Source organism: Conger conger, chromosome 14 (genome assembly GCF_963514075.1).
Source record: "Conger conger chromosome 14, fConCon1.1, whole genome shotgun sequence".
NCBI classification, from domain to species: Eukaryota; Metazoa; Chordata; class Actinopteri; order Anguilliformes; family Congridae; genus Conger; species Conger conger.
Genome location: NC_083773.1, coordinates 35,164,397 through 35,277,114, shown reverse-complemented (window position 1 = coordinate 35,277,114; position 112,718 = coordinate 35,164,397). Strand labels below are relative to the sequence as shown.

The 112,718-nt window shown below is 43.2% G+C and overlaps 2 protein-coding genes and 1 pseudogene across 10 annotated transcripts; 2 read left to right on the top strand and 1 right to left on the bottom strand.

Moving 5' to 3' along the window:
* The first annotated feature begins 20,022 nt into the window (after window positions 1–20,022).
* Window positions 20,023–20,741, top strand: LOC133110694 (prostamide/prostaglandin F synthase-like; annotated as a pseudogene).
* Window positions 20,742–26,439: 5,698 nt separating this feature from the next.
* LOC133109909 (neural cell adhesion molecule L1-like) lies at window positions 26,440–82,923 on the top strand. Its single transcript, XM_061219652.1, has 27 exons — window positions 26,440–26,575; window positions 45,253–45,631; window positions 48,122–48,224; window positions 48,879–49,069; window positions 50,249–50,371; window positions 50,898–51,068; window positions 51,713–51,827; window positions 54,229–54,413; window positions 56,387–56,518; window positions 58,509–58,652; window positions 59,171–59,282; window positions 59,827–59,975; window positions 60,475–60,631; window positions 61,033–61,157; window positions 62,174–62,278; window positions 62,853–63,050; window positions 63,802–63,872; window positions 64,296–64,524; window positions 67,835–67,965; window positions 68,894–69,131; window positions 70,740–70,862; window positions 71,327–71,500; window positions 72,909–73,022; window positions 73,480–73,626; window positions 74,349–74,480; window positions 74,821–74,893; window positions 77,838–82,923. Exons 2-27 carry the CDS (start codon window positions 45,502–45,504, stop codon window positions 78,106–78,108), a joined length of 3,843 nt encoding a protein of 1,280 aa, XP_061075636.1. The 5' UTR covers window positions 26,440–26,575; window positions 45,253–45,501; the 3' UTR covers window positions 78,109–82,923.
* A 7,235-nt stretch (window positions 82,924–90,158) lies between these two features.
* LOC133110444 (neurensin-1-like) lies at window positions 90,159–96,730 on the bottom strand. 9 transcript variants are annotated; one of them, XM_061220549.1, is made up of 4 exons: window positions 96,455–96,730; window positions 95,078–95,101; window positions 92,353–92,607; window positions 90,159–90,987 (listed from the first exon to the last, which is right to left on the bottom strand). In XM_061220549.1, the coding sequence occupies exons 1-4, from the start codon at window positions 96,584–96,586 to the stop codon at window positions 90,625–90,627; spliced, it is 774 nt and encodes a 257-aa protein (XP_061076533.1). In that variant the 5' UTR covers window positions 96,587–96,730; the 3' UTR covers window positions 90,159–90,624. The 9 variants fall into 9 exon arrangements, with proteins under 9 accessions (XP_061076533.1, XP_061076535.1, XP_061076537.1 ...); XM_061220551.1 differs by having other exon boundaries at window positions 95,078–95,097; window positions 96,455–96,520; XM_061220553.1 differs by lacking the exon at window positions 96,455–96,730 and adding an exon at window positions 96,159–96,397.
* Between the last annotated feature and the right edge of the window lie 15,988 nt (window positions 96,731–112,718).

Below are 112,718 nucleotides of genomic sequence, written 5' to 3'. Positions count from 1 at the left end.
CTGTCCCTTCTCCAGGATGAAGCCCAGGAACTCAACCGTGTCTGTGTGGAAGACACACTTCTCCGCCTTAATGAACAGTTTGTTCTCCAACAGTCTCTGGAGAACTTGCCTGACGTGTGTTTCATGTTCCTTGGCATTGGTGGAGTAGATAAGGATGTCGTCCAGGTAAACAAATACGTAGCGGCCCAGTAAGTCCCGAAGAACATCATTCACTAGTGCCTGGAAAACGGCCAGGTACTCAAAGTGTCCAAGGGAGGTATTGAAGGCGGTCTTCCACTCATCACCCTCTCGGATACGAACCAGGTGGTAGGCATTGCGTAGGTCCAACTTGGTGAAAATGGTGGCATCATGTAGGGGATGAAAGGCGGAGTCCATCAAGGGCAGAGGGTATTTGTTCTTTACCGTAATGTTGTTTAGCTCTCTGTAGTCAATGCAGGGACGCAAGGAGCCATCCTTCTTTTGTACGAAGAAGAATCCGGCGCCCACAGGTGAGGAGGATGGGCGAATCAGTCCAATGGCTAGGCAGTCCCGGATGTATTTCTCCATGGACTCCCTTTCAGGTCTGGAGACATTGTATAGCCGGCTTGAGGGGAGTGTGGAACCGGGTAGCAGCTTGATGGCGCAGTCGTAGGGTCGATGAGGGGGAAGCGTCTGTGCCTGTGTCTTGGATAAGACCGTGCCAAGGTCATGGTAAGGGGTGGGCACCTTCTCCAGGGTGGGCTTGGGGATTTGTGGTGGGTTGGGTGCACCCTCTGCTGGTGCAGGAGCGGATCGAAGACAGGATTGGTGACACTCATGACTCCAGGCTTGAATCAGGCATGAACTCCAGTCAATGGTGGGGTTGTGTCTCTGGAGCCAGGGTAATCCCAAAATGAGCTGATCATTAGGCGACCTGATGACGCGGAACTGAATCATCTCATGATGGTTCCCAGAAATGATCAGTTGGATGGGTTTGGTGATGTGCGTCATGCGGCAAAAGGTCTTTCCATCCAAAGACCGAGCATTCTCGGGATGGGGTAGTGGGAGGGTGGGGATGTCCAGTTCCATGGCCATTCTTTCATCGATGAGGTTAGCGTCAGCTCCGGAATCCACCAACGCATTAACCTGGATGGTTCTGTCGGGGAGAATCAACATAGCAGAAAGTGAGGGACGATGGTCGTTCCTGGCAGACCCTTCATGTCTGTCGAGCGCTCTTACTTCGACAGATCTCTTGGATCGGAAGGTGCACTGAACCTGGGTGTGTCCCAGCCTCCCACAATAGAAACAGGAACCGGTAGCTCTCCTACGTGCCCGTTCCTCGGTTGAGATCTTCATACCGGCACGGGACAGGTCCATGGGTTCGAGTCCTTCGGTTTGATTCTCCTCAGGTCGGGAACTTGGAACTCGCCTTGGGTATGGCTGGCCGGGTGGGGCCAGTCTCTCAGTCCGGCGTTGTCTGGAACGGTTGTCCAAACGGATGGTGGCACGGACGAGTGGGTCGAACTCAGTAATAGGTTCCAGTCGCGCCAACTCGTCCTGGAGAGTTTCACTCAGGCTGGCCAGGAACAGGTTAGCCAACGCTGCATCATTCCAGCTGGTGGCTCCCGCGAGAGTACGGAACTCGATAGAATGGTCCGCTGCAGTTCTCCTGCCTTGGCGAAGGGCGATCAGACGTTGGGATGGCTCTTGGTCACTGGATGCATGCTGGAAAACCTTGCGGATCTCCTCGGCAAACTCTGGGTACCGGGGAGGGAATGAACCCCCGGACCACACAGCTGTCGCCCAGTCCAAGGCTCTCCCCTTGAGTAATCCCATCACGTAGCCGATCCGGCGGTCATCGCTGTTGTAGGTCTGAGGTTGCTGCCTGAACACAAAGTCGCACTGGAGCAGGAACGCCTTACATCTCTCCGGTTCTCCGCCGAACCTCTCCGGGGGGGGTTGTTGTGGCTCCCGGAATTGCCAGGTTCCCATGGGGTGGGAGGGTAGAGGTGCAGGCAGGTTGGCAGGTTCCTCCAGTGGGTGTGGCTGGACCGCGATGGCGTGTCTCCTCATCTCCGCACACAGCTCACGAATCTCCAGACGAAGTTCGGAGATTCCTTGCGAGTGTTGCTGGACAATGGCGCCTTGTTCCTGGAGTGCGTAGAACATGGCGGTTGAGTCAGCCGGGTCCATGTTGGCGAAATTGTTCTGAGACGGGTGCGTGGGGGTTGGACCCAAAATGCACGACTCAGAAACAATAGTAATATAAAGACCCCTCAGGGCTTAATTCGGGACGAATCCCAGGAGAGTAGTCAACACAAGCAAAATCCTCGTAGTCGGTAGACGTGCAGGGAGGTCCGGTAGCAGGAGAGCTGTCAGCGGGGCTGAAGTACAGGCGGACGGCAGGCAGAGTCGTAGTCGAGGGCGATGCGGAAGTCGAAACCATAAAACAATCAGCGAGGCAAAAGTGTGCATGTGTATGAGTGTATATGTGTGTGCGTGTCCAAGTGCTTGGGTGGAAACCACGCCTTTCCCCAAGAACGGCATAATTTACCTTATTTTAACCTTTACATTGCCATATCCATATTGGGAGGGGTGGTTATGCCTTTATGTATTTTGTATAGGTGTGTATACTCTGCTATGTGATTATTGCGGCTGACGGTGCTGCAACCAGGTGAAGTTTAAGCTGGAAATAACTTTTTTTCACTGGGGCATTTTGGTTGTTTGATAACTTTCATTAAATAAATGAAATGGCAATTTAAGAATTGTGTTTTGTGTTTACTCGGGTGCCCTTTGTTTAATATCAGCAGTGGGGGGAAATATATTTTAATTCCGTTTTAGAGCAGCGTTACGTGTGCCATTGACAACTCTGCCCCAGCTCGTGTCAACCCTCAATGGCAACGTAAACATATGAAAATAGGGACATCAAGACAATTGTTTGAAACCAAAAGGAAAAAGTGTTTAATAAATAATTACCATCCCCTCGGGAGAGTGAGGTCCAACAGAGATACAAAAACAAGGCATCTCACCCTCCCAAAGGGGGGAAGGCAACTAAAACAAAGAATAACACAAAACTAACAAAAGACTGTGCAGACAAACTACAACAGCACCTGAAAAGGAGAAGCAGCTGTTGTCAATTACACAATTAAACATGCCCTCGACCCCACACCACACAAACAGTGACTAGCTCATGTTGTGTGTGTGAAATGAATGCATGTGTATGAGTGTATATGTGTGTGCGTGTCCAAGTGCTTGAGAGTGTGTGTGTGTCTAACTAGGTGACTACATACCATGCGCCCACATATATACATATGACACCCAACAGACAACCACCACACTCGTCACAAGCAGACAAACATAAAAAACACAATTTTAATTCATACTACCTGCAAAAAAAGCAGCCCTTAGTTTTGTCATCAATCCTATGGTGCTCTTATGCATCGGACGTCTTTAATGTACATTTCAAAACTGAAAATATTTTGCATAGCTACTGAGGTATATGGACAAGCAACAAGGCCTCAAACACATCTAGAACACATATGGGACATTTACAGCCAGCATAAGGGCAGAAACTGACCTTCAAAACCAGAACAGCTCTAACAGGAGTGCTTACTCTGGCTGTTCAGCCCAGGAATTCTACTCCATAACCATTATCTGATATCTGTTTCTGAAGCTCTTTTCATACACGATGCTCAAAGCCCTTTCCAGATGAAAGGGGGAAAAAAAGCAGTAATTGGATTAAATAGAAATAAAATCTAAGCAGAAGATTAAGGAAGATGTGGAGACCATAAAGTGAGATAAACACGACTAAAATCAGTATAACCCCACTAAATGAAATAAGACTAATAAAAAGCTAGAGGCAGGACTTAAAAGCTTTATTTTGTATTTTTTTTTAATGGAACTGAATTTTATTGCCAGTCCAGGAGAGGGGGCTTATCCGGGTGAATACTGAAATCACAATGTGTGAGTATCCTTTCACACGTCATTCACAGGTCTGAGAAGGGCTGAAATAATGTATTTATACTTGAGTAGCCTGTATAATGCAGTAAGCTACATACAGATGGATAGTGAAACATCTAACATCTCTATATAACCTCATCTCCGCCATGACATGTCATGACTGCTGTGGCTTGAATTCTCATAGGAGAGCATGTCCTGTCATCTGTACAATACTAAAATAAATGAGACGGGTGCGTGGGGGTTGGACCCAAAATGCACGACTCAGAAACAATAGTAATATAAAGACCCCTCAGGGCTTAATTCGGGACGAATCCCAGGAGAGTAGTCAACACAAGCAAAGTCCATACACGTAGATCCAGCCAAACAAAAAGTAAACAAACAAAAAGCACGGTGCCGAGGGAAGAGGCAAACTCGTAGTCGGTAGACGTGCAGGGAGGTCCGGTAGCAGGAGAGCTGTCAGCGGGGCTGAAGTACAGGCGCACGGCAGGCAGAGTCGTAGTCGAGGGCGATGCGGAAGTCGAAACCATAAAACAATCAGCGAGGCAAAAGTACAAAGACGGTAGGCGAGGACATGGTCAAAAACAAGCGGTGGTCAACAAAACAGAAATCAATAAACTATGGTCGGTAAACAGGCTTGGCTCGTAACGTGTAATCAAATAGTAATGCTCAAGAGTTGCTTTGGAGTTCAAGAGGCAGACAATTTCGCGAAGAACAGTAGCGCGACTGGGCTATAAATGCGGGTGTAGACAGGTAGACAATTAGTTAGAGCGTAGCAAGGAAATGGAAAACAGGTGCGATGGATGACAAGTTTAACAAGGAGATTAGTAATCGTTAGTAATAAACCTATCCTGCCCTAGCATTAGTAAATTAGTAAATGACATGCACGAGAAACGTAAGGTAACATGAACACATGATTAGTCTTGTTAGTTTCTACCCAATCCTGATCTAGCGTTAGTCGTTTTAGTAAATAGACAAATGGAAATAATTAGGGAGTGAATGACAGAAGGAGCGAGAGAAAAGGCGGAAAGACATGTAAAAGTGTATGCATAAACAACGACCAGTTAACGTAACAATAAACATAAATCAAAACATAATACAAAACGAAACTAAGACGATAACCATTCAACATAACAAGGTAATATAATCGTAACGAAACATAACTAGACATGACGAGAAAATAAATCGTAACAAGAAATAAACTAAACAACATGACGAACCTAGACTAACATAATACATGATAAGACACTACGTGACTAAGACAACATGAATAAACATAAAACATGGCGAGACAGACCTGAAACGTGACAATAAATATATAAAATTCAGCTTGAGACTGAGAATGTGGTTTAGACCTGCATGCACACATTCGCATGAAATTTAAGCCACAACGAACACACCCCTGAGACATATAAAACCAGGTGTGACCCTGAAATCAATGTTTGATTAATTCTATCATTGATCCTGCGTTGAATATGAATTTCTGACGGATTTAATAATTATTCCCTTATGTCGGAAAATAAATTCATAAAGTGTGTTATTAATTGGTACAGTTTCTTGTTTAGAGTGCTGTTTTAGCACTGAGCTCCACATGTGTACATAATGAACTAAATACTTGTAGTGAATCTTCGCCTCACCAGAACAGATTGTGCATATTTGTGGTTTATTGGTCAGCTAATTGTGGAACATTATCTTGTGTTCCGTAGGTGTTGAGCAGTAAAGGAAGCACCAGATCGAGGGCAGCCTGCTGTGAAATCCAGCTATGCCAGCCTGCCCAGCTTGAAAATTGAGATGGCCAAGCTGGTCATGAAGCTGGTCTAGCTGGGTATGAGCTGGTCAACCAGCCACTGCTCATCTGAGCTGGTATGAACTGGTCCACCAGCTACCAGCAGTTTCAAAACCTAGCTTGAGCTGTATTCTTTCAGCAGGGAGTAGACACCCATCTTTTCCTCAGATTGAAAAAGGAAAGAACCCCTGAGTCTGAGCCAATTTTTGGCTGAGTCTGAGCTTTTTCAATTTACCATGGACCTGATCGATCACAAAAGTACTTTCAGCATGTAAATAAATATATCAATCAAAACACAAACAAAAAGTGCAACCAACACACCATGACTGACTATAGATTCACCCTACAGTCATGTTGATAATACCCCTGTGTTCTGTGATGGAGAAGGCTAATTCCAACAAGGTTATTGTTAGTGTTTGACAAAAAACATACAGTATATTGAAGTGGGGACTCATTAGCTGTTGATAGAATTGTTAATGGAGACAAATTGTAGACTGAAATCTTTGCCTTGCAGTCTTTGTAAGCTTCATGAGTCTAAAGCCGGGTAAGACTCTAAAGTGGCTGCTAAATGCAAATGTAGATTTAGCATACGCTCTTATCCGGAGTGACTTGCAATATAAGAGAACATAAGTGCATTTACTTAAGAGCTACTGGCGACCTAGGCCAGCGAGTGTGTGCACGACATCACTAAAGCACTAATGCAAGTTATGTGTGCTTTAAAAGATGTGAAAGTAAGGTTAATAATGCTGAAAGTACTGCCTTTTTTTGCTTTGAGTGAACCTCTCTATACACATGTAACCTTCACTTTCCGAAATAAACGAATAGCAGATCTTGTTTTTGTTCTTATTCTTTAGAGATTTATGCAAATGTATGTGTCCGTACCAATAACAAAGGGGTGCGGCTCTTTTCCGTTTCTGTGTGAATCTCGTGCAGGCTTTGTAATTATAATGGGAAGCGTTGCTGTAATTAAGCTGACTGGGTAATGGTGGTCTCTGTTTATTAACACACACACCCTGTTTGGGGGGCGGGGTATATATATCAAGGTTGTTTACAGGGCTCTGTTCGTGTGGCAACACTCTTACACACATACGCACATACACACACACATACACACTCTCTCTCTCTCACACACACACACACACACACACACACACACTCACTCAGGCAGAATAGACTGCAGTCCAAGCGGCAATGGAGAAGACTAGGGCAAGCAACATGAAACAGTGATGAGACCTCTGCAAACAGGATGTTGTGATGTCATGTGTACACATGTAAGCATTTGTAACGGCTGTCTACAAGGCTCTACTGAGTGGAGCTAAGGAGCTGGGAATGGATGTGAGAAAAAAACGCTAGGAGGTGAAAATAACCGATTAGAAAGAACCAAAACTCTCATCCACGCCTGGACAGATGTCTAAGATGTCTCAGTGTGTAATCTCTACTCTGAGGTTTCCCACCCTCTTTCCTCTCATGTCTTATTGCGACTCAGTCAAAAAATAGTTCTGTGTTCCTTTTTTGGTAGTGAAGTGTGCTTTCTGTTGGGATTTCCCTCTCGCCCGGGCCGCTCGGTTCTATCGGAGACTGCACCTTTTTTAGAAGGGGAGGGGGCGGGGGCGGGGGAGGGAAAGGGAGGAGTCACGAGCTTGTGAAACAGAAATAGAGTGCGGGCAGTTGAGCACCCCTCAGCGATCACGACACAGAGAGGCTTGGAGAGAGAGCACTGGCTTCCATCATACACAAGAATCCCCTTGGCTGCCGTCCTGCCAAATAGATATTTTCAACGCTGGTGGAATTTATTCGTAGATTTGTAATGAATATCATTCTGAGGTAAAAGTTGTTATAGGGGTAGCCTTTGTAGCTGAGTGGCTAAGGTACACTAGGGACAGCTGTTGGGCATATGCTCCAGGGGGCATTGTCCCCTGCTTAGTCTAATCAACTGTAAGTCTCTTTGGATAAAAGCATTAGCTAAATAACAAAATTATTATAATGATTAAATATGGACACGTGAATGTATTGACTGAAAATAAAATGCAGATATTATACAAAAGAAGAAACAAGAAGAATTTCATTTGATTATGAATAGAAAAATGTGGTAAAAGACCACTGGTGGGTTGTAGTACAGTGTTGTAATTCAAACATGGTGTTAGCAGTAAAGTATAAACACATTCCATAATAGAGACAGAGACAGTACTAAACCCACTCACGGGAGAGTACAGGACCAGGGGCAGCACTGAACACACTCACAGGAGACTACAGGACCAGGGACAGCACTGGACACACTCACAGGAGAGTACAGGACCAGGGACAGCACTGAACACACTCTCAGGAGACTACAGGACCAGGGACAGCACTGACCACACTCACAGGAGAGTACAGGACCAGGGACAGCACTGAACACACTCACTGGCAGGTTAGCAGCTGTGGTTCATTGTCAATAATGAAAGCTGGAGCCTATTGCCTTATTGATTGTGTATGTCAGTGGTCCTCACTCCTGGTACTGGAGAGCCACAGGGTGTGATGGCTGTTGTTGTTACTCAGAACATAATTTATCAATTAAAGCAGTTAATTATACAGTTCAGTCATCTCACCTGATTTCTTGGGTCTGAATTGGTTGCTGATATTAAGGCGAAAACAAAAACTAGCACACCTTGTGGCTCTCCAGGAGTGAGGATCACTGAGCTATGTAGATACCTAGTCCTCATGCCTATGGAGAGATTGTATCAGAGCTGCTGTGTATTTTTGTGGGTCCAAGGTCTGTTTTTTTTCTTTCTGGTAGTGGTGCCTTTTTGTTAGTGTTCCGAAACATTAGTTTTTTGGGATTTATGCACCCCAAAGGAGGAATTAAAAGGGGGTAAGCCATGCCCATGTGTGTGTATGTGTGTGTGTGTGCCATGTAATGTTTCATCCAAGTTGTGGTTCTCATGGTTTAATGCAAGTTTGAAGATTTTCACAAGATATTGTATGAATAACAGTTTGCTCACAGACTGAATCAAAGAAGCCTGAGGTCCCATTTCTCTGCTTGTTTAGGACAGAGGCCAGCAGTCCTGCTCTACTGGCAGGTGAGGGACATGGGCCTTATCCCATCCTAGAACTTAAATGAGCCTGAACCTAGAGTACGTGTGAACAAGAAACAACATTCAACAAAAGGCTTTCAGTGTGCAACAAAAAAAGTAAAAATCTAAATGGATATTTTTACATTTGAAGACTGATGATGGTGTCTGTTAAAAATTGGGGCGGGGCATAACCAGCCACCATGTTTAGACCGTTTAGACTTACATTTGTCAAATTTCCAAGATACTGAACATTTGGATTGGAGGGCCGGATTAGATGATGTCCGATCATGGACAGGTGTGTAACAGCGAGAAGCACAGCATGCTGAGATAAAAACATTGTGCAACATTTGTGTGGCAGATGAGAAAGCAGACAAACCACTTAGTGAGCAGAATCATCCTGCATTTATGGAAACAGCTTACAGCTCACAGATAATGCACCAGAAGCATCAAAGCAGCATTTTCATAATACTATGACAATGAAGATGTAGCTCCAGCAATTGGCAACTAACCAGTAAAATTGCTTAATAACAACATAGGTATAAATCTGGCTCTTGAGGTACAATTTCGGTTTCATCTGGCCCAAGCACTCTCTTCCAGTCATAATTCCAATGAGGTTTGGCAAACTCATAAATGCTTGGTATTTTTACAGTGCTGAGTAAGGGCTGTCTTCATGCCGCCCTTCCAGAGAGTTTGTTGGTTTGGAGGGGGTGTTTTTTGGTTCTTTTTAAGACACTGTGACCCCATGATACAGCCAATCTCTAACTGTGATCCTTGGGTTGCATATGGCCTCCCTCCAGATGGTGTAGGGTCCTTGCACGGGCCGCCAAATAACGCAGGGATTTTACTCTCTACGAAACCGGGGCGCCAGTTAAACGTTGTGTTGCAGTATAACTGCGAAAAGTAATCAGTCTCATAAAATTACTGTTATCAGAAATATCCAACCACAAATATAGTATTTCAATTAATTAAAATAACCAATATTAATGATTGAACATACCGATAACCTGAAGGTTGGAAGTTCTTCGAAAGACTGCTTTAACTCGGCTCTCATGTCTATGCGATTCCAAAACGGACACCGGGGTTTAATAAAATATATTTATTAAACAAACATACAAACACATAACAGATAAACTAACGGGAAGTTAGTAAGGAAATTTAGTTTGGTATGTGTGTGTGCGTGTGTGTGGCGCGCGCAAGCGCGCGTGTCGCTAGAGTTCTGGGTGTGGTAATGAGTTAGAGTTAGCTGTGAGAAGGGACTACTTGCGTAGTTTTACTCTATATATGCGCAAAAGACGGCGAATCAATTCACGTACATATATATGTAGCTAACCAAACACATTACAATGGTTGGATGGTAAATATTGAAACACAGATTCACAAAAACAGTTAAGACTAAACTAAACACTGGCTATGCCTGAATGTTTGTTTTCTTACTGAGTCCATACGCATTGCTGGATCCAAAAGACATGCTGTCCTTGTAGAAGCGGCGATGGTGCTGTGAATGGTGTCCGGGAGAGATGCGCAGGCTGGGGTGTTCCCGTCTTAGCAGCGCGTTGTCGTCTGATCCGCTGGTCCTTTTCCAGGTGTAAAAGTTCGTTGCTGTTTCGTTGTTGGGCTTTATTGGGGTAAACTGATGTAGCGTTCCGCGTACAACAATTTCCACTCACTATAGGCCACGTAGTTACCGCGAGGTAACTGGGTGTGTCCGTAGGCCTGGTAGTGCGCTGTGCAGCATTCAGCCTCTGTCCGAGTCTCGGAGCAGATGAGCTGAAGCGACTGGCCAAAAAGGGTGCGTCGAAGAGAACAAGCAGAAGAGGCAGAAAAAGCAGAAGAGCCAGAAGTGCCAGAAGAGAGATCCCAAGAACGTGTCTTGCTCTTATACGGGACCGTTTATTGCTCCCGCCATTACGGGATTGGCTGAACCAAGTTAGACGTCATTCGTGGTGGACGTCGCAGAATTTTCCTGTGGGAATGTGGAAGTTGTAGTCCCTACATCCCCCCTGTGGTCTCAGGATGCGGCTGAAGCCAGTGTTCCTCGAGAGCACAAAAGTCAGTTCACAGTCCACAGGTCAAGTACATTGGGTCGGTAACACAGTTCACAATTGACTGACAAACATCCAGGCATTTATCAACAATTAACTAAACTGGTCTAAAACACATGATACAAACAATGTGAAACACTAAGGTCGAACAGTGAATACATTGTCACAAAACATGAGAAACCTTGGTGAAAGGGTTAGTCGTTTTGTTAGTTCAGGTGTTTTGTTAGTTATTGGATGGTGTCCAGAAGGTGGAGCACCAACAGGAATGACCCAGCCATGAAAATGTTCAGATGATGTAGGGGTCTAGGATGGAGAGGCTGTAGCCTTTTTGGAAGTCTTGTTCAGACTGACCAATTGTTCTAGTCCCTACAGTCAGGTTGCTGACGAGGGTTGTCATCTGAAATATGTGGGGGCATTTTCAAATTAGGGCAGCTTTCTGTATCCAAGCTTAACCTTATGGCTGTGTCATCAGGAAGGAAATGGAGAGGTGGTCTCATTTCTAAATGATGTGGTAAGCTCACAAGTGGTCTTGTCTTGCTTGGGGAAGAGGTGGAGTAAGGCACACTGGGGTGTGGCAATATACTTGTAAAGATTACCCTGTAGTTTCTACATGCAATACTTTACGATGGTTCAGTAAGTGTAGAAAGAAGCAATGAACGTTTACGAGTTATAACAGGTGTCGGATTTAACTCTACAGTACCTACTTACGATCTGCGTTTGCTGCTGCTACATGCAAATCTAAGTGGCTGCTATAAACTACCAGTTTATTTTGCCACCCCCCTTTGGTAGGAAAGGTGTGCAAAAGAAAGTGGTCAAAGCTTCAGCTGGGAGTCTGCCTGTGAGGAGACCACGGCTATAGATCAGTCTTATTCAACGTCTTTTGATGGAGGTTGAACAAGACCAGATAGCTCTTTGGAGTGGTTACTCAAGGCATACACACTACTGAACAAAGGTTAGAGGCTTTAGTTGTCCTCAGAGGAACTGAAGAAGCTCTCTTCAGACAAGGTATCTTCCCTATCAGAGTCATGCTGGTGACTCTGAGGCTTGGGCCTACCGGGTCGGTCTTCTCTCCAATTCCGGCTGGAATCAGAGTGTGAGAAGCGACCACGGTGGCTCTTAACCGGGAACTTACTCACATGCCGTTGTTTTGAGCCATTAGATTTTAATGGGGCAACTTGGGAAGTGCCGGCGGGCTTGGTTGGAACAACGTGCTTAGCTGTTTCCAATACCTCGTTCCTGGGCACAATCCTGAAAGTGTCCCAGACCATTTGGGCTTCATTTCTTAATTCAAGGGCTGAGTGTTGGCCCCTTGAAAACAGTGAAACATGAGTTCGGACGCAGGGGTGCAGGTTGTGCACAAAAAGGGATTTGAAGGCTTGATCTTCATCTAAGCCTGGTCCGTTTCTGCCCTGGAAAAATGCATGTTTAAGTCGTTGGTAAAAGTCTTTTGGTCGTTCTGTACGGCTATGTTTAACCTCCACAGATTTGATCATGGCTGTGGCCTGATCAAACCGTGGCAGGTACTCAGCTACCAACGCTTCACAAACCTTGGGATAGCTGGAACAAACCTGTGGTGGAAGTTGTTCCATAAATGTATGGATCTCTCTGGTAGAGGTTTTCCATACAAGTCGTACCTTTTCTCGATCGGTTGCCCTGGGCAGATCCGAGAGACAGTAGTCAACTTCTCTCAAGTAACTCTGAATGTTAAATTCAGAGTCCTTGGGGTCAAATGTGTGGACATACTTCGCCATGGCCTCTAGCTCCTCAAAGCGAAGACCATGTGAAGTTGCACTAGTCTGCCTGTTTGGAGAAGGAGAGCCTGAAATCACATTTGAATGTGAATGCGTTTCATGCGGAGCTCGACGTCCTCGGTTTGGTTTAGGGGGCGGAGCTACAAAACAGTCATTCTCACAATGGTTGGCAGAAGATGAATTGTCACTGTCAGTGTACTGTACAGAGCTGTCACCTATCCTCTCAGTTATAAAGGGAAAGCTAGCGGGATTAGCGTTGCTTTTTGTGTGCCCAATTAATAACGTTAGATCTCCTCTACCGTGTCCACGGGAGGGTTCCCTGACCTCCTCATGAGAGGGGTGGGCATGGAAGGTGCAGTCCTGTACTTGCCTGACTGTTTCTCCCTTGCGGAGATGGACCACCGTTGGGATGGAGTCCCCCCTTTCCCTCTCCAGGGAAGAGGTGGGCAAACCATTGCATGGGTGGTCAACAGCACTGCAATCTGAGGAGACTGACGAGTCTCCATCAGAGCAAGCTGTGGAACCGGGATCTGACAAACCCGAATCAATTTGTGACCCCCCTTCCCCCGCCTTGTGGTGTAAGGAGGAAGCAGGAGAAGCTGGAGTTGGGCAAGCCTGAGAAAGCAGGCTTACAGAAGAGAGTAAATGTGGTAGCTTGTGGCATCCACTCTTCAACTGAAATAATTCCTCTCTGTAGGAACAAAGATCTGATTCGGCTGAATGCAGATCACGCAAGTATTGTACTGCTTTCTTGCCAACAGTTTGAAGCTCAAGTAAAACACTGGTGTGTTGTCCTTTGAGGTATGCCATCTCTGAGTCTAAGTTTTTGTTGCTCTGAAGAGCAAGACTAATCTGTCTGGCAAAATTCAAGACCAGACAACTTAGAATTGGGTCTTTTGACTGGGTGGGGGAGTGACCTTTCTCGTTGATTAAGGAGAACATTTCTTTCCTACAATCAGTGAGGTTCATCTGATTCAGGAAAGCTACGTAGCCAGGTGCTAAACCTTGGGCTAAAAAGGAAAGGTACTCATCAATAGATATGGGTTCCATATCTCACGCCAAATAAAGCTAAAAGCTGAATCAGTAACTTAAGAGGGTACTCTTGAAGTTAACTATTTCACAAGGGCCTTGAGCTCCTAAAAGTTGGCAATGAATTGTTCACCAAAATCACAATCCAACATACAAGTTGTGATGAAGGATAAAGAATTTAAAACGCTCTTTGAATATTCTCTAACTATAGTACAAGGTAGCTATAGCATCACACAGGGACTCGAGTTGCACTAGCGGTACTGCAATGCAACAACAGCAAAATGACCGAACATATGGCGGATATTCAGACCGTAAAATAGGAACTGTGATGCTGATCACATTAATCCTAAATACCAGAATGTGATTGGTTGAAATTACAATTAAATTTGGATTTAAATGTAAAATTCAATTAATTATTAAAATTACTTTGACAAAGTAATTATAATTAATAATACAGTGCGGCTAATAATACTATTATTGATAATACGTATTATACCGGAAGGCAAATGCCAATCAACAAACTACCGTGTAAGATTACGAATGTAATGCCACAATGTTACACGAGGGGGCAGTATATTGAGAAAGCGGCTCATGCAGGCTTTCAAAAATGGTACAAGGGTGACATCTAGCGGTATTTTCAAAAAATTGCACTGGTGGCAATTTAGCTGAGAAAGAATGCCGAGAATTCGTTCTGGAGTCACGTGACATGAGCCAAAGCTCGTCTTTCTCACGCAGAGCTCCAAATTAGGAAGGGGAATTCGTTATGAAGTCACAAGACATGAAATTTGAGCCAAAGCTAGTCTTCCTCACACGGGGCGCCAAATATGTATGGGTCCTCGCACGGGACTCCAAATTACGCAGGGATTTTACTCTCTACGAAACCGGGGCGCCAGTTAAACGTTGTGTTGCAGTATAACTGCGAAAAGTAATCAGTCTCATAAAATTACTGTTATCAGAAATATCCAACCACAAATATAGTATTTCAATTAATTAAAATAACCAATATTAATGATTGAACATACCGATAACCTGAAGGTTGGAAGTTCTTCGAAAGACTGCTTTAACTCGGCTCTCATGTCTATGCGATTCCAAAACGGACACCGGGGTTTAATAAAATATATTTATTAAACAAACATACAAACACATAACAGATAAACTAACGGGAAGTTAGTAAGGAAATTTAGTTTGGTATGTGTGTGTGCGTGTGTGTGGCGCGCGCAAGCGCGCGTGTCGCTAGAGTTCTGGGTGTGGTAATGAGTTAGAGTTAGCTGTGAGAAGGGACTACTTGCGTAGTTTTACTCTATATATGCGCAAAAGACGGCGAATCAATTCACGTACATATATATGTAGCTAACCAAACACATTACAATGGTTGGATGGTAAATATTGAAACACAGATTCACAAAAACAGTTAAGACTAAACTAAACACTGGCTATGCCTGAATGTTTGTTTTCTTACTGAGTCCATACGCATTGCTGGATCCAAAAGACATGCTGTCCTTGTAGAAGCGGCGATGGTGCTGTGAATGGTGTCCGGGAGAGATGCGCAGGCTGGGGTGTTCCCGTCTTAGCAGCGCGTTGTCGTCTGATCCGCTGGTCCTTTTCCAGGTGTAAAAGTTCGTTGCTGTTTCGTTGTTGGGCTTTATTGGGGTAAACTGATGTAGCGTTCCGCGTACAACAATTTCCACTCACTATAGGCCACGTAGTTACCGCGAGGTAACTGGGTGTGTCCGTAGGCCTGGTAGTGCGCTGTGCAGCATTCAGCCTCTGTCCGAGTCTCGGAGCAGATGAGCTGAAGCGACTGGCCAAAAAGGGTGCGTCGAAGAGAACAAGCAGAAGAGGCAGAAAAAGCAGAAGAGCCAGAAGTGCCAGAAGAGAGATCCCAAGAACGTGTCTTGCTCTTATACGGGACCGTTTATTGCTCCCGCCATTACGGGATTGGCTGAACCAAGTTAGACGTCATTCGTGGTGGACGTCGCAGAATTTTCCTGTGGGAATGTGGAAGTTGTAGTCCCTACAATGGTAAGGATCTTCTTTGCACCCATTCCATGTTTTAATTTGTTTTGTATTAATGCCCTTACAGTGCAAAAATAAAGTAAAAGTGGTATGTGTAACCATTTTTATATTTCTTTGTACCCATTACCAGACTTGCGATTGTCCAGTGCCATCAGTCTCCACTGAATTGATAATTCTAACAGGGAGCAGCGTGTAGCGTAGTGGTTAAGGTAAATGACTGGGACACACAAGGGTGGTGGTTCTAATCCCGGTGTACCCACAATAACATCCGTGCAGCTGTTGGGCCCTTGACCCTGCACTGCTCCAGGGAAGGATTGTCTCCTGCTTAATCTAATCAACTGTATGTCGCTCTGGATGTACGTCTGCCAAATGCGAATAATGTAATGTAACACTTATTTGGCTTGTTAGCTCATTTTTATGTTCTTGTGAAACAGGAAGTGATGGAATGACCCAACACTGTTCCTTTAGACTGAGAATAACAAAATTAAGTAAAATGTTATTGTCAAACTTTGTTTAATTTACCAGAATTGTTAGGGATCATTTTCAGAAATAATGAGATTACTGAATAATGGTCAGGAGTTCAGACCAGCTGTTGTTCAGATCAGACATTAGAATGGGGAAGAAATATGATCTCGGTAACGTGGAATGACAGGGTGGGTTGAGTATCTCTGCTGATCTCCTGGGATTTTCATGCACACTAGTCTCTGGAGTTTACAGAGAATGGTGCGAAACAAAAAACATCCAGTGAGCAGCAGTTCTGTCGGTGAAAACGCCTTTTTAATGGCCAGACTGGTTCAAGACTGGTTCAAGACAGGAAGGCGACAGTAGCTCAAATAACAAGCCTGTAAATCCCCACGCTAACCCAATGACGGAATTTAGCGGGCCGAAGGGGGTTTTGCGTGCTTGTCCTTCTGGCGTTGCTGGGAGAACATTAGTAGGGTTAATTATTATCCTCCGTACAAGAACAGAGCACAATTATGTTTAAGAATATACTGGGTTCGTTGCCATGGGTCGGATATGGATTGACCTGCCCCATATCCTGCTTACAGCTGGCCAGAAACATATCAGTACAATTCTTAATATTCTCCATTCTCAAATGGGGCCGTATTGTACGCTTAGTGGTTACTATAGTTTTACTCGTTTATCTGACTCCATTTAAAATATAATTTAGAAATTTGGGTTTGTGACTTACGCGGACCTCGGGAGTGATTACACTCGACTCGTACCTGCGCCACCATTACTCAATAGATGCTCCCGGGATTAGCATTTCTGCTGAAATCTCAGTTTGGTGGAGAACTCAGAGGCTGAGGGTCCAGTCAACACAATACATGCAAACCTGCCATGATAGTTGTGAGCCCAGGTCGGCGTAGCATTATCTGGGCTAATTTGGCAGGAACCAGCGCCGTAATGCCCATGGGTTCCCTTTGCACCAAATCACAAGAGCCGTGCGTCACCCGACCCTTTAATGGACAGAAATTGCTGGCCTCACAGCTTAGAACTACCACAGATGCACCGCGCCGCCGATCGGTCGGTCTTTAGCCACCATTTCCCCCTGAGTATTCAGTTGTAATTTAGGCTGAAAAGGTACAAGATGAATTAGAGTCATGGAGATCACGCAAGTTACAAACAAAATTGTTTATTCGCGGACAGGTAGGTTATTAGCTTTAGAATATCACAATCAATTACAAAATACACAAATTAAGAATAGAGATAGAGTAAATAATCATACCTAGCCTGCTTGGACTACACACAAACACAGAGTATAGAATATGCCGTGTGGAAAGTCGAATACGATCTTCCGCTGCTACACATACATACATATATACTTACACAAGACATGTTGTGTGGGAAGTCGAATACGATCTTCCCGATATTTACATATACATACAATGTGCTGTGTGGGAAGTCAAATACGATCTTCCCAGATTGGCCTGTCTCCCTTGCTTTTATGCCAAACCATACGTTTAGAACCAGGCGGCAGTGCCATAAATCAACCTGGAGGGGTGGTCAAATCTGGAATTTAATCTAGGAGAACAGTCACCGGTGTAATGGCAGCAGTGCCCAAATGAGGGCACTGTGGCATTGTCCGGAGTCTTCCCCCTTGGAAGTGCCCTGGTAGTCGGTCACGATTCCCATGACTTATTGATCCCTCAACTAAAACATCTTCCCCTTATCTTCGGCCTGACAAAGCTAGTTTAAACAACATTGACCAGAAACCCCAGTTCTCAGGCCCCTCACAAATGGCAGCCCTTCCTGACCTTAAACACTATGCTACAGGCCGCCCCATCATATCTATGAATGCTGTAGTTGGAAGTTTTCATGATAACTGCATTATGCTGTAAATATGTACAGTGGTGTGAAAAAGTGTTTGCCCCCTTCCTGATTTCTTATTTTTTTGCATGTTTGTCACACTTAAATGTTTCAGATCATCAAACAAATTTAAATATTAGTCAAAGACAACACAAGTAAAAAAATCCAAGCCTACATGGCCCTGTGTGAAAAAGTGAGTTCCCCCCCTGTTAAAACATAACTTAACTGTGGATTATCAAACCTGAGTTCAATTTCTCTAGCCACACCCAGGCCTGATTACTGCCACACCTGTTCTCAATCAAGAAATCACTTAAATAGGACCTGCCTGACAAAGTGAAGTAGACCAAATGATCCTCAAAAGCTAGACATCATGCCGAGATCTAAAGAAATTCAGGAACAAATGAGAAAGAAAGTAATTGAGATCTATCAGTCTGGAAAAGGTTATGAAGCCATTTCTAAAGCTTTGGGACTCCAGTGAACCACAGTGAGAGCCATTATCCACAAATGGCGAAAACATGGAACAGTGGTGAACCTTCCCAGGAGTGGCCGGCCGACCAAAATTACCCCAAGAGTGCAGTGAGAGAGTGATCCAAGAGGTCACAAAAGACCCCACAACAACATCCAAAGAACTGCAGGCCTCACTTGCCTCAGTTAAGGTCAGTGTTCATGACTCCACCATAAGAAAGAGACTGGGCAAAAATGGCCTGCATGACAGAGTTCCAAGACAAAAACCACTGCTGAGCAAAAAGAACATTAAGGCTTGTCTCAATTTTGCCAGAAAACATCTTGATGTTCCCCATGACTTTTGGGAAAATACTCTGTGGTCTGACGAGACAAAAGTAGAACTTTTTGGAGGACAGCAGGACAATGATCCAAAACACACCAGCAAGTCCACCTCTGAATGGCTGAAGAAAAACAAAATGAAGACTTTGGAGTGGCCTAGTCAAAGTCCTGACCTGAATCCTATTGAGATGCTGTGGCATGACCTTAAAAAGGCGGTTCATGCTCGAAAACCCTCCAATGTGGCTGAATTACAACCATTCTGCAAAGATGAGTGGGCCAAAATTCCTCCACAGCGCTTTAAGAGTCTCATTGCAAGTTATCGCAAACGCTTGATTGCAGTTGTTGCTGCTGAGGGTGGCCCAACCAGTTATTAGGTTTAGGGGGCAATCACTTTTTCACACAGGGCCATGTAGGTTTGGATTTTTTTTCTCCCTCAATAATAAAAACCTTCATTTAAAAACTGCATTTTGTGTTTACTTGTGTTGTCTTTGACTAATATTTAAATTTGTTTGATGATCTGAAACATTTAAGTGTGACAAACATGCAAAAAAAAAAGAAATCAGGAAGGGGGCAAACACTTATTCACACCACTGTATTTGTGCCCCTCATGTCAATATACCTTTTGGATAAACCTGATTTGGGTGAATGAAAGGAAAAGAGACAAAACCCCCAGATTGCTTGGTTTCTTCTCCTTATCTCCGAAATCCAGGCCTTAGTTCTTGACCCTAAAAGTGAGTCACCCATCTGTAATTTACAGCCAGCCCCACCAGGCAGTGTTCAGGGGACTAAAACACATGGCTTCTACAGAGACAGCTTTTGCCCAGTTTCCCCTCGGCTCCTGAATGGTTATGCTATCAACGGTTGACTGTTACAAAAACTAAACAATTACACCAGTCGCACTGAATCAATCAGAATAACACCAAACATTACTATATTCTGACCTGGGATTATCATGAAACATATTTATGCCATCTCCAGTATTCCTGTGCTCTAACCTGTAAGGAATGTGAGAAAAGGGGGGCCCCCAGGGCACAAGAAGGCGCCTCTAAGAATCCTTCTCTAGCTCTCCCCCACAGGCATGTGTGCCAAAAGGTGGGGGCTAACAATGTATGCTCCGGGAGCGGGAAGTCAGAAAGCTGACCAGCTCATGAGACCAAATGTTACTTATGACTGGCTTACAAGCCATTACCAGGAATGATCATATCTGTCCCTTGAATCTTAATCCTGTACTGTACACACCCACCTTCCACTGCACATTATGAGAACAGCTTTGAATGACTTCATGACATTCGTACACGCTTTAAGTATTTTACATTTGCGTTCCTCAAACTTTTTATATAATGGCCGGTGTGGACCTGGCTAAATTGGGGCTTAACTTGTTGAAGAATGCTACGTCTGAGGAGAGGGTGGAGCTGCGGTCTCTCTGACGAGACCAAGCGGTGGTCATCTTATTCCTCCGCAGATTTGGTTGTCAGGTATGCCGTTGGACCGTGGTAGAGGTAAACAAGTTGAAGGAAGACCTGAGTGCGAATAACGTGGCACTGGTCGGGGTTGGTCCGGAAGAGTTAGGGCTGAAGGAATTCCAGGATGGGGGTTTTTCCAAGGGAGAGCTTTATATTGACGAGAAGAAACAGACATATAAGGAGATGGGCTTCAAAAGGTACAACGCCCTCAATGTGGTTCCTGCAGCCCTGGGGAAGAAAGTACGAAACATTGTCACCAAGGCAAATGCTGAAAGTATCCCGGGAAACTTCAGTGGGGATCTCCTCCAGAGTGGTGGCATGGCCATCATAGCCCAAGGTGGAGAGCACTGCTGCACTTTGCACAGGACACCCCAGGGGATTATGTACCCTTAGAGAATATTGTTAAGGCCCTGGGCATCACCACCAGTGCACAGCAGGGGGAACGGCCACAGTGCAATACTGATGTATGTACACGATAATGAGCCATGGTTGTCTTGCATCAGAGAGCGTTGGGGACATAGGAGAATGTGTCGCTCATTCTCCCCAGCCAGGACATCAGCTCTCGAGCCTGTGGAAGCTGCCAGATGGTTGCTCTTAGAAACAGTGATTAAAAACCAAGTGTTCTGTTTGTCCAACAGTTTTGAATTTGGTTGTATTTGGGATATTAACATGAACTCATACTGATGTTAATAGGACGTTTAGGGCTGTATTTATTGCCAGAGTTTATACCACAGCACTACAGTATATGTGCCAGTCTTTCATAAAATTGCTCCATGAAAACATAAGGAACTGATATGTTGATTCATTTGTTTCTGTTGAAAACCAGCAGTTGCATTAGCTTCAGGACACAGAAAATGTTTTGTGTCGAAGTTATCTTCTAAGTCGCCAGGAAACAATGCAATGGGAGAGATCACCTGCCATCAACATGGCAACAGCAATATCAGTCATATCTCTTCAATTTGTCAGATCTGACACAAAAGATGATTTCTCACAAACTGGCTGCAATAAGTTTATTTGAAAAAATAGGAAAAACACTAAACATAACATATTTGCACTGAATCAAGGATTTTATGTGAAGTGTACAAGCAGTAATTGGAGAAATATTTATTTCATACATGGGCGACATGGCTCAGGAAGTCGGAGGGTTGCCGGTTCGATCCCCCGTCCCTGAGCAAGACACCTAACCCCCAAATGCTCCTGACAAGCTGGTCGGCGCCTTGCATGGCAGCCAATCGCCGTCAGTGTGAGAGTGTGTGTATGAATGGGTGAATGGAGAAGCATCGATTGTACAGCGCTTTGGATAAAGGCGCTATATAAATGCCTGCCATTTACTATTTTAATCCAGCACTGCTTTTATTTTCTTAGCTGCGCTACAGATTGACTGTTTTCACACCTGACTCCAAGCAAAATGTAGGGTGGAAAACCAGCAGTCCTCGGCCCTTGAGGACTGTGATTTGATGGTGTAGCCTGTTGATGAGGTTTGCTTAATTAATTGGTGCATATTTTGGTCGTGTAGGATGAGTGAGGTAGTCGGACTCATGTCCTGATTTACTGTTCATAAATATTAAATATGACAATGTAAATACAAGTAACCAAGATGAATGTAAAATTTTGGGCCTTTATACAACATGCGTAATGTCCGCAGGTTCAAACATGCCTGCCCATCACTATAGCAACGCTGCCCACGCTACCAGCATCTGCCGGAGGACCCAGGGGAGAGCAAGACTACCCACTGAATGCAGACCTCCAACCTGAATTTAAAATATATATTTTAAATCTATCAGTTCTTTTTTTTACTTTGGCGATCAGCACTACCAAAGTATGGTCGTTTTTCTGTATCTTTGAGTGATTTTGCAGTTGAGGCTTTAGTTGTATTTATTTAACACTTTACATAATACGAATGTAAATATCTGTCAAAAGAAAATCTGGCAGATGGCAAACCTAATTCTTATGCACACACGATTAACACCATGCACTTGCGCCTTATAAAAATGGCTTCTCACAATAGCAATTTATTGTCCACATTTGCATTTTGATAGGAATATTTTTATTGGCCTCCTAAGCTGTAATAATAACTTATTTTATTTAAAGTGTAATTGTATGTGATGTGTAGTATGTGAGAATGCTAGAAAAGCCTGATTGACTCCCTTCCTAATAAGAAGGCTACTTCCAGCATAATTTTGCAACCACCAAGCTGGGACTCCGCCTCTTCCTCTCTGGCACCAATAGCAGCCAATGAGGAGGAACGTCTGTTGCTGTTGATTTGCTGTTCAATTGTAATGATCCAATTGAAGCCATTTAATAGTTTTGGAGTCTGTACCATCACTGTTTGAGCTTTAAAGCCATTTTTATTCATATATTTTATTCTGCTCACATGTTTTTCATATTCATAATTTGTCATAATTATTCTCTATGTTGCAGTGATATAGAAAGGTGTTCCACAGCATACCTGCTGGACCTGAGTGACATCACTGCACCATCATATCCCTCAATCTGGTGCCCTAGTTTGCCAAGGAACAAACAAGAGTCATATTCCTTCACTGGCAAACTCATGTACCCCCTGTTTATCCTCCATCTGTCTGTTTGTGACGGAGAGAAAACACACGCTCACAGAACAAAATGGTTTCCTGTGATTGCATAGAAGAACTCTGTCTTCTTACCTGTTACAAATAACGTACCACATCAAACATTCTGAAATAAGGGAAGAGACAACCCTTGGTTTTCCTTTGAGCTTCCTACTCTAATTCACGGACGTCATAATGCCTGGGCTAAAGCCGGAAGATTAAATTCCAATTTCTCTGGGCTAGATTTTGGCATCTCCGCAATACATGCTATTTGCATTAAGAAATCTACATCTGAATTTAATTTCAATTCAATCTCTGAACTTAAATAACCCCTCCAAATTCTGGAAAACCATTAAGTCTCTGGACCCTGCTGCCTCTGCTTCATTCCACTATGATCACCCTCAGCCAATAATGGATAAACAATGCATTATTGATCTCTTTCATGAACATTTTGTTTCTGCCCGGTATTTGTTTGACCGTACCTATCCTGTTCTACATCTGGTGTCTCAGTGAGGCCTCCTACTGGTGATCCTGATGATGGTACCTCAGATTCTTGTTTTACTTTTGAAAGCATTTCTATAGCCAAAGTCCTCAAGACTCTTAAAGCTATAGAGCCCAAAAAGCCATCTGGTCCTGATGGCCCTGATCCTTATTTATTCAAACATTCAGTTGATCCAATAGCTGATCCATTGGCCCACATGTTTAAGATTTCCCTCTCGATAAATACTATCCCCAGAGGCCTATGTTCTGCCCCTTTTACAATGGAGGGATCCTACTGTCCTTATAGTACCATCCTATCTCAAAGCTCTCAGCAGTTGCTAATATCATGGAGAGGTTAATGCCCAGCTAAAGGATCTCTTGCAGAAAAATGCTTCACTGAGTTCACTGAGTCTGGTTTTAGATCAGGCCATAGCACTATAACTGCTGCCTCACAGGTATTAAATGACATTGTACAGGCTCTCAACAACAAAAACTACTGTGCAGCATTATTTATTGATTCATCTAAAGTCTTCGACACTGTCGACCACAATATTTGAGTCAACAAGCTCCACAACATTGGTCTGAGCTCCAAAGTGGTTAGCTGGTTGGCAAATGATCTATCAGACAGATCTCAGGGTGTTCATGCTGACAGTCAGAAATAATCCTCCAAGTTAATTTCCCGGGGTGTACCCCAAGGGTCTATTCTGGGTCCAGTCCTGTTCACTATTTATATAAATGACATTAGCTCAGTGGCAAAAAAATTAATCTCTATGCAGATGACACAATTGTCTTCTTCTGAGCCGCCTTCGTGTCTAGAGCTGTCCAAAAAACCAAAGATTAAATTGGGTTTTTATTTTAGAAATAAGACATGTTTTAACTTTGCTCCTTGCAAAGAACTGGTTGTAGCTTCATTCTTCCCAGTGATTGATTACGATGATGTTCTTTATATGCATGCTTCTGCTACCACTCTTCAGGCTGTAGACACAGTCTACCATGCAGCCTTATGCTTTATCTTAAATCCTAAACCCCTTACTCATCGCAGTTATTTGTATGAAAAGGCAGGTCTGACTTCATTATCCCACCGTAGATGGCTTCATTGGCATATTTTCATCCATCATGGGGCAGCTCCCTGGGTATTTAAATGGCATTTTCAATAGGAAAACATGTTCCTAAACCCTCCGCTCCCAGAACCTGCCACTTTTTACTGGTCCCTGGTCCGTCCACAGAATTTGGGAATAACAGTTAAGCTCCACGGTCCTGGAACCAGCTCTAGAAAGATATTAAACTGGATCACTTTATCCCTGCGGGTGATTTTAAAGTTTTGTGTTGTGCTTTTGTATTGAATTAAATTTTATACTGTAGTCTCTGCTCGCTCCTCCCTTGGCCAGGGCTCCTTTGTAAAAGAGATAACCAGCTCAATGGGACTCACAAAGGGTCTTTGGTCAGGAGAAATTGGTTCTTGGTCTGGGAGCTTTGACACTTCACACCTTTGATAGAGGGTTCTGTAAAGAACTAAAGGGTTCATCTATAAAGACAAGCCTAAGAACCTATATATATACCTGTATACTTTAATATTGCTACTGTATATTGTAATATAAATTATCCATAGTAGAATGTTTATACCACAGCATTGTATACTGTGATATAAAGTATCTGTAGCAGAATGTGGATACTATATTGTTATATATTGTTGATATAATATGTATATTATTGTGATATTCAGGAGCTGCAGCAGAATATATCGCATTGTGACATATTGCAATATCAAGTATCTGTTACAGAATACTGTATTTATATTACATTGTGATATTATATGCAGTATCTGTAACAGAACGTGTATACTCCATTTTGATGTATTGCGTTCTACAGTTTATGTATCACAATATACATATACGCTATGGTGAACAGTGTGAGAGACACAGAGATATGAATGTTGTCTTGTGTCTTACACAATGTGTATTCCAGACGAGTAAGATAGTCAGTGTTAAATAGCTTTAGGAGAGGTGTAAACGTACACAGTCTGATGGAAGCCTATTTCAAATCCTCCATAACTGTTCTTTTTGTCCATGCCTGAGGCTGCTATGGAGTCACAGACCACACTGGACCAATGCTATAAAACAAATCCCCTCTGGAGGCTGAATATTAAATATGAGCGTGGCAGCCATCTTGACGAGCAGTAATCTGCATCCCAGTCAGAAACAGAATCTTTTTCACATCGCTGTGTATATGTTTTGTTTTCTTGATTGTTTATATGATTGTATTTTATTTATAATGTACAAGCGACAATATGAAGGCCATAAAGTGGGAGAATATCTCTCTTCTTTTTGACTTCTTTTTGAATTAGTAGCTTTTTTTTTGGTTGGTAATATTTAATTGCTCAATTCAAATTTTGTTTTTATATTCTACATCCACAGCTGAAGGCAATGTCCCGTTATATGTTTAACGGACAATAATGATTTCTGTTCTGTTAATTCTGTGGCACAGAATTATATATTGTGATACGCAGGGTAGTACTGTGTATGCCATATTCTGATATATTGCAATATGCATTTTCTTCTGTGATATAACTGCATCTGTATTATCGTTGCGAGTCAAGTTGAAGCATGACTTTCCTTTTCCAGTTAACACGGTGTTCACTCGGTACATTCATAATTCATCATTTGTACATAATTCCCAGATATGAATGACATGGGCTCAGCTACAGGGGGCAGACATGTTAGGGGAGGTGGGGGGGGGGCGGGTTGTGTGCTTTTGTCTGCAGTACCGCATTGATTGGTTTGTGGATTTCACATGATGAATGATGTCGCACCAGTGATACCAGGAGCACCTTTGGGTTGCTTCTGACATCGTGCTTCCAAAGAACTGAGCATCAGGAAGGAATTTATTTTCCGGCCCGTGTGTGTTAAAAAATGAAACTGCTGGAGCCTGCCCAATACTTCCAGGAAGTGTCGCAGAGAGAGAGAGAGGGGGAGAGAGAGAGAGAGAGAGAGAGAGAGCGAAGGGATTGGGCTGGAGGGGGGGTGGTGTGGGGGTGGAGGGAGGGGCACAGAGGCATCAAGGGAATACAGAGACAGAGAGAGAGAGACTGAGAGAAAGACAGAGAGAGAGGGAAGAGAGGGAGGGGCCGTAGTCAATAATCGACAGAAACAGGGAAAGAGGTGATGTCACCTCTTCCCACCAGCCAATCAGAGCGGGGGAAGAAGGGAGGAGGCAGAATGTAAGTGTTTTTGTACCACACTGCAGCATCAGTGAAGAAGAAACAATCTATTTTTTGGAAAGGAAGAAATAAGATCAGAGAGAGAACGAGACAGAGAGAGGGAGAAAGAAAAGGAGCGGGACAGGGAACCTGAAGGAACTAATCAAAGGCCATCTTTTCCCTCGGAAAGGTAAGGAACGACGCCGAATGCTGAGCTTGGAGAATGAGAGGGCGGGTAAGACAATGGCTCAGCTCCAGTCAGGGGGTATTCCCATAATCCCACCCTGGGAAGCAGGTGAGGGAGATGGAGGGAACACACCTAGTCTCGGCCCCAAATACAGCCGCTTCTCCCTGCCCGTGGCTCGGGTTCAAATGTTGCGCAATTCAACGAATAACCGTATTATTTACTTCTTATACAGACAGTTGTATTGGTTTTGTCTACAAATAACGGTCTAGATGCTCTACGGTATTAAATCACCATTTTTACAGGGAAAATGCAGTTTTTAGATCGTAAATATAATTATATTTATAAAGAGAATGAGCAATGATATGTATTACTATTATTATTTATGTTATTAAGAATAGCATTATTAACATACTGTAAATAATGTTATTTATGTTATTGCTGTAGATAATAGTTTCTATAATTAATAATAATAATAATAATAATGTTCTATATTAATGATATTTTTCCTATAATAACAATGAGTAACAATTATTACAGTATTGCTGCGGTTATCAACAAGAAAATGAACAATAATAATAATAATAATAATTTTCTTTTTTATTGAATTTCTCTTTGTTTATTATTGCTACTGTATTGTACTTGCTACCAACAATAATAATTTACATACATATGTATTATGTGAATTATGTATGCATGCATACAATAAATATATGTATATGTATATGCATATATGTACACATAGTAGCATATAATTATGTATAATGTGTAGTAGATGAGTAAAATGTAAGTAGATAGGTATGTAAGTATGAAATATATTGGGTATTGTGTGCATCATTAGAGTGTATGAAATAGGCAATATGCAGCATGCCTGAACTTCTTTCATAGGGTGTTTTTGTGTGCCGGTTACAAAAATGTACATACCATATGCATATTCCTTCTACGAAATGTCTCGATCTTAATCACCTGAATTGAAGTGTGTCTTGTGTACAGTGTTGACGGTGGGTTTGTATTTGAATACTGAAAATCACTGTGTTTTATGGTTTGTCTATAGTGTATCTCAGCACTGCTGGATTGTTTTGAGGTTGTTTCTGTATTGTACAGGACTGTTAAGCTCTGATGCAGAGTTTGAGGCAGTGCTCCTGTCTTTTAGTCCCCTTCTGTGGTTTTTATGGTCCGTAGACCCACATTACTCTCCACACCTTCCCAGCCTGCCTTGTTCCTTCCCTCCCTTCGGCCCAGTACTTCCCTTTCCAACAGTTTCTCCAGTCCATCAGGGGTAATTTTGCCAGGATCCATTTCCTGTCATAATGTAATCCAGAGAGCAGAGAGAGAGTGAGAGAGAGAGAGAGATCCTGTCATACCTCACTGCAGATATACTCTCTCATCGTAAAACCATATCCATTAAGACCAGACTCAACTGAGGTTGAATAAAGATCTATGGGACTGAACTGAATGAAACTATAGAGGGGCTGAAATAGAAAGAGACAGAGAGGGCAGGAGGAGAGAGGTGACAGAGAGGGAGGGAGGGGCAGGAAGACAGAGAGGGGCAGGAGGAGGAGAGTGGGGCAGGAGGCGAGTGGAGGGAGATGTTTAGAGGGGCACAGTCTGAGAAAGAAAGGGGTTGAGGTGTTGGGTGATGTTGATGATGCATGTTGGTCATGGATGCAGCTGCAGAGATTTCCCTTTAACACTAGAAAGGCCAGAGCCAATGCCATCAGGCGTTTGGGATTATACATACTCCAACATTGTAAATGCAATACTCTTCTCCTTCCATGACTTTTCTAAAATATTTGGGCTTAAAATGAGTACATGAAATTTTAAGAAATCAACTCAACTTCATTTTCACCACAAAAACTCCCCCTGCCAGCAGAGGTTTAAAGTGTCCCTCTCCTCCAATCACAGTGTTCAGCAACTGACGTTTTGATGCATATTGCACAATCAAGAGCTATCAAAACTATTTTTGCATAAATAATCAAACAATACTAATTCATTGCAATCGTTTGATGAAGATGGTGAATACTTTATGTGGGGATGAATAACTGGGCATTGTAGTAATAAATAGGTTTAGCCTATACGTCTGATGAGATAACAGTTCCGGCATATTTTTTAGTTTTTCATTGAGAGATATTCTAAATAGATTCCATGATGGTGTTTTCTGTGGAATTGATGAGTAAGCGGAGAGAGGTGTGTGCAATAATGGGCTCACGGGAAGGGAGAAATCTGCTGAATTCATTATGTCTTGAAGAAATTGCTTTTTAAAAATAGTTAAACAGCCAAAACCTGTAGCCACACCCACATCTGTACCAACACACACACCTCTGACCTCACGTATATATACCAACACACACACATGTAGCCACACCCTCACCTGTACCCACACACACACACACACACTACTTCAGTTACACATTCATTTAATTATTCTAATAAATGCAGCATCTATAAACAGAACTACCCATGAGCCGTAATGGCTGCACACTGATGCTGGTGACACATAATGATTTTAGTAAACTCCCATACCTATGAGCCGAAATGGAATGTGCTCTGATGCTGTCGCGACATTGTCTCTTTAGTACACTAATAACTATGCGTCACAATGGCAACACTAGTACACTGGGCTTCTGCCCTTTCATTGCCAGTTAGCCGAGGAGAGGACGGGATTATAATGTCAGCGCTGTCTGGACCCACATCAACAGAATATATTGTTTGCATCTCACGTCGTGTGTTGTGTTTGTTCTGGGAATAGCACACAGTTTAGTTAAGCCAACAAAGCTTTAAGCTTAATTGACTGTGCTGAGGAGGGGGGTTTGGTTGAAGATTTAGGAGCGGTGGCCACAGTTCAAACTTAAATGCAAATGCAAATGTCTCCCAGTAGCCCGGAGAACATATTAGTGGTCTGATAAATGATGTAAAGGGAAGGTATATTCATAGGCCTAGAGAAACACTTGTATATAGAACAGAAAATCAAGTCATTGGACTGAGAAATATGAAGTCATTGTTAATGTCAAAGGCAGGTATTCAATTCAGTTTCAATTCTATTTTATTTGTACAACGCTTTTCACAGACTGTGACAAAGACACTTTACAGAGTAAAAAATGACCAGGCCTGAACCCCCCAGATAGAAAACATATGTAGAAATATCATGGAATTTGGCTACCAAAGAAGGATGTAGCAATAATTGCCTAATCTCAATCCTATATTTAGCAAAGAACATTCCGTATTTGTGATCTTCAGAGATGGAAAATCCAGGGTTCAGAAAGTAAAAGTCCTGCCATGTGTTACTTCCTGCCAGCTGATTTCACTAATGAGCTCTATCTCCTGGCTGAAGAATTGTGCTAATTAGCAAACCCAGGCGGTTGGAACAAAACACTGGGGAGAGCTTTTACTTTCTGAATCCCGATCACGTCTGGTTATATTAGAATAGCTCAACGCTATACAAATAAAAATTAATTCATTGATTGAATGATTGCTATTTGCTCTCGTTCAAAGGTGTGACTTTTTGCATTTCAGAGCAGAACACAAATCTGATATGAGGGAGCGATAAACAGACTTGGAGAGAGAGAGAGAGAGAGAGAGAGAAAGAGAGAGGAAGTGAAGAAGAAGGAAAAATCCAGGCCAATAGCGATGTAGATCCGTGCCATAAACCTGCCCACTTCCAGGATGTAGCCAATGATCATGTCAACTCAGGGAAGGCAGGTAGACGGTGAACACGGTGAATCAAACATGAAGTATGACACAGCTATTGAACAGGAAGTGTGTGTCAAAACATCACACTTCCACCAACTGTCCCTCTGAGAATCTGACCAATGGCTGAGCTGGTGTGGCCTCTCGCTGTTCCCAGATGGCATGGCGAAAGAGCCTTGAGATCTGACTGGGCAAAGGACCGAAGCCAAGTTCACATGCCGTGTTGTGAGGATTTAGATAAAAAAACAGAGAGAGCAGCAATTAAAATGAAATAGGCCAGAAACGGGAAACAAAATATAAAAAACGGGTGTGAAATAAATCAAGATGAAAAGAAGGAGATATTAGAAGGAGATGCGGTCAATGCGTCAGTCCTCTCTTTCCGCTATTTGACCCTCAACTCCGTCGCTTTTCTCTTCCACTGTTCCTCTCCCACTCTCTCGGACAGAAAGAGGCCTTTGTCGTCGGACATGGAAAGAATTCCCCCTCTTCACCCTTCCCTTAAAGTATCTGCGCTTGTCAGGCCAACTACAGAATATACTGTTAAATTGAACTGGACAGAATTTTGGCCTTTGTGCAGCACACTGAGCTTCATTGTCTCAGAGCGGGAAGTACCGCGACGCAGTGACATGTCTGTGTGACTGCGTTTCACACGGACGCATTCTCATCATGCAATGGGCCGGAAGCGCTTGTTTAACAGTGGCGGGGCAGCCTGTAGCGTAGTGGTTAAGACACATGACTGGGGACCCGCCAGGTCATGGGGCGATCCCTGGCATAGCCACAATAAGATTCGCACAGCCGTTGGACCCTTGAGCAGGGCCCTGAACCCTGCGTTGCTCCATGGGAGGACTCCTGCTTAGTCTAATCAACAGTACGTCGCTCTGGATAAGAGCATCTGCCAAATGTCATTAATAACAGTGAGGTACATGCTTTACTGTGTGTGTGTGTGTGTGTGTAGGCTAGTATTATATTGATAGTACTGTACAGCAGGTGAGATAGTGTGTGTTGATATTATAGCGTGTGTGTGTGTGAGTGTATGTTAGCATTATATTGATATTACTGTATAGCAGGTGAGATAGTGTGTGTTGATATAATTGTGGGTGTGTGTGCATGTATCTGTGTGTGTGTGTCTGTGTGTGCCTGTGCCCGTGTGTGTGTGTGTGTGTGTGTGTGTATGTCAGTATTATATTGATATTATAGCAGGTATGATGGTGTGGGTTGATGTTATAGTGGGTGTGTGTGCAGCTCTCTGTGTGTGTGCACTGTGTTGTGTTGATTTGTGATGTATTAGCATGCGTAGAGAGGAATGTCAGATGATCTAGCCCTCATCCCATTTCACACTGCTACAGAAGGTGAATGGGGACGAAGGAGGACGTTGTGAAAAATAAGATTCTCATATTTGCGCTGAAGCCACACCCCACCATTCACTGTGGCAGGCTCACATGCCACTGCGCTGCCTATCTGACCGCCATCTCAGATCCTAGACGCACAGGAGGAAACATATGAGATCACACGCCAGTTCCTGACTGTCTTTGCTCCTCTATATTTAATGTGTACTAAAGGGCTTTTGTGCTTTCAAAAAAATTTAAAGGCGGGTTTTCTTGTTTGACATGAGCTGGAGAGAACATCAGGCCACATGCTAGTTGTGTCTGTGGTTGCACGCACATCAGCCTCAAAGCTCTGGTAATGTGTGTGAGCTCCATAGAAAATTCATGAGTTGGGGGGGTATTGTAGTGCAACGCTGTTGCCTCGCAGCAAGAAGATAGCGAGTTTGAATCACAGCCACGGCCTTACTGTGTGGCGTTCTCCCCGTGTCCGCAATGGTTTTGTCTGCGTACTCCGGTTTCCTCCCACAGTCCAAAGACATGCGGAAGACTTATTGCCGACTCTAAATTGCCTGTAGGTATGAGTGTGTAAGTGAATGATGTATACGCCCAGTGTGGAGTGGTGTCCTGTCCGGGGTGTATTCCTGCCTCTTGCCCAGTGCATGCTGGGATATGCTTCTGGCCTCCGGCGATCCTGACCAGAAATAAGCGGTTTAGAAAATGGATGGCCGGATGAATAATCCACATTTTAATGGATACAAAGTCTCCGTGTGGCCAGCCGATGAGATGGTCCCTCAGGCGGGACTATCGCTAGATCAGCTATCGACTATCGCTGCAGTAAGTGCGGTTCCCAGACAGTCTGAGCTCAGAGACTACACAGGCGTAAGCGTGTTCCTGACACGGGTGCTAAATTGAGCCGCTCAGATTTCTCTCTTGGGAGTTTGCTCAGGGAGGAAAAGAAGAACAACCTTCTTACACTGTCAGAAAAAAGGGTTTTTTGGCTTGTCTCCATAGGGGAACCCTTTTCAGTTCTTTATGGAACCCTCTATCATAGGTGTGAAGTGTGAAAGATCATAGACAAAGAACCATTTTAACTAAAAACTAACAACTGATATTTTTCTGATATTGTAGCATGTGTTTGTTAGCACTGCAACGCGCTGATGTTTTCGAATCGACGCTGTGCTCCCTGAATCACTCCAGGACTGTGGGTTCACTGGAACACAGATGCAGTGTAAGGGAAAAGATCCTGTTTCAGTGCAGTTTATTAGTGGTTTGGCACTTTACTCGCTCTGAGGTCCATTCTGACTTGACTCTTGAATGTGTGGCTCTTTTTCCTTACTTGATGCAGGATGACTCAGGCATTTATTTCTGGGACGCGGGCATTCTGCTTTTAACCTCTCTAGCTGCCTCTCCGCACTTGGGCTACGGCCTGACTGAAAGAGGTGTGTGACGCTTATTCCAAATTCACATTTTAAGCGTGGAGGAGACGCTCCTACCCAGAGCGCCTTACATTACATTACATTATTGGCATTTGGCAGACGCTCTTATCCAGAGCGACGTACAACAAAGTACAAAAAGGCTTACATTATTTTACATAGTCTACTTTATACTGCTGGATATTTAACTGAAGGAGTTTCTTGAGCAACAACAATGCCATACCTGGGAATGAAATCTGTTGGAGCTGTAGGCCCACTTTATAACTGGCCATTATACTGCCATGCAGCTAAACCTGACTTCAAGTTGCCCAGACCACACACCCTAAAAGATGGTGTAAGGAGAATGTGAATATGCCCCCTTACTGGTCATCAGGTGTAATAAATATGTTATAAATACAAATTACATTGACATTTATCTAAGAACATTCATTCATTCATTCATTATCTGAACCCGCTTATCCTGAACAGGGTCGCAGGGGGGCTGGAGCCTATCCCAGCATACATTGGGCGAAAGGCAGGAATACACCCTGGACAGGTCGCCAGTCCATCGCAGGGCACATACACCATTCATTCACACACTCATACCTATGGGCAATTTAGACTCTCCAATCAGCCTAACCTGCATGTCTTTGGACTGTGGGAGGAAACCGGAGTACCCGAAGGAAACCCACACAAACACGGGGAGAACATGCAAACTCCACACAGAGAGGTCCCGGCCGACGGGGATTCGAACCCAGGACCTCCTTGCTGTGAGGCGGAGGTGCTACCCACTATCTGTGCCACCTATCGAAGAACAAACATTATCAATTACAATATAATTATACTACAGTTTCTCATTTAACATTTCATGTAACTTTAATTACTTACTTTATTTTAGTTTATTTGACAGGGGCAATGCAAATTCATAACATTTCTGTAAATGTGTCAGAGTGAGCCAGGAAGGGAGCTCACAGTAGTCCCTGGACAACCTTTGGCTGAAATTTGGATAAGGTTTGCTTGGAGAAGATCTGTTTCCATTGAGGTTCTCGTTAAACATTGATGGAGGATTTGCTGGTTAATTTTGTAAAATGGAAGCTTTGTTCCTGTCCGTTCACCGCAGTGACTCCTAGGTATCTCCATTCATGTTTCAAATCACTGGACTCATTGCTTGGTCTGAAACCCGCTTGCAGTGCTCTCAAATTGAGTCTCCTTTATTTGCAAGTCCCCAGTGAATCCTCTGTCTTATCTTAAAAGAAAAACAGAGATTGTGGATCTTTTACAAACGCAGTTACTCACAGTGTTTGTAGCCATTAACGTTCCCATAGGCTTTAGCTTCCTCACAATTGTGCCTGGAAATGTACAAAGCCCAGATAAAACACTATCACTCACAGTGCAGCATACAGGGTCTTCTCAGCCATATTTATCTAAAAACCAGAGGAGGGTACAGAGTACCGGCTTCTGCTCTTAATTATTTAATTAGTTCACACATTTATTCATTCAGTTTCGCTAAAGTTCTTGATAAATAACAGCTAAGACTTGTGTTTTACTATCTCGCCTATGGTTAGGTCAGTGTTGGAGCATAAAGCTAATTAGCTATCTGGGCTGGCATAAATAGGATAGATAAAAATTTGCATACACACACCAGGCCCCCAAGAAAGAGCCGCCCCCCCTCGTTTACAATCACAAACATGGTGGACAAAGCTCTTTGCTACAAGAGAACAAAACACTTAATCATATGCGGTTGAGAAACATGGTGTCTTGACTGTTTTGTTTTTTCTTCCTGTTTGTTAAGGTTGTGCCCCCAATTCAATAGCTACTGTAGATATTTAGATTAATTCACTTTGCACAGAATAATTAATATGTATTTATTTATTTAGCAGATTTTATTCAGAGGAAGTTGGTCTGCACATGTGTTTAATTGCAGTAATCCTAATGAGTTTTTCCTCTTCTTAAACCTAATTTGCATATTATGCGCATTAATTGGAAATTTGGTTGGTTGAGTGCAGCCATGTATTTTGTATAGTGGATTTTGCATTTAAATACAAATGAGGTTGTTATCAGATTCGTACCACAATTAGTAGTGTTTAGGTCAAGTTACACATCCATATGTCACATGATTTTGGATAAGTGCGGAAAATAACACTGTTAAAATGTATAAAATTGATTTTGTCATGGCAGTCTGATTCCTAAGAGTAAAGCATGAAAATAAAAACCGTGCTAAATTTCTGTTTCCATTACACACGTGCCACGAATCACTGAACAAGATAATAATAATAGATAATACCCTGTAGAATACTTTGTAATATGCAGCATTAGGATCCAAACAATGACCGTATTTTGCAAAAGAACAGTGTGGTCTCCTTCAGTAGATTTGTTGCATATTTACAAACCGGCCAGAGTCTGTTGTCTTGTTTCCAAGAATGTAATCCATTGCAGGCAGACAGTATTGGCCAAGAAATCCCTCAGACTAGTTAAATCGGCGCACAGTTGCTGCAAATATCCACATTCTGGCAGGGTATTCGTCATTGTCTGCGACAGACATCCTCCATTCATTGGTTTGGCAGGAGAGATCAGTGATATTCTTACCCCCAGTTCTGGACCTTATAGAGTTATTTTCATCCGGGCAGAAGGAGGGGTGATATAGCCACCCTGACCAGTCAGCCGTGCTCACACAGACCACGGTTGGGCTGTGCAAACACTTTTCACTGCAGGGCCAGGGACAGATGGGGCACTCCCTTGAGATTTTACCCACAATGCCTTGCGAACGGGGACACAAGGTGTGATGTAAATCTGTGGCTTAATGCAGTTTAACTGAACCGATGGCTGATGAAACCCTGGATAACGTTGTACTGCATACTGTATGAAACATCATATTGAGTATTTAAGCAACATCGTATTAATAATAAAGGAGTTATTTTATTGAATGATACAACAGTGATTAAAAAGTCATATCAAACTGCTTAACGACGTAGATCATAGATTGCTGAAGATAGATCACAACCACATTTAACCTAGCGGTATCCATTTTGCACTGTAAGTAGGATTTATTTATTTATTTTGAATTGAGTTTTTAATTCATAAATCATTAAAGCTAACACGCCAAACAGAGTTTGTGCAGGGAACATAAAAATGGCGATACTTTCGATAAGAATACTCTTACACTGATAATTTCCTCTCTGAAGCGTATAACGTGCTCTTTAGACACTGAGGCTTTCACTGAGTCTCCCAGACTTGCGCACCGTTTACTGTGGAAAGGAGGAAATGGCCCCCCTAACAAGCAATAAACCAGGACGATAGCAAGGTCGTGATAATGAATCCTTACTGACACATGCAGACAATGTGGTTTATCTCATTACCAATATGCAGTGCTCAGTGTTCAGTCTGTCTTATCTCACTTCCACGGATATGTCTCCATTACACACACATCAACAGCACAGGCATACAGTAGCTACTCACATATACCCTGCAGATGTACTGTATAGTACAGACATGCATAGATTACACATTATACATATATATTATATACAGTGTTACATATAAATATATACATACATACAGTAGCTGCAGACATACACATTATAGATATATAAGTACAGAGAGAACCCTTAATAGAAACATCATACAGACATGAATAGATTATAGATATCCAGGACAGACATAAATTAGATATACAGGAGATGTACTATATTCGGTACTGATATAAAATACACATAATTGAAAAAGAGGAAGGATTTTCTTTTTTTATATGCGGGGTGAGTTCAACAGCAAGCGAATGTGTCCATAGCATTTTGAAGAGAGGATGAAAGAAAAAAAGCAGGAGAACGAGGGAGGAAAAGAGAGAAGGAGGGAGGAAGCGCAGGGGAACGGTGAGAGATCTGAATCCGGGAAAAAGGTGCAGACAGAGAGGGGGAGGGGAGGATCGGGGGGTAGGGGGATGGGTTAGGGAGATATATCGCTACATGCTGCTGGAGTCAAGGGGTTGCCATGGTGATGGGGAGACAGGGATGAGGGCGGGAGGGAGAAGGGAGGGAGGGGTGTTTTCACCTCACGTACACACAACAGGATGACATCACTGATATCCACACTGGCAGAGGCTCACACACATACACACCGGTACACACACACACGCACACACACTCACACTCAGACACACACACACAGACACAAAAACACACACCAGAGCACTCACTCACAGGTAAGATAAATTAATTAATAAATACATAAATAAATTAAAAAAACAAAAATAAATAAATCAAAATGCGCTTCTCCATCATTCATCGTTCACAGAAGTCTGGCTCGCATCCGAAATGATTCTGCAAAACAGTTCATTAGTCAGACTAGTGAGTCATTTCCAGTAAGACCCTGTGTGTTTGTGTGTGTGTGTGAAGAGGCTGATTAAAGTGGCCTTAAAGTGTATAACGTTGGATTTATACCCTGGATATATAATACATGTACATGTTAGATAATGGATGAATGGATTAATACATTGATTGGTAACAATAATAAACAGTATACGAAGAATCTCTAAAATGCATAATATAACAACTCAACTTAACTAATAATATTTTTGGTTCTCCGTGAAGCATCAACAGAGACATTGAAATTAATCAGTATGCTGACTTATTTTTTTCAATCGATGATTCTTTATTTTGTAGCTCTGTTTGCGACACTGCCCAGTTGCTGAGCCACGGGTTCAGTGCGGTTTGCCTGTCGATGTAAATGTTAGCTAATGGCTTGGGCTGCTGTGACATAGCAGAACAAAATGACCAATGTAAGTGGCTAGCTTGGTAACTAGATCAAACCCTTCATTTTCATTGTAAATACATTGCTAACTTGATAATTTATCTAACCTGTAACTGAGGATAATCGACACAGTTAAAAGATGGCATGTATTTATGGTGATAGGTAGCTAACTGTAATTGTAAAATAACGATACATGTTATGCACTGAATTAGGTTATGTTTTCTGACTAGATTGGGCATGGCTAGTCGGCTACATTACGCATATGGAACCTGGGATTATCTAATGTGCTTTTTCCACTGGTATAGGTTTGCTGCATAAAATAAGTAACTTGCTATTAATTGTATTAGCTTTCATTATGAATGAAACGTAAAGGGCAAGACGGTATCAGGAGCTAAGTGCAATGCGTTCCCAATAAGACTTGGCTAGCTGCTGTCTTAAAGAGTTGCACACACAGACATGTAATGGAAGATAATGGATTTGAATGCTAAATAATTAAGTAGCTTTAACAGAATTAGAACATGGAATCAGTCTGCAGCCCTCATTCTGTTAGGGTATTTATTATTGTTTTTCCCTACGGCACTAGTTTTTGTTAAGACTAAGAGAAGGGAGCGAATCTGATTCTGTTGAGGGAAGACCTATCCGACACCACATGGATGGTGTATTATTGCGTTTTATTTTATTATGGTTCGAGGTTGATGCGAGTCCGCTTCATTTAGGGCTTGTTACTGATGTTTCCTTTGCATTCACTTGGTTGGGAATGTTGTTAGCCAGATGTAGCACTATGTCGGGCTTATGTTCTTACTGTAAGGTGTTCTGGACAACAGCATCTGTTTAATGAACGTTAATTTAATGTAATGCTATGATTTCATACGAATGGTTATACACTGTACCTTTAATTGTTATTGTACATTTATATCCTTCTGATTGTAATTCTGTGCTGATCTATTACACATGTATAGCGTAATACACATTAATTGTGTACACTTTCACCTTTTCAGTATGAACACATTAAACTAAACATAAAAAAGTAAAACTAGAGAGAGAGAGAGAGAGAGAGAGAGAGAGAGAGAGAGAGAGAGAGAGAGAGAGAGAGATTACCCAGCCATGGCCTTCTCAGACACTAGACCAAAACCCAATCTGGGATATTCAGGAATGGCGACTGACTGTGTTTTCCAAGCTGATTGAATTTCTCACTGAGCAGCGCTGTGGTATTCTTCCTGCAGAATTCCAGATGCTGCTAGACTGTGCCCTGGGGCGCGCAGACAGTGGCCACACATACTGACCCAGCACCCTTTTAATACCCTTCATACGGGTGTTTCAGAATGCATTCAGCTGCATATTCACTATGTGTTGTGCTGTGATGATCATGTATCAATGAATAGCATTCAAGTGAGTAGCCTGCAGTTAAATATCTTAGCTGCCTGAGGCATATTGGTGCAGTTCAGTGCAGCAACCAGTGTTTGACAACATGGTTCAGTACAGCAATGAGTGTTTGACTACACAGCACAGTACAGCAATGAGTGTTTGAGTACACAGCACAGTACAGTAATGAGTATTTGACTACACAGTGCAGTACAGTACCCAGTGTTTGACTACACAGCACAGTACAGCAATGAGTGTTTGACTACACAGCACAGTACAGTAATGAGTATTTGACTACACAGTGCAGTACAGTACCCAGTGTTTGACTACACAGCACAGTACAGCAATGAGTGTTTGACTACACAGCACAGTACAGTAATGAGTATTTGACTACACAGCACAGTACAGCAATGAGTGTTTGACTACACAGCACAGTACAGTAATGAGTATTTGACTACACAGTGCAGTACAGTACCCAGTGTTTGACTACACAGCACAGTACAGCAATGAGTGTTTGACTACACAGCACAGTACAGTAATGAGTATTTGACTACACAGTGCAGTACAGTAACCAGTGTTTGACTACACAGTGCCGTACAGCAATGAGTGTTTGGCTACACAGCACAGTACAGCAATGAGTGTTTGACACTTTCACTTTCCAATTTCAGTTCCTGCAAGTGCATGTAGAGTAGGTGGCTGTCAGTGTTGATCCCTTTCGTATACTGCTGAGATGTTCTTTAGTAGCATCATCCAGGTGGCATTTCTTAGGCACAGATACTGCTATCAGTCAGTTTGCATCCTGCTTTGCATCACACCGTTCTAAAACATTTTTATGAGTGAATACATCTCATTATGGTCAGATAATATTAGCTCCTTGCCAAATTAAAGTTTTTTTTTTCACTTGTGCATCTTCATCCATCCATCCTGGGTTTTAGCACTGTTGATCATTGCTGCAGGTCATGGTCCTGGCTTGGTGCCTTCTCATGGAGGTTGGTGGTAGCTGCTAGCATGTCAGGTTTCTTACATAGTTGTAATTAGATTAGTTCATTTTTCAATAAATGTGCTATTTATTTTTAATTGATTTTAAGTGGAACATTTTTTTAAATTTGCTCTTAGATATTTCACCTGTATCTTTAGTATCTTTCTGTTTTGTTTTCATTGGATATTGCCACTCAATTTTATTCAGATTTGCAGCTTAGTGTTCGCCATATTGATTGGAATGTTACTGTTAGAGTTGTATATTTTGAAAGCAGTCCAGATTAAGTGTAAAAATGTATAATACTGTACCAATTTAAATTCAAATATTCAATATGTTGAGTGTTTTCACAGTGAAAGCAGTCAAATTTGCATTTTGTGTTGTGACTAGCCTGTGTTAGCGTATTATGTTCTGCTATGTGCTTTCACATGAACTACAAGGCCTGAAGCTGCTGTTGCTATCGTGCTATCGTGCTATGAGCTCACATCAAATCCCCTCGGGTACAAAGCCCAGAGTCAGCTGAGACAGGTGAGCTGGGTTCTCTAAAGCCAGGCTAAACTCATTTGAACTTACTCATATCCTCCTGAGATCCGGCAGAAATCTCTTTTTTTTTACATGATACAAGTGTCTTGGATGAAAAAAACAGTCATAGTGCTGTGAAAATATTTTCCAAAAACATTTTTTCCCATTTGAATTTAAATGTATTGTGCCGTAGGTTTCAGCATAGTAGGAGGTTATGCTCTGCCAGCTGAAGAAGACCTGTAGTCACAATGCAGGGGATAACATTGCACTTTAGGTCGTGTGTAGCAGTTTGTGGTTGTGTGTGTTGCAGCCCTTTGATATTTACAGACCTCAGGCAGTGTGACAGTATGGGTGGAATGACTATGCAGACAGAGAGAGAGAGAGAGGGAGAGAGAGAGAGTGGAAGAAAGAGAGCGAGGGAAAGAGAGACAGACGGGAGTAGGCGGGACTAAGGCCCCTCACTCCCCAAGAGGAGAGTAAATAGTGGGTATGAATTATGAATGTTGGCGAATTTGGGGCAAATTGTTCTGACAGAGATGGGACCTGATATAAATAATTAACTCTGCGCTGAGGGTCTGAATTAACTCACACACTAACCCTGCCCCCCACACTCCGCCATTATTTTTGGACTAAATTAATCTCTCGCTTCCCGTTTCTCTCTCTGCCCCCCTTTCTTTCAGTATCTTCCTCCGTATCTCAGAGAGAATAGCCCACAGGGAGAGGGAGAGGGAGGGGGAGGAAGGGGGAGGGGGCATGTATTGGTTTTTTCACCCCCCCCGTGTTGCCCTTACACATTCACACAGCTGGAGCTGTTCAATATTTAAAGAGCACGGATGACGAGACACGTCTCATGCACACAGATACGCACACTCATCAGTTCACACACACACACACACACAAACTCATATACACACGCACACACACACACACTCACACTCACACTCATATACACACGCACACACACACACACACACACGCACACACACTCAAACTCATATACACACACACACACACACACACTCAAACTCATATACATACACACACACACACACACACACACAAACTTGTATACACACATGCACACGCACATGCACACAGATACGCACACTCATCAGTTCACACACACGCACACACACACACACACTCAAACTCATATACACACGCACACACACACACACACACACAAACTCGTATACACACATGCACACATACATGCACATGCACACATACGCACACTCATCAGTTCACACACACACACACACACACACACAAACTCATATACACACGCACACACACACACACACACACACTCACACTCACACAAACTCATATACATTCACGCACACCCACAAACACACACGTACACACACACTTCAGCACCTTTCAAACACACACATACTCACACAAACTCATATACATTCACACACACCCACAAACACACACACACACACACACACTCACACAAACTCATATACATTCACAAAAACACCCACAAACACACACACACACACAGTGTAAAGTGAAGCATGGTCCGGAATGAGAGATGAGAGTAATTAACAAATAAAAATAGTGTGTTGAGCATGACTACCGCTGGGATTTGCTCTTTGTGTTGGGCCGGTGTCCGCAGCTGACAGATGATGTTTTTATTGAGTGTGTTTTTGGGCGGGGCTTCCAGATGGAGTGGGGCTATAATGCACAAGTGCAACCCTCTGTCGCCTTTACTGTGTGTGTGTGTGTTTGTGTGTATATGAGTGTGTGTGTGTGTGCGTGGGTGTGCGTGTGTGTGTGCAAATCTGTGCGTATGTGAGTGTGTGTATGTGTCTGTGTGTATATGTGAGTGTGTGTGTGCGTGTGTGTGTGTGCGTGTGTTTGTATGTGTGTGTGTGTGTGCGTGTCTGTGTGTATATGAGTGTGTGTGTGTCTGTGTGTGTATATGAGTGTGTGTGTCGCATGTGTGTGTGTGTGCATGTCTGTGTGTGTATATGAGTGTGTATGTGTATATCTGTGTGTCTGCATGTGTGTGTATGTGTCTGTGTGTATACATGAGTATGTGTGCGTGTCTGTGTGTATACATGAGTGTGTGTGCGTGTCTGTGTGTGTTTATGAGTGTGTGTATGTGGCTCCCTATCCTGACTCACCCTCCTCTCCTCGTCCATAGCCGCTCTGCTCCTCTTTGTGGGGTCGGCTCTCACAGCCCCCCCCCCCCCCCCAGTGGCGCACTGCCAGGTAAGGTGGCGGCGGATTGGTAGGGCGGGGGGGGCGGGGGGGGCGGGGGGGCGGGGCCTCGGTCACATTAGCGGCACGCTTCCTCCGCAGCGTCCCGTAAAACAGAAACCCGATCCGGCGGTTTGGAAGAGCTCCTTCCTCCGCCACCCGAGTCCCCCAGGACCAGCTACGACCCCCGGGGTGAATCTGTCAGCTGCCAGGGAGGAAGTCACTGAGCCGCACACCGTCCAGCGGACAGGAACAAAAGCTGAGAGGGAGGGAGGGAGGGGGAGAGTGTGGGGGAAGAATGAGAGGAGCGAGAGAGGGAGAGAGGGAGAGAGAGATAATGAATTGCTTGGGAGATCTGATGTGTAATTAAGGTTGGGTGCTTGCTTCCACAGCTGTCACTCTGAATCACAACCCCCCACCCTGCCCCTTATTTCAGGGGTGCGTCAGCAGTATCAAATGCAGTCTCATTTTACACATTATTTAATGTATCGATATTATTCTCCGACTAGTGGTTCTCGTTTCCATGGATGCTTCTTTGTTTGGTGTCTTTCAGGAAATGAATCTTATAGGTTTGTAAATATTGAGAAATTCAGGACAAACCATTTCCTGTTTCTGTTGCCATTGTTATCTGACCCAATTAATTACGGTTAATCTTAAGATTCCGGGCCGAAAATAAATAGATGAACACCTCCAATAGGAAGTGATGTATTTTGTCAAATCATTGTACTATTTTTAACTGCATATGGGTTTTTCTTATATGGGTTTTTACTTCTGTTTTTGCAATTATTTTTCAGTCTGTTGCGAATTAAACATCTTTAGTAGCACATTTGTGAAACGTGTGGTCTGATTTTGTGTCCTTTATTCAGTGGCAGTTAAAGTGCCTTTGATTTAATTAGGCGGTGATGATTTAGGGTGTATCCTTTTCTTCCTATTGTCCAGCTGCTCCCTGGCTAAACTGGGTGTGGCCTGTCCTCTGCCTCAACTGGACTGTGCTCAGAAAACTTACCTGGCTTGAATTATATGCGGCCACAAACTTCACCTTGCCTGAACTGGATCGGCTTATTCCAGTTGTTTATTTTTCTCCTCATTTTTCCTTTCCTTGCTCCTAACCCAAGAATCGATTGAAGTCCGCCATCTTTAAGGACATTCCAGCCCCTTAAATGTTCCATTTAGGACCTAGAATTAGAGGTTAGGAACTCCCAAACTTTCCTTTGAGCAAGGAAACACCAGCGCATCCTTTGCAGAATTATTTCTTTGGAAAGCCTGACGTATAAATGATCGACCTGTGGATCCACCTCTCCCCGTCTGCCATGTCCGTCACTGACGTGGCTTGGAATTCACGTTTTCTTGACTTCCCCCATCTTTATATTTTTTTCTTTACTCTTTTCCCAGCTTTTCTCGATGGGTGGAGCTAGGAGTAGAAAAAATAGAGAAAAATAAAAAAAGAGGAGAAACATAAGTGATTGTGTTGCCTTGCCTGAATTGGACATGGCCAGAAATTTCACCTTGCCTGACCAAGGTGTGGTCACCAATCCAACCTGGCCTAAATAGGGGATGGTCATGAACCACTCCCTGTCTGAACTGGACGATGGTCAGGAAGTTCACCTGACTTGAACTGGATGTATTTTTAAAATTTGCCTTGCCTGAACCGGCTGTGGTCATCAACCACTCCCACTTATTGAACCTATATGTTCCAGGTAGACAAACAAAACAACAACATCAGAAATACCCTGCTACCGTAAAGCACTCTGATTATCGACTCATTAATCATTAATGTCATGTCGATCCCAGCTGCCTTCTTGCAAAATCTAAGACGGAAATCTTTGAGTCAAAGAGACACAAACGGCACACACGAGCACGTCTACGGAGTCGTCCGGTCCAAATGAACCGCACAGAAAGGTTATTTCTGATTACCTATTAGTAAAATGCGAAATCTACAGTGAGTACAAAGCGTTTTTGCGGTTTGATTGTACCTGGACTTGACTGTCACCATCGATAAAAGCCAGACAGATGCAGGATAAGCGCTCTCCTGGAGATGCTGAACCCCGCCTCATCCGCACATTTAGCTAATTAGCTCCATCCTGCCATCAATCTCCCTTTGACCCTGACGACTCAATGTCTCTATATCTCCAGTCTGGTGGCACGGAGTGTCCCTTTCTTGTGTGTCATCTTTTTGGTCATATCTCCGTGTCTGTCCTTATTCATCCTGATAATCGGTGTCTACTCACTGTTTTCCGGAAGGGTCCAATTGAAATAGTTCAAATATTTCCCTGTTCGTCGTGTCCTTCTACGTTCTTATCCTCCGCAAGGCCCTTTATTTTCCTAACGCGACCTCTCCTGTCCTCTCCTCCACCCCTCCCCTCCCTCTCTGCCCTCCCTCAATCTGTCCATGTCTGCTCCTCCCCTCCTGTTCCCTCTCTCCCCCACCCTTTCATCTTCCAGCGGGAGAGACGGAGGAGAGAAAGCAGAGGCGGCAGACACACGTGCCGAACAGAGACCCTCGGCTCACCGTCCGGGAGGAGAGCGTGCGTGTGTGTGTGTGTGAGAGACAGCGGCAGTCCGCGCGGCGCGTGTGTGAGCGAGCGTTTGCGTCTCTGCGGCGCGGGAGAGCGCGTGCGTGCGGCAGGCGAGCATCAGACGAAGCCGGGCGTGTACATGAAGGCGTGCGCGAGTTTGATGGGACAGTGAGACATGCCTTCAGCGACGCATCAGCGGCCCTGGGGCGGGAGACGGAACGCTCCTCTCTCCCTCCACCTGCTCTTTCTCCTCTCATCCCTCCTTCCAGGGCCTGTCCAGGGGGCTATCCATATCCCCCTCAAATGTGAGTACCGTCTTTTCATTTTTTTCTTACAGTCTACTGTCGGTCTATATCACACAGACTGCAAAATGCAAGATTTAAATCTCTTTAAAAGACACATTATTTCATATATTTGATATTTTATATGCAGATTCTTATTTTGATGTTTATAGTTTTATAGCCTTTTTATTATTTTATGTTGTTTTCATTCTACTACTGCATATTTTCTCAATTATATTATTGTATTATTACCTGTCATCCTTAAATCCATAAGACGGCCACTGAAAACACTAGAAATATAAATATGGAGGTCCTGAGAATACGTTTCCAAACTAAATTGCCCCGCCCCCTTTTGTGTGTGGGGGGTGGTCTCTATTCCAAATGGACGGTACCTTTAGATAGAGGGTCATCGTGGAGAGGCTGAATATTGAGCCTTTCTGTGGATGTTTCTGAGATGCAGTATGACGCAATGATGTAAAACAAAAGCAGACCCCCCCCTCTCCCCACACACAAACACTCTTTTTCTCTCTCTCTCTCTCTCTCTCTCTCTCGCTCTCTCACACACACACACACACACACACACACACGCACACATCAACTAAATCGCCGACCCTCAGGGTTTGGGGGTTCAAAGTTCAAAAGTCCCAGACAGATGAGGAGAGGGGAGGTCAAAATGTCGTCGTTCAATTTGTGAGAGAGGGGAAGGAGAGAGCGCACTGGTGGGAGAGGCAGAGGGGGAAGAAAGGGAGGGCAGCTTTGATTTAATCTGTTTTTCTCTAAAGTCTTATGTGTTTATAGCTGACAGATGAAAATGAGCCTTTTTTTCATGACCCTAAGGAGGCAATTGAAAATAATACAAACAGCATATGCGCACGCATAAACACACTCACACAAAGCTGTACAGCACACATGCAGTCATGCACACTCTCTCTCTCACATACTGATTGTGTACAAATCTGACTCTACTGATTGCATGTGTATGTGCATGTGTCTGTGCGTTACTAATCTTTTTCTCTGAATTCCTCTCTATTGCTGTTCATACTGGACAAACAGACCAAATAAGTAACTGTAAGTATATTTTCCCAACCAGATTCTGTGTCTCTCTCATAGTCCTACTGAATGCATCCTGATAGGCCACGCTGCTTTCCACCTTTCCTGTGTTTATGTTTCTACATGTCTGAGTTATGTCATATTACCCTCACACTGTTCATGAGAGATGGAGAGAGATGAAGATGGAGAAGTCATTCAGCAAAGAGGCAGGAGAACTAGGGGGCAGCCTGTAGTGTAGCGTTAAGGCTACATGACTGGGCCCCACATGGTTGGTGGTTCAATCCCCAGTGTAGCCAAGATAAGATCTGTGCAGCTGTTGGGCCCTTGAGTATGGCCCCATATTTCTCCAGGGGGGATTGTCCCCTATTTAGTCTAATCAAATTGGAAGTTGGTTTCAGGAGGTTCACTGTTTAACCCCAGTGAGCATATGTGTGGCTGCTGAGTTTCTAAGACCAGTCTGGTATCTATTAAGGCTCTGTTCCAGTGTGTGGATGGACCTTATGATCTGGTATCTATTAAGGCTCTGTTCCAGTGTGTGGATGGATCTTATGATCTGGTATCTGTTAAGGCACTGCTCTAGTGTGTGGATGGGCCCCATGGTATGGTATCTTAACCACAGGTACAGGGCGGCCTGTAGTGTAGTGGTTAAGGTACATGACTGGGACCCGCAAGGTCGCTGATTCGATCCCCGGAGTAGCCACAATAAAATTCGCACAGCCATTGGACCCTTGAGCAAGACCCTTAACCTTGCATTGCTCCAGGGGAGGATTGTCTCCTGCTTAGTCTAATCAACTGTATGTCGCTCTGGATAAGAGCATCTGCCAAATGCCATTAATGTAATGTACTGTATCTGTTAAGGCACTGCTCCAGCATGTGGATGGGCCCCATGGTCTGGTATCTGTTAAGGCACTGTTCCAGTGTGTGGATGGGCCCCATGGTCTGGTATCGGTTAAGGTACTGTTCCAGTGTGTGGATGGGCCCCATGGTCTGGTATTGAATCGAGATGTTGCCAGTGCTGACTGGCTGGCAGCCTCACAGGGAATCACATAATTGGCCATAGCATCACCAAAAGAGAGAGGGATTTAGTCGGCCAGGAAAACATCATCTCACCACCCTGACTGGTCAGACAGGAGCCCACAGTCTGCTCTAGCTGCATATGAAGAGTATTCCTCTGTCTAGAGCCTGCGTGAGCTCAGCTTGTGGACCACTGTGTGACAAGAAGCAGCAGTTTGCCGGTGTGTTTGTCCATGTTTGAAATATGTATTTTTATGTTGGTATTTCATATGCAATATTGGTTGGTTGAAGTACATGTCGACCATTTTACTTGCGGTCTATTGATCATTTACTTGAGGGGTATTTTTATGCAGTTGTGCTGTTATATTGACAAGCCCTTGTGTTGAGTGAGTATGAACATCAGTCACTATGGTATAAGTCCGGACTAATTTCCTTTGTCTCTCCTTGCAGTGAAGAAACCGCCAGAGATCACCACCCAGCCAAATTCATCCACAGCCTTTCCTGTTGATGACATCACTCTCATCTGCAATGCCTCTGGGAATCCTCCGCCCACGTCAGTGCCTACTCATCTTGTACTCACTGTTTGCTCAGACATAATGTGGCTGATTCCAACTGTAACTCTCCTGTCTTACAATTTGGGCCAGTGGAGTTAGGAGTTGCAGTCCTCTTGCCCCCAACTTCTCTCCAATAGCTTCAAATCCCCACTACTGAGTCATGCTGTCACACATATTTCTATTTTTTTTATTACCTTTATGAAATAGATATCATAAAATATCCTTTTCCTGGATTCTTCAAACATAACTATGTAGGTGTTAGTTGCCTGCAACAACCGTACAAACAGTTGAGGAAGGAGATCTGTTTAGCATACCAGAACAATCTCACAGTCTATACCAGGCCATTGCCACAGTCTATACCACACCATTACAACATAATCTATACCAGACCATTCCCACACAGTCTATACCAGGTACAGTACCATACACAGTCAGTGGCAGCCATTGCAGCGATGACAAGCCTTTTTTAGTGAAAGTCATTGCTGGATTGCTGCCTCTTATTCCAGCAAATTACTCTGGTTGTTTGCATGGCAGTTCATCGATTATAATACACAAGATGGGCTTGCGCATGACAAGATATGACATCATTAAAACACAGTGATACAGCAATAACCAGCAATAACCTCGCTGCCTCTCTCTCCTGGTTGTGCCAGGTTTCGCTGGACTAAGAACGGGACGTGGTTTGACCCCACCAGTGACCCTGCGATTTCGATCGGGGATAATCCGGGAACATTCACGGTGGTGACACCCGACCCGGCCGAAGAGTACGAGGGGATGTACCGCTGCTACGCCTCCAACGAGCTGGGAACCGCCGTCTCAAACGCAGCCCGGGTCATCATCGAGAGTCAGTTCACTTCTCCGATCGCTGTCAATCCTTCCGCTTCACTCGAATGGTGGAAGTCACGTTTATATAGAGCTGCTCTATTCACGGGGATAAAAGCAAGCCTTCCAATCACGCCCAGCACCATGAGAAATATGGGTTTATCGCTGCCATGCTTTATAAAAATGATTAGCATAAGAATTGCAAAGGGAAAACTGTAAATACGAATAAATACTGTATACTTTTTTATCACTATTACTGTTATAGTCAATGTGAATTGTCTTTACTCTTTCTTATTTCATCATTTAATCTATATTTTATTGCTTGATTTGCCGTGTAAAAGTATTATTATTAATATTATTATTATTATTATTACTACAATAAAACATATCTGTCAACTCCCCTCCTCCCCATTGGTGTCCTACTATTGAGGATTCATTCTGCCTTTTTCTTATTGAGCAGGAGGAGTTACTCTAAATGTAGTCCGGAAAAAGCTCTGCATTTCACATCTATTCATTACATTACATTACATTAATGGCATTTGGCAGACGCTCTTATCCAGAGCGACGTACAACAAAGTGCAAAGTGCATACATAACTCTTTTATAACATAACTCTATTCCATAACTCTTTTATCTATAATCCCAGTTTCCTGTAGGCCATTTTTAAAATTTCACAAAATGACTGCGTACTGGTAGACTTGGGTTAACTATGATGCCAAAGCCTTTTTCAAACATCTTATATTTAGCGATTTCAGAATAAATGATCCTGTCTGCATTGTTGTTGTCATCATAACATTACATTTGGTGATGTTATTTTTAATTTACACATGGTTGCCCAGTTTAAGATTCTGTTATTTATTTTAGCTACACCCCTTGGTATTGTGTCGATTTAATTGATCTGCTACTGACATCTTTATCAAGGGCATTTATGTAAATAAAGAAGAGCAGATGTCCTAACAATAATCCATGTGGGACTCCAATTCCCAGACCACCCCACTCAAATGTAGTCCATCTTATTTTTACAATTTGTATTCTATCCTGAGGGCAGTTTAACTCCTGTCTAGGTCTATAAGGAATTGTCCTCATAACGAACTTATTGTGATTAGGTAATGAATTGTACGAACGTGTTCATGTGCTTGTCTGAATTTTCTGGCCCTAGAACCTGACCAACCCCCTTCTACCCCAATCCTAACCCTTTTCAGATAACCCCACCTTGCCGAAAGACAAGAAGGTGCAAATGGAGGTGGAGGAGGGGCGCAGTGCGGTCCTCAACTGCAACCCCCCCTTTAGCACTGTCCCTCCACACATTCACTGGATGGACAAAGGTGAGTCTGTGTCTGACTTCTGCTTCCAACTGTGTCTGTATCTGTCTTGACGCTGCAAAAAATAACTGTCTTAACAAGCACTTTTCTCTTGTAATAAGACTTAAGATTTTTTTCTCTTAAGTAGAACAGTAAAACAGCTTGTTTTAAGTTAGTTTGCTTGACAAGTTGACAATGTTCTTATTCCATTGGCAAATCTTGAAATGAGTGAAACTGTGGCCGATATTTTCATCGTTTTTTAAAAATAACAGATTATAAGTCTCAATATAAGACTAAAATATTGTTATTTTTAGTTTTTTGTAGAGCAGCTTCTACCTGGGTCTGTGCTGTTTTTGTACTTACTGTTTTGCTAGCATTAAGACAGTGACTCAGCATAATTGGCTGGTCAGCGTACTCGAGATTCTCAGCTGAGTAAAATAGGCTCACACAGGAAGCAGCGGTGATTGCATTGCGCAGGGTTTAAACGCCGCATACGTACGCCGCTATCCGGAGCATTAAGAGATTAAGGCCGTCCTCTTCCCGTCTCCAGGACTGAAGCATTTCGAGCTGAGCGAGAGAGTGACCACCAGCCTGGATGGCAGCCTGTACTTCGCCAACGTGATCGCCAATGACAGCCGGACCGACTACACCTGCAATGCCCATTACATTAGTGCCAGGACTATCCTAGCCATGGAGCCTATATCTCTCACGGTTCACCCTTGTGAGTGTCATACCCGCACCCGTCTAATTTGTCCCACTATGTCTTCCCATTGCGCTTCATTCAGTTTGGTATTAAAATACAATAAACCCTCGTTTAACGCTTAATCCCTTCGCGCAAGCCCTCTAGTGGCCATGGTGCTGGCATCCTGAGACTGCTCAGCTCAGACATTCAGTGCTCCTGCCTATGAGTTGACGAAACTGTGTTCTGGCTTCATTAGTAGAAAAAACCTGACAACTAACTCAAATACGGTGTGTCTAAGTGCCACAATTGTCATGCAGTTCAGCCTGTTAACTAGTCTCATCTGCGACTGGCCTCACTGCATGACAGTAAATCAATCAAGAGGAATTCTGGTGTAATTTTACCACGTCATTCTAGTATCAATATAAATACAATCTTACACGTAGAGCTGTCCCGTTCAATATTCAGTGACCCTCTATTGTTTTGAACAATCCGTTTGAGAAATAAACACGCAAACGGAAAGCAGGGGTAGGCATTTACATCAGTGACACGCAGAATGCAGTGATCCATAACATTACACAGTAATATACGGGCACTTGAGTCGTAATTGTTGTTTTCCTCTGGTTTTTGGAAGCTTTTACCAACTTTGCTGAGTCATTTCCTCGCTCTCTCTCCTCGCTCTCCAGCTAACGCTGTTGTAAGCAGCAGGATGCCCAGGCTGCTGAGTCCCTCTACAGGCCGCAGCTCTCATCTGGCCTTGAGAGGCAAAGGTCTGGTGCTGGAGTGCATCCCAGAAGGACTGTGAGTATGACTGTGCCCGCTGTCTGAGTGACTGTGCCCTCTGTCTGTGTGACTGTGCCCTCTGTCTGTGTGACTGTGCTCTCTGTCTGTGTGACTGTGCCCTCTGTCTGAGTGACTGTGCTCTCTGTCTGTGTGACTATGCCTGGTCTGTGTGACAGGAACCTGTCTGTCTGTGTGACTGTGCCTGGTCTGTGTGACTATGCTCTCTGTCTGTGTGACAGGAACCTGTCTGTCTGTATGACTGTGCTCTCTGTATGACTGTGTTCTCTGTCTGTGTGACTGTGCTCTCTGTCTGTGTGACAGGAACCTGTCTGTCTGAGTGACTGTGCTCTCTGTCTGTGTGACTGTGCTCTCTGTCTGAGTGACTGTACCCTCTGTCTGAGTGACTGTGCCCTATGTCTATGTGACTGTGCTCTCTATCTGTGTGACTGTGCCCTCTGTCTGAGTGACTGTGCTCTCTGTCTGAGTGACTGTGCCCTCTGTCTGTGTGACTGTGCTCTCTGAGTGACTGTGCCCTCTGTCTGAGTGACTGTGCTCTCTGTCTGTGTGACAGGAACCTGTCTGTCTGTATGACTGTGCTCTCTGTATGTCTGAGTGACTGTGCCCTCTGTATGACTGTGTTCTCTGTCTGTGTGACTGTGCTCTCTGTCTGTGTGACTGTGCTGTCTGTCTGAGTGACTGTGGCCTCTGTCTGTGTGACTGTGCTCTCTGAGTGACTGTGCTCTCTGTATGACTGTGTTCTCTGTCTGTGTGACTGTGCTCTCTGTCTGTGTGACAGGAACCTGTCTGTCTGAGTGACTGTGCTCTCTGTCTGTGTGACTGTGCCCTCTGTCTGAGTGACTGTGCCCTATGTCTATGTGACTGTGCTCTCTGTCTGTGTGACTGTGCCCTCTGTCTGAGTGACTGTGCCCTATGTCTATGTGACTGTGCTCTCTGTCTGTGTGACTGTGCCCTATGTCTATGTGACTGTGCTCTCTGTCTGTGTGACTGTGTTCTCTGTCTGTGTGACTGTGCTCTCTGTCTGTGTGACAGGAACCTGTCTGTCTGTATGACTGTGCTCTCTGTATGTCTGAGTGACTGTGCCCCCTGTATGACTGTGTTCTCTGTCTGTGTGACTGTGCTCTCTGTCTGTGTGACAGGACCCTGTCTGTCTGAGTGACTGTGCTCTCTGTCTGAGTGACTGTGCCCTCTGTCTGAGTGACTGTGCTCTCTGTCTGAGTGACTGTGCCCTCTGTCTGAGTGACTGTGCTCTCTGTCTGAGGGACTGTGCTGTCTGTCTGAGGGACTGTGCTGTCTGTCTGAGTGACTGTGCCTGGTCTGTGTGAGTGACTGTGCCCTCTGTCTGAGTGACAGGAACCTGTCTGTCTGAGTGACTGTGCCCTCTGTCTGAGTGACTGTGCCTGGTCTGTGTGAGTGACTGTGCCCTCTGTCTGAGTGACAGGAACCTGTCTGTCTGAGTGACTGTGCCCTCTGTCTGAGTGACTGTGCCCTCTGTCTGAGTGACAGGAACCTGTCTGTCTGAGTGACTGTGCCCTCTGTCTGAGTGACTGTCCCCTCTGTCTGAGTGACTGTGCCCTCTGTCTGAGTGACTGCACCCGTCTGTTTGTGTGACCTTTCACTCAATATGACACTGGGTGCGACCCGTCTGTCTGTGTCAACAGCCTGTAGCCTTGTGGCTAAGGTACATGACTGGGACCTGGATGGTTGGTGATTCAAGCCCTGGTGTAGTCACAATAAGATCTCTAGGGTGGTTCAAATATTACTACAGAGTGTCACTATAATATCTAGGGAACTGGGCTTGTAATCCAAAGGTTGCAGTTTCGATTTGCAGGTAGGATAGTGATGATATGCCCTAGATGAGTAAGGTACTTAACCGTAATTGACTGAGATTATATCCAGCTGTACAAATTGCAATGTAAAAGTATAAAATGTTGTGTAAGATACCCCTGGATAAGGGTGTCTGCTAAGTGCCATTAGTGTGATGTACTACATGCTGCAGGTAATAGGCTATTGCTGATCTAGGCACAGTATAGTGCTTGTAATGCTATAGTTAATCATCTACATTACATTAATAGCATTTGGCAGAAGCTCTTATCCAGAGAGACTTACAGTTGATTAGACTAAGCAGGAGACAATCCTCCCCTGGATCAATGTAGGCTGTGCGGATCTTATTCTGGCTACACAGGGGATCGAACCACCGACCTTGCGGGTCCCAGTCATGTACCTTAACCACTACGCTACAGGTCACCCTGGATCAAAATCCAGTAGCAACAGTCTAAAAGCAGCGCTGATGTTGTGCCTCTCTCTAAAAGCAGCGCTGATGTTGTGGCTCTCTCTAAAAGCATCGCTGACGTTGTGGCTCTCTCTAAAAACAGCGCTGATGTTGTGGCTCTCTCCGCAGCCCTACTCCCACTGTACATTGGGTGAGAATGGATGGCACTCTCTCCACATCTCGCACCTCCAAGGAGAAACACGGCAGGTGGCTGGTCTTCAAGAACATCTTAGAAAGTGACGACGGGGAGTACGAGTGCATAGCCACAAACTCGAATGGCAAAGCCAAGCACTCCTTCACCGTCACTGTGGAAGGTAGGAAAGTCTCCGGTGCCACAGAGTATTAACATCAGCGAAATGACAGTTTGGATGTTTGTATAGTCTCTCTTTCAAAAAACCTTGGTCTTATTAAGTGTTTTTGTTATTACAAAATATTTGCTTGTTTTAAGTTACTCTTTTAAGTTGTTCAAGGATGTCAGAATGAAGATGGTTCACCAAGAAGGAGAAGGCTACAAAAAACTCTCTCAATGTTTCTATTTTCACTATCAAAAACATTATTAGAAAATTGAAGATAAATGGAACAGTTGAAGTCAAGACAAGGTCTGGAAGATTAAGATAGAAGACCAAAGTTCAGATAGAAGTTCCGAGACCTGGTGAGAAATGCTCAGAAGAATCCAAACATCACTGCAAGAGAGCTGCAAAAAAGAGTAGCAGACACAGGTCTCGCTGTTCGCGGGACAGCAATACAACATAAAGGCCTACATGGCAGAGTTACCAGAAAGAAGCCTTTCCTACAACCTCAACGCAAAATTAAGTGCCTGAGGTATTTTTATGCTTTGGGGTTGTGTGGCAGCTGGGAGCACAGGAAGTATTGTAAGATTAGAAGGGAGAATGGATTCCACCAAATATCAAGAAATATCTCAAGGCTAATGTTTGAAGATCAGTCCAGACAAGTTGAAGAAAGGTTGCTTATTCCAGCAAGACAATGATCCAAAGCCTACCTCAAAATCAACCACAAAGTACCTCCAGGAAAGACAGATTAAGGTTTTGGAATGGCCACCACAGTCCCCAGACTTGAATATTATTGAAAATCTGTGGAGATATCTTAAACATGCTGTAGATGCAAGCAGGCCAAAGAATATTTCTGAGCTAGAGGTGTTCTGTCTGGAAGAATGGGGGGAAATTCCAAAGTAATTGATAGAAATGAAAGACTCTTAGCTGGCTGCCGGAAGCATTTGCAAGTTGTTGCCAGAGAAGTTTTGAAGGAGTTACAAAGTACTAACTGACAGGGTTCCCAAACATTTGCACAGGGCCTTGAAACTGTAGAAAATTAAAAGAAAAAGTAATCTTGCTTTAAAATATTATTGTATAAATAAATGTGTCATGTTTAACCGTTTAGAGGTCAGGATGTTAATTGTAAAAGGCTTTTTGATTAGGGGTACCCAAATACTTGCTCACCACTGTAGCTACTTCAGTCCAAGATCACTGCTAATCAAGATGGCTTCATTGCCTCGAGTTATGTAGTGTCAGGCTTGTTGTCCTATTGGAATAAAAATAATGGTGATGAAGATTATGATGATCAAGCTGAATAGCATGATAATTGATGGTGAAGATGATTGTGAAACTTAATAGTGTGATGATGATGATGATGCTGAATAATGTGCTGATGTTAGGCTGCTAAGGGAACTGCCCCACTATACATCCAAACATGAATTGCTCCCTACACCCCATCAAGACCATTACACCCCTGCAAGACCACTCCGGTCTACCAGCTCTGGTTGCCTTGTGGTCCTCTTATTACGAGCACCAGATGGTCGAGCTGCACATTCACACCTGTTTTCTGGTCTGGTTCCTCAGTGGTGAAATGACCTGCCTACCACTATCAGAACAGCAGAACACACCTTTTCAGACTATACCTCAGTCCGCACTTGCACTTACGATGACTATTGTTTTTTGGTTAGAACAGCTCTTCATGTGTGTTTTGCTATTCATGGATTTGATGCTTTCAACTTGTAGAAAAACTTGTAGAAGGCTTGGAAGTCGAATTGGAATAAATATAAAATGTAAAAGTTGATGATGAAGCTGAATACTATGGTGGTGATGATGATGATGAAAGTGAACAGTATGGTGATGATGAATAATGTGACGATCATGTTGAGGATGTTGACAATTATGTTGAACAGTATGATGACGGTAGTGATAATATTGTGCTGAATAGAGTGATGACGAGGATGACGATGATGATGGTGATGATGGTGATGATAATATTGTGCTGTATTTATTTTCAGCGGCTCCTCACTGGACCAAGAGGCCTGAGAGCCACCTGTATTCCCCCGGAGAGACGGTGCGAGTGCACTGTGAGGCCAACGGCATCCCCACGCCCAAAATCACCTGGAGCATGAACGGGAACCCCATTTCAGGTCTCTGCACAGCGCTGAGCAAGCTACACAACCACACAGTGATATACACCTCTGAGCAAGCTGCACAACCACACAGTGATATACACCTCTGAGCAAGCTGCACAACCACACAGTGATATACACCTCTGAGCAAGCTGCACAACCACACAGTGATATACAGCACTGAGCCAGCTACACAACCACACAGTGATATACACCTCTGAGCCAGCTACACAACCACACAGTCCTATACAGCACTGAGCAAGCTACACAACCACACAGTGATATACACCACTGAGCCAGCTACACAACCACACAGTGATATACACCACTGAGCAAGCTACACAACCACACAGTGATATACACCACTGAGCAAGCTACACAACCACACAGTGATATACACCACTGAGCAAGCTACACAATCACACAATGATATACAGCACTGAGCCAGCTACACAACCACACAGTGATATACACCCCTGAGCCAGCTACACAACCACACAGTCCTATACAGCACTGAGCCAGCTACACAACCACACAGTGATATATACCACTGAGCCAGCTACACAACCACACAGTCCTATACACCCCTGAGCCAGCTACACAATCACACAGTCCTATACACCACTGAGCAAGCTACACAACCACACAGTCCTATACACCACTGAGCAAGCTACACAACCACACAGTCCTATACAGCACTGAGCAAGCTACACAACCACACAGTCCTATACACCACTGAGCCAGCTACACAACCACACAGTGATATACACCTCTGAGCCAGCTACACAATCACACAGTCCTATACACCACTGAGCCAGCTACACAACCACACAGTGATATACACCTCTGAGCCAGCTACACAATCACACAGTCCTATACACCCCTGAGCAAGCTACACAATCACACAGTCCTATACACCACTGAGCAAGCTACACAACCACACAGTCCTATACACCACTGAGCCAGCTACACAATCACACAATGATATACAGCACTGAGCCAGCTACACAACCACACAGTGATATACACCCCTGAGCCAGCTACACAACCACACAGTCCTATACAGCACTGAGCCAGCTACACAACCACACAGTGATATACACCACTGAGCCAGCTACACAATCACACAGTCCTATACACCACTGAGGCTGCTACACAATCACACAGTCCTATAAACCCCTGAGCCAGCTACACAATCACACAGTTCTATACAGCACTGAACCAGCTATACAACCACACAATTACACAACACTGGACAAACTACACAACCACACAGTCCTATACAGCGCTGAGCCAGCTACACAACAACAATATTACACAACTCTGAACCAGCTACACAACCACAGTCATATACAGCACACTGCACGCTACTTTGCACAAGTATGCCACGTCATAATTACACAACACTACACAAAACTGTGTAAAACTACGCAATTATTCAACAGTTGACAAAATAAAAAAAATAAAAAACTATGCAAAACTGCATAACCACACAACAATACACAAATCTTTCAGATTATTTAAATGTACTTTGAGCAGAGTATGTAAATCACAGTATATGTACATGGAGTAGAGCACAAGGTGTGGCACAACCTATGTACTGTCCCAGACATACAGTAGGCTCCAGAATTATGTACACCCTGTATAAATATGCACAAAAAATATTATTTACAGTAATCATTAGGGGTGCTAATTATTTGACACCTATGGGTTTCCAAAAACAAAAAAATTTATTACTTCATAAAATAAAACATTGAAACATGAGAGTAAATGTATTGGAATAAAAGTATATAGTTTCCCTTTATGTTTGGACGTATAGATTATTATCTGTGTTGTTTATTATATGCAGCCCCTTTTTCTTCATTTCTAGCAAGGGTGCCAATAATTCTGGAGCCCACTGTATAGATTCTTGGATACTGTGGAAACAATAACTTTTTTAAAAACTTTCGCACTGTGAAAACTTTGCCTTATGAACTAAACTCATGGACTGAGTTGTGTTTTGCTGCAGCCATTGACCCGGAAAACAGGCGTAGAGTCCATGGAGGGGCTTTAATACTCAGAGAAGTTGAGTACGGTGACACAGCAGTTTACCAGTGTGAGGCAAACAACAAGCACGGCACCATCCTAGTCAACACCTTCATCTATGTGATAAGTGAGTGAACTACCCCTCCTCAATCTACTACTCCTCTCCACTGTCCCCTCACTGAGTCTAAGTCAAAGGTACAATAGGTCATTTCTGACTAGAGAGGAATTGCAGCAACAAACACCCTCAAACAACAACACTCTTCATCCCCCTTCTCTGTGAACGCGCTGACATTGAACCGCCAATGAGCTTGAACTATTGCACAGCTGTATGATGTTTTGGTCCTTCAACTGTATATTTTGAAACCCGAATTAACCCGAATTATAAACACAGGCAGAGGGTGAGTCAACATGTCAGTGAGCCTTTTTCAATGATAGGAAGGGATTTACAATGTTTTAACACACAAATCATACCTATTGTACCTTTAAATGCCAAATTTCTCTTTTCTCTAATAATAAAAATGTCCTGCTGCTCACAATTTGATTAAATCATTTAATTTTCTATTCCTCTCGCTCTCAATGATCTATGAATTTTTCCCCCTTTCTCTTGCCTTCTCTCCCTCTCTCTCTCTCTCCACCCCTCTACAGACCTCCCTCCTCAGATTCTGACAGACGATGACAAGGTATACAAAGTCACCGAGGGGCAGACCGCCGGCCTGGAGTGCAACACCTTCGGGTCCCCTCCACCCAAGGTCACATGGTAGGACCAACACATAGTGTATTTTCCTTAATTTATTATTATAAGAATGATTTTCTTTACAGTGTCTACAGTGTCAAACTCCAGTCCTGGAGGGCCGCAGTGTCTGCTGGTTTCTGGTGTGTTTCAGCATGAGAGATACATTTCAAAGTCTTTCATTGGCGAAAGAGTCCAGACACCTTGTTCTCATGAGCTTAATTGGCTGCTGATTGAAAGGAAATCTTGAAAGACTGCGGCCCTCCAGGACTGGAGTTTGACACCCCTGGTCTACACTGTTTTAGCCTTACCAAACATGCTATTACATTATCAAAGCACATTTGACAATATCATTGCATGTTTGGTATGGCTAAAACCGTGTAGACACTGTAAAGAAAATAATTCTCATAATAGTTATATAAGTCCAACAGGGGTAATATGTACTGTCAGACTTAAATGCTGGTTTTATGGTTTTAAAGGTGTGTAGTCGTATTATGGGACGGGGTTTAGTGTACAAACACAGAGTTCTGATGGGAGTGTGTGTGTAATGTGAATGTGTTTTTGGTCACAGGGGGGACTTGGTACTCTCCGACCCCCGCATGTCCCTCCCGCCCGGCGGCTCCCTGCAGATAAGCAACACCTCCATGGAAGACGCTGGCTGGTATAACTGCTCAGTGCTCAACAGCAACCTGTCAATCACAGCCCAGCTACAGGTGTTCAGTGAGTGGAACCTTGGCTCAAATCGCACCTTCATATTACACTCTATCAAACCACGGCACAAATCGCACTCCACAGAAATATCTAGCTTCATATTACACTAAAGCACACCATGGCTCAAATCACACTGCATAGAAAAATGTGCCTTCATATTACACTCTAACAAACCAGGGCACAGATCACTGCACATAAATATCTAGCTTCATATCACACTCTAACATACTGTAATGAAGTCAAACCATGTGATGGGAAGAATACCCTATAGGACAACATGATTATCTCTCAACTCGCTTCATAGGAATAATCCCTGTGCGATTGTCCCAGTTGTGAGAGAGTGAGGTAACACATTCATCACTGTGCTCACATGATGTCATCTTCATGTCATCTTGTGATCTCTATCAGACATGATGTCATGACAAAATGTTGAAGAGGACTGGCCAGGCCACCATCTCTCCATCAGACATGGTGATGTCATTTGAATGATGTAATTTCTCATTACCAGACCGGACAGTGATCATGCCCCTCCCTGAGTCTCAGCGAGTTCGCCCCGGACAGTCGGCCAACATCACCTGCCTCGCCCGCATTGACCCCCAGCTGAGAATCGAGCAGACACAGTGGAGGAAGGCCAGACAGAAGCTTGCAGAGTCCACTGACGACAGGTAAGAGCTGTTTTTACACTGTATGTGTGTGTCTGTAGTTTGTGCTCTATTCTGTGCATGTCTGTGGTTAGGGCTGTGTTCTGCATGTGTGACTGTATTTAGAGGTGTGTTCTGTGTGTGTGACTGTATTTAGAGTTGTATTCTGTGTGTGTGACTGTATTTAGAGTTGTGTACTGTGTGTGTCACTGTATTTAGAGTTGTGTTCTGTGTGTGGGACTAGAGCTGTTCTCTGTGTGTGAGTCTATTTAGAGTTGTGTTCTGTGTGTGTGACTGTATTTAGAGCTGTGTTCTGTGTGTGCGACTGTAGTTATAGCTTTGCTCTCTGTGTGTTGATGTGAGGTTTGTGTCAGTTTTTCTCTATTGTGAATATGGAAGCGATTGTGTGATATCATGTTTCTCAGGTACACATTCAAGGACTCCTCCTTCATGATTAAAGATGTGGAGTATAAGGATGAGGGGAAGTACACCTGTGAGGTCATGACAAGTCTGGACATGGCCAATGCCACCGTTTCTATCATTGTAATAGGTAAGTAGGGCGGTCTGTAGTGTACTGGTTAAGGTACAGCTGTTGGGCCCTTGAGCAAGGCCCTTAACCCTGCATTGCTCCAGGGGAGGATTGTCTCCTGCTTAGCCTAATCAACTGTATGTTGCTCTGGATAAGAGTGTCTGCCAAATGCCATTAATGTAATTAATGTAATGGAAGCTGCACCCATTCATAAAGGACAGCTTGGTTGTGCCGGTTATGCACCTAGCATTAACATGTAATGCTATTCACTCTGGTTTTGTTGGCGTATCTCAAGTTCTCTGAGCCAATAAGGTTGTTTCCCCCATATCTCGGGTTCCACCAACCAATCAGTTTTTATCATCATATTTCTTCTTGCCCCAGCCAATTGTATTCTGTTATTATATCACATGTTCTCAGCTTTCTTCTCATATCTTTCGTCATTCCGGTCAATCAGGGTTTTTTTTTTTTTGCATATCCCATGTCACCCTGATTTTTAATAATAATTTGTTACTTAGCTGCCGCTTTTATCCAAAGTAACTTACAGTTGATTAGACTTTTTTACTTTTTTGTGTTTGGCTAGGTAAGCAGTGTTTGGCTAGTTAAGTTTGGTCACTTTTGCTTTGTTGTTTGTTTGTTTATTTGTTTGTTTAAATACATAAAATAAATAAATAAAATATTCAAATAGGCCCTGGTCCTTATCTTTGTTGTACAGGTAGCAGTTGAAATTGTACTTCCCTGGTTATGGGTATGCACTTTGTTGTACGTCGCTCTGGATAAGAGGTCTGCCAAATGCCATTAATGTAATGTAATGTAATGTAATGAGCAATGTGAGTTTAAGGGCCTTGCCCAACAGTTACATGGATCTTATCCTGGCTACACCAAGGCTTGATGGGTCCCAGTCATGTGCCTTAGCCACATGCTGCCCCCATGTATCATGTTCCCCCAGGTTGCCCCAGGTTGCCCCATGTTCTCCCATTTTGAACATTATTGTCCAAAGTGTGCAGTCTCTGTCCTCATTCTGTTCTTCAATCTCTCAGACAAGCCCGATCCGCCAAGGAACCTGCAGGTCATCAAGCACCAGGACCAGAACAGCCGCACCCTCCACTGGACCCCCGGAGACCATCACAACAGCCCCATTCTGGGTAACACACACACACACACACACACACACAACAGCCCCATTCTGGGTAACACACACACACACACACACACACACACACACACACACACACACACACACACACAACAGCCCCATTCTGGGTAACACACACACACACACACACACACACACACACACAACAGCCCCATTCTGGGTAACACACACACACACACACACACACAACAGCCCCATTCTGGGTAACACACACACACACACACACACACACACACACACAACAGCCCCATTCTGGGTAACACACACACACACACACACACACATAACAACAGCCCCATTCTGGGTAACACACACACACACACACACACACACACACACATAACAGTCCCATTCTGGGTAACACGCGGAACGCAACAGCCCCATTCTGGGTAACACCACGCATCACACACATCACATTATTATGAAATTAATAATAATGATAATAATAATAAGTAACATGAGAACTATTAATATTTTCAATAAATGTTGAAACCTCCCTCCTCTCTCTCTCCCTCCTCTCTCTCTCCCTCCATCCCTTCTTCTCTCTCTCTCCAACTGCCCAGAGTTCATTGTGCAGGCTGAGGAGCAGCGGTATACAAAGGGGGAATGGGTGAACATGACTAGCGTCCAGGGAGATGTCCTCCACACGGACGTCCACCTCCATCCGTACGGCATCTACCGCTTCCGCATCCAAGCCGTTAACGAGTACGGAGCCAGCGAGGAAATGGAGCCGTCGGCCCTTCAGGAGATACCCGCTGCCGGTACCTTCAGGGCTCCGATGCGCTTTACTGCTCATGAATCGTAGAGTGTTGAGAGAATGGAGATGTTTATTTTCCCTGCAACAGCCATGTGAAGTGGGTCTTGACTGATTAGTTGGTTGTGTATCTCTTTTTGGTGCTTGGCTGCTTGTGCCTGACTTTTTGTGGGATTGGTGTGTGATTTGCGTACTTGCGTGTGTAGCTCTTTGATTGATTGGCTGCTTGGGGGTGTTGCTCTTCGAGTAGTTATCACATAATGCGATTGGTTGTGTGTTTGCTTGTAAATGGTAAATGGCAGGCATTTATATAGCGCCTTTATCCAAAGCGCTGTACAATTGATGCTTCTCCATTCACCCATTCATACACACACTCACACTCACACACCGACGGCGATTGGCTGCCATGCAAGGCCCCGACCAGCTCGTCAGGAGCATTTGGGGGTTGGGTGTCTTGCTCAGGGACACTTTGACACAGCCCGGACGGGGGATCGAACCGGCAACCCTCCGACTGCCAGGCGACTGCTCTTACTGCCTGAGCCATGTCGCCCCAGCTTGTCTCTCTATCTTAGCATCCGTGTGTCTTGTCTTTGTCAGTTGGTATATGTACGTAGGTTTCACTTGAAGTAAAAAATGCTTTACTTTGTGTGGTTTACCACCTTTTTATTTCATCTCAAAGTTGTCTTTTTTGATCTTGAAGTAAAAAAAATCTCTCTCTTTCTCTTTGTCCCTCCCTCCCTCTCCCACTCTCTTTCCAGCTCCTACTGAGAACCCAGAGGAAGTTCACAGTGAGTCTGTTGACCCGGATACCTTGGTGATCCAATGGAAGGTCTGTGCATTGCCAGTCTGTGTGCAGTTTGTGTGTAGTCTGTGTGTACTCTCTGTGCAGTTTGTGTGTACTTGGTGTGTAGTTTGTGAGTAGTCTGTGAATACTCTGTGTTACTCTGTGCAGTTTGTGTGTAGTCTGTGTGCAGTTTGTGTGTACTCGGTGTGCAGTCGGTGTGTAGTTTGTCTGTAGTTTGTCTGTACTCTGTGTGCAGTTTGTGTATAGTTTGTTTGGAATCTGTGTGCAGTCGGTGTGTAGTTTGTGTGTACTCTGCGTATAGTCTGTATGTAGTCTGTGTGTAGTTTGTGTGTTGTCTGTGTGTGCTCTGTGTGCAGTCGGTGTGTAATTTTTGTGTAGCTTGCGTGTACTCTTTGTGCAGTTTGTGTGTAGTGCAGCCTGTGGATGACTCCTCCTTTCCCTCTATAGGAGATGCAGAAGCTCAGCCACAATGGTCCCGGGTTCAAGTATAAAGTGATGTGGAAGAGGCAGTCTGACAAGGTCACACACTGGCAAGAAGCCGAGGTCCACAAGCCCGAATTGATTGTCAAGGAAGCAGGAACCTACACGCCATTTATTGTCACAGTGCGGGCTGTCAATGAAATAGGGGAAGCACAAGCTGGCCCCCAGGAAGTGGCTGTTCATTCTGGAGAAAATTGTTAGTTCGCTGCTTCTAGCAGTTTCTTTCCTTACCTCTGTGTCTATCCATAACAACAATTTTTCAATTGTTTACACACTTGCACTGCAGATATGACACCAATTGACAAAACTTTAAGTTCATGTGTAAAAAGAAAGACAATTTTTACAAAAGCTGTAATCACATTTTGCTCGTTTACACACAGATTCCAGTCTCATAGAGTTAAGGCCCATCCGCACCAAGAACTATAACTGTAACCATTACTAACTATAACAGTGTTAGTGTTAATCTGCACAGTGTTAGTGTTAAAGTGCACAGTATTAGTGTTAAGGCGAGACGACATGGCAGGTGAATAGGGTAAACATTTTAACTAATAGATATCACCATAGATATCACCCAGTTGATTACTTACATTAAGACAATTATTTTTTGTATTGCAAGTTTTCTGAAATTTTATGATTAAATATGAAAATGAGGCAACATCTAATTATTTATGCCTACATTTGTATATATTTAAAAACCAAAAATCTAGATATTGGATAAGGCCAGACTTAAAATCTTTATTTCATTTTGACAACATATTAGATACAAAAGTTTTTACAGAACAGATTTTGGATACATCCACATTTTATAAATCTAAAAATACTATGTAGAGGGGGGAAAAAAGCATTTTGGGCATGTTTTTAAGAACTGCCCAAAAAACATGCCCAAAATGCTTTTTTCCCCCCTCTACATAGTATTTTTTTAAGAATCTGTTAAATCAGACAATTAGCAACATATGAACAAATCCTTCTGTAATAAATTTCAGAATAGTGCTAAGAATGAATATGTAAAGTTTAGTTCATGCACGTGCTCTACAAGTTGAGATTCAGAATATTGAAAACAACTCATTTTGAGAAAATAGCCGTTAAAGATAAATATTGTGAATTCTTATAGTAATCACTGTTTATAGCAACAATAACCCATTCACAATCACATTCCCCAATGCCCTATTACACTGCTGAAAATATGTAACCTGTATACATGTTAGAGCACAGGCATACAGAGTCTACGGGACCTTCAAATTACTGGCCAACCCTTTTGTGCTGTACCTGTTTGTCACATGTTCTCATGCACCACTGCTTTATCTTGGCACTATCCCCCAACTTAATCTGCCATGCCTGCCCCATATGTAGGACCTTCTTTTGCTTCTTGCTGATGTCTTTTGACCTTTTTGACTGTATCAGAGGACTTTCTCTCATGCTTGGCACCTGCGGTAGGGACAGCATTCGCTGTCTACGCTACAGGCCGCCCCACCTTGTATGCAGTGGATTCTCGTCCATCTGCTCGAGAGACCCCTGATTGTCAAGTATTGCTCCTCTGTAGTAGTGAGTTTTACGGCAGTGAGTTTTCCCACCCCTTTACCACCCAAGTTTTCGCAGTGCCGTTCCCATCCGCTTGTGCCCATGATTGATGCATTCTAGTTTGGTGGTTTCATAACCTGGATGAGGGTTCAAAGCAACAGCTCCCTTATATGCTGCACTGTCACTGTCTGAAAGCATTGCAGTGTAACGCAGGTTGTGGCCATTTACAGATCTAGCCCACATTCGCTTTGCTGCCTCCTCTTCCATTGCTTTACTCGAACCAGTGAAGTTCTCTGCACAATCGTCATGTGATTCTTTCCAGGTGTTGTACTCCTGCTCTGTAATCTTATTGCCTCTCCTCGGGCTGTCTTTCGACACACATGCATGACAATATGCAGATAAAACTTCAAAGTCTATCACTAGCCCTGCGATGATGTCGATGCACGCACCGATGCCATAGTACGAGGTGAAGCCCCTTTTTTTGATGGCCATGTGATCAATCCATCCAACAGCTCATTAAAGCGCGATACATGCATTATAAACCACTTTTGTGTGGCTGATCTGTCATCCTAATCCACCGGCGCTTTCCCCATCTTTTGTGCTCTGAGGCACTGACAACTCGCGACTCTGGCATGATCGTAAACTTTAGGATCACTGTCACACTTCCCGTTCGATCTTCTTCTTCTGGCAGTAGCTAATTGGTCACGTCTATTGTGAGTAGCTTTTACACGGACCTTTGGCGTTTTGACCATTTTATTTCCAAGTTTCAAACTACCGTGCTAACGTGAAAGCGTTGAACACATCACGTGATGCGTTTTAGCGAATCACATCGTCAGAAAACTTTATTAGCCAATGAGATTTCGTTCTTGGTGTAAAAACCCCCTTTGTACTTTCACGATTGACATGAGTTTATTAATCCCCAGGAGGGGAAATTCGGTGTTACAAGCAGCATTGACAGAACAGAAATTTAAACACAGAGAAGTAGAAAAATCTAAAATACAAATATCAAATATACATACAGAATATATATAAATCAATTATACACATATACACGTACAAACCAAAAGTACCTCTGTAAAGTGACTAGTGCCAAGTGTCACGTGGCAAATGCCAAGGAGGCTGGGTGGGGGGACAGGGCTGTATGTTGCGTTAGAATGCTAACTTTTGGTGAATTGAGGAGAAATATACAGACGCAAATAGACAAAGTTTAGTAAAATAAACATCTGTATATGCTATAAATAAATCTGTATTCTGGACGTTTTATTTCCACTAGTCTGAAAGAAGACATGTTATGGAAGCTAAATAGCCCAAAATCTCAAAATTGACCAGTGCATGAAAAACCGATGTTTTTGCCTGCTGTGTCTCCCCTTAAAGTATGCAGTATTAGTGTGCACAGTGCACAGTGTTAGCGGTACAGTGTGCAGTATTATTTGGAAAGTGTGCGGTGGTGCAGTGATTGACTGCAGTGTTCATGATTAAGTGTGCTGTGTTAGTGATAACGTTCACTGTGTTTGTGTTAAAGTGTGCAGTGTTAGTGATACAGTGCGCAGAGTTAGTAATAAAGTGTGCAGTGTTAGTGATACAGTGCGCAGAGTTAGTAATAAAGTGTGCAGTGTTAGTGTTAAAGTTTGCAGTGGAACAGAGATTGACAGCAGTGTTAGTAATAAAGTGTGCAGTGTTAGTGTTAAAGTTTGCAGTGGAACAGAGATTGACAGCAGTGTTAGTAATAAAGTGTGCAGTGTTAGTGTTAAAGTTTGCAGTGGAACAGAGATTGACAGCAGTGTTAGTAATAAAGTGTGCAGTGTTAGTGTTAAAGTTTGCAGTGGAACAGAGATTGACAGCAGTGTTAGTAATAAAGTGTGCAGTGTTAGTGTTAAAGTTTGCAGTGGAACAGAGATTGACAGCAGTGTTAGTGATAAAGTGTGCAGTGTTGGTGATACAGTGCGCAGTGGTGCAGTGTGACTGACTGCTGCGCTGGTTTTCTGCAGATCCTGAAGCGGCTCCCTCCGGTGTTCATGTGGAGCAGCTGGACCGCTCCAACGGCAGGTCCTCAGCAGTGAAGGTGAAGTGGACCGCTGTGCCCCCCAAGACGGTGCGCGGCCGCCTCCAGGGTTACAAGGTATGGGGACGCCCCGGGACGAAGGGGTGAGAAAGATGGGCCGATATGCTGAGGAATCCAGACGTTCAAAAATGAGTTAGTGTCATAAATACACTCACTGAGCACTCAGGAACACTATACTCATACTGGGTATGGCCTCCTTTTCCTGTCCAAACAGCCTCAAATCTTTTACTTTCTGATGCCTAGACTTTCCAGCTGTATACTTTATGTACTGTACAATTATTTAATCATTTTGTGACCTTAGAATTATAAGGTTCAACCTGCGTTCTGAGTGGTTTCGAGATATTGAGCTTCCAAGATATCAAATACTTGGATTTGGTATCTTGGATACAACCTTTTCAGTTTTGCATTGTTTCATACTTTTAAATAGTATTTTTGTGTAAAACATAGTGCCCTATAAACAACGTACACTCATTGAGCTCTTTATTAGGTACACCTACTTATTAATGTGATTATCTCATCAGCCAATCATGTGTCAGCAGTGCAATATATAAAATCATGGGTCAGGAGCTTCAGTTAATGTTCACATCAACCATCAGAATGTGCCAGACAGGGTGGTTTGAGGATCTCAGAAACTGCTGATCTCCTGGGATTTTCAAGCACAACAGTTTGCAGAGAATGGTGTGAAAAACAAAAAACATCCTGTGTGACGCAGACAGAAATGCATTGTTAATGAGAGAGGTCAGAGGAGAAGGGCCCGACTGGTTGAAGCTGACAGGAAGGTGACAGTAACGCAAATAACCACACATTACAACAGTGGTATGCAGAAGAGCATCTCTGAACACACAAGGCAGCAAACCTATAAGTGGATAGGCTACAGCAGAAGAAAAAAAAAAAAAAAGTAATGAATACCTAATAAAGTGCTCACTGAATGTATGTGGTATTATACTGTATATGGAGTACAACAGAAAATGTGTCTTTTTTGCAGATTCATCTTAAATGGCTGGGTTACCAGGGCAACGGCATAGGCCATTTGCAGCGAGGGAGGAGAGAGAGTAGAGAGAGGGAGCACAAGACCAGGATTGTGGATGTCAAGGGGTCCAAGGAGGAGGAGGAGTTGGAGGGCCTGCAACTGTACTCCCACTATAACGTCAGCATCACTGCCTACAACAGCAAGGGAGAAGGACCCCATTCCGAGCCACACTGGTTCAAAACGCCCGAGGGAAGTGAGTATCCTCTGCACACCGCAGTGCAAAATGGAGCCAAAATGCACAGAGGTTTTCACCATCTGAAAGCGCGTTAGGCTACGGCAAAGTATGCCCGAGGGAAGTGATTTGAAAGGGCATTACGGGAACGGTGATTATCCTGTGCACGCTGCACTCCATGCAAAACGGAGCCAAAATGGAGTCTGTTCGCTTAGAGGTTTTCACTATCTGAAAGCTCATCAACCTATGGCAAAGTATGCCCGAGGGACACCTCTGCACACCATTCACAACAGAGCCAAAATGGACTCTTGCAGACATTCTTGCAGTGCAAGGCCCAAGTATCGCAGGTGCAAATTCGCTCTTTATTATTATATTATATTATATTGACAGGTTACCAGTGTGCACATGCAGTATATTTGATGACGACTATATGTTTAGAACAGCAGTCCAGGTGTATTTTCCTAGTTCTGGATGTGATGCTTTGACTTGTGGTAGAACCTATGCACTTGTAAGTCGCTTTGGATTAAAAGCGTCTGCCAAATGACTAAAATGTAAATGTAAAATGTATATCTTCCGAAATGGTGGATCATATAAGCCACCCTGCAGGTGGCGCCAAAACACCTGCTTCTATTACATATGAAATACAGTGCAGCACGAAAGTATTTGGACAGTGACACATGTTTGTTGCTTTAACTTTGTCTGTCTACTCCAGCCAACAAACAGTTGAAATAAAACACTCACTATGTGGTTAAAGTGTATGCATATGTGGGCTGTTCAATAGTTTATAGTCAAATACATGCAATTCGACACGCTGTCCATCCCCTGCATGTAGGTGACAGGGTACAGCACCGTTGCTCATAGGTCACGTGACAGAGCACCTCATCACAGGTCACATGGTACAACAGCTATGATCAAACTCAGGTCCCTTTCATTACCAGAAATCATTTTGACTGAGGGGCCAATAGATTCCATCAAATATTCATAGACAAAGTATGCATATTTTAATGCTCTATATAGACAATATTCATAGATGCCTTGTAAAGATGTGTTTTTGTTAACACACATTAAACGTGTGGGGATGATCTGTGTTGTGGTGCAATCTCCCTTACACAACAAAAATGCATATGTTTCTAAATACAGAGATTCAGTGTATTGCCATTCTTGCTTTGGCATTTTATATAAAATGAATGTTTGTTGTTTAAAAAAGATACTTGTATGAAATGTGTGAATGATACACATATACATATTTAAAAAAATACCAATTAGTGATACTGGCAATGTATCCTAAATAATGCTTTACAAATAAGCATGTTATTTTCGGTTGAATAAATAATGACATGAAATTAGTACATTTTCTGTGTATTATGAGTTGCATGAGGTTAGATGTATCTGTTGTTTGGAATGGGTGGGGATGCGATATGGGTTAGCTACATCCTAGTATGTAAAACCATCAAATTATTAAAGAGGGTGTACTTTCTTTTTTACATCACTGTATTAAACAAAATCACCATATACTGGAACACATTGGAAATATATTATATATATATATATAATATAAGTATGTTTTGTAGCATATGTCAGCACAAATGTGTTGCACATGGGCTAATGCGTGTGCGGTTGTGTCTGTAGAGCCGGGCCTCCCTGCCTCCTTGGACTTTTCCAGTGCCACTGAGACAGAACTAACCCTCCACTGGACACCACCAGCCCAGATCAATGGGGTGCTGATGGGATACCTACTCCAGTACCAAGAGAGTGAGTCTGTCTGCCTGTCTGCCTGCCTGCCTGTCTGTCTACCTGCCTGCCTGTCTGTCTGTCTGCCTGCCTGCCTGTCTGTCTGTATGCCTGCCTGCCTGCCTGCCTGCCTGTCTGTCTGCCTGTCTTTCTGACTGTATGCCTGTCTGTCTGTGTCTGTCTGTATGTTTGCCTGCCTGCCTGTCTGTCTTATCTGTCTGTCTGCCTGCCTGCCTGCAATATTTCTTCTGCATCCATGTCTGCCCTCTCTCTCTCACTTTCGATCGGTTGTCTCGGTACATCCATCTATCGAAGCATACTTGTCTTGTCTTGTCTGTGCCAGTAGCTCTATGTATGAGGTTACACCCCTCTCACAACTAGTATATTTACTTCAACTTCAAGTTCATCTTGAAATAAAGGTAATGACAAAAGTGTCACACCCTCTTTCTCCCCACTCTCTCTCTCTCTCTCTCTCTCTCTCTCAGTTCAGAGTAATGAGACCCCTTTTCAGGTGGTGTCTATTGACGACGCGACAGCCACTCACTTCACTCTTCGGTCTCTGAACCCTCAAATCCAGTACCGCTTCTACCTGAGCGGCCGAACGGGCGCTGGAGAGGGCCACTCCATCACCAAGGAGGCTGCCACCCTGCTGGACGGAGGTGAAACTGCATGATAATAATCACATTACATTACAGTCATTTAGCAGACCTTATCATATCCGGAGCCACGTACAATAAAGTGCAAATCAAACCCAGGGACCCTAGAGGAAAGTACAGTTCTGAGTGCTAGATTGATCACATAGATACAACTTTAACCCTTGAAGAGTACATCAACTTTCCAACTAGCATACCACGGTTGGCGGCTAGAATACCCCAAATACTACAGTAAGTAAACATAAGTGCTATTATAAGTTATGGCATATACAGTGGTGTGAAAAAGTGTTTGCCCCCTTCCTGATTTCTTATTTTTTTGCATGTTTGTCACACTTAAATGTTTCAGATCATCAAACAAATTTAAATATTAGTCAAAGACAACACAAGTAAACACAAAATGCAGTTTTTAAATGAAGGTTTTTATTATTAAGGGAGAAAAAAAAATCCAAACCTACTTCAAAAATAGATCTTCAAAATAAGAAATCAGGAAGGGGGCAAACACTTTTTCACACCACTGTACATGGCTAATAATAGTAGTGAGGTAGGGAGGGGAAGATGCAGCCTGAAGAGATGAGTCTTTAGTCTGCGATTGAATGTGGTCAGAGTCTCTGCTGTTCTGACATACAGAAGAAGGGTAATTCCTTCTTCTTCAGGAGTTCCTTATTATTAGCATAAATTCAGGAGGTAAGAGTGGTCGCCTGGTTTCGATCCCCCACCCTGGGTGTGTCCCTGAGCAAGACACCTAACCCCCAATTGCTCCCGAAGAGCTGATTGGTGCCTTGCATGGCGGCCTTTTGCCTCTAGCGTGTGAGTGGGCATGTGGATGGGTGAATGAGAGCCATTAATTGAAAAGCGTTTTGGATAGAAGCGCTATATAAATGCAGTACATTTACCACGTATCTTACACTATTTGACAGGTGCACTAGAGCAAGTCTCTTGATCCTTGTGTCTCTCATCCAAGTAGTTACATAGGGCTCATTCCAATAGCTTATTTTTCTCCTCTTTTTTTTTTTCCTTGTTTCTACTCCGAGCTCCACCCACCGGGAAAGGCTAGAAAGAGAAGTGAAGACAGGGAAATTGAGAAAATGTGAATGAATCACATCCTTGCTCCTTCAAATGTCAGATTGAAGCCACATCAGTTGCAGATGTCTGGCAGTTGCCTGGCAGATGCCTGATGGTTATGAACACTTATCTCATGCCTCGCATATGAACAAAGCATATGGTTGCATTTCTGAACGCTTTGTCAGTCGTTTGCCATTTTTCTTAAATGATGTTTATGTGCAAGTTTCACCCCAGGCTGTTCCCTCTGCAAAGAGCACTGAGCCCATTTCGTTCATTTTTGCCAGAGTCAAAAACGTATGTTATAATAAAGGCCTCTCTCTGCCTCTTTCTCTTCTCCTCTCTCTCATCTCAGTCCCTCCCTCCAATATCAACATATCCGCCGGAGAGACGTACTTCAACCTGAGCTGGGTGCCGGGAGAGAGGCACAGAAATGTGGAGTTCAAAGTTCAGTACCAGAGAAACAGCGGTGAGTGAGAGAGCGCAAATCCCCCTCACCCCGCTACATACACTGAGGGCCTTCTCTGCCTGTACTACGGTTATGCATCGCAGGGTCTTAGTATTAAATACTGTATAACTGTAATTATATGAAATATAATGTATTAGAATGGCGTAGTGCAGGTGGTTAGAAAGTTATGCGCAATTTGTTTCATTTTCCTTCATCAAACCTAGCGCAGCATTTATGCAGCATGTTCGTAATATAGTTTTCATGGGCCTCAAAAGTTGTCATCATCATTTTTGCCTACAATCATAGGAGACACTTAAAAGTTCAATATTGAAATGTTGATATATTTCCTTTCACAATTGTGTGGACACTGAGTGTTCACTACACACTATGAGGCCCAGAATGAACCATTACTATTGGGGGCTGTGTGATTGTATAGTGCTGTAATCCCAAATGTGCATGTTGCCTGTGTCTCAATCAGGTGGCTCAAAGAAGATGGAGACAATAGCAAACTCTAGTCAGTCCTTCTTCCGGATAATGCAACTGGAACCAGGCACCTGCTATAACCTGACAGTCATCTACAGCAATAAAACACACTGGTCCACAGAATACAAGACTGACGGTCCAGGTAACACTGCCTCCAACCAGACCTGCCCTTTATCAGTGTATATATATTTTATAGATATTGTTTAGGCCTTTTTCAGCTTTATTGGACAGTATATAGTATAGGGAGACAGGAAGAATGGGAGCGAAAGAGAGGGGAAGACGTGCGACAAATGTCGGACGGTCGGATTCGAACCGCCGACGTCGCGGCTCGCAATGAGCATGTGGTCAGTGCTCTACAGGCTGCGCCACCGAGACACCCCTGTCAGTGTATATTTGTATATCGCCCTGTATATCAGTGCACACCAGTGAGTTTCTGTGTGTGCCCCTGTTAAATCACTGTGTGAGTTCCTGTGTGTGTCCCTGTTATATCACTGTGTGAGTTCCTGTGTGTGCCCCTGTTATATCACTGTGTGAGTTCCTGTGTGTGTCCCTGTTATATCACTGTGTGAGTTCCTGTGTGTGCCTCTGTTATATCACTGTGTGAGTTCCTGTGTGTGCCCCTGTTAAATCACTGTGTGAGTTCCTGTGTGTGCCCCTGTTAAATCACTGTGTGAGTTCCTGTGTGTGCCCCTGTTATATCACTGTGTGAGTTCCTGTGTGTCCCTGTGTTATATCACTGTGTGAGTTCCTGTGTGTGCCTGTGTGACACATACTCTATACTGTATCAGTGTGTGAGTCCCTGTGTGTGCCTCACTCTGTCTGAGTCTCCATTGGTTTGTAACGCTCTTCTCTTCTCCCTCCTAGGCGTGTTTGAAGTGAAGGGGAACTTTGCCACTCAGGGCTGGTTCATTGGCCTCATCAGCGCCATCGTGCTGCTGCTGCTGGTACTGCTAATTTTGTGCTTCATCAAGAGGAGCAAAGGCGGCAAGTACTCAGGTGAGCCCTTCAGTGTTACGCCCTCTTGGCTTTGGGCTTGATGAAAGCACAGTAGAGTGCGCAGTCTTACACAGAGCAAGCTGACCACACAAAGCCTCACTGAAAGAAAATAGCAATAAACTAATAATACACCATTAAGCAATAATAGTAAAACACTTACTATAAAACCAGAACCAAAAGCTTGCGTGTGGTTTAAAGCAAGTTTATAAAAATACTTCTACCTATAGAATTAGAGCTTTTAGTTCCTATAGTTTTTCACGGTTAGGATTTCTTATAGTCTTTCACAGTTAGCATTTCCATCATCTTTCAGCATCACTCACATAGGCTCTCTGTCTTTCAGTCAAGGACAAGGAAGAGGGGCAGGTGGATTCCGAGGCTCGGCCCATGAAGGACGACACCTTTGGGGAGTACAGGTGTGTGAGCGGGGAACACCTTTTAAAAAATCCATACTCGGGTAGTATTGAAACCTGTGTCAGGAATATGAATTTGTATGTATGTATTCCACATGTAGCGTGGTTTATAGCTTTGTGTTGCCTGCAAATTAACTTTTTATTTTGTGTTGATCGATACATTTATTTTGGATTATTTTTTTAAGAAAATATCATTTACATTATGAAATATGTTTCCAAATAGATTTTATATTTTTGCTCATCCCTATTAATACTGTATGCTGGTATGTGTTATACCATATAAAAGCATGCTGTGCTTATTTCTACACTGCAATACAAAAGTGTGTGCCACGTCAGATTAAAAAAACGACTTCAGAAAACTCTAATAAATGCCAGCAAAAGCATGATCAATCAATGTTCCATTTACGTGCCAAATAAGGCGTCCTATTTGTCCGGAAGTCATTCATAAAAATGCCATCGAAGGAAAAGGGAAAAAAACGTTACAAGTTTGGAGATCGAGAAAGGAAATCATATCATTTTTAGCAGTGTCATCAGTGGGATAAGAGACCTGCAAAAGCCTAGGAATGGAAAAAGAATGCAGTGTCAACTGATGATCGTACCGCCATTGAAGTGAAGAATGGTTTGATATGAAAATGCCTTCACATGGCTACCATTAATAGCCAGTAAGCCGGCCGTATCCATTAGCACCTTGAGAAAGACGGATCCCAACAGCACAATTTTGCTGTACAAATTTGCGTTCCCCCAGGCGACCCCAAACATGCTGCTAGTGACAAACCCCTGCTGAAAAAGCAGTTCAAGCTAGGTTTTGAAACAGTGGGTAGCTGGTTGACCTGTTCAGACCAGCTCCCAGCTCGACATGGTTTGACCAGGTCAAGGTATGTTTTGAAACCGCTGTTAGCTGATTGGCCAGCTACCAGCTCAGACAAGCTACCAGCACTGGCTGGTTGACCAGCTCATACCCAGCTAGACCAGCTTTATGACCAGCTTGGGCATGCTGGTTGACCAGCTCATACCCAGCTAAACCAGTGTATGACCAGCTTGGCCATGCTGGTTGACCAGCTCATACCCTGCTAGACCAGCTTATTACCAGCGTGGTCAGCTCAATTTTTCCAAAGCTTTAAAATCTGAATCCAATTGACCATTTGTAAATATTTCAAAATAAGAATGCACCTTAATACCCAAGTTTTTCCATCATAATGGACTATTGTGCCCAAAAAACACAGTAATAGTGTCAGATATGATAGAAAGATTTGTATCCTTAACCCACAAATATTTGATCCACATCTCAAGTCTCACCCATAGTCTGTATAAAAATAGGTCTCGCCACACAAATAAAGTCGATCATAAAGGCCATAGGGAATTATAGGTCTGAACAATAATAGAAAGAAATATTACTCAACATTTAACTGCACTTTGGAGCACTTCAAGCAAATGCCTGTGAAGTACCTGCCAAAGTTCAACATCACTTTCAATTACCAGTAGTCATGGTAACGCCTTATTTTACAGCCGTTAATTACCTAGCACTTACTGGATAAATACCAATTACTTATCAGGTAACTATTTTGATTTCAGAGTAAATATTATGAGACGGGCTGTAAAACATTATTATATAGCACTTAAATATGATACTTACTGACTTTGTAGCTGTGTACTTACCCAGTAAATACTAGGCAATTGACAGGCTGTGAAATAAAGCGTTACTGTCGTGATGTTTACATCAGAATTAGTATGTTCAGTTAAGACAATGCATGATCTCATGCCTGAAAGGGTTTAAAAGACGGATGTCTCAAGCTTCCCCCACCTCATTCCCTCGTTTTTTTTCCCTCTAATCGCTTCCTTGCTGCTTCTTAGATCACTTGAAAGGTATGTTAACTGTGTGTCTCAACTTATGTTTTTGTAATTGTTTTTTGTGTGATCGGGTGTTTGTTACAGTATCTCTTTGTGACGTTGTGCTGTCTGTGTACACAACACTTTCGTTGTGTCTGTACCCGTTTGCCTGATGAATTGCTTGTGTATCTCTTTGGGTGATTGATCTGCCTTTGTGCAGTTGACTGTTTGTTGCTCTTAGTGTATGGCTCTTCCATGTGTGATTCATTGTTTGTGCGTGTAGCTCTTCGGGTGGTTTGTATCTATCACTGTGCGATTGGTTGTCTCCATATGTCCCTCTATCTCTAGCATCCGTGTGTCTTGTCTGTGCCAGTAGCTGAGGTTTTTCACACAGGCAAGGCTTCTGTTTACACCCCTCTCACAACCAGCATTTTTACTTCAACTCAATGTTCACTTTTTTGATCTTGAAATTAAGGTAATGAAAAAAGTCTGTCTCTCCCTCCCTCCCTCACTCCCTCTTTCTCCCTCCCTCCCTCTCTCTCCCTCCCTCATTTTCTCTCTGTCTCTCCCTCTCTCCCTCTCTCCCTCTCTCCCTCTCTCTCCCTCACTCTCTCTCTCTCACCCTCCCTCCCTCTCTCCCCACTCCCCACCTCTCTCTCTCCTTCTCCCTCTCCCTCTCTCCCTCTCTCCCTCCCTCCCTCTCCCTCTCTCCCTCTCTCACTCTGTCTCTCCCTCTCTCTCTCCCTCTCTCCCTCTCTCTGTTTCTCCCTCCCTCTCTCCCTCCCTCCCTCACTCCCTCTCTGTCTCTCCCTCCCTCCCTCACTCCCTCTTTCTCCCTCCCTCCCTCTCTCTCCCTCCCTCATTTTCTCTCTGTCTCTCCCTCTCTCCCTCTCTCCCTCTCTCTCCCTCACTCTCTCTCTCTCACCCTCCCTCCCTCTCTCCCCACTCCCCACCTCTCTCTCTCCTTCTCCCTCTCCCTCTCTCCCTCTCTCCCTCCCTCCCTCTCCCTCTCTCCCTCCCTCTCTCTCCCTCTCTCCCTCCCTCCCTCCCTCTCTCCCACCCTCCCTCCCGCTCTCCCACCCTCCCTCCCGCTCTCCCACCCTCTCTCTCTCTCCCTCAGTGATAATGAGGAGAAGCGGACTCCCAGCCAGCCCTCGCTGTGCGTGGAGAGCAAGCTGGGGAGTGATGACAGCCTGGCGGAGTACGGCGACAGCGTGGACATCCAGTTCAACGAGGACGGCTCCTTTATCGGCCAGTACAGTGGCCACCGGGACGGCCCGGGCCCCGGGGGGCCCGATAGCTCAGGGGCCACCTCCCCGGTCAACCCCTCCGCCGTGGGGCCCCCCAGCCTCCCCACCTCCATCACCGGCCTTATGGGCAGAGCCAACTAGACGGGCCGACGTCCTCCTCTCTCGCACTCCACACACCGACCGACCCGACCGACCTTCGACCGTGACCGTGAGGCTTACAACCGACCAACTGACCCGCTCCGCGCCCGCACACACACCTCTCTGACACACTGCCGTACAGACGGGGAGAACTCTGGGACCGACACACGCAGACCTGAGTGACGCCTTGACCTCGACTCGACCTTGAAAAGCGCCGACATTCCTGCGCGATCGACTGAAAACCAGTACGTGCATCTAATTAACTGTCCTGTTTACAAGTTTGACTTGGCCTTCTCCAGGTAGCTGACAGAGTGTTCTTTAGTGACATTTCAAAGGCATAACACCCCCTCTTCTCTCTCAGAACTCCCTGTCTTCAGTTCATCCTGGTGTCTCACCCACACATACTACATCAGTACTTACTCTACAGTAAGATAAGGACCTGCTATTCTGGGAGAGATAGAGGCCAGAGTGCAGCAGACATAATGCGGCCCTGTCATTACTACAGTAACGGAACAGAACCCTGTTGTTCCTATGGTACGGCAACAGAACCCTATTGTTACTACAGTAACCAAATAGAACCCTGTTGTTTCTCCAACAAGAGAACATAACCCTGTTGTTACTATGGCAACAGCAAAGACCCCTATTGCCAGTACAGTAACCGAAAAGAACCCCGATGTTAATGCAGTAATAGAATAGACCCCTGTTGTTACTGTAGTAACAAAAGAGAACCCTGTTGACACTGTGTTAGTAAAAGCGGAACCCTGTTGACACTGCAGAACCCTGTTCTTCATGCAGTAATAGAACAAAATGCTGTTGTTAGTGTAGTAACACAGCGAGTTTCGGTAGGATTGAGAGAGTGAGGACAAAATGATTAAAGAGAGAGGATGGGGACCGTGGGTATAAGCATGGTAAACCTCTTGAGTGTAATATAGTAACGTTTCATCAAACCATGATCATTTTAAGGGCCCTTTCTGTATGAACTGAGTGTCTTAAAATGTTTGCCATCTTCATTTGAGAGCCATAGAGACCCTCTCGGCTTGGGGTGCCTGATTGCTTTTGTCTTGGTTATTATTTTAGGGCGCCAAGCACCACAGAGGCAAGGGCCTCTTGTTTTTGTCAGTTCTATTTTAGCATTTTAATTATTAATATCCTTGCTATTGCTCCGTTGCTTTGGAAATGACTGTGTAAGCTCTGAAAACCTCTGCAATCGCACCATATTTTTCAAGCTTCTAGAAATAAAACGTTGTCAGCATGTGCGTCATACAGTCAAAAAAACCTTGACCGGACTGGTTTTAATGCAGAATTGCTGCAAGTCTTTCAATTGCGTTTACTCGCAAACATTGCATTTTTGAGAGGTAGTCACATTTCTGGCTGGTTAAACAGTAGCTTTACAGCAACCGTGCTGCTACTGCGCTGAATTGGCTTTTGATTTCTGGATGTCGAACATGGTTACAAATCTCCGTGGGCCGTGGGATGTCAGCAGGTCACCTAAAATGGCCGCCGCCTGGATTCAGTAGGTCGCACGGATTTGCAGCTCTGTGTCTCAGTGTTTGTTGTCATTTCTTTGGAAGTGCACTTCAAAAAGCATGAACATTAAACACATGAATATCTGACATTAGATCCCAAGCATGACATCAGATTCAGGACCAGCTCCTTATAAAACATTTTTTCCACAATCAGTTTGAGGTGACCAATAACTGCCAGGTCTACACTGCCTCGGTTTTTTAAAAGGAGATAGCTAGACAGCTGATGCTAAATCCTGTCTCTGGTGAGGTTCCCTAAGTGCTCTGAGTTAGATGCATCTGTGCCTGTGTATTTCCTAGTCAAGGCTCTTTTGTATTTGATGATTTTTCAGCAACGGCAAAGTAGACTAATGGATACCACAACATCCGAAAATTATTTTAGAGCAAACATTTTCTAAATTTACATTTACATTTTAGTCATTTGGCAGATGCTTTTAATCCAAAGCGATTTACAAGTGCGAAAATGAAAACTCAGCTATTAAACTCAGATTATTCAATTGATGTCACAGGACAGGAAACACTATTTAATGGTTGCGGTTGCTGTAATCATTGTTTACTGGTTGTTGTTGCTATAACCCTCTAGCGGAACTTTCAATGGGCTTCATAGCGACTGCAAAGTATGCAAAGCTCTGTATGTAAGCAAACCATTGGCAATTCTGATAATCCTGAAATACAGCATTTACACGTAATGGCTTGGCAAACCCAACACAGTATATTTACTTTTATTTTTCAGTGTACAGTCCCACAACATTCCATCATGTGACGTTTTCTAGGGGTCTGTGGCACTAATGCTTGGCCCTTGCTTTGTGCAGCTATTATTATTATTATTATTATTATTATTATTATTATTATCATCGCCATTTAAGTGTCTTTAAAATCAAATGTAAAACTATTGTCTTTAGCTATTATTATTGCTGTTGTCATCAAATTTGATTTTGTATTTTGATATTATTTTTATATTATTTTGTTCATAAAAGTCACTATTTTGTTGATTACCAGATTTTACTTTATTTTTGTGTATTGAATTCATACATTAAATGTGATTGTTATATTTTTGAGTCGTGATAGATGTTTTATATTTAGTTATCTTGGGTTTAATTTTTACCTGTTTGTCTTGTCTGTGTCTATGTCCATTTACAAAGTGTGTATGTCTGCATTTAACATGTCTTACTTGTGTATAACTGTTGTACCTGTATGGAAGACCTATAGCCTAATATATTTCCAATACTACACTGGCCAAATCACAGAGATCTGTATGCTTCAAGCTATAGAAAATGAAATATTATATCAGATGGTTAGAAACAATTTATGATACAGCAGTTGTCCTGTATGAAGTGTGTGGCAGTCATGTTACGTGTGGTTAGGTGCTTTATGTACAGTAGCATTAACATACTGCATATTTTGAGATTCTTCCATACCAACGCTCCTCTTGATTTGCATGTATGCAGTCATGGATCAGGAGCATCTTCTCCATCTCCACTGTCTTTATTCTACTTATTTTTGGTATGACTGTGTGATTGTTTGCTGTAATCCACACTGTCTCTTGTATTTGGCCCGATCACTGAGGTTCCTTAAACCGTAAGATGCACTTGAAAAAAAAGGAAAAGGGGGGAGGGGCAAAGACACACTGTACAGTGTACAGTGTACGATCATAAATTCTTCCCAAAGAAGTGTTTCTGTAAACCTTACAAAAAAGAGGAAAACAACTCATATTACATATTAAGTGTGTAAATGTTTTTGAAATACTGTCAGGCATATGAGGACAATTTCAGATATATAACAGGCATATCAGTACTGATTCAGATATCGCAACAAGTACCATTTCATATAACATGCGGGCATAACTAGTTTGTATATTGCGCATTGCATATTAAATGCGTACATGTTTTTGAAATACTGTCAGGCATGTCAGTACTGTTTCAGATGTCATAATGGATACATCATTACTGCAAATTAACATTATACGACATGGACACGAAGCTTCATAAATATTCTAAATATCCAAAATATTCTCCTCAGCTGCATCTTATGGTGAAAGAGGTCTCGGTGAATCTGTGTGTGTCTGTATAGGCCTACACCTGCCCTGTATCACCTTATGATTTTTTTTTTTGTAGCGCTTTTAATGTCACACCTTATTTGTATACCACAATGGTGTCCTGAGCAACGTTTAAGGGAAGGAACAGGCGGGGGGGTGGGGGTTGGGGAACTGTGCTATGTAACTGATGATGATCTTCATCCCGTCCCTGATAACTAAGCTCTACCGACTGATCTGTCCAGTAAAGTACGCTAAGCGTCGCTCTGACCACACGTTCAGTTAAATATACTGTAAATTAATTGGCTAGCACAAGCTGGCCCATATTGAAATTGATAAGCTAGCTAGAACAATCGACGATAGCTTAAAGGTTAGCGAACGACGCATTGTTCGCACTCTGATTCCCTTACTCTTTGTTGTCCAGCCACCATTGTAGCACCACTCCTTGTTTAGAGTTGAGCCTCAGCCACCAGTCCTGCACCTCATGGGATACAAGTACACCGGCAGCATCACTTCATCACTGGTTATGTATCTGACCATTGCACACACAAATACATACACACACACACACACACACACACATACTGTACACACGTGAGTACACACATACACACACGCACTTGCGCAAAAACACACATGCATACACATATATACAAACACGTGCACATGCACACGGCTCCATGCAGGGTTTGCCAAAAAAATATATATATTGTGGCGTCTTACATACAAATTATATTACACATATCAGACAAAGCATATGGACAGGAAGCAGAAGAAAAAAATCTACAGCGAATGTACTGAATTTACATGAAACTTTGCAAGGTTGACCGTTTTCGCAATGAAGCAGGATGGAGGTGCTGCATTGATAAGAGGAATAAGGGTTGATAAGAGGGAGAAATCAGATAAAAAAATGGAGTAAGAAATCTGAAATGATGCTTTCTGAATGTAAATAAAGTTCAAAAGATTGTGTAAGTCACCATTTCATTGGGATTTTTCCCTTTAATTTTTTTCTGCTTGTATTATGTGTTTTATTTTGGTTTATTTCATCAAACCTAGACTATACGTGTTCAATTGTCATGAAAGACCATACGAGGTCTTTGTTTGGTTTTCTGGTCCATGTAGCCCAATAGTATCCTGGCTGCCTTCTAAATACGTGATCAAAAAGTACTAACCTCTCCACTCCATTCGTGGTCAGCTAAAACTCCATAGCAATTATCACAAATAGAAGAAATAATACCAATAAAAATGAAGATATGAATGAAATGCATTCTTATCAATGTCATTCTTATCAATGTCAAAGTCAGGCAGTTGAGTGAGTGTCGATTCTTCTTCCTGTTACACGCACACGTTGATTTGCTTAGCAAGTTTATATAGCGCTTATACCAGGGAAGTCCCGTCTTAACCGAAAGCAATAAGATTGGAGACTTCTGTCTTAAACCTTACGCAATCCAGGTTGCAGTACATACTGTAAATGTTTCAGTGGATATCTGGGCGCCCTGACACTCTACAAGGCTACATACCAAAACAAGGGGCTCTTTCCAAACGCTTATTTTCCGACTTCTTCCTGCCGTAAAGGATGCGCTCATGTTTTCTTGCTCAAGAAAACTTCTAGCTCCTAGAAAGAACATTTAACAGATTAAGACTTCCTTAAAGATGGTGGACGTCAATTGATTTTGGGGTCTTGTAAGGAACAAGGAGAATGGAGGTGGAAAATTAGCGATTGGAATGAGCCCCCAGTCAAAAAATATGAGCTTGCATCACTGCTGTGGCCCAGGTTTGACCTCTGACCCCACCCATCATGACCCAAAGCAGAGGAATGCTTTCATCCGATAATCACTTGATTTCAATCAAGATATTTGAAAACATCTCACACACTAGGCGTTATTATGTCCAACCTGAATTCATTTTGATATGCCATTGCGCAACATGTCAGTTAACAGGAGCAGAAGAACAGGATAATTGCTTATTGATAAACTGGATCTTGTCGGTGCTGATTTTGATAATAAGCAAATCTGGTTGATGCTGATTCGGATAAATCAGATCTATTAGGGGCTGATTTTGATAATAAGTCAATTTGGTAGACGCTGATTTTGATAAATCAGATCTTGTAGGTGCTGATTTTGATAATAATCAAATCTGGTAGGCTCAGATGTTGAATCAGGTCTCATAAGTCTGGGTTGGGTGCTGGCAGGCGTGTAGCCCGACAGTGCAGGAATGTAAAACCAGTAAAGTGGCACTTGCTCTACTGCCTGGGTGCTTTCAGTTGAAGTTTTAATCCAACGTTCTCCCGATTGCCTCATTCCTTTCTTCTTTTTTTAAATAAAAAATTAAATATGCGAGAAGAAAAACAGCTTCTATGACACACAGAGGTACGATATAAGTCTGGAGCGATGGGGGGAGGGGGGGTGGGTGGAGGAGGGGAGAGGAATGCCATGGCTATAACAGGTGGGTGGGTGGGTGGGCGGGTGGGGGAACAGGGGTTCTCAGTTTGTATTGTTATCAGTGGACTTTGAATAAAGGAGGGAGGGCTGACGGGGAGGGGGGGGGCTAGCATTTGGGGGCAAGTGACATTGTACATGCTTACTGCATCAGCCGCTGTATCTGAATACACAATAAATGGATTAAGCAGCATTCTGTAGCATCTCTGTGTATGTGTACTGTACGTGTATGTATGAAGAAATCTGACCAGAGGTGAACACATGTTGCTAGAAGTACAGTAGACATACAGGACTGTTAGTCCAGTTTTCAAAGATCTGTGCTGATACACCTTGATGGTGAGCAGGCTGATATTAGCATTAGGGCTGATCAATTTAATCTTTTGAGGTTTTTGAAAAATGCAAACATTTCACTTAAACATTTATGTGATTAATTTCCTTTGTTTTTACAAACTGAGTAACCAGGCAAGAAGGGCCTTCGTCAGGGAGGTGATCAAGAACCAAACGGTCACTCTAACAGAGCTACGGGAGTCCTCTGCAGTAATGGGAGAACCTGCCGGAAGGATGACCATCTCAGCAGTACTCCATCAATCAGGCCTTTATGGTAGAGTGGCTAGACGGAAGCCACTCTTGAGTGAAAGGCATATGACAGCGTTTAAAAAGGACTGGTGGCAGCATCATGCTATAGGGGTGCTTCTCAGCGGCAGGGACAGGGCGACTGGTCAGAATTGACGGAAGGATGTATGCTGCCAAATACAGAGAGGTCCGTGAAGAAAACCTGCTCCAGATTGCACACAACCTCAGACTGGGGTGAAGGTTCTCTCTGATTGTCCTTGAGAAGCCCGGCCAAAGCCTAGACTTAAACCCAATTGATGAGAGAGAGATAAGTCTTTCTTATTTTGAGATGTGCACTGAAACACTAACAATAAATAATAACATGCTCACATTCAAGCTAGATACAGGAGCAGAGTGCTATGTGTTGTCCATCAATGACTTGCAAGTAAAAATGTGTCTGCAGAAATCTGGCTGCAAATTAGTAACATATCCTGGCCACACGGTGGAGCCAAAGGGAAAGCAAAGCTTAGATGTAGGTGTGGGAAATGTAGGCAGTATCTGTAAGATAGTGCAACCTCTAGAGACAGTGTTTAAGAAGTCTCTCCAAAAAGCTCCTCCAAATCTCCAGAGTTGATGAAGTCACAGCCTGACCTACAGGGGAACTACAAACCTGGCAAGGAGTTACGCATCATTGATACGCTTACATAAAGGAACAAACCAAACAGCTGCTGGAAGTTCATCTGTCGGGCCGGTTACCGATTACCTAAATAGTAGCCATAATAAGAAGATTAGAAGCATCTGTGAACTGCCATCCTTAGGTCTCTCCACAGATGTTCTATGGGGTTTAGGTCTGGGCTTTGACTAGGCCACTCAAGGACAGTCAGAGACTTGGTTGTATGCTTTGGGTCATTGTCAGGCTGAAAGGTGAACCATCGCCCCAGTCTGAGGTTGCGTGCACTCTGGAGCGGGTTTTCTTCAAGGACCTCTCTGTATTTGGCTGCATTCATCCTTCCCTCAATTCTGACCAGCCTCCCTGTCCCTGGCGCTGAGAAGCACCCCCATGGCATGATGCTGCTACCACCATGCTCTCAGAGTCCTCCAAGCAGGCTGTCACATGACTTTTACTCAAGTGGTTTCCGTCTAGCAACTCCATAAAGGCCTGATAGATGGTCGTCCTTCCGGCAGGTTGTCCCAACTCTGCAGAGGACTTCCTAAGCTCTGTTAGAGTGACCGTGGGGTTCTTGGTCACCTCCCTGACCAAGGACCTTCTTGCTCGGATATTCAGTCTGGCCGGATTGCCAACTCTATGAAGAGACCTGGTGGTTCCAATCGTCTTCCATTTCACAATTATTGATGCCACTGTGCACCTGGTAACACTCAAAGCTTTAGAAATGGCTTCATACCTTTGCTCTGATCTATGCCTCACCACAATTTTATTGGAGAGGTCTTCAGAGAGTTCCTTGGGTGCCGTTCTAAACTATATCCAATACAATTCTCCACAAGTGGATTTCTATCAAGTTCTAGACACATCTCAAGGATTAAAGGAATTAATATCAACAGGATTGACCTGACCATAATTTGCCATAGAGTGCCACAGCAAAGGGTCTGAATACTTATGTAAATGAGAGATTTCAGTTTTTGGTTTTTAATACATTTGCAAAAATTTCTAAAAACATGTTTTCACTTTGTCATTATAGGTTAATGAGTGTTGATTGATGGGTAAATATGGCAATTAAATCCATTTTAAATTAAATATACAACACAATAAAGTGTGCAAAAAGTGAAGGTGTCTGAATACATTCTGAAGCGATCTCCTAAGACCAAAACTATCATGTACCAAAACAATGAATGTTAATGCTAAATGCTAATACTTACCCTTACCCTCTCAGAGCACCAGAGTGCACTCTGGTCGTTCAGAAATTCAGAGTGATCAGAGCATTGTTGTTTGGAAATACAGTCCTAATAAACAAATGCACCAAAAATATTTAGTGGTGATCCAGAAAGTAAAATGCTAAATGCTACTGCCAATGCTATTGCTAATGCTATATCTCATGCTAATGTTAACCGCATGGACAACATTACCAAAATACCAACTCTACCTCTTAAGGCCAACACTACATACCAGAAAATGGAATGCTAATGTTAATGTTAATTCAAAGCTAATTTTAGTAATGTTGTCCATGCTTACAGTGTGCACCATACCAAAATGCACCTTTGCACTACTTAAGCTGGGTAGCCGACACCTGATATTGAAGTCCAGGAACAAACAGGGGGAATACCACAGGGTCGTGAGAGAGCTCCAATTGGACGAGGAGAGATTCTGTTCTTATTTTAGATTGAACAACTCATAGTTTTACCACCTACTAATCTCAGTTTGTTTTGTTTGACCTGACCATTGAACTGTGATATTCCAGCTGGCTACATCGCTAGATGATAGTGAGCCAGATCCAGCCGTTTTTTCATTTTGAAAATGGGAAAAGTTTAAAAACTGACAGATTGTGATAGCTCTCTTGCTTTTCAGTAGCTTTGCTGAATTTGCTGAACTGAATTAACAAGGTAAACCACAAATCATTTGCAGAAGACCTGAAAAAAATAACAGCAATTGAAATTTTCTGATTCCAAATGTAATCGCTTCCTTCAATCTCTATTCATGTCTTGCCGTCATCCATTTTGAGGAATGTACCACTTCCATTCTACCAACATTTGACCTTACCACAGTGGTGGACGATAAAAATATGAATACATTTTATTCCAACAGCAAGTTAGTCCTACCATTTGCGACTTTGCCGTCAACTGCTGTCTTGCCGTCATTGTCTGGTTTTGTCCAGCCTCTACCACCCACTGGGCAAATGCCGCATAACCATAACCCTAGTTTCATAACCATATCCCTAGCTTCATTACCCTAACCCTAATTTTGTAACCCTAACCCAAGCTCCATAATCCTAACCCTAACCCTACCTTTGTAGCCCAATCCCTAACCCTGTCATGATCTGTTTTCTGTCTCTGTATTCCCAAGGGTTTCACCTTTTGTTTCTCTCTGTACTGTCTGTAGTTCTATTTTCTGTTCATTCATTTTCATTCATTCATTTCACCTGTCTTCACTTCCTGATTATCAGGCACGCCTGATTATAATTACCCCTTGTTATCTGTCTATTGAAACCTGTCTATTTTGTTAGTTTGATGGCAGATTGTCATGTGCTCCAGTCATTCTCTCTGGGTGATCTGCCTGTATTCTGACCTTTTTGTGCACCCCAACCATTGATTTCTGGATTACCCTTCTGTTTCATTCTGATCCGCTGTGCATGGACTCACAAAACAAATACTGTTTGGATATTTTCTTTGTGATTTTGGATTTCGCTTTTGGATTGCCATTTCTGACTGCCTTTCTGTTAACAAACTTACCTGTGACGACAACTACTACACTTTGGATTATCTGTACCGTGCCTGTTAGCCTCATTACCAAACCCCTGCCTGGATTATCTGCTACATTCCCATTCGCCAGTATCTGACCAATGCCTATTTGACCTGCCAGTTTCCTCAACGACTTTTATTGGAAGTCCTTTGACTTCGCGACTGGTTCCTGGGTTTGGCACTCTGACAAACCCTAAGTTTTATATATGCAATACAGCATCAATCATATATATCCCAGTCCTACCTTCTCTATGGGAGAAAAGAAAGTGGGAAGTGGACAAAAGGAGGAAATAACATGAATCAGCTGGAGTGAGGCATGCAAAAAACACCCATTTAAAATGATTAGGACGATTGGTTTATGTGCAAGTATATAACCTCACATTGAACCTCAGACATTTATTCTTAATCGTATCCTACCAATTGATGAGTAAAGACAAAAGTATATGTGTTCATTGGCATGCCAAACAGTGTATTGCACTAAACTGGAAAATTACCAGTTTAGACTTTGACCTTATAGTACAGCTAAAGGGATCAAAGACATGTTATCATACATGGCATTGGAGAAAGTAATTTGTATCATTTTATATTCTTCCATAAATATGCAAATATGCCATTCCAAGGGGATAAATCTGACATTTCATAATACTTATAATATATTAATACTATCTAGGAGATTGATTGAAGCAGTGATAATTCACAACAAAGAGACACAGTCACATTATTGGGTTACACAGTCACATTATTGCTTTATCTGTTGAATATTTTTCATTAACAGCTGTATCGTGTGCTCTTTTTGTACTCCATTGCCTATCTTTTTATTAACTTCATTTATTTTTTAATGTGTCTGGGTAGGGGTGTAGGGGTTGGGGGAACAGATGGGCGGGGTAAAATTCTGTTGCTACTTATTGCAGTTTTTAAAAGATACACTTATGATTGTGAGTCATAGCACTTTCTAAGACTATAAAAATTAAAAAGGTGAGTAGTAAGAGGCATGTCTGTGTAAGGCTGGCTTGTGGGGGTCATTGGGTACCTTGTTGCAGGCCCATTACATTACATGTTACATTACATTATTGGCATTTGGCAGACGCTCTTATCCAGAGCGACGTACAGTTGATTATACTAAGCAGGAGGCGATCCTGTCCTGGAGCAATGCAGGGTTAAGGGCCTTACTCAAGGGCCCAACTGCTGTGCGGATCTTATTTTGGCTACACCGGGGATCAAACCACTGACACTACGCTACAGGCCCCCCTAGGAGGACAAGGGGGCCCAATGGTCTGTGCACATTCGGTAAATATTCTGGTCCTAGGCCCAGGAAAAATATGATATAATTTGGTACAGTACTCTGGAATCTCACCTGGTAGCCCTGCCTGAAATGTACAATAATGTTCCATTTTGGTCCTACGAAGTACCTTTTACAAGTAAAAAAGGTAAAAATGAATTATGTAATGCTGGCTATTGGCACAATTTCATGTACCTATAGGGTACCACACCAGTGACAAGCATATGTACCTGTAGGCGCTTTCGTACCTTATTTTCTGAGAGTGCAGGCTAAGATTTATATTGGTGTTTTTTCTTCAGTTAGTTGCTGCACCTGAATGTATAACTCAGTCGTAATGTCAATGCAGGGAACAGTTCACCAATTTCAGTCCATTAAACTCACACAGTACAATGGAACAGACATGGAGACCCATCCTTCTTGATGTGTAATAACTGGCCTTCCGTGCAGAAGGGGTTAAATTAAAATGGCATTAGACTCCTTAACCCCAAAGCCCTGTGCCTTCTGGCTAGCTGCTACAGAGAAGCAGACTTAATAGGTTTTCAGTCAGATAAATTAGCCACTCACTCTTGTGTGTGACACTGCAGTATGGCTCATTCATCATTTGCATGCAGGAGATGCCTAGTGGCCACATTAAATATATATCAAAAGGAATATTATTTATGGGGGAACACGGGCATGCCAGCATGCGGTGTACAAAAATGTGTTCGATTTGCAGCAGCCTAAATGTTTCCATGGTTATGACTCTCACCTCGTGAAATGTTATGTGTCCGCGCCACATAACGAACAGAAGGGACAGAAGGACTCAAAACACGGAAGCCTTGTGATTGTGAACTGGATTTTATTAAAAACGAGGCAACTCCAGCACGTGTCTCCCCCCTCGGGGGAGCGGTTTCTGCACATCCCGTTCACCGTGTTGGCAGTAAAGGCTTTGTGGTGTGGGAATCAGGCTTTCGGGCGCGACCGTCCGCAAGCGTTGTGAGTATCTTCTTGAATCTTAATTATTTGTTTGTTTTACTTGTTACTGTTCATTTTCCTCTCAAACTGTCGTTGTATGTATGCGTACATTCGACAAACTTGTGAAAGAGGGCACCTGCAGTGTCTCCCAGTTTTCATGAAACGGGAATGGGTGAGTGACGACAACGCGAGGAGAGAATCACTCGTTTACGGATGAAGCGGCGTACAGTATGTCTGATGAGACGGGCCAGCGGGGAGGTTCGGACCGCCGGTGCGAGCGGGCGGAGAGGGTCCGTGCGGCGCTGTGGGACCGGCGGTGACCGGGGCGGCTCAGAGCGCCGGTTTGGGCTGCACGCTCAGCGTTTGCGCTAGGCTAACGGGGAGCGGCAGCTGGATGGGAGACACGGCGGGGAAGGACCAGGCCGAGCTGGCGCGGTCGTCCTGTATGCGCTCGCCGGCTCTGCAGACGGGCCAGGCCAGCGCGCAGGCCAGCAGGACGGTGCCGCCCACGGCCAGCAGCAGCGCCCCCGCCAGGCGGCAGGCCCTCAGCGCGCTGTTGTGCCCCACGGCGCGCACGTCCACCATCAGCAGCTCGCCCTCCCCGAAGCCCTCGATCTGGGGGGAGAGCACAAGGCCCACGCCCAGCGCCGCCCCCCCCACCACCACCAGGAGCAGGCCCACTGTGAGGCTGGCCTGCACACAGGGGCAGGAAACAGGAGAGAGGAAACAACCAATAAACCAGGGGGGACCAGGGATCGACATTCCCCGAGAAACCCCAGAAAGGAGGTATTGCAGTGTATTAACCCTATAGTAACAAAGAGCAAATTTCCCCATTGAAGTTCATTCAAAACTATGAAATTACCCTGGTGAAATTATACTAATTTTGACAGTACATTTACATTCTAAAATGTGTTTACCCGGAGCTAATTACTCTAGCTAATAACTAATAACCCATAGTCAAACATGGCAGCTGCCATTAACTTGCTTCATGCGCCATTGAGCAGCTCCCATAGGAATCCACAGAACCGGTAAGCGGAAGTTGTCTCCAGTTCTTATACCTCGATGGATCAAGCCAGACATGTGTTCACGACAGCAAACATTTGTGGCAGAATATGTTTGCAGTCCACCACAAAACAGTTACTGTTGAATGATTTTAAATGAACATTCCATTTAGTTGGCTACCAACACCTTTTCAATACAAATGGATGCGACCGAACTACGCCAGCTAGCTGATTTGTTGCTTACCTGTTATACATTTTCAAAGATAATAACAAATATTTCATTGATTAAAGTGCATTAAACAGCCAAATAATCATCAACTTTTGTTCTCTCTGTGTTTTCCCCATCAGCAGCCAGTTTTATTTTCCAAGCACTGCCTTTTCAAACTGTTAGCTTACATTAGCCTACGTTTGTGGTGAACAGAGAAATGTTGGCATATGTTGGCAAACGTTCGCTAACATTTGTCATCTTGAACGCACGTCAGGCCAAACTAAGGCCCAAAGCTGTCTGTTAGGTCTCCAAAAGTTACATAATCTGTGGCCTAAATAAATGACAGTTCAGAGGAGGTAAAATGCACACTATTTGATATGCCATTGACTGACTGGACACGTGAATCGTCAGTATACTTTGGGCCAATTTCTCAGACACAAATTGAGCTTAGTCTTGGACTAAATTGAGTTTTGTATAGAGGATCTCCATTCAAAAAGTAATTTAGACTAGATCTGTATCTGCAAAACTACTATATAACTACTATATAAAGTAGAATTATCCTTCAAGAATGCTGAATTGTACTGTTTTGTTTCACATGGGAGGCTCAATGGCACGGAAGGACCAAACCTGCATTCAAGACAGCAAACGTTTGCGGCAAACTATTTGTGTAGCAATTACTGTTGAACGATTTTAAATAAACATTCCATTTAGTTCAGCACCAAGGCCTTTTTAATCGGAATAGATAGGTCTTACGTTCATAGCGAATATAAAAAAGTTTTAATATGTTGGAGGACGTTGCCTAACGTTGGCCGTCTTAAACACACGTCAGGACTTGGTGCGCGCAGTTACCTTCCAGAGAAGAGAGTACCAGGACCAGGAGGAGACGGGGTCCCCCTTATTCTGTAAGTCCTCCTCCACATCTCGGGGGGTCAGGAAGGCACAGTCCTCATAGAAGAGGTGCAGGTAGGAGCGCACACCGAAACTCTGAGCCCCGCTCTCTCCCCTGCCCGAGCAGTGTGGACAGCAGGGTAGCTCGGTCAGGCCAGCCATGGATGCCCCGCTGTGGATGCCCCACTGGGACTGCCCTCTACAGTGAGAGTTACCCTAGCGAGAGGTGAAATTGGACACTGCAATAAGACCACTCGGAAACACAACACAAATTGGTAACACTTTACTTGAACCCCTTGCCATATGCACAACACTGTCATATACTTGACATAACAGCTGTAACAACATGACATAACCGGTGATGTCAGGTCATTTCAAATGATATAAAAACGGTCATACTTTTATTGGTAAATGTTATGACAGATGTTACTGCTATAAAATTTACAGATGACGTATGGCAGTATTATGTAATTTGACATAACCTGACATCATCTGTTATACCATCTTGTTACAGCTGTTATGTCATGTGTATGACTATTATGTCAGCCCAATGGTGAGGCCTTCAAATACACACAAGTGTTACCCACAAATGTCAAAGAAGCAGACCTAGATGCAACTGTGCATACATGCAAACAGAGGCGTGTACAAACATACGCACAACACACACCTGCAAAAGCACACTCGTGCACACGCACACCCACATGTGTTCACCCACGTACACGATCCCACAGAGACACGCGAAAGAAAGAAACCCAGAGGCATGCGTGGCTGGTTGTCACGGTAACTCCCAGTGCTCTTTGCTGATAGGTTCTTTCAGCCGGGCATGCTTTTCTCCCTGAGAGCTGCAAGCCAATTATGCCGCTCCACGAGAGCCAGCCAAACTCAGCTTTGGCAGGACTGGGAATCAAATCAAACCAGGAAAGTGTGCAACTGTAACTATTTGATGACGTTCGTTACTTTAGCTTTGCGCCACCGTGGCTCCTGACCTGTCACGTTTTGATTACACATTGAGACTGTAGCTTTCCTACCGTTGTCTGAAAGAACAAAAGCCATTCTGTTTTGTCTGTTGGCTCGTCTCAGTTAAGGTCTTAGCAGTGCATCCACTATATATAGGCAACTATTTTGCCATAACAAAACATGAAATGAATACTTTAGGTGATTATGTTGTCACCCGGGCAGCACTTTCAACACAAGCAACACTTTTCAGCTTACACTCTCTGTACTCTGTGCAATCAAAATGCGACACGTCACAATATGTCACTAGGCAACAGAGATACGTTAGCAAGACCCCCCCGAGCAGATGATTGAGGTGAGCGGTTCCTCAGCCGACACCGGCAGACAGCAGACAGGAAGTGAACAGGGAGGGAGTGTGAGGCACCGGTGAGTCATACAGCCGCCCACTCCTACCGTGGGCAGCTCATACACAGGCACAGGCTAGGGTCTGTGACTGGTCAAGATGCTCGTCATGTGATGTGACCTAATCTTCTCACTCAGGTTCTTGTATGCAAGTGTGCATGCGGCGTTCTTTCCAGTGAGGCGTGTGTTAACATTTCAAATTTGTGCTCCCTGGTGCTCTTCCGTAGATGTTCTTCTTCTGGGTTTCTTCATTTAGTCATTCAGTTCTTCAGAAGGTCCTCCAGGCGTAACACGCACTTAGTCCCAGTTTTTCTTGACTGTAGACATCTGCTTTGTTTTGTGTTGAAAAAATAGTTGACAGTCATATTTCCCAGAGTATGTTATCCCACAGGTTTTGAGTAAGAAAAGACAGTGCTCCAACCCTGGTCCGAGTGATTTTGAGTGTGGTATCAGCTCCTTTTGATATCTGCTTAGTAAGGAGGGCGACCAGTTGACAGTGATGGTATGCACTTAGTAAGGAAGGTGAACAGTTGACAGTGATGGTATGCACTTAGTAAGGAAGGTGAACAGTTGACAGTGATGGTATGCACTTAGTAAGGAAGGTGACCAGTTGACAGTGATGATATGCACTTAGTAAGGAGGGTGACCAGTAAACAGCGATGATATGCACTTAGTAAGGAGGGTGACCAGTAAACAGCGATGATATGCACTTAGTAAGGAGGGTGACCAGTAAACAGTGATGATATGCACTTAGTAAGGAGGGTGACCAGTTGACAGTGATGATACGTGAACACTTTACCGGCCTGTATTAAGGTCTTGTGGTTTCATGAAGAGCATTTTCCTAATAATAATAATTTGTTATTTATCTGACGTTTTTATCCAAATTCCAGTTGATTTGACCAAGCAGGGGACAATGCCCTCCTGGAGCAATGCGAGGTTAAGGGCCTTGCTCAAGGGCCACTTTTCTGTTCTTATTTATCCTAAATAATGAGAAGCTATTATTCAGAAAAGCTATGGTTCATAATTATTATTCATTATCATTATTGTCAACTTATATATGGTCATCTTAAATATGAGTAATTTCAGCAGGTTAACAATGCTAAGCATACTGAAGTGATGCAGTTTGTTCATCCAGCATACCGTCACCCATTTTAAATATGATGAAAACGAATGTTAATATTATTGTAGGCATGCAGCAGGAGATTCCTTAGTGTTTGAGTCCTCTTCAAAGCACATCGAAACTGTTCAGCAGTCGCTCAAATCGGGCAGCGTGTGATCGGAGGGAGGAAAGAGATGAGGGAAACGGAGGAAGAATAAAACGTGGTCTTACCTGGGGGAGGCTGAGTCCAACTGTCTGTCCGAGGCGGAGAGAGGGAGCAAGAGCGATGGAGAGAGGGAGCAAGAATGATGGAGAGAGAGAGGGAGAGAGAGGGAGAGAGAGGGAGTGAGAGGGAGTGAGGGAACATGCAGCTCCTTGACGCTGGGCCGGCAGAGCTCAGAGCCGCACGGCAAAGCCGCCGCGTGCCGTGGACGCAGGAGGAGAAGGAGAGGAGGAGCGAGAGAGAGAGGGAGAGAGAGAGAGAGGGAGAGGGAAAGAGAGATAGGGAGGAGGGGAGGGAGAGAGAAATCACAGCCACAGGTCTAAGTGTCTGAAATAATAGAATTGAGAAGGCACTAAAGCGCCTGTGTTAATTCCTCCTACTTCTCCAGGAGGGGTCATGTGCTTGCTGCTCCCCCAGTGCCTTAAGGCGACAGCCACATAAGCGTCACTCCCTGCCTGATTCACACCCAGCTTCCGCTCTCTGCAGTGGACACACACACACACACACACGCACACAAACATACATACACAAACACACGCACACATACACATATGCATACACACACATACATACACACAAACACACACATGCATACACACATACACACACATGCATACATGCATACACAAACACACACATATATACGCATACACACAAACACACACATACATACACATGCATATATACACACACACACACACACACACACACACACACCACAGTCCTGGTAGAAAGAAATGATTGCCTATGTTCAGAAGATAAGCTTGTGGGCATTGGACAGCAACATTACTTTAATAAATCCTTCTGACTCATAAGTGAAAAGATGTTTTCAATGTTTCAAGCTTTCAGTGTTGCAGTGATGTGTTGTTCCCTCTACAGGAAGAGAAAGTTTGGAGCGTGGTGTATATCAGAGTGCAATGTTCCCCCTGGCCCTGAATTCAAAGTGCCATCTCATCCTGTGATACGTTTCCATGGCACCACTGAGGCTAAATTATTCTTCTGATCACCTACATGATTAACCTTACTGTACATTCACCACCACACAGTGTAATATTTAGTGCATCTCTATCAGAAGAAAATGTTAAGTACCCTGACATATATATTTCTTTATCTTGCCTCGTGGTTGTTAATTCCAGCATTCAAGTAGACCTCTTGGTTCAGGCTCTTTGTTCTTCAAATGTGAACGCATTAGCACGGGCGTTTCACAACACCAGAAAGCACTTCAAGCTGATTCACCTTTGGAGTGCTCGCGCTTTTCTCTAATTACGGCCAAAACGAGGGTTAGTGCACGTAATAGAGGCCAATCGTTTGTTGTTTGGGAAGAGGAAAGCGCATTTATCACTTCAGTTATTCCAATTAAGATGCGTGTGTATGTAAGGGGATACCTGAAGTGCGTAACGTTGGCATGTGAACGAACGCTGGCGCGGCGCACAGGATAAATAGCGGGGAAACGCGCCATTTATGCACACACAGGAAGCAGAAACGATGGAAACGCCAGCAGCTCCTGACACGCGCATTCATCAGAACAACCTTGTGCGCTGCCACCGGGCGTCCGTGAAGGTGTCGCGCATCTCCCGGTATCCCACAGTAATTATCATAGAACGTCATGAATAAAAATATAAATAAGAATTATTCAAGAGCGTATCCATTATCGGGGCGGCGACGACATTAACCGCGCCGGAATGGAACAATCTGTTCCACGAAAGAGGAGCCCATTTAAAATGTTCAATGACAACCAGCTGGACGGGAAATGCCATCGACACCAGAAGTGGATGAGATTGGCTAAACCGAACAAAAGAGCGGGGCCGTGAAGTCAAACAGGAAGTTAATTAGTCGAGCGATTTCTCATTAACCTTTGGCATTTCTTATGTAAATGGTGATGAGGGTCCTTTAACCTGCCAGCGCAGGGAATTGGCAAACATTATTATTGCACGTATAATAGCACACAGACAGAGAGCATTCATTAATATTATTGGTACCATCATATTTCTTCCAGTGTTGAGGTTATTGTTTCATTTAGTTCATTTATTGGCATTTATTTCAGTATTATTCTCCCTAATTGATCCATTATGACTGGATTGCACCTCCAGCATAATAAAAAATAAATACATAAAAATAAAAATAAAAAATAAAAATCTAATTTAGAGTGACCATAAACATCAAAATTAAGTTTAATATTTTCCCAGCAGACTTTCTATGCCATGCTAATAGTGGATTTACTGGATTATGGAAAATCATTTTGATACATTTTCCTCTTAAGATCCTCTAATCATGGCACAACTCACTACCTCCACAGTCCTCGCCTCCACTGCGCACTCAGGCTCTGATGAACAAGCGGAGGTTTCTAATAGGCTATGAGTCATACCGCAGTCAGTCTGCCCTTTCTGATTTCTCCTAGCAACAGGAACAGGAAGTGGGGCTATGTGTGGGTGCAGCCAATGGCCCCACATCTACATACACACACCTGTGCTCTAAGTATCTATGGCTGCTGCGTGAAGAACTAGAGTGCTGTGACACTGAGGTATTTGGAAATTAAATGAATGTTCAAAAAGAGTAGAAGCTTTGTTTAATTTTAAGCATCAAGTTTGTCACAACATACACTCAGCGAGCACTTTATTAGGTAGTTTTGGTTGTACTGCTGTAGCCTATCACTTAGGAGCTATGATGCGTTGTGTATTCAGAGATGCTCTTCTGCATACCACTGTTGTGATCTGTGGTTATTTGCATTACTGTCATTTTCCTGTCAGCTTTGACCAGTCTGGCCATGCTCCTCTGATGTCTCTCATTAAGGTGAACTGCTGCTCACTGGATTTCTTTTGGGGTTTTTGCACCATTCTTTGCAAACTCTAGAGACTAGTGTGCATGAAAATCCCAGGGGATCTGCAGTTTGTGAGATACTCAAACCACCCTGTCTGCCACCAACAATCATTCCACGGTCAAAGTCACTTACATCAATTTTTTCCCCCATTCTAATGGACGCTCCTGACCCGTATCTACATGATTGCATGCATTGCACTGCTGCCACACAATGAATAAGTAGGTGTAATAAAGTAAACATTTTCCTAATAAAGTGCTGAAAACACACATTTCACAATATCAAATTGTCAGCTAAACTGCAGCAGGACACATCCAAAACAATTCAGAAAATCAGAAACAAACAGATGTACGGCATGCTCTGTTTATGCTCAGCATTTTATCGAAAACAGACAACACTGTGGAAACAAACCTGAGAGAGAAAATGTACAGTCACACGTACCTACATTTGCCTTTAAGGTTAGATCAACACACTAAACTCTCCGTGTGAACATAAAAAAAAAGAGCTACTGAATCAAACCACACGTTTCATGGACAACGTTCCAGCAAAGGTCAGACCATTAAGAAACTAAACAGAGCAGAGTTTATATAAAATGGCAGATAGTGTCGGTGTCTCCGCCGCTAAGCGGATACCGCATATAGGATTACATACATTACGGCTGTTTGGCATGCAGAAGGCACAGCCCGGCCCTGTCACTTTCCTCCAGATCAATTATTCTCAGGGTTGGGGTATAAAGCAGCCGCAGACGGTCCTATATGTCACCGTTCGGCCGCGCCGCGTCTCGCTGGCTGCTCAATATTTCATGGCGCGGAGCCGAGCGCTGTACGCGGGGCGGCGGATAGCCGGGGTGACGCGGAGCTCCGGTGGCCTCCCCGCAGGACTCCCCCGTCGCCTTTCATCCGCGCCCGCCTCAGAGCGCTCAGCCAGCCGCCCAGGGTCCTCGCCCCGCTCATAAATACGCACATGAATAAATCATTAAATAGCGGGAGGCGTGGTTTCGCTTATTTATTTATTTATGTAGATTTTTTTTTTTAGAAACCGAATCGACACATTCAGAGCGTGAAATGATCCGCCGCGTGTGCTGTCGCCCGGGCGATGGATCGTTCTCTGGCGGGCGGCGTTGTGCTGTGACGGTATCAAAGACTAAAGCAAGGTGTTGGGATGGCAGGCCTGCTACTGCAGGTTGGCTGTGACTTAGTTACCTGCTTACATAACTCATCACCGGCAAGAGTTTGGCATACAATGGGCCTCATGCAAGAACCACTCATATGAACAGATTTGCTAACCTATTAATGGTTAATCTCTTAACCTATTATGGACTAAGGCACCCTATCGAAAACCCACAGAAAGGCCTAGGAATCACAATGCATTCCAACAGTCATGTGTCTTGAAAAACGGTCATATTATCAAATACAACGCTGGTATCCCATCCGTCTGTGAAGAACATGCAGGTCACATTCACATTCACCCATTTTCTGCAGGGTGGCCTGTAGTGTAGTGGTTAAAGTACATGACTGGGACGCACAAGGTCGGTGGTTTGATCCCCGGTGTAGCCACAATAAGATCCACACAGCTGTTGGGCCCTTGAGCAAGGCCTTTAACCCTGCATTGCTCCAGGGGAGGATTGTCTCCAACTTAGTCTAATCGATTGTATGTTACTCTGGATAAGAGTTTCGACTCTAAATGTGTTTTGAATTTTTCCTTAGATATGAACAACATTTGTGAGTGATTCCGACCTGTCATAAGAGTCATGTAAGCAAGAGCCTTGCAGTGCATGTTAGCACAGCTCGCCTGGCACACAGAACTCATAATATATCAAATATATCATAAGAATGTTCTTGCATGAGGCCTAATGTGTGTTATAAAGTGTGCAATTTTCAACTTCATATTCAAAAGAAATAAGATTTAACATTAGGTCCCAAAACTGCCTCACAGGCAGTAAGGAGTCCAATTAAAAAGTTTTCTGGAGACCTTCCCAGGTATGAGGGGCAAAAAAGCAAAAAACAGCCCGTCCTAGTTTGGCTTGAGGGCCTGGAGCACAAGTGCAGTGTTGTGAGCATGTACGATAATTGCCAATGTTCTGAATTCAGCAGTGAAGATAAATAAAGTGTTAGCCTGCCCAGCAGGGCTCTAGAGATAAAAACATACCAGTGCTGATTACATCTCACAGACAGAGAGGGCCAGCCAACCTTTTCATAAAGAAGGCAGCGGTGTGTGCCATATTTCTCACCCAAAGAACGCTATACGGTATGGAGATGTTTAAGGGTGGCAATGGCTGTGTGCCCATAAATTATGTCTTCATAATCTAGAAACAGAGAGAACCTGCCTTTCTGCAAAAAACAGGAAGGGATGCTTTGTTTCTGTACAGATTTCCAAATTCTGACCTCAACATTCTGTTGATAGCTTGTTAACATGAATTCTAAAAGCAAGTTTGACATTTATTCAAATTCAAATATATTTACAATGGGGGGACTCTCTCAATAAGAATAAGATCTAAAGAGACTTCTAAACTGCTTTAATCAATTTTCGTTGCTCTAGAGGACAGAGTGGATTTCGTTTTCTTGGTGTTCAGGTCAGTTAAAGGTGTTCTTGAAGAATAATGAAGGAATGTTGGAAGCTATTAGCAGCTGAGTGTATGGACTCAGCACAACAATATAGAGCAGTGTGAAAGAAGACCACTATGCCTCTATCTGAGGAGACCTCAAGTGACCTGCGGGGAAGTGTGTCTGGTGAACAAAGTAATATCAAAAGGTTTTCGACTCCATACCTCCATTGTGAGACAAGTAACTAAATATGGAACAAATAACTAAATATAACATTTAACATGACAGTAAATCTTGCCTCCTAAATATCAGCAAGAGCCACTAGAAAGATAACCCACAAACAACCCACAAATAGTACGCACAGATGTGGTCTGGGGCTGCTTCTCTTCCTCTGGTCCTGAGCCACACAACATAATTGACGGAACAATGATGGGTACAAGGGAACATCAGGCTATAAGTCCAAGAGTTGTTTTGTGTTTTTTGATTGGCTAAATTGAAGTTCTGACTTTGATTAAGATGCTGAGGCAGGACCTGCAGTGACAGCAGGGTAGCCCTCAAACCTGACCGAGCTTCCTGAAGGAGGTTTGAAATATGCCAGAGACTGATCAGTGGCTATAGTAGAGGTTTACTTCAAGTTATCGCTGAAAAAGGAGGAGCTACAAGCTATTGATGGAAGAGTTTCACATATATTTTCACACAGGGATGTATCATTGTTTATCTGAAGGGAAATCACCAGATATTTCCAAAACTCAGCTACACCTGCCAAATGGACAAAGTTGTCCTATTTTATGATTCACAATGTTTAAAAACATAATTTTATTGACATAAAGTCAAGAAATAAGGCCTAAAAGATGTGAATTCTTACTGTTTTCCCCCCGCCTCCCATTTTCAGCACACTTGACATATGCCATATTTTGTGACAGAATGGCGTGATGAAGTAGGATGCTGTAGGATGCTGATTAGCTTTGTAGCATTGTGAAATTAGCATTGTTCATTGTGCTGCTGTGGTCATAAGTGTAACATTAGTTAAAATGACTAAAAGATTCAGATACAACAATTTGTGTTACAGTGGCACACAACAGCAAAGGGTCTGAATACTTATGTAAATGAGAGAGAAATCAGTTTTGATTTTTAATACATTTGGAGAAATGTCTAAAAACATGTTTTCACTTTGTCATTATGGGTTGACTGTCAGTGTAGATTGATGGGAAAAAAACTGCAATTTTATCTATTTCAAATTAATTGTACAACACAATAAAGTGTGCAAAAAGTGAAAGGGTCTGAATACTTACTGAGGTTACTGTATACGATGCAAGTTGTGAGATACTTGTTTGTGGATAGTAAAACATATTTGTGATGTGTCTCATTTTTGGATCATTTTACACACATTGGTTAATAATATTGGCATTAATCTCTCTCCATACCTAAAGTATAATAACAGAGTTCCTTGTGTTCCCGATGTGATGTGACACACAACAAGAGAAGATTCCGGCATGCCTTTGTTTCTGTCAGTAGCGATAATTTAGCATGCTAAGAACATAATAATATCAGCGGGGTCATTATGTGGCTCTCATCCTTTACTAAACCAGCTGTGTTTAGAACAATACACAATGAAAGTATATCATTTTTACTTATGCATGTCCTTTAATTGGGGTATCTTGATTAGATAAGGCTTTTCCTAAGGCTAGACTTGCCTACCACTGTCAGAACAGCAGAATCTCTCCCCCTATTTCGACGCAGACTCAAAACCCACCTTTTCAAACTCTACCTTAGTCCTCCCTCCTGATTTCCCCTGCCCCTCCTTTCTGATATCCCTATCCTTGTCTAAACCCCACCCCCCCAAAAAAAAAAAAAATGCACTTCTGATGACAACTATGTTTAGAACAGCATTTCCTGTGTATTTTGCTAGTTTCTGGATGTGATGCTCTGACTTATGGTAGAACCTATGCACTTGTAAGTCGCTTTGGATTAAAAGCGTCTGCCAAATGACTAAAATGTAAAATGTAAATGTATTTCTTCATAATAATTGAAAATAATGACCATCCCTTGTAGAGTTCACAAACATTCATGCACGACTGTATTTCAGAACATGAAAGATCATTACCTCAATTAATTAACTGCAACTTGAAATAAAACTGATATGGATATAGGCTATAAGCTATAGGTTTTTTAGAATTGTAGACTCTCAAGAAAAATCCAATCTAACCTAGCAGTAGCATGACTGGGTGTTATTCCAGTTTTTTAAAAATGAATTTATCCCAAAACATATGTACACTCACTCAGTGCTTTATTAGGAACACCTGTACACCTATTTAATCATGCGATTATCTAATCAGTCAATCGTGTGGCAGCAGTGCGATGCATAATATCATGCAGATATGGGTCAGGAGCTTCAGTTAATGTTCACATCAACCATCAAAATGGGGAAAAAATGTGATCGAGGTGACCGTGGAATGATTGTTGGTGACAGACAAGCTGGTTTGAGTATTTATGTAACTGCTCAATGTCCTGATGTGAAAAACTACTGCGGGCAGTAACACATTGTTAATGAGAGACACCAGAGGAGAATGGCCAGACTGGTTTGAAGGTCAGGAAGGTGACAGTAAGGTATGGTATACAGAAGAGCATCTCTGTATACAACGTGTCAAAACTACAAGTGGATAGGCTACAGCAGCAGAAGACTTAATAAGTCTAAAATATAAGTCTAATAAATACCTAATAAAAACCTTTATAAAAAAACATTTTCTATGGTTACATGAGGAGTGTTGGTTTTGAAAATAACTAGGCATATATAATTTGTAAGTTCCTTTCATTGGTCTTTTGATCCAAGGCTAACTTTAACAGTTGAATTCCAGTTGCCTGTGGATTCGGCCCAGGATGCCATTAATGGTGTATTACCACTTGAAAGTTCCTTCTTTAGAATTACACTTCCTGTTTTTTTCATTTGAAATAAGAAATCCACGGTGAGTAACAGGTTGGCAGGACCTTGTAGTTTCAGTTGATCAAACCATGTTGAGTGGAGCAGGTGTGAACTGCCAGCTGTTTCAAAACCTAGTATGAGCTGTTTGTACAGCAGGCAGTAATTGCCTCAAAGGAGTAAAGAGTCCAGTTTAAAGATTTCTGCACATCATTTCAAAATAATAAGAAATCCATGGTGGGTTTAAAATATGGCCATTTCCTTGGATGAGCTGGATACCAGTCCACCTGCCAGCTCAGACTAAGATATACCTATCTGCAGATCACAGCTGCAACATTTCTCCAGGAGTTTCCTTCACTCAGAAGGTGAATATTAACTTGGGGACTATCAGCTCAATGAATCAAGAATGTGCCACAAGATACTTTCTATAAAAGTATACAAATAAAAACTTCCTTCCTTTGCACATTTCAGACAAAACCTTCCATATGAGGACGGAAAAATGCATAGTTTGTGGTACAGACTGGTTGTTTACATGAAGAAATGTTAATCTATTTAATGCGTGAATCCTAATGTAAAGATAAAAATGCTGCATCAGCAGTTTGACATTCATCAGAAATGTACAACAGCCTTCCAGTTTTAATATTCCTAAAATACTGAAGTTAGTAACAGATCATTTGAAGTGCTATTTGTTCTTAGTGTTAATTAATTGCTAAGATCATTTCTAGTGCAGAGATATTTTTGTCTTTTGTTTTTTCTTGTAGTTTCAGTTCCAAGCCCAGCAACCATGAATTATTCTGACTTTTTCTTTGTTGGTAAGTGTACCCGTTTTCTCTTTCACCTATTTTGTACAGTATTAACCAACAGGCAACCAAAGCAGACAAATCAAAAAGTCAAAGAACATGGCCTTTTCTCAGGACTGAATTTTTATTTTCTCATTTTAGAGGAATGACTTGAAAATTATTTGAATTGGATTCATTCAGCTGTTTGTAACACAGTGAATGTTTTTGTGGTGAAAAGTCACTGAAATACCATCTTGGAGCTACATTTGATTGAAAAGTGAACTAGCAACTAGGAGGTAGCCAGTCTATATCCTATAAAAGCCTCAGTCGCTCAACCTAGATTTCCACCTCTCTAGACATGTACATTTCGTCTTTTGCTCACTGGATATGTTTGGCAGTTGGGCTACACTGGCAGCAGTCAGCTAGTAACACAGACCCAGTACAGACATTATAGGGCACCTTCACCTCCTGAGACACTCAGGAACCCCTAAAAGTACACTTGGAGTAAAATGTAAACCCAATTCCAAAATGGGCCAGTCATAAATGATACGCATACAGGGCCAGTCAGGAGCAAACAGAAAATTGCGCTGCTTTCACCCTGGAGTGCCATTGGTAATGTTTTGGCACATTCACAAACATTTCCTCTCAGCTTTCAGTTTTAATCAATTATAAATAAACGTTGGCCCCATGCCAGTACATTTGCTATAGTGCCTTTCCTGTTGGGAAAACCCCCACTGAGGCCCATATCAAAGGACAACACCATCTCACTGCCGCTCCAGGCATCAGGCAATTCAATGGTATATACTGAAATACACTGAAATATACTGTCAAAATATTGCAGACCTTCAGAGTATATGGCCATATACATAGTCTATAGCCATTCAGATTTAAAAATTTTTACTACACTGTTAGATATTTATCAGAAGAAGCAAAAATTTTTTATAATCCTAAATATTATTTTCCCCACAAAGCTGTTTGACTAATTATTTTCTGGAAACTACAAATGCCATAATTTTAAGGATTATTTATTTTGACAGTATGTTTTACAGTATGTTGTGATTTTGATAATATGTAGCTATGGTAATCTGAAAATGCAAGGCGTCTCCTTATAAATATGGTTGAACTATTTTTTACATTGCAGAAATGCATTTTACAATTGCCAAAATATATTATTTAGCCATCTAGTTAAACCAGACTGAAACTCAATAATGCAAATGTAATAAATAGTAAGTTAAACATAGTTTTTCTTTTTTTTAAGCATTTTGTCTCATTTGAACTTGTGTTAAATTAACTCATTATTTTTATTCATTATGTACTCACTTCATTAAACCAGTAGTCTCCAACCCTGGTCCTAGAGAGCAGGATGAGCTGGTTTTTGTTGTTACTCAGCACTTAATTAATCAATTAGAGCAGTTCACTACACAGTTGACTCACCTTGCCTGATTACCTGGGTCTCAACAGGGTGCTGATTTTAAGGTGAAAACAGAAACCAGCAGACCCAGTATCACCAGGGTGGGAGACCACTGCTTTAATCATTATGAGTGAAGGTGAGGTGTGAAGTCATCGCATTTTAAACTGCTGTATAAGTCCTCATCACATTGTGCACTGCTCTCTCTCTCTCTCTCTCTCTCTCTCTCTCTCTCTCTCTCTCTCTCTCTCTCTCTCTCTCTCTCTCTCTCTCTCTCTCTCTCTCTTTCCCCTTCTCTCTCTCTCTCTCTCTCTCTCTCTCTCTCTCTCTCTCTCTCTCCCCCCCTTCTCTCTCTCTGTCTCTGTCTCTCTCTGTCTTTCTCCCACTCCCCCCCCTCTCTCTCTCTCTCTCTCCCGCTCCCCCTTCTCTCTCTCTCTCTCTCTCTCTCTCTCTCTCAGAGGTGGGCAATGAGGGCAGTATCTGTTTCTGGTTTTCATTTCAACTGCTGTCTTAATTACTTAATTGGTTATAACATTTACATCATCTGACATTTTAGTTACATTTCTTGATGAAGGCACGAATGCCAGTCAAAGACTGTTCTTGTGTCCCTGTATGATATGGTTTTACTGAGTGAATCTGAGTGAACGAGTGTTGCTGTATACGGCCAATTTGCTAATTGAGCCAGAGTAAAAACCTGCATACACAGGCCGGCCCTCCAGGACTGGAATTTCCCACCCCTGCTCTAACTAGAGGGACCATGTGTATTTGTATGCTTTGATCGAGCTGTTGGAAATATTTAGTGTAATTAGTACACTATCATAGGTAAGAGACCTTGTTTAAGCCCTCTACGGTTTCTTCTCTGTACCAGCACAATTTTTGACCACTAATTTCCTTTATTTTTTGATTTAAAAAAAAACAGAAGCACAACAGGACCTTTGAGTGAAAATGTCTGCACACACGGTTTTGAATGATTTTTACACACTCTCAATAAAGGAGAATCCCTGGTCCTGATGACCCACTGTGTTTACTGCTGTTAAATAATATACACTGAGTGAGCAATGCAATGTGATCAGCGTATCTTTATAACACACTCCTTTCTATGCGGTATGAGTAAAGGGGTTATTTCAATATATTAGCCTTACACAAGTGCCTGAAGGAATTCTGTGGCAGCTGTCTCAATTAATTTGAATGAATTACGGAATTACTTGCCCTCGGGTTTCTAAGTTAATTAAATGACTAATTAATCATACATATATAATTACCTTTAATACCAATTTGTGTGGCTAATTTGCTTAAAAAGAGCCAAAAAACAAGTTTAGAAAACATGGAACCTTAATTTAATCTTTCTTTTCTTGTTAGCACAAACACCCTTGTAATCGTACGTTTCTTTCGAGAAAACTTCCAGCAGCTAGCAGTCAAGTGAGGTTCAAACACAGGGCTGTTTCTTAATTAACTAATTAATCACACCTGACTAATTAAGCGCTCAGCTGGACGTAAGACACAAGACAACAGTCTGCTCCTTGCACCTGGGCTCAGATAGACTGTACGATAATTTAATATGATATTGACATACCTCAGGCTGTTGCCTGACCAGGTGACCCTGTACATGGATTCGGTGGAATTGTAAAAATGAGAAGTGCGATTTTGTGTGTTTTGCATAAATGCCAGCGGCAAAACCTCATAGCTGCCAACTCTCACGCTTTCGGCGTGAGACACACGCATTCGCCTGTTTTCACACGCACATGCACACGCACATGCGTGTGTCTCACGCCGAAAGCGTGAGAGTTGGCAGCTATGAAACCTGTTTCTGCAGACACTGTGAGCTGGGTACAACAGTGGTGAGATCAGGAAAGTTGCATCATTCTTCTGAAATTACCAATTGCACTTAACACTTAAAACATTTTGTGAAATTAATAAATTGTACAGAAGATGCCTGATACATATAGAAAATTGTTGCTTTGATTATACAGGACTGAACTAAGCTACACAACTCATGACCATCTAACCTGGGACTTCCCAGTCCTATTCCTGGAGATCTACCATCCAGTAGGACAGGGGTGCACAACAAGGGTCTTAATTATTGAATTGACTCAATCATATCTTATCTGCTATGTGTCTGACTTGCTGCAGACTGCATGTGTATCCTAATGATTTTACTGTGCTCAAGTACAGACTTGAACCAGGGAAATTTATCAAGGGGTTGTGCAACCCTGCAGTAGGATACAATTTCAACTTTAACAAGTCACACTTTATTCAACTGCTTGAGTGTCTAATAGAATCACGTGTGCCAAACTATGGTTGAAATGAAAAGCTGCATGAGGGCAGATCTCCAAGAACACGGCTAGACGGCCCCGCTCTGGCCTCCACTGTGCAATAGCGAAACTCTACTTCCGTCCATTAGAGGGCGCTGTTGTCCCAAGGAAGACGGAGGAGGGCAGCAGTCGTAGCGGCCCCCTCTCCCCGCTGCAGCTGAAATCGCACTGACAGGCCACAGTAATCATAGTTTCAGGGGAAAGTGAGAGAGTGCATATTTATATAGCCACAGTGAGCTGGTCTCGGAGACAGCGAGGCGTGACTGTGAAAATGGATTACTGTGCAGATTTCAGCCCGACCGAGCCAGAGTCTGCTCTGCAGCGAGACCGATATTAACCGGCTTAGCGGAGGAGCCCAAATTCATCAGCGACACCTGCATTGATCGTATTTCCCTATCGCTGTCGCTGCTCTTATTGCGGTTGCTGCCACACGGAGGCTGAGGAAAAGCCATGCCTCCGGCGGTCTCCCCTGGGGAATCTTCAAGGGTTCGCCCTTGGATAGCTCTGCCTACTTGCGCCAGGCTGCTTCAAATCGGATCCTTCCAGAACAATTAACCCTAATGGAATTTACCTACAGTATATGACCACAACCCCCCCCCCCCAAAAAAAATGCATGTAATTAGTTATTTGAATCCACATAAATTCAACCAAATTTATGATAGTCTCATAGTAAAGGAAACAAAATTTCTTTAAGGCTTATTATTTTGTTATCATTTCCCACTATTATGTTCCCGCTGCCAACTATTATTATCTTGTTTGTTTGTATTTTGATGGTGCTTCATAGTTTTTCAGATCATCATCATAGTCAGTATTCGGTAACAGTGTTTCAGGAAGGGGAGAGGGGTTCTGGACAGGCTTGTTTCCAAGGGCACTGTTTGGACACGGGCTTGACTGACCCACCGGTCGCGGCGGCCGTGCCAAACGTGTCAATATTGGCTCGGCGGACACGTGTCAGACAGGAGACGGGCGCGTTTACCTCTGCGAGCTCGACAAGGGCTGGCACGGCCGCGCGCGGCTGGGCAGGCCGCTCTTCCCTGAGCGTCCCGCTGTAGTCCGTCTGACCGCTAACGCGTGGCAAGGTCGGGGTTTTTCGCGGACGGTCACCGGGTCGCTCCATTCATTACCTGCCTCCGCAGCGGTGCCGACCCGGTTTGATGGATTAAAGGGAGATTTCAAGGGGAATCATTTGGCACCGCTTCCCGTCCGTCTTAATTGCGAACTCGTCTTCTGCGATTGGAGAGCGTCGCTTGCTCTCCTCCTCCGGCAGCACCGGAGACAGCCATCCACTGTTTTTACCCGTCTTCTGAGATGGAGAAGGACAAACATGTGGCTGCATCTGTTTGTGACTTACCGCCATTCTCCTCTGCTTCCTGAAGAAGGATCAGCGTTTCATTTACAACCTTCATTTTAACATGTCAACATTCACCTAACTTTCAAACGTGAGAAAGGTTGATACGATTATAGGTTCATATGGACTCCTGAATTACTTAATTACCTACATTTAGAGTGTTCTTTTGGCTCTGGACTCCAGCATATTGGGTTTGAAATGAGACAATGAATAATGAGGTTAAAATGCAGACTGTCACCTTTAATTTAAGGGTACATCTATTTCAGGTAATCAGTGTAGGAATTGCATCCCTATTTATACGAAGTCCCTCCATTTTAGGGGACTATTTGTAACATTATTAAGAAGAAGGAAAGCATTGGTGTATGTTTGGGATCATTGCCTTGCTGTGGGATGAAGCACCTTCCAATGAGCCATTTGATTCCAAATGAGATGCTTCTATACTCTTCAGAATCCATTCTGCTGCTGCTATCAGCAGTTACATCATCAATGAAGGCAAGTGAGCCAGCACCTGTGGCAGCTATACATGCCCAAACTGTAACACCCCCACCACCATGTTTCACAAATGAGGGGAATTTGATTATTAGGCAGTTGCTTTAGCCTCCACAGTTTTCTCTTGACACCACTCTGATACAAGTCAACTTTACTATGTAGCAAACTGTAACTTGGCCATCCTTTTTATACAGCTGAAGAGTGGTTTGCATCTTGCAGTGTAGCCTCTGTACATCTGTTTGTGAAGCCTTCTGCAGAGAGTAGTCGCATCCATGTCTGCCACCTGAAGAGTATTTCTAATCTGTTGGATAGGTGTTTTTCTTCATTATAGCGAGAATTTTTTGGGTCATCAACTGTAGAGGTATTCTTTGGTGTACCAGTCCCTTTGTGGTTACTGAGCTCACCAATGCTCTTTCTCGTCTTAATGATGTTTTTTTTGGTAAGCCTATTGTTTGGCCTATGTCTCTGCCTATTTCTCTCTGACTCTCTGATTCTCAGCCTCATAATTGCTTCCTTGACTGTCATTGGCACAACTCTGTTCCTCATGTTGACAAATGCCCACAACAGAATCAAGACTAGATACTGAAAGCTTTCTTATACCTGCAATAAGGAAGCGATTAAATTCACCTGACAAGCCAACCTTGAGAAGCCAACTGTCCAATTACTGTTGGTCCCTTTACTGTTGGTCCTCTAAAATGGGGGGACTATATATACAAAGGGATGTCAAAATGAAAATGTTTATGAGGACATAACAAGCACACATATAGTGCAATATCTAAGGTTGATACAGTACACTATGCCCAACCAAACACTTTTTCCAGGTTTATAATTGCTTTTTTTCCTCAGGGAAACAGCATTGATGCCTTTTTAGTCACACAAATAAAGACACCATTTAAACCTTTATGACAGAGTGATACCATACAAACTGTGTAAAACAGTAAATGAGGGTATAATGCATGAACACATGCTCTCATGTAATACATTGCAGTCTTTATTCAGCATATTTTTTAAATGCTCCATTAGCTATTATAAAATAGCAAAGAATTCCGAATAAGCTTGAGACAGGCTTGCTTTTTGCGTTGTGAGGTAAATAAAATAATGATTACTTCTGTTGCAAATGTTGCTAATTGTTTAGTTCTTAGAGGCCTGTTAATTTGTGTCATATGTGACTCCACCACTTTAGCTCCCTGTTGTAGAACAGTTCATCAGCAATGTTGCTAATCATGATAATTGGTTTGCTAGCAAGTGATAGTTGCTGTCAACCTACTGTATTTATTCCTGTACAGAAGTGTAGTGCAGCACTACACTGAAAATATCAAAATCATTTTATTGAACATAATTAGCTAACCAGTTAGGTTGCAATATATTGCATCTATGAGAGGAAGCTGAAGGCAGTATGGCCTAATTATCTTGCTGATCACTCTTCTACCAGTTTTAAATGAGCCTCCATGGAGTGTTCAGTTACTTTCACGAATACTAAAATGTAGAATTACCTAACATGTATAGGCTACCTTAAAATGAACTTGCATGTACAGCATAATTTACATTACATTACATTATAGTCGTTTGGCAGAGGCTCTTATCCAGAGCGATGTACAGTAAAGTGCAAATCATAACCAGGGGCAAGTGCGCTGAAAACCCCAGAGGGAAGTAAGGTTCCAAGTGTTAGAGTGGTTACATCGATGCTAGAAACTAGAAACCTTGTAGAATAATCGGGTAAGTCACAAGTAACCAGGTGTAATATAACGTCGCTCTGAGCAAACCTAAACACACCCTGTTAATTGCCGATAGAATAATTATTTGATGACTAAGGAATTTCACAGTTGCTAAAAAATAACAGTAGTAACTGATATTAAATAGCTGACCAAAATAACAACTGTAACTGAGAAAACTGGCAACACCTGAAAAATCGTTAAATCTAACAGTGAACACAACTGGCAACTTAAAGCTGACACTTACTGTGCTCTAGTGGCATGGAGTTCAGCAGCTCCTACACGCCTGGTGGAAACATGCACCTTTCTTTATATGGGGAGCCAAATTTCATACATTTATCTGTTTTATACAATAGGCTAAATATTTAGCTAAATGTTTTATTAATTTGATTCATGATCGAAACGACTACAGAATTAAACATTTAGCTTAATTGTATTCAAAAATAATTGTATTCAAAAAAAAATAATTGTTACATTTGAGAAAAAAAGGGATATTTTGTTTAATGTGGCATTTGGCACCCAGTATCTTTACAGTACATCACTTATGCTTTCCCACTGTGTTGGGCTGGTGTGTCACTCAGTAAAAATGGTAGGTACCGTGGTTAAAAAAAAAAATCATTTTCCAGATCACATGACATGGAGCTTTGTTTCAGTTCAGCAATGTCAGTGGTCCATTTGTGTTTATAAGGGCAGTTTCTCGCCACTCTGGGGAACATGATGGGACTGGGCAGTCATGTGGAAATTACGCAGACGCATATTTAAAGTGACACATCACAAGGAGCCATTCCAAATCACAGCCACACGTCCTAGGCCAGGGTGTACATAGTTTCTGAGAGCGCAACCAAACACGCTCCGGTCAAAGGTAAATACTTAATGCGGTGATCTTAAGTGAATGTAACGGGTTAAATATTTAGCGAAACATGATTTTACTGTGCACCATATGATCAATATTATCATCATTTTGTTTTTGCCGTTCCAGACCATATGGCCTTGGAAATAATTGGTAAAATGTTGCCATGCATTACTAATAGTCAGACATGATTCCACCCTTAATCTGACTATCACTAAATGAAAGCGTATAAGAAGTCCAAATTGCCTTTGCTAACACCAGGTCAAAAGGCATCTGCTTAGCCTGAACATCCAGTGCCCTGGATGAAAATGTGAAATTAATGGGAAAGACAGTATGCACCATGTCTGCCCGCTCGCTTCATAATCAAAACGAGAGAATATGGTCTTTCAATCAAATTTTGGGCCATTAATTAAGTTTGAACCCAAGGTCCATATTTTTGGGCACTTTATTGTTTACATCTTACCCTCCTTTCATTT

What these genes read in the sequence shown, in the direction of transcription:
- LOC133109909 (XM_061219652.1), top strand. Translation starts at nt 45,502, where the DNA reads ATGCCTTCAGCGACGCATCAGCGGCCCTGGGGCGGGAGACGGAACGCT. An exon ending in TCTGGGAATCCTCCGCCCAC is followed by an intron (nt 48,225 to 48,878) that starts GTCAGTGCCTAC and finishes TGGTTGTGCCAG; the next exon opens with GTTTCGCTGGACTAAGAACG. An exon ending in GCAGAGTCCACTGACGACAG is followed by an intron (nt 60,632 to 61,032) that starts GTAAGAGCTGTT and finishes CATGTTTCTCAG; the next exon opens with GTACACATTCAAGGACTCCT.
- LOC133110444 (XM_061220549.1), bottom strand. Translation starts at nt 96,586, where the DNA reads ATGCGCGTGTCAGGAGCTGCTGGCGTTTCCATCGTTTCTGCTTCCTGT. An exon ending in GCCAACGTTACGCACTTCAG is followed by an intron (nt 95,102 to 96,454) that starts GTATCCCCTTAC and finishes CGCCTCGGACAG; the next exon opens with ACAGTTGGACTCAGCCTCCC. An exon ending in GGTACTCTCTTCTCTGGAAG is followed by an intron (nt 90,988 to 92,352) that starts GTAACTGCGCGC and finishes CCCTGTGTGCAG; the next exon opens with GCCAGCCTCACAGTGGGCCT.